The sequence below is a fragment of the Lates calcarifer genome, linkage group LG21 (assembly GCF_001640805.2).
Source record: "Lates calcarifer isolate ASB-BC8 linkage group LG21, TLL_Latcal_v3, whole genome shotgun sequence".
Classification (NCBI taxonomy): Eukaryota; Metazoa; Chordata; class Actinopteri; family Centropomidae; genus Lates; species Lates calcarifer.
In genome coordinates this window covers 16121805-16265400 of record NC_066853.1, presented here as the reverse complement: position 1 = coordinate 16265400, position 143596 = coordinate 16121805, and the positions used below count along the sequence as shown (strand labels likewise).

The following is a 143596-nucleotide window of genomic DNA, read 5'->3' as shown; positions in this document are numbered from 1 at the left end:
CTTTGTGTGTTTTATTAGAAAACATAATAGAGAGAAGCTTCATAAAGTGGCATTTCTTAATTATTTAAACCTGATGAATAAAGTCCAGTGATGAATTGTTTCATTGTATTCATCAATGCATTATATCGGACTCACTGAGTGAAAGAGATGTTTCTAGTATTTCTAAAGTACAGTATGTTCTGCACAGTTTAATCTCATAAACATATATCTTTATTTGTGGAATGGATTTTTCAGCAGCAGCAGGGGGGTATTTATGCAGGATTGCTTTCACTTTCTCTTTTTACTCCATAGAATCAGATGAATTCCAGTGGCTCTCCACTTGCTGTAGTACTAAAAATGAAAAATCATACCTCTCTTCCTCACTGCTGGTATCTCCAGCCAACCCCCCCCCCCCCACACACACACACACACACATCACTCAACCTCGGCTTACTTAATGCATTTAAAACCACACCAGTTTGTTCACTAAGGTGGAAAGTCTCATTTTGTCTCACAACTGAATGTGCCTCGCGGCTGCCCAAGCGAATGCCAACTCGATTGTCACATTGTTTATTGATGTGAGCGGTTGACAAATTTGCTGTGTGTTAATCCAGATTTGTTATTTGATGACATAAATTTAAATAATGAGGCGAATTGACAGATTGAGCCTGAAAGGAAATTCATGGTGTTGGCTGCTCCCACAGTTTAATGCCATAATAAATTGCCACTGGAGGTAAAACTGTGTTTGTATGCAAGTAGGACATTTATTTATTATAAGGTTGCTATCTTATTGGTTGCTGTGTTGGATGGAAACTGGTGTGACTGTGGTTTTCCAGATTAAATCTATTAAGTCTGTTACACACAATTATTTCAGTATTTACTAATTTGTAATGACAAAGATTGTAATTAATGTTATTGGATCATCATAAAACTTGCAGATAGAATTAGATTTTCACTCCAAGACATAGTAAATTGAATTTTATTGCACCCGACTTATTTGCTTTCGTGTTAGTCATTGATGCCACAGCCAATTAGCAATTACCAGACTAAGCTAACCAAACCAGTTATTTTAGTCTGGCAAGACTGAAAGCAAGCCTGGCCCTGTCCAATTTAGGGTTTTATGGGGAAGGTTATGTTTCAGATTATTTCTTGGCTGAGTGCAGTGATTACCTGAGGGTGGTTATGTTGCAGTCTCATGGTGGTGACAAGATTCTAGCATTAAACCAGATGTAATGTGTTGAGTTTTGGAGGTGCTGTCTGATTTTGTCACCTTAGGTCAGAGTTAGACTACTTGTTTCCCCCAGTTTAGTGTTTATACTAAGCTAACACTCTCCTGGCTTTAGTGACATATTGTAAGAGGTAATGATCTCCTAATCTAACTCTCAGCAAGAAAGCAAATAAGAATGTTCCCCAAAATGTACTGTTAAGATACCAATTAAATGTTACAGCAATTACTAGACGTTTATAAAATTAGATTAGATAGACTTTATTTATCCCACTTGTGGGAAATTCACAATGAGATTTTAACCAAAAAAGTCCAAAGGATTTGTTTGTTATTATTTTATCTGCTCATCCACTTTCATTTGAATTTCTTTTCTTTTCTTTCTGTTAATTTTCATTGTGAATATTACTTACATGCGTGGCTGATGGCAGCATTTTATCTGTCCAACACAAAAGAAACAAAACCAGACAGGATGCGGAGGCAGCAGATGAGAATTTGTAGGGAAGATTACTTTAGAGCCTGTTCTCCCATCCATCCTTATGTTCTCTGAAACACTCTAACCTTATCCTCTACATTAACCTTAAAACATAAATAAGTCTTGACACTCAAACAGCCAGAGGTCAGGTCAAAACTCTCTTTCCAAAAATGGTATCACTTTAAAACTAAAGCTGGTCCACAGAAGGATAGAAGTACAAGAGCAGGCAGACACACACACACACACACACACACACACACACACACACACACATCTAATTCCCCCTGACTTTGTTTGTCTGAGCTGTTGTTGAAAGAAAGGCAGTGTGTTCATCAGTGTCTGTAAATTAATCCATTCCATTCAACCCCTGTTTTCACTCACTTTAATCTTACATCTGTATGACATGTTTGGGTCTAGGGGAAGATTGAATCAAAGATTATTTTGATCTAGTTTTCAGATATTTGTCTGATAGATTTCAGAGTTTTCCCTAGGTTTCTGGTGGGCTTAGGTGCACTTTGGTAGAACGTGACTTATAGTGCATGAATTTGAACTCTGACCATGTAACAGTGATTCTCAACTGACCAAAATTTTTGTTCAGCTGGACATCTGTAGGCAGGTCACTTTCTCAGTGGGTGTGATCACTAGCCAGCTGACTTAGTTACTTTAGGGAGTCAATCCATTTCTCACTCTAAATCCTCCCTCAGAATCATTTTCTCTTATGGTTAGTGTTTTTCAAACTTCAGTCTTTTTGAGCTCATCATCTGTGATAGATGCAACTTTTGCCCTTTTGACAGACTTTCTCCCTGGTTTATTATTTATGCACTGAAGACATCAGGAGATGCTATCAGCTCGTTTTTAGTTGTAATCTCCTTAGGGTTAAACACTAACTATCTGCAAAAGACTCACAATAGATGGACATGAAAATGCTAGCTAGTCAAGCAATATTAATCAAACCTAAATACTAGAAAAAAAATATCATAATGTATTCTGGCTAGTATGGTATCTTTTCTCTCCAAGGTGGTAGAAAACTCCTAGCATGTTTTTTTTCTTCTGTTCAGCATAGGTACTACACAAAAACACTTTTGTGCTGCACCTAGTCTTACCGTGATAAGCAACACCCTGGATTCATCAGTCATATAAGTGTTAATGTTTATGATAAACCTTTCTGTGTCTGCTACTGAAGATGGAAGGAGGCTGTTTCCATGCAAGTTATGTCAAAAAGTTATGAGCAGATGTGGACCAAGAATAGTTGATTCGATTTTGGCACAGATCCAGATCTGGTATTTCTTAGAAAGATGATGTTGTTTTTTTTTTAACCAGTAAAAATGTGCTGCCCTCACATTCTGGTGGTTTAAGTCCAATGTCCAGATGTCCTGAGGCTAAAGAGGAAGTGATTCTTTTAACATTTTATTGGGAAATAAACCAAAAAGACAAAAATTAACAAGCATAAGCTATTTGGGAATTTGTGCTTAGATAGTAAGAGACCTCCGGCCAGAACTTAACATCTGCTGCTGTGGATCTTAACCTTGTATCACTGAAGCCCAGACGTTTTTCATTTCAAACCCTTCCCTGCAGGTGCTGATTTAGCTGATTACGTCTTTCTCTCTGGGTGTGTTCATCAGTGAAATCAGCATCTGATTTGAATCAAACTGTCACTGCACAACACCTGTTTCATGTAATCTGCTGCATAGAATTGCAGCGGCACTGACACAAAAACGTGGGAACATAAAAGAAGAGGTGTAACTTTAATGATCTTCCTAGGGGGGTAATAAGGAAATATAGATGGGAATTTTGGAGGGGTAGAAAGGATTATAAGTGTAAAAAGCAGTGTAAAAATAGCAATACACACTGAAGTTTTAAATAAACAATGCAAAGTAAACAGCATACATATGTGAACTTATATAGGTCATACACATGAATGTGTGTACCAAGGTTCATGGCACTACATTCAGTAGTTTAATTTCACTCAAAATCACAAGTGTGAACCTCATGGTGGCGCTAGTGAGTAAGAAAGGTCAGTGGATCATGAATACCTGTACTGATATTTGAGTATTTCATCGATATTTCACAGGGTAATTATAAACTTTTACTTACTGGTGGTGCTGGAGGAATAGTGAGGGGATCAGCAAAGTTTGAAGAATTCATCCTCTGGGGACCATGAGTAACTGTACCAAATTAAATAGCAATCCAGGTTTCAATTTTTGCCAATGCATGCAAGCAATAAGCATTAGTATGAATACTGTTCAAGACTTAAATCATGCTCACTACATGCCTTTGATACAGTCTTTTCTTACTTTCATATATCCGATTACACATACATTGTATGCGAGTAAGCTACACTCTTGGCGTTTCAATTCAGCCCATTTTCTGTCGGCTGTTTACCTGACAGCCTCATCCCGTTTATGCCATTTTGCAGGATAATCCCCTAAGCGATCTCATTTTCATAGAGCATCCTGGGAAGTTGAATGGGCCTAAAATAAAGCCAGAAGTAGCATTTTGAATTCCACAGCTAATGCATGATGATGACATCAAGAAATTGAGAAGTGCAAAAAGTGGGGGGAAAAATTGGAGTGGTAGAGGTCAACTGAGGCCGTTTCCTCATCTTTAACAATCACGGCATCTATTCCTCTCTCTTCCACTGTGACACTTATTCACTGTGAGCTGACAGGTTGAAGGATGTTTCTAAATCCCTCTTCTCTCCCTCAGGGCTGTCTTCTGCAGGCAAATCTCACACTTCTGTTTCTCTCTTCGCCTGTTGTCCAAATCGGATTTTACTCATCCAAAAGCAAGAGATGTGGTAGCGTCAATTGGTTGGCTTTATTCTCTTGTTTATTTGTGCATTTTGTTTGTTTGTGCTCCACCTGATTCCCGTGGATTGCTAGCTTTTAGTGAAGGTAGTATTTTATTCAGCTCAAACGCATTTTGCTTCTCAGAGGAGCTTGTGTTTTGGCTGCAAGCATCTCTGCTCAGCTCTCCCTCCAGGAGATGATTCAGTAAGCTGTGTTTTCAGGGTTTGGTGTAAAGCCTACTTTGCATTCTCCTCCTGTCCAAACACAGGCTTTCTTACATCCTGCAACGCTTTGTTTGGATCCAATGTGCACCTCTCTGTGTGTCTCTTTCTTGCTCCCCTCCATTTTCTTTGTGCTTGTCCATGTATGTTTGAATGTTTGAAGTGTGTGTATTATGTCCCTGCATCATTACATTCAGCTCAGTACTGTCTGACCGGAGGGAAGAAAGGGCACCAAAGGAGAAGGGAGCCAGAGCAGACAGTGGAAGACAAACTGTGACCAGCTAGACCGGCTGCTGTGTGATCCAAATGGACAGACCGTGTAGAACCGCGTCAGAGTCTCTCAGAGCTGCCAGGCAGGAATGTGTGAGAGAGGGGAGAGAAGTCTGTCAGATACAGGGGTTTCTTCCTGCATGACTCATCCTGTCTCAGACTGTCTTGGATGACAGTCTGTGACGAGTAGACAACCGTTTCGGTCATGCTGAACCACACCTGACTTGTCTTTTTGCTTGACTCCAGAGATACAACAGAGCTCGTCATTTACCGTGACAGTATGATGGTTTATTTTTTAAAGGCAGTGCATGCCCACACTTGGGTTGAAATTTTCTGGATGTTTAGACCATGGCTCAGTCTTAATAAAGGTGGAGCTCTGCTGGGAATTACTTGAGATCACCAAATTATGATGTAATAATAGGACTTGGCGCCATTTGGCTGTGTACGTGCATCGTCTGGGTGAAGCAGACTCCCCTAAAAAAAATGACAGAGCAGGTTGTCTGTGCAAGAAGGTTTTAACAACCCACAGTTACATTTTATGTATGGACAAAACACAGGACAGTTTGTTTCCTTTTTCAAAACCATAGACATAGTCTAGTTTCTTTTATCCGTGACCATTCCACAAACTTAACCGTGTGTTTAGGATTGTTACCATGACAACAAAGGTCTTGTACATCTGCCTTTGGGTCGTACTTGAGGAAAAGAACAAGGGACCTCTATGGTTGTTGAGGTTGGAGGACTTCTTGGGCTGAGGCTATGGTTTATTAAAACTTGGACTGTGGTAATATCACTGAAAATAGATCTAACAGGGCAAGAAACAAAAGTGGTCAGATGAGCAAGTCCTTGTTTTGTGTGTGTCTCATGCTCTACTACCACATGTATGACGCACCTTTTTCCACTGATCTATAATGGCCCTTAAATGTCATAAATCAATATGTCATCAAAAGGCAGGGAAGAATAAGTTTATAAGGCAGGGAAGAAGAGGACTGCTAGCTGATATAAACATGAACATAAACACTGCAGGTTTCATTCTATAAAAAAAAAAACACTTTAAATGAGCTTTGTTAGGTCTCAGGGCTACTCACGCATCATTTTTGCAAGAAACACAGACTGATGATGTAATATTGCTTCTCACAGAGGATGGAAACAAACTATCTGTTAGGCTAGCTTAATAAACATGTTACACCACTGACTTAAGAGTGTATTTAATCTTTGTAAATATCATTCAGGCCAAATTTTAGTTTCATCCTTGGACAGCTTGCAAGTACTGGCAAAGGCACCACGATAGACATTCAATTTCACAAGCCATGAGACAGATTTGTGTTTACCAGGCTTTGTTGTTTGCCATGTTGTTGGCTTTCATGCTGCATTTTGTTGTTTTGTGTACTTACTGTACTTAAGCTGTCTATTCAAGGTTAATAAGCAGCATGTACTGTTTAGGGAGCCACATTTAAGTGGAGTGGAGATGCCCTGCTGGCACAAACTATAAACTGTGTTAGTTGTGTGAACCCTCCACTAAAGATGGAAATTGTCACAAAACTAACATAAGAGTGAGGGAGATGTCAGTCAAACACCTGGGAAGAAGTCAAAACATCTGTGTAGGTGAACTGTAGGTCTGTAGGGCCTTTTATGTTGTTTATCTTTGTAGTTTCAAGAACAATGAGTTGCCATATTACTGATATGAAAGGAGAGGAATGCGATTTTGTCTTTGCTGCACTGTCTTACTTTTCTTTGTGTGTGTGTGTGTGTGTGTGTGTGTGTCCCAGCAGATGTTATGGAGGGGAAGAGCGCCATTCTGCTGGGCATGAGTCAGTGGAACTCAAATGACCTGGTGGAACAGATCGAAACTCTGGGACACATGGAGGACCAGTCACATGGTACATCCTGCACCACACACACACACACACACACACACACACACACTAACACACAATTTACAATAACACTAGGACACACACAAGCACTTACGTGTGCACAACAGAGGTGTGTATTTTGCTCACTCACACATCCATAATGAAGGTTCAAATTGTCTGGAATGAGAGCGAGAGTTGTCCACTGAATGATGATAATGATGGGTAGACTGTAAATGGACTGTAGTTTCTATTTAAAGCCACATTAAGTCATTTTTGACCACTGGGGGGCAGAAAGAGCCCAAAACACCACCCTGATTTCATCTTGTCAAGGTATAATAGGTACAAGCAAATATTTGCTAATTTCAAACTACATTCAGACTTACAACAGGTCAAACGCTGAAAGGGGCTAGTTTGAAGACATTTATTCTTTTTTGAGGCATGATTTTACAACTTTTACAACATGATTATATCAGCAATATTTTACAAAATAAACAGTGAAAATACCCAGTGCTCCAGTTTGTTCTGCCTGTATGTATTCCTCCTTGTGTTTGATTTGCCAGGACAGTGCATTGCTTAACATTGTTGTTCATTTTCATGAAATGAATGCGAAGCCTGCATGTTTGAACACGGCAGGCACAGAACAATGTGTTTCTGGCCACTCAATGTACAGTATGTGTGTCTAATATTTATTAGCCTTTTAAGCTCTGGGTCGTTCCACCGGCTCCTATGAAAAATATCTGGATCTTAAGCTGCTTGACCCTCTTCATCGGTCACTTGTCAAATGTCTTATTGCCATTTAGCGGTGAGCAGGTAGTGTACACTTAGTCTCTGCTTGTTCGCAGGAAACGGCATATAGTTTTATAAGAGGGTGAGAAGGGCAATGAGAACTGTAGCACTCAACCAGACAGTGAATGTGTGGGCTGAAAAACCAAAGCAATGAGCTAAAAGAGGCTGAAAGCTGCACAGACCTGCACAAGTGGGTGTTATTTCTCAGGCGTCTCTGTGTTATGACTGACCCCTTCACCACACAATGAGTCCTTTGACACCATGTTAATATGAAAAAGGTTACTCAGTGCAGGTTTAAGGCTTCTATATAAAAAACACTTGAGAAAAAAGGGCCACGTCTGTGGTCCAGTGCATGATTTAACATGAAAAAGACGAGGATGCTGCTTGTTTGTAATGGATGAACATTTCGTTATTAATGCTTTAGATTAGCATGAAAAAACAGAAGCATGTAGTGAGCAGAAGATAAACAGAAGAGTGGCTGAGATCTAACATGCAGATATGCAGTGAGTTTCAGGCTCAGTGCACCAGCTCCTTGCTCAGTGATGCCTGAGGAAGAGCGCTGGGCTTGAAACGTGTGCATATCCGTGTTCGTCCTCTGCTCTTTCATTTTATTTTTGCACATCTCAAACATAATTTAAAAAAAAAACAACAACAACAACAAAAAAACGGCACTCTTTGCAAGCAAAGAGGCTCCAATCTTTTTCACTTCAATTTAAAGCTACCATCAAATTTCAAACAAAACCTGACAAGACTACAAATGCATTGGGCTGAGCACAGATACATGTGGATGCTCAGCTTCATTTTTCTCTTTCTTTTTGTCCAGTCTGTTCCTCAAATGTAAATGAGTTAATGAGGCACCGAAAGAGTAGATACTTCCTTACTGCACAGACAGAATTTGGTTTTATTTGAGAGATTTTCCTTCTTTCCTTCTTATTTGTTCAGATTTATGCCCTTTCTTGTTGCTCTCACGTCAAGGTCCTGAGGATTAACATGACAACTGCTGTTCTTTATTTTTGCCTCAGCCACAGATTGAAAGACTTGAGTCTTTGAGACTAAGCCTGTCACATAATTCAGTAAATCAAAGAACGTCCAGATCTGTTTCATCTCTCTGTCATGAGTAGAACCATTCTTAAACAATAAAACAGACAGATGCTGCGCCTGAATAGAGTGGTAGAAATATTTATGACACAAAACAACCCTGGCAGGTGGAGTATCATATGTCAGCATATTTTCATATGAATCCTCAACACGGACTTTAAATCAAGCTATTTTCCTAATGAATTCCTCCTGTTAGAAAGTTATTTAATCAGATTCATTTATCAAAGTCTCTGGTGTGATTATCCAACCACAGTGACTGAATTTCATTTCACCGAGAGATTTGACAGCGCAGCGTTTTTCAGCCACAGTAAGAACAGTTCAGTTTGTGACTTCAAAGATCATAAATCAGCGCTGGGATTTATGCAGATCAGTGGTTTTTAATAGAATAGTTGAACTCCCACAGCAGGGGGTTCCATGTAAGAGATGCATTTGATCAAAGTTGTCAGGAGTAAATAGCCATAGTTTTATAGCCTTTTTGTTACGCTCCATTATGGTTTTTATGTGTAATGGTTGAGTGGTCCTTTTACTTATCAACATGTCATATACGATGAGTAAAGATCCATATGTAAAATGTTATATTAGGTTTTCTTCCTTTATCAGGCAGAGATAAAGACCTGCTTCACTACTGGACAAAACAACAGGGGACAAAAATGGTGCATCTTTAAATTGAATAGCAGCAATAAACAATCTCAGCCACTTTTACCATATAGGACAAAATCACTGGTAATTGCCAACTGTATTTTACAGCTCCACTGATGGTCATGTGCTGATAGCATGGCACTTGTTTTTTGTTTTTTATTTACTGATAAATGGAGCGGCTCTTGTTGTGAAGGTCAGCATTGAGGTTTGACAAACTGGAGTGGATGCTTTTAATCACTGCGGTTCAGTGAGAGTGTAGTCTGGTCCCGCAGAGATGAAAGAAGTTGTTCCTGCAGGGATGCTGTACCAAGTCATGTGGTGGTAACTGAAGAAGTGGGTACATTGTGAATATTTTACACCCCCCCACCCCCCCACCCCATCAACAAACCACTCACCAAACCAGTAATGACCTGTGAAGTGCTCCACTGCAGCAGCAGTACTAGCCAGTTATTGCAATGCTCCACAATAATGTTAACAGCATGAGTGTCTGTCAGAATGAATGAAATACCAGTTTTTTAATAACAAAACTGGAGAGCTGCCTCATTTGTTAAAGGGTATGTCTTCTACATTAAAGCATAATTCTAAGGATATTTCACCCTGATACCACAATGAACATGGGCACTGTTTTGGCCCCATCCCACCTTCAGCATCCTGCTGAGTAAAAACTAACTCCAGCACCAAATGTGTCTTAATCTGAAAATAGTGCCCTACAAATGCATGTTTTACTCTTGTTAATGTAACATTTGCAAAAAACTACACAGCCCAGCTATTCTAGGAAATCATTCACCCTTGTTGAGAATAGAACAATATATTTGTGTCCTGTTTTTAAGGCTTTATGTCTAGGAATGAATGGGAATGTGGCTTAGTGCTACAGTCAGTTGGAAGGTATTGAGATGGACTAGCAAATTTTTGTTTTGGTCTTTGCATGGTCTTTGTTGATAGTAAGAAATATTCACACTCCTTCTCCTGTTCTGGTTTCCAGCAGCTCCTGAGGAAAGTATTTGGCTCATTAGATTCTAAATGCTCCACTATATTTACCAGCTACTTGCTTTCTTATATCTTCCATTTGGTGCTGGGCAGGTAGGGTACTTTTACCTTTTACCAAGGAAAGGTTCTGGCTGTGGCCAAAAAGAGTTTGCAGAATCTGGTGAAAATTCTGCCTTTTCACATACATATAATCATGAAGTCACTGTTAATGTAAAATATTCAGATATATAGGTGCTTTAGATAGTTTGCTGTTTGACAATAATTACTCTTAAAAGTAAGGTTAGGATGAGTCCAAACTGTTTTTTATACACTAAATGTAACCGCATGCTATTACAAAGCATGCAGTGAAATGACTAAAGAGAGTTGTTGATTAGATAGGACAGGTGGATTATGATACAGCTTACTGCTGCCTCTGTCATCAGTTACTGTAGATCTATGAGCTCTTGGCCCCTGCTTCAGAAGTCAGGTGAGGAAATAATGAGAGCCTTCTTTGTGCACCATTTCTCCATTAATGACAGGGTGTCTCGTACTGGAGTTGGTACACATCAGTGGTGCTTGAGAAGTTAAGTGTACTCACTGCCTATTGAAAAAAAATAGCCATGCTATAGATGACTGGGGATATGTTACCTTAAATGGAGTCTGTGATGTATATAGTGTCTGTAGGGGTCTAAAGCTGAAGTATATTCATGATTGGAGATGCTAAAATAAGACAGTCTGTTCTGTAAAACTCCATGTTCCCCCAGTATCTTGAGACTGACTCCCACTGTGACCATATCCCTTTATCCTTTATAATGTATGAAAACATTATGAGTATATTCCTTAGGAAATAGAAAGGGCGGCACAGATTAGATGTTCCCCCTGCAATATAATCAGTGTGAGGCTGTGTGTCATACAGCAGGTGCTTTCCATTTCAATCAAACCACATGACTGAGGCGGCAAAAGATGTGTGCAAACACTAGTAATATCGCATAAATTTGTTTTCCTGAAAACCTATTATCAGACCCTGAATTCAGCTCTGTGAAATCATGTTCCATTCAAGACCCTCTGAGATGGAAAGAAAAGACAGGAGTGGTGCTTCCGGTACACTTTCAAGCTCAGAGACCACTGCAGAGAATTTTACTTGGACTGTCAAAGTATTGGTAATTGCATTCTCACTCACTCTCTCTCGGTTTCTCATCCTTAAGTTGCAACAAAGTCAAACTTACCCAAAATAGAATCTCCCCTACATGGTGCTGCATACAAATGTGCATATGCCTGCTGAAGTTCAGCTTTGTTATTGTTTGTTTACATCCTACACTCGTGGGAGCACAGCATATTAAAGACATAAACTTAGCCTGGTAAAACTGGGCATAGCAACAAAAGAAGAGCTCGAAGTAAACACCAACAGTATCTCCTGCAAATAAAGTGGCTGAAGTAATATGGGGATATGGTGATGGATGTGTAGATATCCTAATAAGCTGAAGAAAGCTGAGTTATAACAGAATCACATGATGACAGCAAATTTTTTTTGGTGCATTTTATGCCTTTATTAGGTAGTGAAAATAGAGAGGTGACATAAAACAAGTGAGAGAGAGGCTGAATAAAGTATTATATGAAAGTAATGAATGAAAACTATCACCAATACAGTTTGTCCACCCTAACAAGTTTGCATTTTTACTGCGAAATGTTCCACTCAGTACATAGTATATAACAATTACAATTGCAGGTTTTTGAATCTGCATTAATTGGTATCCTGACCACCTGGGAGGCAGTTGGACCTCAGCACATACTGTGGAGCGTCAAGGCCTTGTATCGAAATTGTTTGCTCAGCTCCTGTTGTACGTTATGATGTTTAACTGTCAAAAGTAAAAACTGGTAAATGAGTCACGTTATAACCACAGCAGCTAAAACTACCCATATGTTTAATCACCTCATTGCTTATGTTTTATTGTCAGTAGTTTATAATAAAATGTGAGAAGAAGACTGGATCAGATTGAAGTGTTGTGTTGGTCAGAACAGTGGTAGGTGTACCTTTCATGGAAAAGCCATCTGCAATTTCAAAAAATGTGATCATTAGGAAACCTTAAGTCAGAGCCTGTGTGGCTGTGGAGCTGTGACATCCACTACCCTTTGATCTCCATGTATTTGTCGGTTCCTCAAAAGCATCTCTGGGTTTATAACCCCTCTCCCTCTGCTCTTGATTATTCTTTCATTCCCTCTTTTGTTCTCCTCAGCATCTATAACCATTCATTTCCCCCTGGCCTCTGTGCTCCTTCACTGCCTTCCCATCGCATCACCTCATCATGTTCTTATATTTCCCCCGCTCTATCTTTCTACATTCATTACTTCACAAGCCACGGGCGACTGTAAACACTTTCTCTTCCAGTAGAGACGACTTACAGTGATGGAAACCTCAGTGACAGGGAGGAATGCCTGGAGCACAACTGCCCCTTATTTTCCACTGTACTCTTCATCTTCTTCTTCTCCGCTCATTGATGTCCTGTGATCTGACATCAGCCACTGTCCCAATGTCTTTCAGGCTCCCCATCTGTTCACTATGCAAACACTCTTATATCAGTATATTCATGCTGTGTACTTTTCGTCGCCATCTTTTTTCCACTTCATTCACTGACTGATGCTGTATAATGTAGTCAAACCTGAAATAGTCTTGTTACGTAACTGATCTTTTTCAAAAATTACAGAAAAAAACAAACTACTGTCTTCGACTTGGCTGCTTCCTTGGTGTGTGCTGCCAAGCTGGGATAACATTAGCTAAAATGCCTACGTCAGTGGAAGCAGACACTTTGGTTGAGATGACTAAGTGATAAGTCCTGCCAAATAGCCCAACATAGACCATTTTTTTGCCCAGCAAGATAATATGTGATGGGAATATAATTTCACACAAAGTGACCCGGAGAGAAATATATTGAATGTGAGAATGATTTTCCATTTTCTGTGAAGCAACACAGCTCTCTTTTCTGCATGCACCCTGTAGTTCCATTCCGAAATCGCATGCAGAGACGGAGAGAGACAGAAAACATAAATTTAAGGTCTGAGACTCATCTGTTTTCTGCAGGCCACCAACCCCTCCTCCCGGTGAAGTCATTTTTAACACACAATGCTAGCATAGGCACAATCGCCCTCTCAATTTAACTCCCATTAAATTAATGTTTTTGTATTTCTCCTGAGAACAACACTGCCCAGAGAGACATACAAGCTGACAGGAAAACAAAAGAGAGAGAGGCGAGATAACTGTAACAAGTGGCTGGCCTTGAAAACTCAGCTTTCCATGTTGGGAGTATCACCTTGCCTCATCTCTTATTTTTATAGCCCTTCAAGGGGGTGAGGAAGTGGGAGGAGGAGGGGGGGTGAGGAAGTGGGAGGAGGAGGGAGAATGACTGAATGAAATGAAAAGGGAACAAAACTGTGGTGTGCCACATCTCTCAGCGCCACATGGATGTCCTCTGTTTAGAGATAATGTTGACTGAATGTTGCAGTCAGTGTGGCACTTCAGGGCAGAAATGGGTCAATACCACTTAAACTCTACAACTTAATACATTTAATAATTACTATCTTAATTGATGCAATTAAATCTGTTTCTTCATTTCAGAATTCTACTGCTGCTAATTATGTGTGATGTAAAACTCACTATATATACAATATTTTACAACAAAATTCTTTAACTTATTTGTACATACATATACAGAAATGTCTGAGAGCTCTTTCCTATTGGGAAATATTTGCGTTCATAGATTTATGCGTTTTAACCCCTTTGAGTGTAAAATATCTAGATATGAATATGGATTGCAACTGTTATGGTTTCGATCCAGGGACTTCGCCAGCTGCTGATAGTGAATATCAAATCAGCATGTCCCTACTTACAGGCACTGAGTGAGCCTCTGCCACCTCACTTCTGCCTGTTGTATATGTGTGTGTGTGTGTGTGGTGTGTGAAGGAGTGCTTGTAGCAGTGCAGCGGCCAACAGCATATAGACAGGGAGCAGCTGGGATTGTCAGGGACAGATTGTGTGTATGCGTGTGTCTGAATGCATATGTGTCTTTGAGTGATATTATGTGCCGTTGCGCCTTATGGTGTGTGTGTGTGAGTGTGTCTTGGGGTGGGGTGGGGGTGGGTTGGGGGTGAGGTCAACAGGTTTGTCATGCAGAGGAGCTGGTGACGTCTCCTGGGGTCTTTTCACAGTAGGACAACACGACAGACCCTGATGCCGGCAGCAGTGAACAGATGGCTGAGCGTGTTAGCATGCCTGTACAGTGCCAGGGGTCAGAGGGGGCTGTTCACCCAGTCAGGAGACAGCATTCCTCCAAATGAGCACCCTAACCTGCTACTACTCAGCAGCACACACTGTCAAGTCCCAACAAAACGATACATGACCTCTTCACCTTTCTATATAATTTACCATGCAAGCATCTTACCCATAACACACACACACACACACACACACACACACACACAAAATATTCTGTCATGTTCTTACTATTAAAAAATCCTCATTACATTTTCTTCCATAGAGGTGTCCCCATTGCCAAATGTTATAAGATGCATTCCATGTAACATGCTGTTTTCGGACTGGGGAGCTTTGTCAAATGAAGTGGCAAATATTCCACAAAAAAATCTCCAGCCTTGAGAAAATCAAAATACCTTCCATGGAGATTGCTAATAAGGGTGTGCAGATGCAGAAAATGTTTTCACATAATTATCTCAGCCCCGATGATCACAAATTGAAAACAAATGTAAACATTTGCTGCAGAAATTCAGGCTTCCCTGTGCACTAGGTACCTGGATGTTATTCTTTATCTCTCCTTTAGAGAAGAGGGTTGTTTTGGAGTGAAAAACACAATTTGTGTCAAGTTTTTTTCAGATTCACCCATCTGCCTTGTCAGTCATCGATTTTGTCTGGTGAACCTGTAGCAGCTCAGTTGTAAAGTAAATCCTCTATAGAGTAAGTGTGCGGTAACTGAACGTCTACACCAGTGGTTTGTCATTTACTCTACCAGCAACCTGTGGGAGTAATGTTTCAGTTGTTTGGGAGTAAATAAACACTTGTGTACTTTGACCATTCCAATAACTAGGTTTATCTAAATACTACAAAATGTAAACAGTTCATAATCATTACCCACAAATGTAATCAGAAGCTTTGTTCTGCATCGTAAATCTCTTCTTATGTTGCTTGAAACTGTAGCGTGTCTTGTTGAATTAAGCCAAAGGTTTAGAGGCGAAAACGAATGACAAAGAAGAAGCCAACACTGCTGTTTTTCTGTGCACGTCTTCCCAGGAACACAGATAATTCACCGCAATACTGTAGCTCTCTAATGAGTTGATTCACACTCCAGCAGCCAGGAAACTTTGAGGGCATTTTGCCATTTTCATACTCCCTAGGAAGATATAAATCTCTCGTCTGGGAAGCCAATCTCACTGATGATGAATGCAGTCTTTTGCCTCTCACTCTCATCCTCCTGCTCTTGTGCTTCTCCCATCTGCTCAATCGAAGGTGATGAATGTGTGATGGTGGTAGAGGCGGTCGAGACCTGAGAGGATTGAGAGAGGGAGATAAACAGAAAACAAAAAGTGTGCATGCTAGAGACAAAAAGAGACAACCCTGACTTGTGTGCGAAAGTGACATTTTAAATCATAGTTACGCTGACAGAATGACACACAAGAGGGAACCAAACACGGATCTATAGATCAATATTTCATCCTTCCTCATTCAGCTCGAGTAGACAATTTTCTCTTTCTTTCTCTGATAGATAAGTTAGGAAATATCTCAGACTGCAGTATGATAACAGTTCACTGATGCACTGTTTGTACCTGCTGTGAGTGAGTGTCTGTCTGACTGGGCTTTAAGCCACTGAAAATGGCAGTGGTGCTGCCGAACTACGACTATCCACAGAATGTTTTCTGGTTTAGGTCATTTGTTGGGAGAGAATGCGCACAGGGAGAGAGCTGCTAAATACCACTAAGCTTCATAAAGCACATATTGACTGGCAGGATTCAGACCTCTGAGAGTAAGCACAAGAAATGAAAACAGAAAAGCAGACTGATTGTTAGAATCCCCCTCCAGCAGCACAAATCTGGTGCAGGAGAAAAAAAAAATTGGCCTGTAACCACAGGAAGCCGGTTTATATCACTGAGCTGCGCCAACAGAAAGATGATTTTGTCAGTTTGCTCCAATATCACACAAATGTCTCACTTTTCATTGAATTCAGGAGCATCCCAGCATGAGTGCTGCTCTCACAAATGATGAGGTGAGTGAAGCTCTGCTATTTCCTCTGACTGTCTTTCCTACAATCTGCTGAACGCAGCTGTTTGCTGTAGATTGGCAGTCAGTACATTTTCTAATACAATGCCGTATGTGAGATGCGGGGCTTTTTATATTGACTCTGAGTGTGTTGTTAAATACTGTATTTTCAATCTACTGTATTCAGTGAGAAAACAGTTTTATACTTCTTCCTTGCATTTAATTAACAGAATTTCTGTAAAGATGATATTTCGAACAGAATCATGATTCATAGACTTTATACCTCTTATGGCATCATACATTTAAACTACACTGAATGTACCTGAAACTAGCTTTATCCTCCAAAGCAGAGAAATCAGATTTCACTCAATCAGTCACAGGAATTGCAGTCTGTGAAATGTGTAATGACACATATTTCAGCTGTTTGCTTTAAAGCACTGCTCTAACCTGCCTAAAATAATTTCATCGGTCTGGGTTTTATTTTGTCTGGGTTTCAGGTGATAGATTCATGTCACACACATTGTTTTAGGGGAATTTGTTCATGTGAAAATGGTCAAATAGCAGTTTCTTTTAGTTTGGTCTCCACTTTAAGTGTTTCCTGCCAACTTAAAATGATTTTATTTGAAGAAGAGCCGATGCTCAGCAGTAGTTGATGGTTTAAATATGAAGATTATAGCAGCATGCAGTCCCAAACTCAAATTAATGACATGTATTTGAATACATTTGGCATGAAAAATTTCTACATTTAAGAATACAGAATATCAGTACTTGAGACATTTTGAAGATGTGGACTTTAGACTTGACTCCACAAAAATAAAAACACTTGTAACTTGACATTAACTTTAACTATAATAACTTGTGACCTCACTCAGACTTGACTTCAAATGATGACCTTCCCTAGGAAAAAAGATTAACAAGATGAGAGTGCTGAAGGCAGAAGATGGTTGAGGCTGATGGGAAGGTCATTCCGATATGTAGGAGTTTTGACCTGGTGATGGTGACGGTGCTAGATGAAAAGTCAGGGTATCTTAAAGGTAATCAGAATTGATCCACTATGGAGCTTGAGTGTTCGCAGCAAGATTCAAGTGTTAACACCCTAAGTGTTGACCTCATGGTGGTGTCACCGAAGTCTGTAGGGTTCGTCCTCTGGGAACCACAAATGTCCCTGTAAAACATCATGATAGTTGAGATATTTAAGTCTGGGCCAAACTGGTGTACTGACCAGCAGACAAACCAACAGACCATCAGACCAACATGCCAGTTTATTTTAGGAAAAATTATACTGCAAACCAATTCTTCATTTTCCTGATTTCCTGAGTGCAATCAAATCCATCATCAATTGAGCAGAAGAGAAAGATGGCGGTGCAAAAATGACATTCATAGCAAAGACTTTAGATTTACTTGTGACTTGTGTGAATTGTTATATATCATATACAATAAATATGTTTATCAGTGGCTTCCATTAAAAAAAATCAAAAACACTAATTATCTAGTCCCACAAATAAGTACAACACTTTTTTATCAAACAAGACAGAGTTTTTCTGCTCACTGTCAAAGACCTGAGTATTTCCCTCTCCAACAGTTTGTGCACTTTAAAAAATACTTTACAAGGTTTTTGGAGGAAGTTTTCTGCCCTCCCTCCCTCTTTCAGAAAAAAAGAAAACCTCTCTCCATTGATTTCCTGTTACTTTGTGACCGAAATAGTGCTGTGTGCTACGTCCCTTGTGTGTGCTGAGCTGTTCTAGACGAGGCAGGCAGTTGGAGGCAGGCTGTGGGCTGGGAATGGAGTAGAAGGGACTTGACAGTGCGTGAGTCTGTGCGAGCCTCCCATGACAGTCGGTCCCAGACGAGGAAGCCGAATAAACAACGAAGGAGCAAGCGAGCAAAGCACAGAGCCATGCTTTGAGCCCGGAGAGAGAAAATAGAAAGAGAGTCAGGAGAGAGCTCAGGAATAAGATGACACAGCGTGCAGAGGCTTCCGGAGAGGGTAATGAGTTTGGCCAGGTTCCCATGATATCCTGCACTGCACAGAGAGGGGGAGAGATGCTTCTAGTCATTATAGTTTGGCTAAAAATGTCCCCATCCCTTCATTTTTTGTCTCTGGAAAAGAAGTCCTTTGTTTTTCCTGCATCAGAGAAGCCAAAATCCAATTACTACGATGCTGCAGCAGAGGAACAACCACGCTCCTGCTGTTTACTGTCAGTATTGACCTCTGAATCTTATGGTTATGCCATTTGAGCCTAAGGGTACATAGAGCCGTCAACCAGTTTGGAGTAGAAATGAAGAGAGATGAAGAGGCATTAGCAATATTGACCATATTCACTGATCAATATCCATTTATGCTTCTGTTATCAGTGCATCTGGGTGAAGTGGCTCCCGCAGTGACCCTTTCTCCCCTTTATTTTTCCCTCTTTCCTTCCTTCCTGGTTCCCCCTTCCTCTGCTCTTTACTCTTTACAGAGGGTCTCTACCAGCTGGGTGGTCCACGCTGTGCCCCTCAGAGCAGCATTGAAGGACTGGAGGACATAGAGGTAGGATCATTATGAAGAATTTCTGAGTATATTCACCAGCAGTCGAGAACAAGTAGAAGTACCTGGTTGTTTGTCTTGCTACGCAGCCCCACTGCTTTCACAAAACGCTGCCTCTATTCTTTGCCTCCCCTTTAAGCCTCTCTGTTTAAGTGTCTCTTTTTCATCTCTGCCTGGACCCATTTGCAGAGGAAATGTAAGACCCATGTGCTGCTGCTCGTGGTGCATGGGGGAAACATCTTGGACACAGCAGGCGGAGACCCCAGCACAAAGGCTGGTGATGTGGCCACCCTGGCCTCGGTGCTGGAGAAGGTGACGCGGGCACATTTCCAGGCTGCTGCAGAACACGTGATGATCAAGCTGGTGCCATGTCCGGCTGTGTGCGCTGAAGCTTTCTCTCTTGGTTTCCAAGTGAGTGCAGTTTCCAAAACAGGAAGTCTCATTGGCCCCATTTACACTTGTCATTTGAAGCATCTCATATCTGGATAAAATCCTGATTGGGTTTAATTTATATTTAGTCACAGGGAAAACATGATGTATCTCAACCTAATTGAACACCTGCAGGAAATTTTGTGCTAGAATGTTCATCAAAACCCAAAATGAGGTGATATGTATTGAAAGACTGAGTTCACCCCTTCAGTGTAATTCCAGAGACTTGAATTATCTGTGTCAACAAACTATTCTGAATGCATATTGTGGCACAAAATCTGACTAGACACACTACTCACCTTATTCATAGCTCCATGATACATTATGGGGGACACTCCTGGTTATTCCTCTCCTAAATAGCACAAGTGTCTTTCCCTTTTTTGGGGGGTTGGGGGCGAATAAATGATGTGGGAACAAGCCTGTCACGCCTTAAATGGGATAATGTGAACAGACCTCTGCTTTCTACCAGAGGGATGAAACGGACGACCTGAACAAGTGGCCTCAGATCACTATTTCCTTTAACCCCTTGATGCCTGAATTATTTACAATTGTATAAAAAAATTAATTATTTGTGTTTTTGCTTTCAAGCTGATGCTAAATTAAGTAGAGATTGTTAATTTGTCTATAGCATATACATACATACATTTAGGTATGATGCAAATTAGCGACAATAGGCATTAATGGTAACCAATGGTAAATTTTTTATTGAAGCCACAAAATTGTTTACAATTATTTACACTATTATTTACTCTATAACTAAATAACTATAACTATGGATGTATAACTACCGAATGTAGGTCACACTCCAAACGGTCCTATGGTAAACCAGTGCTTGCAAAAGGTTCCTAGGCACGTATTTAGAATGCACAAATTGGCATTGGGGGAATGCATACACTATCTCGGCTGCAGTCTGAATGCAAAAGGTATGATGCGAATTTGCGACAATCGGCGTTAAGGGGTTAATTTAACACCTACCTGTATATACGTCTCTGTTAGCCAGATCACTGACCTGATTGCATCTATCGTGCTTTTCCTGAGCTTCATGCAAATCTGGGGAGGTGCTACTGCTGCATCTGAAAGTGTTTGATAACTCTCAAAACATGCCAGAATATTTACTTCTGCCTGGAAACAGTTTAGCTAGCTAGCACCTATCCATTAATTAACACAAACATGTGAAACATTATTACACTCATGACATGCCACACTTATGTATGAAATCGCTGTTGCTGCCTTCATTCTGATGTAGGAAAGATGGATGTTTAAGACCCTGTGAGTGATTACTTCCACAGGCTGCTGTAGTTACTCTTGGGAAGAGTTAAGAAATTGTGTGCAGCTTCGAGAGATCGATGTATTTGCACCTTCTTAACATCTGCCTAGCCCAGCCAGAGATTTGTCAAGTAAATTACCATTTATAGTAAATGGTCTCTCAGTTAGATGTGGGGCAAAGGCTCTGCTCTTTGAGGGAGCTCTCAAAGAATCCTTGCAGAAACAAGGGCTCTGCAAGGAGACCAAATCCCCTTCTAACAAATGGACACATGAACATTAAATCTAAGTTAAATCCACAAAAGCTTAGTACATAACAGAGGAGGCTGAGGTGGTGGAGGGAGCTGTGGCAGCACACAGTGTTGAAATAAGCATAACAGCAGAAAAATAATGAGGAGGGTCAGACTATACTGGCTATGCTGTAAACCTTAATGAATTTGATTGGAAGTCACCAGTCAGCTGATGTGATGTGCAATGATTGTGAAGCATGAATGACACGGCTGATGCCAGTCAGCTAAAGTTAGACCCCTTCAGTGTTCAACCTGAACTAACTATGTCCCATTGACTATACAGGTTTTGACTTGTCACAGTAGGAAAAAATTCAGTGTAAACTGTTTAATTAATGACGCCTGAATTCCATTGTGCTTTATTCAACCAACATCTTTACAGTTTTTTAGACTGCCTTAATCACTATAAAGAAGCAATGAACATTCTGTGCTGGACTGTTAAAGGAGACATTTCAAGACCCAGTGTCCTGTATGAATGCATCTCTGCAGGAATTAGCATAGAAGCAAAAATGCCTGATTGGCCAAGGTGGTGAAGGTTAATTGAGAAAATATATTGACCAAAGACCCCTGAATAGACAGTGCAATGTTAATTAGTATGCTGATGACATTTTCAACCCAGTGCAAGCATGTGGCCATGTGGAATATTAACCTTTTTAAATGCTGTTTGCTTTTTATTGTGAATAATTCTCCCTCTTAAGCTCTGGAGGCGGCGCCTTAGTCGACAAACGAACGGCTAAATGACATTATACGGTTTCCACAGATCCCAGGGCCTCTGCAAGGAATGTGTGCAATGATCTGTTTGTATAATTAGCTACTGTTACTTTGTATTCAGGTTTCATTTGTGGGATAAATTTGTGTGTGGAAGTGGAAGTTAATTGTGGATGTCGTTGTAGTAGCTCAGTGATGAATAGCAGTCAGTGGATGAGTCCTCCCTTATGGCAAATTATACAGTATTATTGCCATTAAAACTCACAGGTCTTAGTCCTTGCAGTCATCTGTGTAAAGTAATGATGTCTTTGGCTGGAAGATATTTTCGAGATACAGGAGGTAAACACATGTCCGTTTTCACATGTTTGCTTTTTTTCTCAGTCTTGTCTGCTGTCGGCGCAGACAGCCACTGTAGCGTAACTAATGATTTCATTTCACATTTAATGTCATGTGTCTCAGTGGTCACCAGTTTTATCTTTGACAGCGTGACTTAGTTTTCACTGCTCTCCAATTATATGTGGAGGATGTTTTTGTCTGAATTGTCACTAATCACCGTGGCTCACAGAATATGTTTGGCATTCGAGTCGAGGCTCCTGTCTGGTTCTGTGATTGGCGTGAGCAGGAGTAAGGTAGTGACTGGAAGCAAGATGAGTGTAAAAAGATTTGAGTGCTGTAGCTTCTTGGCAGCTTGACGTCCGCTCAGCTTTCCAGAGATAAAATATTAAAAACAACAACTTCCCTTGGGAGTCGGGCAGAACTGAGTTATTGTCGCATGTCTCTATTGCCTGTTCTTGAATACACGCAAACACACACACACATTAAATTATATATTTTTATATATTAAAAAATATATAAATAAACATTTTAAAACACAGACCAAAAAAATAAATTAATAAATCATAAACAGTTTGAGCTATTCCACATTATTTATTTTGTATTTGATTGTTATGTCAGAAGTTATTTTCCTGCCGGAGGTTTCATTTGTCCAGACTTTATTTTTCCTCTGCAGGGTTATTATTATTAGCAGGATTTAACATAACATGGCCTGAACTGTTGTACCCTCAAAATGAAACTCAAGGTGGATTTTAATTAGTTTTTCTTAAATTAAGGTTTGGCTTAGTTTATATTTTTTCTTCAGAATGCATTTGTAGGATCAAAGTAACATTTTTAAATCCTTACCATGGTCTAATGCACCCAGTCTTGTCAGGAAACTGTGATATGTGTGATCCATTCATGTCAGTCTGATACAACTCTTACTTGATTCTCAAATGGTTTGCATAACCATTAGCAAATATGATTAAGTTGGGGGTTAACAGGTATTTCCCTTGACAGAAGTTACTGATATTTGTGTCTCTCATTTTGTTCATTCATGTATCTTTCAATTGATTCTTTCATTCTTTTATAAAAACCTTTTTCTACACTATATCTCCTGATAATATAATATTGCTGTTATACCTGACAGGCGCTGGATTTTTGAGGCTAACTCTGGTATTGATAATGCTAACTGTTTTGAAATTACCTTAAAGCTAGTTTTACATTTCTGTACCGCAGTTTCTTCTTACTTGCTGGCAATATACTATATATCTCCAACAAGCTAATAATGCCACAATATATCAGGGCTAGTCCAGATTTCTGTACAAGATAAGCCTCTAGTATGAAGAACAAAAGTCAACAAAAATTCAACTCATGAACAGCCTGTTGAAAATCTCCTGACAATGAGAAGTGAATTTGCGTTTTAGCTCTCTAGTGAAATTAGACAAAGCCTACTTTGTGCCCAGATGGCTCTAGGTCCTCCACATACTCTCACAATATGTGCAGTCAGTAGGCATGCGTACACACCCACACAGCAACAAACACAACACTTATTCAACCACACTTTTGTCAGTTAACAGTGTTTGCTCTAATGACAGTGTTGGACTTGTGGGTGTGCGGAGCCTCATTTATTTGCATGCCAACATAAACATCCGAGGAATAGGCAACCACGCGGGAAGGAATTGCTGCTGTATGGGTAATTTACTCCCATTCTGGGTAACAGCTTGGCTGAAAATCGCACCACGGAGTGGAGGTGGCAAAGCCTCTTAGCGCCTCAAAGACAAACTTTCACATAAACAAACCACTTTGGACTCAGTTCTTGATGACTCCTTATGTACTGTAGGATGTCCCCGTAGAGGATGAACATGTTTTTCAGTTTGTGTTGTCCTTGTTGCCGTGTGTTCATGGCCTGCTGTGCGCTGAAGGGCTCTGAGCACTTATTATTAGCTGTGCCTGCTAATGAGTGTACCTGGCAATGCGGGCTAGGAGCTGGGTGTCAAGACAACACGTGTAATCCATAAACACACTTGCACAAATACATCCCACACAAAAGCAGTTGGAAATGAGCACTGGATGTGTATTATTGCACCATAGCACGTCCAATTAACAGCAACAGTGAAAAGACTCCCCAAATTGATTTCCTCTAGCAGGTAACACACCACCAGAGAAAGAAATATTTCAGCTGTTAAAAACTTCATCTGAGCAACAGGAGAGAATAATAAAATGGATTCTGTGTCATTGAACGGGAGTTTTTTTTTCAGGGAAAGCAGAGGAAGAGGATGAAGTCCACTTGTCCGTGTGCACAGCGAGCGACCTCAGTTCATGGAGATAGATACTCATTATTGTGGCCATCGGGACCTGGGGACATGACGCTACTATTTCAGAGCTCTCTCCTTTTATTAAGAAGACTCTACAGAGGGCCATTGCTGTTCATGTTAATAGTGCAAACGTTGTGTAGTGCTAAGCCAACCATTAACAAATGGGGAGAGCAATTAAGCAGAAATCTGACAGACTTCAGGGTTTTCAGTTTGACATTAAATGGCGAGAGGCGAGAGGGTGGCGGGGCAGCATAATGGAGTCTATCTCAAGGTTATGCTGTGTGAGATGAGGATGATTCGAAGTTTAATCGGCTCGCTCGGCCTTATCTTCCCCCCGCTGTTGTTAATGGATCTTGTCATCATCACATTACTATGAAACCTTTGAGGAAGACGTCTGTACATCTGTCAGTGTTGGATAGTATCACAATCACCCTGCTTTTACGTGTTGCTGAGTGAGGCTGACAGTGTTGCTAGAAAAATCAACACCGCGATCACAGGCAAAGAGATGAATTATAAAGCTCTCTTGGTTCAAAGATGAAGGATAACCTCACAGGCGATCTAAAGTCAACTGACGCAAAACCTGCAAATTAAGCTTTTCTTGTTTCTAAAGTAGGTCTTCAAAAATGTGAGCTTAAGTGGCACCTCAATATGACCTCAGCATATTCTCTGTTACTATCGCTAATGAGAGTGGAGAGATGTAACCGGGGTAAATGCCACCACTCATGGGCGAGTGACTCATATCTTGAAATAACGGGGGCAGGCTCGTCACGGTGACGTGAGGCATGCTGCCCTGCCATTCATCGCTCTGTTGATGTGCTTCTTTTTAGGGAGCATAATGCCTAGGCTAAGTGGCATATTTGAATTATCTGCTACCCCTGCGCCGGCTGATGGATGCCAAGTTTGTCATTCCTGTGGTGTTAGTTGACATTTTGGATGTTGGATGGAACATGTGCTCCTTATCAGTAAAACTAAATCTACAGCTACATGCTATAAAATCTAGACTGTAGGACACCATCTGTCTTTGACAACAAACACAGTTATACTCCATCAAAATTATATGCCTGATATCACAGCCACTACCTTATTGATCACCGGCATTTTAGAGGAAATTATAGTTAACATTATTGAGATTAATTATAGCCATTAAAGATGCAGATGGGATTTGGATGGTTTGGTGGAGCAGCCTCTCTGAGGCACATGTTTGTATAGACAAAGATGTTAATGATCGCCTCAAATTAATTAGGATCATTGATTCTGAACAGAGAATAACCTGCAACCCTCGAGGATGTTATACCTTCAGATGCTTCAGCAAATAAACCAGGGAACAGTTTGGCTCATGCACGTGCACGCACACACACAAACAAAGCATTTTATGTGCACTCTTTTGAATGTAAAACAGTGGCTGCTCTGTGGTAATAATACTAACAAGTGCTTGCATAATCAAGTAATTATGCAATGCAAATAATGAGTGTCTCACCTGACATTTGTTGAACAGTGCAGCAGGTGTTAAACCTCTGCTCCTGTCCTGTGACTTGTGAACCCTGTTCCGAGGAAGAGCTGTGTTAGGAATATTAATTGGTGCTTTTTTTTTTGTTTTTTTTACGGATGTCTCTGTGAGTAAGCTGTGTGTGTTTTTGGGACTGCGTTTGAGCAGCAGTTGTTAACAAGACTCTAATAAGATCAAGGCAGTGCAACAGCAAAGCTTGGTCCAAGCTCCCAGTAGTATTTAGCTGGGATGTTGGGATTTCTCATTTCAGTTCCAAAACTCAATAAACAAGAACCTGATAAACAAGTGATTTGTGGTATGAGATGACCTGATGGTATTTTTTTGCACAGCAGGTGCCTGAGTTGTCTGAGCCGAATATTTCTCACAGAAGCTTCTGTAGAAGGAGTGACACTGCTGTTATGCAAATAACCGTGTGCAGTACGGTTCAAGTGACACAGAGTTGCTTGCAGAGTTGAATCTTTCTCTAAAAGCTGCCCTCGAGAGCAGGGTTCACAGCACTACAGAGTTGACACTGCAGAAGCAAGCTGCATCTCAAGAGTCTTGAGGTGCTACTGACAGCTACGCATCAGAGCCACATCCTGGGGTGTGACGACCCGCATTGCTGCTTTTTAATAGCAACTAGTCCAGCGGGAGGCTGCCAAGAGCAAAGCTACAGGAGAGACTAACCCAACTGAGAAAATGTTTTCTAGAGATTATAAGATATTTTTTATCTGACTTTTACAAACAAAACATATATAAACAGAACCTATGAAAAGGTCGATCTTCCATTTTGTGGATGATAAATTAACCTGTCTGATTTTCAAACGTTTGTCAAACAGAATAGGTTGACTTAAACATTTTTCTATCTGTTTACACAAGTGGCAGATGAAAATAATTGCCCTCCAACACAGATCTGTCACTGTTTGTTATGATGTGGCAGTGGGAATTGTGGAGGTGGCTTTATCCCCTGTAGATGTCAGGGACTGACTGTAGAACACTGTGTTGCTGGGAGCACAACAGTCACATCTATTGTCTCTTTTTATTCCCTACATGTTTCCCAAAGCCCGCAGCACGGTATTTTGTAATTGCTACAGAAATTGGCCAAGGCTGATATGAACATGCGGTAGTGCAGAATCATGGCTGTAATTAGGAAAAAAAGGATAATAATATATTTCTGTGTTCTCAGATTTGTGAAGTTTTATTTGGATAATTAAAAGTGCCTTGGTCCTGAAAACAGGGTTTTAATGAGAAATTTACACAATCATGCAGTCGGTTTAGACAATCAAGTAAATGGCTTAATCTGACTAATATACATTGGTGCATTCACAGTCAGTGAAAGTTGCTCTGGCCCCAATTATTCACAAAATGGGGGGAATATTTTTTTGCATAGATGGTACACAGACTCCACTTCACTTTTCTTGGGTATTGCAGCCATGGTAACACTATTTGGCCCTAATTTTAAAAAAATCATAAACCTCCAGAGGCTCAGAGGAGCCCACTTGGTGTTACTGGACTTATAAATCACAACAGTCCAATTAAAGGAATAACAAGAACATTTGATTAGATGTGATTGTGATTAGATTAGATTAGATTAGATTGGATTAGATTAGATTAGATTGTGTGCATTCCAGAGAGAGAGTACTCAAGAATTTGCTTAGATTCAATCCAGTTCAATTCAGCTTTATTTTAGTTATATTGCATATAACAAAATAATAAAACATCTTATAGTGTTGTCATTCTAAGATATATATTACAACATGCTAAAAAGCAACAAAAAGTGTATAATCCTATCTGTTGAAGATATCCAAAATAATGTAAGATGCAGGATAACTCAAGCATGAGCTGTTGTACAGACTTTACACATATGGTACCGATCGAGGTAATAGTGCAACAGGAAAAAGCATGAGAGCTTGAGAAAACAATAAGCCTTGGTCAAAAAGTATCAAACTTGCATGTATTCAAAGCCTGATATACACTATTACTCTGTGCCATAGAGCTCCATTGCAACCTGTTCACAAAAACATATCATTGAGCTACACTGTTGCATTTGGTGACATGTTCTGTTTTTACAGTGAATGTGGGCACAGAGGTTTACTCTCACACAATCGCAAATACACCAACGTGCTGCCAGAAGTACTAAATAGCACGTATTGATCTGCAGCTGAAAATAGTCCACAAGAATTGAACTTTACTTTACTCCTGTTTGAGTAACATTTGCTTAAAACCTCAGTTTCCAGCTGTTTTAGGAAAGTAGTCATAATTTTTTTTAAAGATTCACATGTTCAGTTTGTCCTTTTTGTCTGAATTTTAGGGCCTGGGGTATAGAGGGTGTCAAATGTTGTACAGATTGTAAAGCCCTCTGTGACTTCAGGGTATATAAATGAGCTGCTTTTGACAGTATGGTCAGGGAATCAATGCCACAAACTTTTTATGGAAGACAGATTTCAAATTGTTGCTGTTGGTCTTTTTGTGGGATTTGTTGACTATAAAATGAACATCAAGAAGCACCAGTCTTATCCTTTCACAAGTCTCGATGTAGTTGATTGGTGTTGGAAGACAAAAGCTACATGTCTCATGAATCTATTTCTGTATGGAACAGATCAAACAATCTAAACAATATTGGGGAGAGCAATTGTATGCTTCCCAAAATATTGAAAATTGTCAGCCAGCAGAGGTTGTGGCCTTCTGTGTAGTGATGTGTCCATGGTTCCTGACATATTTCAGCCTTGGTGTGGCATTCCTGCTTCTTCCTGTAATCAGAGCATCTGATGGATGTTGACGGGGTTGGCACTGCTGCTCAAGGAGAGAGTGCAGGGCAACGCTATCTTTTACTGTTTCCCCACAGTGTCACATGAAGTGTCTCACTTGATCTGTGCATGCGCTGTCGCTGCATCACACACACAAGCAAACACGCACATCCATTAATGTCTACACAGCAGTAAAATCACCAAAGGTATTTACCATTTTGTTTTAATCTCTGAGATTACATCCCTCTTTTCCTTATATCACTTGTGTCTACACATATGTACACATCGTACCAAAAGGCTGGCCTCAAATCAGATCAAGAGCACTGTGAACAGATTGGATGAGGCATTTATAGATGTAGGATAGTCAAGGGTGAGCGTATCACAAAAAGAATATTGTGAACTTTCTTGAACCTTCATTAAAACAGAAAGTGGTGATTTAATCTGGTGTGTTTCTTCAAACCATCCCCTTTCATCCATCCACCCCTCCTTCCTTCCTACCTACCATCCTACCCCTTCAGTCTTAACCCATACAGCTACGATGAGAGCTGTGTGTCCAGCAGCGTGGACCACCTACCCCTGGCTGCCCTCCCCCTCCTGGCTATCGTCTCACCGCGCTACCAGGACGCCGTAGCGACCGTCATCGCCCGGGCCAACCAGGTCTACCGCAGCTTCCTGCAGTCAGAGGACGGCCAGGGATTCACGGGTCAGGTCAGTCACGCCTTCTTCTGGAGAGGACAGGAGAGGAGAGGAGAACTCCTATCCTCTAGTCTCTCACCACTGAGTAATGGGCTGTACGCACTTTAATCGATGTCAGTGATTGTCAAAGGAAGTAAAGATTGCTTTTGAGTGAGCTGTGTAATCTGTGGAAAACTGGGAGAGCTCAGGCCCCTAGAGGACTCCAGACCTCTACTGTTTAAGTGGACCTCATTTCACTGTCTTCTGCACAACAACAGCTAGGCTCTTGGTAACAAGCTGTATTTTTAAATGAAGTAATAAACTGTGAGAAGACTGCTCACAATTAAGCTGAATTTAACAGCACTGGGTTAGGGCTATGAAACACAATGACTTTCCTTAGCTTTAATCATACAAAGTATTCTAAATGTAAATGTAGGCGACAAGTGTCCAACAAATAATTGAAAAAATAATGTATTTCTGCAGTTTTTTTTTCCTTCTAGCTGCTGTAGTTCAGCTCCTGTTGCGCTTGCTTGAAATTAAAAGCAGATTCTCAGTCTTTAACTGCACATGATTGAAAGCCACTGGTCAATACAATCTTGATTAGCCAGTCAGCTATGACAGAAGACATTAGATACAATCAAGTTAACAGGTGATTACAATAAAGTTAATTACAGCACTTTCCTCTATTTTTGTATGGTTCTTGCTATAGTGAAGAGATACTTTATGTTGTCATAGCTTGGTACTTTCTATTCCCTGGTGTTGGATAATGGATTGATGGATGGATACTGTTGTTATTTGTGTTTACTTTGATAATTTCTCCTCCTCCTTCTTTATGATTATGATTAACTTTCATCCTCATCCTTTTGTCGTTCTGCAACATTTTCCCTGCAGATTAGTCTTCTGTAATTAGCTTTATTGTAATGAGCTGTGGGGTTATTTCCTCCAACATTTTGTATTTTTGATACTTTACTGTCTGGTAATAGTGGACACATGAGTTGGTGTTTAACTGAAAAGCAGCGGCTGTGTCCCAATTCCATACCACACATTCATTTTAAGCAGGTTATGAGGATGTGGTATGATCACATTGCCAAGATGACAAAATTAAGGAAACTCAAAAAATGTATAGTAATGATGTGCTCATACAGTGTCAGCCAAACAAGAAAACCTGACTTGGGAGCATTTACACAGTGTTCCAAGACGGTTAGCCAAACTGCTTCCCTTGTAGTTACAGCAGATGAATAGCCTAAGTTAGCGGGATTTTCCCACAAGGTTGCTTGTAATTACAGTCTTAACGAGATGTTGTGAATGCAGTATAAAGAGAGTGAGCTGCTCTTGAATGATATTGTCCTACAACTCAATCCATAAAGGAAATGGAAGAGATACTCACTGCTCCAAAACATTATTAACAGTATTAAATATTTAGAAACACATTTGGCTTTATCTTTGTTAAGTTTTATTGGCAGTGCATTGATTCTTTGTATAATTGTTTCAAAAATAGTAAACTCTGACAGTCAGTATGTAGTGCATACTGTATGCCCTCTGTATATATACTCTGGGATTGGGACACATTGAGAGTCATACCCTCCTGTCCCCATGAAATATGTTGTTTTCACTTGTTTTATTCCATTCATACACCTCTCCAATTGTCCTCCTGTCGAAGGTTTTACTGACTGAGAGCACCATATGTGGAAGGCCGTCTAAAGCATAAATTTTCCAAGCAGGTATGCCTGATGGGCGACTGTGTGGGAGGTGTGCTGTGCTTTGATGCTTTGTGCTTCAGCAACCACCAGAGGCCTGGCAGCCCCAACAACAGCAGCAGGAACAACAGCACTGAGAGCCTGAAGGTATGAGCTTGAGTGTTATAGTGATGACATGATGATGATACACAGAGCTGTATGGGGTTTGGGAGATTATTAACAGCTGGTGGGAGAAAATTTTTACTGGTACATGATTAAGAGATCACTGCAAATGATCAAGATTACATGCCTGTCTTATATACCTTGTTCTCATCAGTGGATTTAATTATAACAAGTGTACCCTTATGTACCAGTGGTAAAATCCTTGGCACAGCTCCACTGTTCTTTCTAGTAAGGTCAGTTTTTCAGTACAACATTCCTTTCAGGAATGGCTTTTAGAAATGTTGCCATATGCCAGTGACTGTGTCCTTGGCACTATGTTTTTCTAAAGTCCCATATATAAATGATGTAAATCAAAGTCACAGTGGAAGTTAATTTTATGTGTTTGGATCACAGCTTGGTTTTAATGGTTGATTTGATTGGGATCTGTTTTTTTCTTTAAGGAGGTAGTGCAGTGTGGGTTTTACATATTCATTGTAACATTTAAGATGTCCTGAAGTAGCTTGTCATTTTCTGTCCTTTTCCCGCTGCTAAGTGTTGCGTGATCCCCATTTTGTGCCTGTTACTCCCTCCGGCTCTTTGCCATTCAAATCCACTCACATCTAATAGATTCACTCTTGCACAGGCACAGTTTTTTCCTCCCAAATTTAACTACTCACCTGGGAAAACGCATCGACTCCTATCCGATTATGTGCAGTCTGCTGGTGCAGCCACCGCTGTGAGTGTATCAGGATTTACTGTACAGTCACGCTCTCTCTCTCTTCCTCTCAGGATAACTCGGGCCTGCTCGGGGAGTCCAGCCCGGGTCTGAGTTCTAGCAAGAGGCTGAGCAAGAGCAACATCGACATCTCCGCCCCCAACGAAGGGCACAGTCAGGGTGGGCCGCCGCTCAGCCGGAAGCAAAGCGATTCGTATGATGGAGATACCTCGTCCACCGGCCAGCACAGCTTTTTCTCCAGGTGGGGCAGCATATTTTAATGATGATATATATTGTTAAACAGTACATGCTTATCTACCACCAGACATTCTGACTGTTTACACAGAGGTACTTATACATTTAATATCTCTGGTGTATAAGGCAATTATGGGCAATGATGTTTGGTATCTACTTGAATTTCATAACCTCGAAAGCTAACCGTACTCTACTACTCTACATGGCATACCTGACTGTACTTTTAGTATGAATCTGATGCAAATTTTGACCATTATCCTCAAAAAATGTCCAAGCCCTGAAATAAGCCTCAATACTGCAAAGTACAAACATAGAAATATGCACAGTCACTATACTCGTATATATTAAACTATAAGTTTAAAAAAAAAAAAAAAGCTTTGGTAAACTCCCTCCCTAATCGTAGACCTGCAGCAGACATCTGTCAGCGCATAGCAAACAAAAACCAATAGGATTATAAAAGCATTCAAAGGTAGGGATAGACAGATTATCAGCCGGGCTGATTATTGGTGCAGATATTCAGCATTTTGAAGCATATCGACGTCTGCCGTTTTTTTTTAATCTGATGGCCGATAAGAGATCAATTTAAAACTCGCTTATTTTGGCTCTGATTCAATTAACTTTATAAGAGATGCTGCTTACCCTGGGAGCTCCCTGCACTTTTTGTTTTTGTTTGAACTTAAAACAAAGTAAGTCAAAGATAAAATAACATTTCAGTTACAATGAAATTTTGAACTTTATTTACTGTAGAAAACTTTAGGGAGCTATTTATTTGTTTAAGTTTTCATTTAACTTTATAAGACATGCTGCTGAGCCTGAGAGCTCCCTGCACTTTTTGTTGGAAGTTTTAAAATAAAGATGTCTATTGTCTAAGATAAAAAAAAAACCTTTAACATGTTGCAAATCTGAAAAGCTGTTTAATAAACATATGCTTAAAGGCATTTAAACAAAGTTAAGTGTTGGAGTTTGTATTATTCAAAATTTTGACGCCAATATTTTCATTTTTACTGCAAATGAATATCGGCTCCAAAAATCGGTTGTTGGCCTCCTTGACTACTAATAATTGGTATCTGTATCGGTCCTGAAAAAACCATATTGGTCTATCACTATTCAAAGGCAAAACACATGACTTGTTTTTAAAGTAAAAAGTGACCTTGGGTATAATAGATGGTACACAAGGAGGGAGGGTTATAAACATACTGTCTAAATATATGATCGAGCAAATATATAGTCTACCAAGTGCTGCAGCTTCTGCTACTGTTGGTCAATCCAGAAATACACTGGAGCAGGCTTAGTGTTCTGTGCAATAGCCAAAGTGTATATATACACAGTTACATGAATCTGAATTTAAAACCAACATTTGGATAATTTAATAATTAATTTTGATATATAACAAAATTTAGTTTCACACGATCACCCACCACTTGGCAGCAAAGCACATCAGACATCAGAGGTACAGAGTAATATTTAAAATTCTGTCATCCATCTCTGTCGAACAGCATTTGTCAATCAGAGATGAATGTGTTAGGGATTCATATAATGACCCAGATGTTGCACGCCAGCCCTCATCCAGGTTCTCCTGGAATGTGTTGCTCTATCTCACCCCTGCTCTTTATCAATATTTGCAGCTTGACTGCCCTGCCTGCCTACCTGCCTCTGCTTGACTATAAATAGCCTGTTTGTGCCTGTGCCAGCCAGTTTGTGAGGGAGACTGAGCACTGGGGGTGAATTTAGCTGAGTCTGGGTGGCTGGAGGGGGTATGCCTGCCATGTCGGCTCACTTCGAGCAACCAGTGTTCCCATTCCAAATCACATGCTCCACTAGGCTTACACCGTCAGAGCCACACAGTAAATGAAGATAAGATCCCAACAGTTCACAGTTATGTCATCCTGTGTTCATGGTGGTGCACCTCTCACCTTTCACTCCTTGTTACTATCCTGATTAAGCCCGAGCCTGATTGTGTGGAAGGTAACCCTTGCTCTTTCCCAGTGGACATTCCCAGTCACCAGGAGGGCTTATTAAAACTCCTTTTCCCAGACATTTTCCCTCCTATCAGGATAGCCTCTCGGATGGCTGTCAACCTCTGCTTCGCTCCATTTCAAATGTTTCCACCTTGCTCTGCTTTGGTCTTGACTGGGAATTGCCTGTGAGATCATGCGCAAATGGTCATAACACTGCTCTAATGAAAACCCAGGAGAGTACACTGAGTGCAGCAATCAGTGCCTCAATCTGTCATTGTCAGCGATGGTTGTTTTGACTTATTTCACTGATGTTTAAACAGATGGCAATAAAACTTTTAAAGTTAAGAAACACTGAAGCACCTAAATGGACATATCTGCACCAAAACAGAAATCTGTTTAGTCTTAAGTGCTTAGGTAAAAAAGAAAGAAAGATGATGTTTTCATTAGAGCCACTGAAAGGCCTGTCTATGCCTATTGCCCATTAGGAAAAATCTATTAGACATGCTTAAGATGAATAGGGAAGCATCAGCGTCAGATATACAGTATTTCCTGCTCCTATAGTAAAAGGCAGGACATTATGAGACTTGACATATGTTTATTGCTCATAAAAACAACATGAGTAGTTCAAAAACAGTTAGCAAATGTAATCATATTTATTCAACATATTGGTAATGATTTGCATTTAAATTGGATGTGCTGCAAAGAGGGAAATTTAGTTCATCTAGGTCAACAAAAATAACACTTCTCTTTCCACACCAACAGGCAAAATATCATTTTCTGAGGTACACTGTAAATAAACATTTTATGTGCAAATGAATGAAAAGTGCAGTTGCACAGAGCATGATTTTTTTTTAGTAAGTTTAACATGTCAACATGGTACATGAGCCTGTTCACAGAAGTAGAGATCACCATTATGCTCATCCTCGCAGTGTATGTACTGTTTTTATAATATGTAATGCTCCATTGCCCCACTGTGTCTTCAGGCACACAGATACTATTATGACTTTCTCTGAGTTTGGAGGATGCTGCTTTGAGGAATAAATAATAGGTTTTGGTGACAAAGAGACAGATTAACAGTGGTAAGAAGTGAAGGAGTGGGAACATTAGGAGAGAGAAGACAAAAACCAAAATGGAAGCGGAAGACAATCAAAGCACTATTGATCCGGCTTTTAAAGGTGGCTGGAGACGGTTGGCTAATCCTTTCTTCCTGTGCAAGACGTAATGGGGAAAATCTTGGCTCGCCAGCGAGCAGAGAGGCAGAGGGATCGGCTGTTCAAACAGCTGTAAGCATGATGCAGCCTGTGAAGACTGAATGAAGAGCTGCTCAGGCTGAGTCATAAAGGCCCAGTGCTGATAGTGACCCCCACAATGTTAAAACAAGCCCGCCTGTGATTGAATCAGGACACAGCGACTCAGCTGTGTTAAAACTCAGACATTTGCCTTCCCAGTTTTTCTGTAGCAAATTTGAAACAAAATACTTCTGTTCCTTCATACACTCCTCCTCTTGCCTGTGGGCTCAACCATTTTTTGTTATCAAGTTAAATGTACTACAATATTAATGGTGGACCATGAATGGAGTTGAAAGGATTAGTTACAGCCTAAAATGATAATTTTTGTATTAATGACCTGAAGCCACATTTACTGGCTTTTACTTCATTCTTCATGGTAAAACAGCTTTTGAAAGAACAATATCAAATGTCCCCTAGAACTTCTCAAAGACTTTTTGCAGTATATTGAATGTCCACTTGAATGTTCCATGCAACCCAGTCATCACTACATGAACCACCATCTATATTTGCCAGTAGGTAAAATATCATGTCCATGTCTACTCCCCAGTTTAATGAAAGAAAGTGAGCTGCGTGGCAGCAGTAGCACCAGTCTGGTGCTGAACCCAGGCCGATTCGACTTTGAGGTGTCAGACTGCTTCCTGCTGGGCTGTCCGCTGGGCCTCGTGCTGGCCATGAGACGCACTGTGCTACCTGCCGTCCAGGGTAAGAATCAGATACATGGAAAGCATATGTGGAGTATGTGCTTGTGCAACAGCATTTTTAGTGTGTTTTCTCCAGTTGTTTTACTGTTTCTTTGTTTTTGTTGTTTTACTGTCAGCTCATCAGATAAGTGTTATTTATTTATTTTTTTTGCACTACAAGTATGAAAAGTGCCACAAAAATTAAGTCATGTTTATTGTTTGAAATTGGATTTCAACATGATATAGTTGGATGGTTTCACCTATTTATCTTTTTACTGGTTTTCTGTAAAAAAAAAAAAAAAAAAAATAGTCACATTTTTTGAAAGGATCAAGTCAGTTCAGTTTGAAAGTTGTGTTTCCTGCTCCAAGGAGAAAAAGGCATTTTTTCTTCAAAGTAGTTCTCCACAAGAAAGATTCTCTGAAGCTGAGCACAGCTTAGAATATGCCTCTGCTCATAGAAGCAGGGAGAAAATGCCAATGAGCTGGTATATACTTCAAGGCATCCAAGAAGAGCTCAATCAAGGGCAGCTGAACTTGGTGGTAGATACTTGAACTTCAAGAAATTTTCACCTGGATCTTGGTAGCTCTATCTATATTCCCAAGTCCCCCCTCTCACGTATCTGACACAGCTACACTTCATACTAAAACCCCTCTGTCTAATGGCTCTGCATGTCCATTGTGTTTTCTGATCCTTCAGTGAGCCAGCTCCATCCAGCCTGCTCTCAGATTTTCAATCTGTTCTACCCCTCGGACCCTTCAGCCTCCAGACTAGAGCCACTGCTGCAGCCTCTCTTCCATAAGTTGCCACCATTTGCTGTGCCACGCTACCAGCGCTACCCTCTGGGAGATGGACGCTCAGTGCTCATAGGTAAGACAGGTGATTTGACTTGGAAATCAATTTAGCACTGTAGGGAGATGCGAGAGCAGCTCCTCCTGAATATTTCATTGGTTAATCTATTTTCTGGTGCAATTGTATAGCCATCTTAATAACCTTTTGGATTTTGCATTTCAAAGCCAGTGTGAAACCTTTGAGGAATTCTGTTAGTTAGACTAGATTACAGCGGCAGAGAGATTCTATGAGTCAGTAATGCAAATTTTCATGGGCACACATATGTACACAGACACAGATGCAGGGCATCACAGAGCCTCAATCCCATCTGTGTGAGCTTGCCCTGAAGAGGCAGCATTAAATCCTACCCCCAAAGCCTGAAATTTGAAGTAATTATACTTCATCTTCTTGTGGTCCAGTACCTTTAGCCTGCCACTGCTCTCTGAGGATCAGGCGCAGCATGTGAGATATTAGACTGCTAGATATGGCACAGTCCTGCTGTAATCCCACAGGAGGGCTTGGTTGTAGAGACTGAGTCCTTAATGAGCCACTGATTTATTTGAAGCATGTTTTAGCCCACTTTTGGGACATAGAGACTCACTCTAAACAGCAGTTATGACGCATTGCCTGGTTCCCCTGACTCTCTATCCACCTACCTCACTGAGAGAAAGTAGGACAAGGACTGATCGCTTGTGCTAACAGCCTGCAAGTATGAACCCAGATACAAAGATAAGGCTTTGTGGTTTGGTGCAAGGCTTTAAAGTATTTAAAACCCTTTTACTCAACATGCAGTCATTAGAAATATGCATGACTCAAAGCAGATTTGTCAAATGTGCCATCTCAGTGATATGGAAAATTATTTTCCATTTTGCTTTCAGTTATCCTTTCAACTGGGACCCCTGCAATGTAAGATAGTCTTTAGTGGGATAAAAACAGAAGCAGATTATTTAAACATGAGCGATACTCTACTGACTATTCATATGGCCCATTTGTTTGCCATTTACTTAGAGAAAAGCTAGGGTGATGATGATGATTTTGTATTGTGAATGCAATATCTCAGAAACAGTTTGAGGGAATTTCTTCAAATTTGTCAAACCTGTCAGATCAGTTTAAAACAACAACACAGTAATCATCACAGTTGCTATCTCCCTCCCTTATGAATATCCACAAGAACGCTGCAGCATGTCAGCAAATACAGAGTCCTAAGTTGGCATATATCAGTCTTGTGCTTGGACACTGTCGCACATTATAGAATCAGCTGCAGGAGTGTCAAGAGCGAGCATCCTTTACTCATCCTCATCATTTACGTTGCAGATATTCATATCACTGAAGCAGCTTTTGAGAAAACACCTGTCTGCCTCGATAATGCTGTCTTCCAACTCACTGCTGTATCACTGCTCCCACTTTTGCACTAGTTGGCAAGTATCTCACCAGTGTTGAAGATTTTTCATTGATGCTCCTGTTACATTTGAATGCCAAAAACCCATTATTTTTACAGATAGATAAAGCTAGAAATGTTACGTATTCCATGTATGACAAGGGGGTTTGCTAACCATCTACCACACCAACTGCAGTAACTCTCCCTGGAGCTATTATTGCACTGTTCTTTAGATGTTTCAGCTTCCATCAGTTTATTTGTTTGCCATTTAAACAGGTAACCCATGAGTAATCCTGTGTTTTGCTCATATGTGACCTGTGTACAAAAAAAAAGAAGACTGACACAGGATAGTAAATAACACAGTGTTTTTACCCATGTAAACTGCATGCCCACGCTGTGATTTATTAATTTAATCATGTTCAGCCAGTCACAAAGCGGCATGCCTGACGCCTCTTGGAGCCAGTGGTGCTGATAAAGGTGATGGAGTGTAAAAGCAGACACACAGCGTAGGCTTGCAGCTGTACCGGGTTTTAATTATGGGCCTGCATCCCTGTTCCATTGATCGGGCTTGGATGCTGTCAAATTATGTGTTAAATTAAAAACCATAGACATGCACACAGGCAGTGGAAGGCATACAAACACACTCGCTCACACATGCAGCGAGTGTGCAGGAGAAACGGTGGCACACATCACCCATTTCCTGTTCTGTAGTATGGTAATTAGTTGTTATGAAGGCATAGAAAGCCAATCAAATCAGGCTCCTATGGGTATGACTTTGACATCAACACCCATCAACAGTGGAGCTTTTATTATGATGAATGCTGCTAATATAGAGAGAATGAGCCATCTTGCTATTGATTTCAAGCTATGGCCCAATGGGAAATATGATCATCTTAGACAGCAACTGCACATGAAATTATAGTAATTTTTATCAGTATTGAGCACATGGGTAATGGTGCTTTAATGTAAAGATGGTGGTGTATTTTTTTTAGCTCCACGTGAAATTATTTGTTAATATGATGCTGGTGTGTGGGGGCTGGTAGCATGGCGAGGACCAGAGGGGATGTTGCTGAGTTAAAAGTCTTTTTCTATCTCTTTTTGTTACAAAGACGTTTCAAGGCCACAGTGCCGTCATCCTCCATCACCTCATGAATTTTCTGCTCATCCTTCCTTTTACCACTGTCATCAGCTGTTTCACTCTCCCCTGCCCTGTGCTTGGATAACATTTTCTCAGTGTCCATACTAGTCATTTAATGGGACTGTTGAATTTTTTTCCCTTTCCTTTGTTCAGACATACCTGCATACACATGCTCATCATTTTTGTGTCCATCTTTGTTACCTGGAGCCCCCGTCTTTCTTGCAAGCCCTTGCAGTTTTTTGATGCCCTCTCTTTCAGCTTCCTCCCCACTACACATCTTTTGAAACTGTATGTTAAATACAACAGTCAGTGCTCTCTCTCTCTCTCTCTGTCTGTCAGAATAATCTCTCTCTCTCTCTCTCTCTCTCTCTCTCTGTCTGTCAGAATAATCTCTCTCTCTCTCTCTCTCTCTCTCTCTCTCTCTCTCTCTCTCTCTCTCTCTGTGCCACTTTCTGCTCATTGTGCTGAAAGAAAGACAGAGCCTTGCTAATGTTCCAGAGACTGAGAGAGAATAAGGCTTCTCTGAGAGGTGTGGGGCAGGGCTCATTAAAGATAACAAATGTAAGTGTGTGTGTGTGTGTGTGTGTGTGTGTGTGTGTGTGGGGACATGCATGTGTATGTGAAGACCTCAAAGCAGCTATGGTTGCTAGAAAAAGTATATACAGTGTATACAATGGCCCTGTCTTCATTTATGTTCATTTATAAACATTTTGATAGGAGATTTGTGTCACGTTCGGTTGTCGCGACAACAGTACAAACGGGTGATTTTGATGTGGAGTTATTGAACACCCTTGATTCTATCTAACATCAGAGAGAGTGGCATGTAATCTGTGTAATCTGTGTTCTGCTGTGGATACTAGTCTTTCACTGTCAGCTTCCAACCCAGTAATTTCTGAAAACCAGCCCCTGTCTTGTAAAAATCTGGTCTGGTATTTCACAACCCCAAAATCTATAAAAATTCAAAGATTTTACCACTGCATTTTAGCTGTGTGTGTGTGTGTGTGTGTGTTTGTGTGTGTGTGTGTGTGTGTGTGTGTGTGTGTGTGTGTGTGTGTGTGTGTGTGTGTGTGTGTGCGCTTCTTCTGAAAATCTAGCATTCAGTGCAGCAACACTGACACATGTCAAAGATTCTATCATCTTTGTCATCCTAACGTGGATCTAGACATGGATTGTTCTTTGCCTTGACTGTGGGGATTTATTAACCACCTCTGATTCTCCCTCACGTCCAAGAGAGCATAGTATGTATTATGTATGTACTCTGCTGCAGACTCCAATCCCTCACAGACAAACACCCAACATGTGGCTGCGTCTGAAAGTTTATTTATAACCATTCTAGTTGTCACAGAGAAGGGGTTAACCTGCCAATAACTGGCTGCTTCATGAAACAAACTGGACTATTCAATGTGATAAATTTAATACATGCATGCACATACAAACTGATCCCCTGTAATGTATATTGAATGTATGCGGGCACACACGCACACACTGTCCATGAGAGGAGGTAATGTCTGCAATGCTAATGTTTGTGTTTAATGTGAGTGGAAGTCATGTAAACACAGAGTTTTGTGTCAGGGGAACCTGTTCTTTCCATAGATGCAGCTCTGATAAAAGACCGACCCAGGCACAATGTGTTCTGGTTAACATTTGCAGGCAGGCAGGCACACATGCTGCTCTCTGTTCAAGCTCCCAGTTTGTACCTTATATCCACTCCATCACATCAAAAGATATCCTAGTGGACTGATAATAATACCATAAATGGGAGGCGAGTCAGTGCCATGATATATAAGTGGGATCATCTTTGCTTAGAGTCTTGGCTTGTTTGTGACATACATACAAATGTACAGATTGCATCCCATTCAGTTGTTTGGCAAAACATGAATTGGTTTATAGGTCGTCACTGGGGTCAACATTTCAGGCTTTGCACACTGCATAGCACAGCGGTGGTGTAGAGGTGGTGGTGTACTGATGTGAGTTTAGCCATTTCCAGTGTTACAATAGAGCCACAGCAATGTACAACAGGATAATGAGTGCTCTCCGGAGTCAGGTTGGAAAAAAATGTTTTGGGTCTCATAATACAGGTAGAAGAATAAAACAGTATGGGGGTGTTTTCAAAGAGATAGGCCTTGTAGCTGTGTTGTTCAGCTTCCTGTTTCTCAGCTATGTTAGGCAATACTGTTACACAGAATTTGAATTACATTCAGTGTGAGTCTCCTTTTGTCTCCAGGATGTTGTAGGGCTTAACATAAATGTGCGATTGGACTGAGCTGGTACACACTTGGCTCTCTAATGATTAAATTATTGATGAAATGTACTTTGTCTAGGCTCAGTGTCTTAGGGAATAGCAAGTAGATACATGATGTCTGGATCTACAAGTCTCCAGGGAAAATTCTCATTTTCTTATTATACAGTATTATCACCGAACAAATAAGAAAGAGCTGTGTAGTGACGTGCCGGTGGGAGAGAAGAACCAAACCTGATGAATTATTCTATTTGTCAGCAGGAGCCCAAAGCAAGATGCTTTTTGGGACTTTGAAAGCCAATACAATTGTATTCAGTCTCATGGAGAGTAAAAGCAGTCTCGGACATTGTACTCCTACTCAGTGCTCGTCTTTGCTTTTCCTTAATAAAACACAAAGCAAATCGATACACAGCAAGAGACCATCTTATTAGGTAAAATAAGAGCATTGATTTAAAGATTGAGGCCAGTCAGTCGTTGTGTGATCAAAGCATTATGTCCTTGTCTTCTCTCTTTCCTTCCTCCTTCCCTAGCGGAAAGTATCCAAGGCCATCCAAATGTGTTTTTGGAGGATGAACAGACCCACGGAGGTCCAGCTTCACAGCAGTCCTCTGGGGTGAAGACTGAGGGAGGAAGAGGAGAAGAGGGAGGTCGCAGAGCCAGCTTGACCAGTGTGGAAAGTGGAACGTCAATGTGCTCCATGGGCCAGCTGGGCAACACCATCGCTAACAGTGAGTGGGAGGGAAGGACGGTGAAGGAAAGACTGTCTCCTCTCATTTATTCAGTTATCTCATTTAGATGAATTCAGGTTCATGAGGTTTCACAACTCTTAAGCTGATCGTCAAATTTCCTCATTCAGCGGTGGATCCTTTATCTAACTAAATGCAGCAATACCATTCTGTCAAAAATACTCTGAGGTAAATTAAGAAGTTATGTAAGTTATTACCAGCAAAATGTACTAGAAGTGAAATTATTCATTATACATGATAAACTGCATGTTTGGAGTCCCCAGGTCCAGATAGATGTTTTTTTAAATCACATACCGTGTGGACTTCAGAGGTCCTCTGTTAGCTTTGTTGTAGGACAAGTTATAACTTTAATGTTCTCAGTGGTGACCATGTGTAATTGCACAACTCCTGTGTGAAGCACCTTTAATCAATAAGAACGCATCATATTTTGCATCATGTTTTGTATGTACAGTCACAGTCAATAATAATCATACCTGTCAAATAAACGTAGTGAAATAAAAAATACAGTCATTTCCCTCTTAAATGTACTGGAATAAAAGTATATACTACCATAACAAGTACTTAAAAACTGTACTTAGTACACTTCAGTAAATACACTTTCCACCATTCTATTCTATTTTTATGTGTGTGTGTGTGTGTGTGTGTGTGTGTGTGTGTGGTGTGTGTGTGTGTGTGTGTTTCAGTTTCCAGTGGCTGGTGGGGCTCCAAAAGGCTGGATTATGCTCTGTACTGCCCTGATGTGTTGACTGCCTTCCCAACTGTGGCTCTGCCTCACCTTTTTCATGCCTCCTACTGGGAGTCTACTGACGTAGCAGCTTTTGTTCTCCGGCAGGTAAGACAGTGTTATTGACAGCCTTACTGTTTTTCCTCAGCAGGTTCCACAGAGAGAACTACTGTCTACAGTTAACACACAAATACTAATACTAATACAAATTAACATTTTTATATTATACTATATATAATATTTTGTATATATTATATAGTATTCGTATAGTATTGTTTGGCCATAGTATATGTTATTTTGTGTGAAAGATTAGTGCACTTTACTCTGACATCAACTAAAGACCATTTCAGACTGAAGTTTCACAACAAGTCAAAGCTATTTGCGGGGAACAGTACAGTTTGTGGAGCTGCTGACTCATGTCTCAAAAGACTGAACTTCTCAAATCAAAGGTGGAGAGGTTGTCTAAGCATGCTGCTCAACAAATAGATGAAACAAAGTAACAAAGGACAGTACATCCCCAGTCTCCTGTTCAGGCCATATTTTTGCATATGTACCCTGTCTTCACTGATTTATCAGTTGTGGTCTCCTGCATCTGCGGCATGTTGTTACAATGGGTGATTGATAAGTTAATGGCCTAAAGATCAACTCTCTGAGAGATCATAGAGAAAGTAATTAACTTTTGTGCTATTACTCTTTCGGGTAATTGAAAATTGCAAGTCAGAAATACCACAAAAGTTATTAACTTCATACTTTCTGCATAATCACTAAACTGCATGTGCATGTAACGAGAGCTGTTTCACGTATCTTATACACACACACACACACACACACACACACACTGCACATTCTTTTCTTTTGCCACATCTTTGAACCAAATGCTGTCACTCGTGGAGCAGCTGTTCTCATCTAATGGAGACTTCTTTCCTTCACAAACAACACAGCACAGAAGCCCATGTGACTCCCTGAATATGTAATAACCAGAAGTCTGGCAGCAAGCCAGTAATGCCATCAACACTTGTAACTGTGGGCAGAAATAAACAATATATGCAGATTTACTGACACATTTTAACATTAGATATTGTGAGAAGTAATTTCAAGACACAATCCGGTGCTGAGATCGTGATGTACATTTACAGATGAGAACACACTACATGACATAAAGGCCCATTTTTTTAAACCTTGATTTAGCCTTGATGAGTGATTCAAGATTGTGGGGATTGCATAATGGTCTGTAAAATGACAGGAAGGTCGGCACACTTTACCTTGTGTGAAAATGTTTAAGATTCATCTCATGCCTCGATTGAGCTTCAGACAAGCGAGGGCTATTTTATCGAACATGTTTGATTTTCCGACTGAAATCTGAGGAAATCTGACCAGGATGAGGTAGTTTGAGCTGGTTTATGAATAAATGTAAAAGTCCATGACAGTAATTTGCAGAAATGTGCTGGTTAGGATTTGAAATGTGTTCTCAGCTTAAGTTAAGGCACCTAGTCATTTCCATATTTCTCTCATCAACTTTCTGAAGTCGTAAGGACCCAACCATTGATCAGAAGTCTTAAGAGTGCCACACACTGCACATATGTCTAGTAACAAGTGGGAATAAAATCATCTGCCCACTGAGCCGCCCATGAATATATCACACCTTAAAAACAGTGATTATATTCACATGTAGAGCGTATTTGTCCATCTGTGGTAAAGACATTAACAGAGCAAGATACACATAAAAAAACAAGCGCATCTCCTCGTGTCCTATTAAAAGTCAATGGAAACACAGACAGCCTTTAAACTTGATCATTAGAAAGCAGAGTCAGAGAATGAAAAATGAAGATTTTCCCCCTGTCTGCCGCAGCATGTCTGCTTTGTGAGAGAAACGTGAGTGGAATAAGGAGAGCATGTAGGAAATAAGCACAATCGATGGCATCAGGAAGCTAATAAACTTGAGGATCATTATTTTGGCTCAGTGGTTTTCAGCTCCACTCGATGCCACATCATATTAGAGGACTGTCATGGAATTTAAGAACTGCAGGGGAAGTAATTTTGTTAAAATTTGGCTTTTTTCAGTCCAAGTTCAGTCTATCTGAGTGTCTCAAGGTTTGAGCCACCCAGTGATTGAGTCTGATGGTATGATATACATGGCCTCTATTAAGTAGGGAGCGGTAACTTTCTTTTGAGTATTCCAAATCATCTCTTGGCCATTAATCTGTGTCAGTGTTGCTCTTGTCACAATAGCTTTCCTTTAGAATTGTGATTTATGATCCCTAAACATAACTGCAGATTTAATTTCAAGGCTTCAAGGTAGTAAATATCCCACGTTATTATTGTCTATTCTTCACTGTGTCAATGTGCAGAGGGCGTTCAGGTGAGACCAGAGTCATTACTGATGGATAAAGCTGTCTGTTTGATAAAAAGATATGAATTCAAAGGCTTGTGTGTGCCTATGCCTGCTTTTATTTACATGTGTGTTTATTGACAGCTCATGCGATGCGACTGTGTGAAGACCCAGGAAGCGGACAGCATGGACTCGGCTCCATTCTCTCCTTCCAGCCCACGGGAAAAATGGCTCAGAAGGAGGACACATGTCAAACTAAGGGTAATAATTTAGTCATTGTTTTATTTTGTATAAATATACTAAATATACTTTTGTTCCAGTTTGCTCTGGTGGCAAAATCGCGTACATTAATGTGAATTTATGGTCATTCAGTTAAATTTCAGAAGCTCATATTCAAACTTGATGTGAACAAACTCTGTTCACTGAAAAACTGATTTTTTTAACAAAGCACTTTGGCTCGGACACAAGATATTACACAACCTGAAATATTGTCTCTAAGGTGCCCCTCATCCTCAGAAATGCACCCACCCACACTCACATACACACAAAGCAGAAATTGTGTTTCCTGCTGCAATGGCCTTGTATTCATTCAACTTAAAAATACAGTTATCATCAACTCCTGAGGTGACAGTGCTTTGGTGATGTTGTCCATGTGAATGGTCTGTGGCCTGAATTCCTTAAAATATACTCCCACACTTTCACCTTGAAGCACTGAAGCAGGCAGGCACTTACAATTACTTGATGCTTCTGAGCTGAGCACAGTAGAACAATCAAGGTCACTTTGCCATCCACCGAACACTGCTTTTATCTGCCACTTTCTGAGGACTAGAATTTAGTGACTGCTTGCTTTTCATGAGGCTATAAATAGAACTTTGTAACCAGAGTACCATGGAAACACATCTATATTTGAGTCTGTGAAGGTATTCTTTTTCCAGTGTCATCTTCTTCATGCCTCACCTTGGACAAGTGATGCGTTTCTGATGTAAGTGTTTAAAGAAAAGCAGCGCTGACAAGTTGCCCCGTTCTGAGTGCAATTCATTGTGCAGAGATTTAGAGCTGTGCCGTGCTGATTCAATCTGGGCACAGCCAGCTCATCTGCTGCAGAGTGATACTATTCAGGGACACTTGGCATCTATTCCTGATCTTCCTCTGCTTGGTAAGAAGTCGTTGTCGCTGCTGGAGAGGGACCACTAGTGTGGTTGTTGTTTTTGGTACATGCTGCTCTTTCACCAACGGGGGTCTAAATCTCAAACTCATCTCTTCTACATTTTTGTCTAGTGATACTGAGACACATGTTGCTCTCCTGTTGTCACATCCGAAACACACAGAGAGTTCTTAGCAGGGAAATCTAAGTAGATATTGAACAGTGTCTGGCCTCTGTTGTGATGTGCACACAGCTGTGATGCTTTAATGTTTGTGTGTGTGCATGCTCAGGTGTGCACATATATGTTTGCTTACACTGTATGCTTGACATGACTGGATCAGTGAGTGAGACCTCATGCTGGCAAACAATTAATTGTTGACAAAGCTAATGCAGGAGAACAGCTGGAAATGTTGAACTTCCTTGTTAGATGTCACATCCTTTAAATCAGTTATCATTAGCCGGTGTAGTGAAACAGTAAAATACAACCTCAGCACAGTTGATCACTTTAGCAGTTAGCAATAATTACTTATGCAGATGCCCCTCTATCTTATTAACAGCAGTTCATTTTCAAGTGAAACAAAATCTCATCGCAGTCTCTCACTCCTGATAAAATCACAGCAATTAACAAAGGTGGAATTAACATATTACATTTATTGATATTGCTTTTGTTTACTCACTGGGGTTGTGCTTCTTTTAGCTGTGACTCATGTATTTTTTTTCAAAAAGTAAACATTTTATCAGCTCTCGATAAGTATAAACCCTGCACAAGCTTGTGGAGGAAATATCATCTTTTATCTACAGGGCAGCAAACACATTTCAATGTGTCTGCAAGGTGTTTTAAGAGAGCATGGGTGCCGAGCAAAGTTCTCTAGGATAAAAGTGAGGATTATAAATATGGCAAAAAAGTTGGCAGGAAAATTTCTGTCATTGTGGCCCACAAGAGAGTCTTAGAAGTATACATTAGAGTGCTCATAATATGCTATTAAAATGCAACCATCTCTGCAAGAAGAGATTTAGGGATTAGTGTTTCTCTGCTGGCTTACTTGGAGGTACTCACTGAATGGTGAAATATGGAGAAAAGAACAAGACAAGGAAGCTAAATAGAGAGTTAACATTCTTTTCTCTAAGGTTCCACAGTGCATACTTCAGAGGTATTTGGCTAGATATTGAACTCTGGCAATGCAACTCATCAAAGCAGAGAAAACTTCAGCTAGTTTTTCTAATGGTGTGTAATACTGTGTGTCTCAAAGGCTTGTAAAGATGGGTCATACAAGGACTAACACCAGTTGCCAGTTGCTGTAGCTCAGACAGATACAGAAGTCAGTTCATACTGATTCTACATTCTGTCTAATCATGTCTGTATACACAAACACTGAGCTCTGCTTCCTCATTGCTTTTAGCATTTATAGTGAACACAGTGAAGGCAGCATTGATATACATAAGGTTTACTGTGATACTATGTGATGATCCTTTTAGCAAACAGTTAACCAATATTTACACATCCAACAGACTTGGGTTATCTTACTCCAATAGTCACTCTCCATTTAGCTCTGTTTTTGGTCTCAACCATCTCCTCTGTCTTTTTAGATGTTAAATGTTCATCAGCTGCCATAAAACCTCAATCTGTACATGGCCTCTTCAAAATCTACGATTTTGTGATCTCATAGACAACCTGTGTCAAGCTAGCTAAGGTTTGAGCCTGGAATTTAATTCTTGACACTGGGAACATAATGTGTGACAAAATAATCTCAACAAGTCCACTTGGTATCTTTTTCAAGGCTCTCAGCCGCATTTCATGATTTCATGATTCAATAAAAGGTTGAAACTAAGACATTATTTTGAATGCTCCCTCTTGTTGTCTACTGTAGAACGTCACAGCCAACCACAGGGTGAATGATGTCATCGCCACCGAGGATGGGCCTCAAACTCTTGTCGGTCGCTTCATGTACGGACCCCTGGACATGGTCACTCTGACTGGGGAAAAGGTGAAGAACGGCAGCATCACTTATTACTACTGTTATAAGTTTGTATATGAAAAACTGCCTTTAATTTCTAAGTCTTGACGCCCCTTGTCCCTGTCAGGTGGACATCCTGCTGATGACACAACCCCAGTCTGGTCGCTGGGTGCATTTTGACACAGAGGTGACCAACAGCAGCGGCAGAGTCACATATACCATACCCAAGAGCAAGAAACTCAGCCTGGGTGTCTATCCAATTAAAATGGTGGTCAAGTAAGCGTCCGTGTGGCCTGCCATTACAAAACACTGTACTATCAAATAAGATGGAGATATACGTAGAGAAAGGAGAGAATATTGAATTAAGTCCTATGCCCGTGCTTGTATCAGTGTGTGAGCTTCTTGCCAGATAGGGCAGAATATAGAGTGGCGGAGGAGAGTAACAAGCGAATGCAGTTTCTCGTTTATTATGCAATCTCTCTCTTTTTCTATCCCAAGGGGGGATCAAACGAGTGCAGAGGCCTACCTGACTGTGTTGCCACGGGGCATGGAGTGTGTGGTCTTCAGCATCGATGGCTCTTTTGCAGCCAGCGTGTCCATCATGGGCAGCGACCCTAAGGTCCGCCCTGGGGCTGTCGATGTCGTCAGGTAACTGGTAACAGCCTCTGAATGCGTGTGGGTGGGTGAGCGCTTTTGTGCAAGCATGTGTGTGCATGTAAGTGAAACGAACATCAACAAAATGGTTCGGAAGTATACAAATAAAAAATCAGAAGTGAATGCTTGTGTGCACACCAGGCCACTTTAACACATTACTCACTCTTAAGCACATCCTCTCTGTGTTACTGATCAAAATGAATACCTTTGAAGTGTGTTTGATGTTATATATTCACTTGCAGGCACTGGCAGGACCTGGGGTATCTGATCATCTACATCACAGGCCGCCCTGATATGCAGAAACAGCGTGTCGTATCTTGGCTCTCGCAGCACAATTTCCCCCATGGGATGATCTTCTTTTCCGAAGGCCTGGTTCACGATCCCCTGCGACAAAAGACTATCTTCCTCAGGAACCTCATACAGGAGGTACATCCTCTGAGACAAGCTGTCATCCGACATTAACCAGGCATTAGTCTTTCTAATAAAGCATGTGAAACATTTTGCTCTCCACCCTACAGTGATCTCTCTATTCCTCTCCTCGGTGTCACTCTTTTTGCGAGCTCACAGTGACGTAGCCTTGGGTTGTACTGCATTGAAATGCCAAACACATCTCTGACTGATTTTTCTCTCACCAGTGTCACATTAAGATCAACTCTGCTTATGGCTCCATGAAGGACATCTCTGTTTACAACATGCTTGGTCTCAGCCCCTCTCAGATTTATATTGTTGGCAGACCTTCGAAGAAATACCAAAATCAGTGCCAGGTACTTCAGTTTAAAGGTTTTCGTTTTCCTCTTGGTTTGTGTCATTTACTTTTATCTTCTCACTACTCTCTCCCTGATTTTCTAACCCTTTGTCTGTGTGGTGTGTGTAGTTCTTGAGTGAGGGCTACGCAGCGCACCTCTCCACCCTTCAGTTTGGGCACAGAGCCAGACCCAAGAAATCCCCCTCGGTTCGTATGGTCCTAAGGAAGGGCTCATTTGGTCTTTCTGCGAAACCTGACTTCCTGTGTAAGCGCACCCACCTGCGCAGGACCATGTCGGTGCAACAGCCCGACCCGCCGTGCACACCCAACCCCAAGCCTGAGCGAGCCCAGAGCCAGCCGGAGTCTGATAAGGACCACGGTGGAGGAGGAGGAGGAGGAGGTGGAGGGGGAGGAGGAGGAGGCGGACAGGTGGCGGACAAGGTGCATGGGGACGGGCCTCCATACATCGTGGAGACACGACTCCCTGACATCAAAAAAGAGATGGAAGGATTGCAGGAGGACAGAAGAAGAGGAGAACAAAGGGGTCTCAGTGTCCAGGGCCAAGGTGAGATCTTATTGTTTAAATATAAGTATAATTCTGCATTTTAACAACTTGTATCTTTTTTTTTTTTTTAGTTTTTGCCATCATTCTTATTGGTATTATTACCTTGAAACAACTGATGTGCTCAACTCAAATGTCTTCAGAGTATAATTGGTGCTGACCCAAAATACACAGAAATGGAAAAAAAAGTTGCCAGCAGATAAATATAAAACACTTTAAACAGGCTAATGCACTGCAGCAGAAAGAAACCGAGGCTTTCTCCTAGGGCTAAAAATGTGTCTGTTTCTTTCTGCTTCTGTACATTACCCTATTAATAATATTATTACCTTCACACAAGTCAGTAAACACAAGCAGTCAGATGATGATATATGAGCTTCAGGCTGAGAAAATGAAGGTGAACAGAAAAAAATATTACCTAACATGTTAGTTGTAAACATCGCAGTTTGCAGACAAAGTTCTTTACAAACTCAAGTTTGTCCTTGCTTTAAAAAACTGAATCTTCACAGTCTACAATGAAGGATTATTGCTGACATTTCAGATGCACTTGCTTTCACTTAAATTAGTTTCGATAATCTAAGGTCTAAAGTGTTTTTTGTTTGCTTGTTAACTACCTGTCCAATCACTTGTCCTTGTCCTCCAGTTGTCCTTCACAAATGATGCAGGTTTTTCTTGGCAAAGAGCAATGTGACGTTGTACTGTGCTGTTTCAAATTCCAGAATGGAGCAAATAAGGAACATTTGTTTAAAGAAAAAAAAAAGAAAAGAAAAGAAAGTTGAAAAAAAAAGTGTAAAAAAAATGTTGAGTGGTTTGTAAGATGGTGTGCATTATGTTCAGCCTTGTACTTGAAGGCAAATGAGTTTAAAGGCAGCAGACTAATACTGCACTTCCATTAAGGACTCATAAGAGAATACGAGACAGATTAAAAGAAAAATGGTCAAATCAAACAGAAAAGGCTGGAATATCCTGACTTTTAGTCCCTAGTTTGGTTCAAGCTCCAAAAAGTCCAGATCAGACAATTCCAACAATGCTACTTGATAGCATCTCTCATTAAAACCCCCCTGAGCAGAGCAATGTCATGCATCTGTCCCACAAATTTTGTTAACACCCAATCAATTCAATCAGTCTCCTGGTTTTATAGCTGGGGACAACAATAGGGAAGAAATGTGCAGACATCAAATGAAGTGCAGATAGTTGATTCGTGTCCCTTTCATTTTTGTAAAACAAAGGTCCGGTGTCGTTGGAAGCAAACTGCACAGGCTCTGATCAGAACGTCAGATGAGAGCATGAGAGCAGTGCATCCTCAGATTGTTACAACACCTGTGAACTTGTGTGTTATTGTTCCCCACTTAATAATAACAATCGCTGTCACATTAACGGCAGCAAACGGTAACAAAACTCGTTGAATAAATCAGCCTTTCACTTCACTGCGTCGTCTGTTAAACTTTTAAAAAGCCCAGGGCTCCGCAAAGCAGTGACGCAAACACAGATTGATTTTGCTCGCTGTTGTTGAGTTCCAGCAAAGTCAATAAACGTCCACGTTGATTAGATTATGTTCTTTGGTGTACCTGATGCATTACAGTCTTTACACTCTTAGTCACGGCAGAATTATTATTTTTATAAATAAACTTAAGTCTGAGAGCGCCAAAGAGAGAAGGCAAAAAAAGAAACAACAGCAAGAAGGGACATAACAAACAGTGAATCCTTTTCTTGGACACTGACAGTATTCCTGTGGCAACCTGAGCAAGTGATGCTATTAATAGCAGCAGCAGCACCCTAGGAGGACTGAATGTAAATTTGCTCATGATTATGATTATGCAAGTACTGATGAGCTACAACTGCAAAGTCCTCCCATGCTTGAAATCCACTCATTTTTAGATTTGGAAATATTGTCTGTGCAATTATGGAGATTGGAGCCATGTCACTGTGAGAGCCTGTAGGAACAAATATGCTGATTCAGAGTACACAAACGCTAATCAATGTGTCAACTCTTCCTCAAAAGTGGGAGACTTCCCTAATTCTCCTCTCTCATTTGACAGTGTCACCTCTACCTACTGTACATGTACATTGGATCTCAGCTCAGCTTTACCTCCTGCTTGGCCCTCTACACTTTGCCACCTGTTCTGCCTTTTTTTGTGGCCTGCTTGTGGATAATGTCACTTAGTCTTTGTGCCTGAAATTTTAAGAAGATGACGGGGATGTGCAGTGATTTTTGCGAATGTCTGTGTCAAGCTCAAATTGTGTCTAATTGTAAAATCAGAAGAATGTACTCAAGATCGTAAATATACACACACATTCACGCACACACATGCTTCAGAGGATGAAAAATGCGGTGCCCGTGGTGACTTGGAACCTGCTGGGACTCTGCACCACGCTCTGATCCCATTCAGACTGCTGTGCTGACAGGCAGTCACACGCCGGCGCCCTTATGTAAATACTCCCAACACACATCATCCCTGCGTGGGCCTCTGGACACAGAAGCACTGTGACGTTTAGGTTCAAGCTCTGCAATCCGACTGACCTCGCTGAACACTGGCCTCTGCCTCCATTTCACTCCCACTGTTAGATGTCTCCCTAGAACCGATGCTGTGCTGTCCTGCTCCTCCTGCCACCTCCCCATCTCCTTCTTTTCCCTAAACCAGTCAGGCAGAACATGCCTTTCGACAGCCGCTGACCCGTTGTGGTGTGCACGACTCGGTCACCAAGGTCGCATTTGCACTATCAAAGTACACCGCAGTCGTTCTCGATTTAGCTGCGGTGCTAGCTTCAGAAACAAAGAGTTGTGTTTGTATTTTATTGTACTTGTAGTTTTTGTTTTTTCCTGCAGATTGTTCGCTGTCACCCTCTGTTGGTTACTGTAACTACTGGAGGATTAAACACAAATAGTTTGAAGGAAAGTGTTGATGTAGCCAAAAAGTGTTTACAGATTGGTAGACACAGCTGTAAGGAAAGTGATCAAGTCCAGTTTATCTACACATTTACAATGATAGTGTAATTATCATTGGTGGCAACGTTAGTTTAGTTGCTTGGTAGTTGCAGTAGCTTGCAGGATATTGTACATTAGACCCCATGCCAGTTGAAACTCCACCAGGATGCTGTTGCATCCATTTATTACAGCTGCACTGGAACCAATAGATTTGTGATTAAATCTGATGCTGTCTTGTGCACTCGAGGTTGAATTGAGTCTTACTGTGGCCATGTTTAAAACTCTGTGCAAGTCAAACATATTTTTCTATGAGGAAATATTGTAAATAGAAATATTTTCAATGTATGTTTTTGAACCTTTTGTTGTTTGACGGTTGATTTTTTGCCTTAAATTGTACTTGATGTTGTGTAGAGATACAGACTTATTTTATTTGTTTGACCAAAGTATTGAGTTTTACTGTTACATCATGACAAAGTGCATTTTATCTAGTTGATATTTTTGCTTTGACATGTTTTAGATACCGTATATGTGTGTGTGCGTGTGTGTGAGTGTCTAGGTATTTGTTGTGGAGTTGTATTTACTGTGAATATGAAGACAGCGATGACAAGTAAAGGTCTCTGCAGAGGAATCAGGACACCGGGAGGCCAGTGTTAACATGCCTGCATGTTCTCACTGTGGCTCACTACTGCCGGCTTTTCAGAACTGAGCGTGTATTTTTATAGATTTGGATTGAAGCAGTCTGTCGGAGGATTACTTGGTCGAGGTTTTTATACCTGCTATGAAAGAAAAAGGGCTTATGAGTTCTTAGGGTGTCTTGGTTTAGCTGAAAACCTGCATAGCGGAGAGTGGAAAATGCAAGCAAGGAGGAAGCTATCTTTGACTTGGTTTCTTTCACCCCCTGTAAATCACAGGTGGTCCAGTAATTAGCCATTTGATTACTACTAAGTATGTATGACTCCCTGTAGTGATCCCCCTGTACTTGTAGTGCACCAATTAGTATTACTTGGTAATTGTATAATATTGTAGAAACACTACTGAAATACTTAACTCAATTTTGTTTTGCGTTTAAATTGTTAATACAGAAACATTGTCATCCAAGCAACAAGATGATCATTCCCATCAATGTACACACAATAATCAAAGTGACTCCATCAGTCTGTTCAACACATAGTGATATTCTCTTGCCACGATGATACCCTGGAGGAGTGAAATATTTAAGCTGGGCAGCATTTTATTACACCAATGTTAGTAAATGGCAAATAATGATCTAAAGGTTAAATAGTGATTGTTCTGTGCATGTTAATGATTTGATATTGGTAAGTAATGGCTATCAATTGTCATGTTTGTGGCACCCTTAATTAACGATAGAGTAGTTATTTGTAAATAAGTGGTGAATGATTATTCATGGATTCAACCACCACGTGCTTAGTAAAATCAAAATCAGTACTTTATGATTAATAACTGATTTTTTTCAATAGTAAAAATACACTCAAGTGTAAAGGAGCCAATGCATTATAAATTACTTTTACTTCAGACTGTCACTCATTTAGTGGGATCAATGGAAACTGATAAATCATTCAAATTCCATTTTCATTTTCTTCTTAGATAGTAAAGGCTAATAATCCTTAATAATGAAAGAACAACAGGACATGTAATATAAAATTATTGTATTTATAGAAAGATGTAAGTGTTGCACAATTATTGCCTTCAAATAAATCTGATTAACCTCTTGTTAAGTACTAATTAATATTGTCAAATGATTAGTATTCACCAAATCATGACTTAACTATTGGGTATTGACCTAATTTGCCATTTATTAACAATTCTTATGATTTATAAAGTAAGCTTTTGTAAGTTAACTAAAACTGTTGATTTTATTTATTTTTGTGATCTTATTTTTGGTCTTATGAGTATTTGACACTGGCCTTTTGACCAATGAGGGAAAAAAAAAAACGCTGGTTTCACTGCTGCAAAGTTTATTGTTTTGTACAGATCTCCTGTGATGATTAACATGTTATTGTGTTTACTGGACTCGGTCTGCCTTTCATTATTGCATAAATAAAGATATTTCACAATTGAATAATTTAGATTTTGCTCCAGAAGTGTGTTATTCTTCCTTCCACATGCTCTTCATCTCCAGACATGGATGCTGAATCACCTGCAATAAGCTGTTTTTTACCTCAAGGTCAGGAGTTTTACTGTGGGGCATCAGACTTGACTCCCATATCCTCTTATTTATATATTGTAAGGCTTACTGGCTTGTAACGTCAAACTTTGAAACCTCACTACAACTCCCTCTTTTTCCACTATTCTCACTCTAAACTATCTGACCTATAAATCAAACAGTTTGATTTAGCATTGATGGATTACAGACATTAGGGGGTCTGGCTGTTACAGTAGCAACCACAGCTGTAGACCTTATTCTGCTTCTGCCTTCTCATGAGAGCAGCATTTCTCCTTAACCAATAAATGGCTACAATCCTGCACTGATTGCTGGAAATCAAACCAGTCATCCATTCACTGCTCGGTACAAATCTAGGCTGATTTAATTTTGAGTTGTTGACTTACAGACAGCTCATTCTCTACTTTGATAGTCAAGAATGACCTCTCAAAATAACATGGACAAGAGGCTCTTCTCAGACTGGTCCATGTTTATCAGGTACAATGTTAATCATGTTTGCTGTTTTACTTTAGTGTAATGGCAGTTTTACTTTATTTGGCTTTAAACCCAACTGCTGAACATTTTTGACAGTTTGGGCAGAAAGATGTGGAATCACCGAACTTATTATGATTCATCCTGAAGGAGCCATGAATCTCTGAAGAAAAATGTGTGGTAATTCATCCAGAGACATCCAAAAATTTCACTAAAACACCAATGTCAACCTGCTGGTGGTGCTAGAGGAAACAGTCCATCGATCGCCACGGTTCGTATTAATGATTAATCCTGTGGGGACCTTGAATATCAGTACAGAATTTAATGGAAATCTGTCCAATAATTGTTTCAGTGTGGACCAGTTGGTGGTGGACAACTGACAGTCACTAGCATGGCTAAAAATGGAAATGTAATCATCTACAGATCCATAATAAGTGAACTCCATCTGCTAATGAGGATCGCATGATGTGATGGAAAACTTCAGCGACTGGATCTTGTGGTGAGATTATTTTTTTCAACTGCTTAAATATTTGTTGTACAGGTCTAAAATCCATAGAGTTACTATAATGCAATATACTGTAGCTCATCGTGTAAAATACAGAAATGTCAGAAGCAGTATTCACCTGTTGAGCAGACCAGATACACAGTATGTGCCCTATTTCACAGTTCACTGAACAGATCCTGCAAAAAAATGGGTATTTTTATCAAATTAATGAATTGCCTTGATCATGGTGAAGGTGACGGGGACAATGACCTCTATCTTGGAGCTGTATAAAGTCTTTTATCTTACCCCAGGCATCTGTTATAATGAGCTGGAGCTGTGATTCACCAAGCCACATTTAAACATCATTAGTAACATATGGTCTGGGAAAACAGGCAAAAAATTGTTCCCCTGCGAAAGGAAAGGCTGCAGGTTTCTTATACTGCAAGCTTCATGATTCACATAAAAGTCAGCCACAGTGAAATCTGTGATTTAAGTGATTAGAACTCTTAATTTGTGTCCCTAGTCTCCTTGTTTTTTGCTCATTTGCGCAGAAGAAACCAGTGTTTAAATTGCACTTTCTTGTCTCCACTAGTTATTTGTTTTTCCCATAAGTCACTTCAGCTGATCAATACCTTGAATCAAGGTAATTTTCCCTTGAGACTCTTTAGCGAGTGTACTGTTGCTACTCCACAAATTAACTAGATCCTCAAGTAGCAAGAGAGGAACATGAAAAAAAAACTCTTCATTACTAACTGCTTACATGAAATTGTACTTTACTCAACCAAGTGTTTAGGTACAAGGCCTTCATTGTCATTTGTGTTGGTAATAGGAAAGGCAAGCAACTCTCTCACACGTCAGGAAACAGTGGTGCGAAAGTCAAAAAAACATCCAGTGAGTGGCAGCTCTGCAGACACAAACGCCTTGTTGTTGATGAGATAAGGTAGAAAAGAATGACCAGACTGGTTTGAGCTGACAGAAAGGCTACGGTAACTCAGAGAACTACTCTCGACAACCGTGGTGAGCAAGTATCTCAGAATGCACAACACGTCCACCAAAGGGTGGTGGTAGTGTAATGTTTTCTTGGCACACTTTGGGCCCCTTAATACCAAACAATCATTGTTTGAATTAGACAACTTATCTGAGTATTGATGCTGACCATGTCACACCATGTCACAAAGCAAAGGTCATTTCAAAGTGGTTTCATGAACAGGACAAGTCCAGTGTACTTCTTGTGGAATCCATGCACATCTGAGGCTGAGGCCAGCATTCGTATGGTCTTCCTAATAAAGTGATTGGTGAGTATACATGTACACTGATATACACACACTTGTTGATTTTCGTTGTTTTAACCTGACATTAAATTAGCTTAATTTAGACAACCTATATACATCTGCTGCACTGCCTCTCCATATGTAACAGTGTTTAGCTGTGTTGCCCCTGTTCAGTAAACTAACAAATACTAATCAATCCAGTAAAAAGGTCAGCTGTTGTCATTGCTGGTCACAGGGATTGGATTGGTGCATCTCTAATTGCCACCCATGAATTTGTAATGCTTCTGGATATCTGAGGCTATTTCAGGCAACAGGATCTGAATCTCGATGAAGATGGATGGACCTGATTTGTGAATCAATGAACGCTTTTGTCGCAGGGATTTCTGTCTTTGTCCAAGCAGGATGACACTCTCACAGTGATCAAACGCCAGGCTTCCTCAGCGTGGTGCAGCCACAGGGTGCTGTTGCATGGTGCAGCTACAGCGTATACTGTGTTGCTTGAGGATATCCTGAGGACCGCTGATAACACTTTGCTCATAAGACACGCCGCATTAAACACAGTGTCCTCTTTGCATTGAGCACATTTAACGTGATACACTAAGAATCTGGAATACTATTCAAACAGTGCAACGTAATGCTTGCGTAAGACAGAGGCTGTCATCCTAACGTACCTGAGTAATGCAGTTTATGCTCTGTGATACAAAACAAATCAGTTACCTAGCAGCAACTTAACACTTGCCATGACCTCCAGCTCTGTTCGGCAGCAGCACCACTGAATCAGCCTTATTGTTATTCCAAAACAGCAGACTGCGGTTTAATTTGTCCTGTGATCTGGCAGGTGATTTCTGGATGCCGGGGCAGTGATGAGGAATGCATTAAAATCTGAATAGATCAGAACAGTCCAGGGCAGCCCAGGGACAGAGAGAGAGAGGGAGAGGGAGAAATAAAGAGAGATATTTCTTGGAGCCAGGCACCCTGGCTTCTACACAGCAGAAACAGAGTCAGATAGTGTAAATAACACAGCATTTGTAACCAAAGCACATTCCTGGGGTCAGCAAGGAGAAACAGAGATAAACTTACCTCTGGCAAGCTGCCATGGAAACTCTGTAGTGTTTCGGTCAGTTCTGGTTTGATATTACATTCGATTCATTTAAAGCTGCCTTAGTTTATATTCCCTATGTAGTCGTTTGAATTAACTTTACTTTAAAATAGATTTATTAAGTTTATTAAGTGCAGTTATGAGACTTAATGTAGTTTATCATTTGACCTTAATCATCTACAGCCATGGTGACACTGGAATAAATGGTTTAGCTGTTTGGTGAACGTCTATAGGAAATGGCCGAAGGGATGCACCGCAGCAAGATTAAAAATAGGTCTTAAAATTATTCAAGAGGGCGCATCGCTGGGTAGAAGCTCAGCCGCTGTTATATTAGCCTGAAACGCAGCCTCTGAATTCAGTCCAGGGTCACAAGAAATTAGAAAGAATTTGGAAACCTGCTGTTGTAGAATACTTTCAGGGGAGGAAAAAAAATATCCGTAGATCGAATTTGAGAAAGCAATTATCTAAAATGCCGCCAGGAAGAGGGGGGTCAGATGCTGGAGCCACATATCACTGCTCACAGTGGCATCAGATGTGACAGGCTGTGTCCCTTCATAGCAGAACTCACATCTTTCACTGCCATCTTTAACCAGAGACATCAATATTTAACAGAAGTTAATGGTCTGACTGCTCCTGGAGAAAAAAAATGTTTGGAGCCTTTTCTGCTCTTTATGTTTACGAGCTTTTATGTGGAGCTTTTTTCTGTTGGGTAACTACAAGCAAGATGTCTCACAGCTGTATTCTACTGTTGATTTTACAATTTCATTTAATTTGTTTTCCTCTTCTCTGGTATTTCAATTCAAATCCACAATGGCAAACACAGGCACATCTTTTATTTAAGCTACCTAGCAAGACTGTTGCCAGCTCAGTAGCTCATTAACACAAGATCTGTCTTACTTGCAGCATTGTGAAACACACAGTGATGGTGAATAATTAAAGGAGAACCAAATGAATAAACAGTGTGTGTCTCCTCAGGTATAACACATTCAAATATGTATCATCGGTGGAATAAACTGTCAAAGAAAGATTTAACAGCTTTTCTAGGAAGAAGAAGGATTAAGACAAGACGATATTGTAACTTAAATAATGTTCAGCCAAGATAAGCAAGTAAACTTGGAAGATTAATTTTTAACTTCTGAAATGAGTTTGTTGAGTTTATAAAGCATCTTTGTTTGGGACTGTGTAACTTTGCTCTGTGATAAGGAGCTGGAGTTTCCCATACTGTATGATAAAGGAGGGAAAAAAGCCAAGGAGAGAAAGAAAATGGTTCTCGTAGAGATAGACTTTCTATGCCTAACTTTTAATGTAGTATGAAATGACTTTGTCCTCTCTGCTTAGGGTTCAGATGACTTTATCACATTCGTAAATAGGCAGAATGTCACCCAGTGCAGAGGCTGAAATGACCCTGAAAGACTTGTGGTTTTCCTCTGTCTTCTGTGTCAGTGTCCAGATGGATTTGAACACACAGGGCATGACAGCACAAAGTCACTAAGCACAGTCACAGACTTTTGAGGGACCTTAATGAAACCCCTTTATTTCAAATTAATGTTTTGATGAGTGATTTATCTGTAGTGACTATTTACTACACTTAAAAAAAAACTACTACTGCCACTGAGAGGTTTAGTAATGGTGCATGCTTCCAACAAAATGCCCAATTTGTGGTTCACACAGTTCAGTACAGCTCACAAATTGCTGTTGAACCACAGTCCATTTGTTTCCTTCTCACTTAAAATGAATCAAAATGTTCCACAGAAAGTACAGAATTATGTGCAAACAAAGTATGAGGCACAGCGCAGCGTAAACACAAGTTACAAACTGTATTCTGCTCACACAAAGCAGCAAAGCCTGAACCTGATTACCTTAACCTCCTTAGAGGCGCCTTGTGGAGTTGTTTTTTGTAAACAAACAAAAAGCAATGTTTACAATGAATGTTACTTACCAAATACATTGTGTGTGTCCTTGATGTAGAGTACATAACACATAAAGCATATAAGAATTTTGGAGCATTTTAAAACCAGCATTGTGTACATTCTAAGTAAAATGTTCAAGTGCCAGCAATCTTCTTCACTGCCTTTGCTTGGGCATTGCTGTGTTTCTTGGCGCATTACCGCCACCTGCAGATCAATGAAATAGCACGTATGTATGTGTGTCCTCATGCGCGAGCAAAGTACAAACGGTGCCAGAGTTTTGGTTTTGGGAGAAATGTCTCAACAACTATTTGATGGATTGCCATGAAATTTGGAGCATATTGATGTCTCCTTCAGGCTGCGCTGTAATAAATTTGGTGATCCCTTAACTTTTCATATAGTACCATCATCAGGTCAAAACATGAACTTGTCCTACATTTGCGTCAGCTTCAGCTGTGGTTTATCTGTAGTGCTAATTTGGCCAGAATTTGACATGCTAACATGCTAAATTAAGATAGTAAACGTGGAAATACCTGCAAAACATCAGCATGTTTGCATTCTCATTTTGACCATATTAACATGTCGACATTAGCACTTATCTCAAAGCACCACTGTGCCTATAGACAGCCTCTCACAGCTGCTAGCATGGCTGTAGACTCCTAGTCTTGTTAACTATTGTCGTGAATGACCCCACAAATGCTAATGTATCCTATTTACGGAAGAACCAATAACCTAAGTTCCTAAGTCTCTGTTTTTTTGTAGTTGTCACGTTGTACAAAATGTAGACAGATTTGTGCTGAAAGCAAAAACTTACCCTGTGATGCTGCATGCATAATAAGCTGTTATAGTTTTCAGAGCAGGCTGGATGAAATTTGTATGCTCGGTGACACAGACATCCCAGAGAGCATCAGTGAACAATATGTCATATCAAGATAAAATGACCGTGCCTTATTCAACAAACAGAAGAAAAAGAGTACTTGATAAAAAAAGTGTAGATGTGCAGGGACAGTAGAGAGAGAGAGTGAGGAAAGGAGGTAGAGAGGATACAGACCAGAGGCAGAGATAGAGATATGAGGTGCTGTCCGATGGACTCAGCAAACACAAAAGCAAGAGCAGTGTTAGGGAAAATAACAAGTGACAGATACAAATCACTGGCGCTGCAGCACATGGTATCCCTGGCACTCATTCCAACAGGCTGATTGATTTAGCCAACATAAAGCCGAGAGGGCTTTGGGTTGTCACACTAAGGGGAGCTCATTGCCTCTCAAACTGAGGCTGAAAGCCTCTAAGAGGGACATGCCGAATGAAAAGAAATGCGATGTTCCGCTCATCCTTCCTTGTTCTCAGAGACGCTTTTACAGCCCCAGTTCACACATTGGTTCATCTTTCAAACCCTGTTTGATTCAAACAAGGTGTTATCAAGCTGTTTCTCTTCTGCTCCCCTTTCGGTCCCTGTCTGGCAAAAAATTAAAATTTAAATATGCACTAGTACAAAAGGAATAGAACATGAGCTCCCCCTTGTCCAATTTTATGTGCATACAATTAGATTTTATTGCTGTCTCATGCAGTACATCTACTTTTTGAGCATGACACTCTCATTTATTTTTTGCAAAACCATGTTGTGTTTTTTTAATGCATTAAGAAGCATGATCCTCAGATACATATACTGTACATGTCATTTTCAGTCACACATCCATTTCATTCTCCTCATCGTGTTGGGGTTAGGTGATCCTGTCCTAGTGTGGGTAAAAACGCTGCACAGCTTCCATTCTGTTACGAGGCTAAAACTCATATTCATACATGGGGGTTATTTACAGTGTTTGTCTTTGTACTGTGACAGGAAACACACACAATATCTGAGAAAACTCACTATTGATTATGGCGTTAAACATTAATATATGTTTTTTTTTTCTATTGTAAAATCACTTTGACAAGAATCCATGCTGGTTGAGAAAAATTGCGGTGTTTTCAGTCTCATACCCACATCACCAATTTTGCTCTCACAGTGTTGAATAGAGGGGTTCAGAAACGAAAGAGGGGCGGTGCAGCTTTCCAAAGTGGGCAATGACGCAAGAAAAATGTATGAGTGTGTGATAGTCCTCTCTGTCTGTAAAGTGGATACGATGCATGATTTTTTCAGTGGAATGCTTCATCCTTTAGCCAGGTTTTCAATGAGAGAAGCAATCAGGGGGGACATGCTTGAGTTTATGGAGACAATTTTTATGTTTGTGTATTAAACTCCTGCTCCCTCCCAGTGGAAAACGTGGATGCACCACACACATACTGCATCAGGACAAAGCAGAATTTCCACAGCACATATTTGCTTATAGCTTAGTGCTGTAATCTTCTTGAGATCATTTTTGAAGGAGATCTATCCTGGAAAGCCTGACAAAAATACTTTAAATCAACTGACATCAAGATATGGTTTTTTTTTTTTTAAATCCATGAAACAGGATGCTCACTTGCACTGATGCATTCTATCACTCTGCTACAGATGGCTAGCCGAATGGCTTCTCTGCCCTATAGCAGCAGAGGGCTGCATCTCATTTCAGATGTTGCCAGAGCAGTGACTGGTTAACCTTTACTTGCTCTCTAGTAGGACACTGAACCACATGACATGTTAATGTTTAACACTCCCAAATGAACATGTCTGCCTGAAATGATGGAGACTGATTGAACCGATTCCACTTCTTCAAAGGAAACCTGTGCAGTCATTAAAATGCAAAAGATGTTCATGAATAATCATGAGTTCACACCTTCTGTCTGTTCACATTTCATATTTGACAACACAGAGGTAGAACAAGGGCAGGTTATGGTTATTTAGCATGCAATCCACAGTGGCAGCTATTGGCCATATAATCATTCACCCAGTTGATGCAGTCAAATGCAAAATTACATTTTAACTGTAATTGAATTTTAAATTGTAAAAGACATGTATGTGCAACTCTGTCATCTACTTATGTCTGACTTCAAATTACATAGTGACTCATAATATGAACTCTGCACTATGTTATAACATAGCATACTAAGAATGAAATTTTTTTGTCACAGCTTTTGCCCACAGTGTCAAACCTGAAATGTAATTTATGAAACTAACCTCGAGTGAATTAATTAGTAACCTTATTAGTTGTTGAAATACTAACTACAACAACAGTGGTGAAATTCTGACCCTGGAGAGCATCAGAGACGAGCTCATGACAGAAAGGACAGTGGCTTCGAGGTGGAAAAACCTGCATTAGGCATGGAGGGGTCCAGTGACAGGCTTTTCTGCTGGAGGTGGGTGCGCAACAAGGTTCCCCTGGCCCACAGAGAGGAACTGTACCACATCCTGAGGATGACAGGGCCACTGGTAAGGACTGTTTAAATACCCTGCTGTGTCTGCACGTGATTGTGTGAATTGAGGTTGTCCTCCTGCAATAAGCTGATTTATACACTGGAAGATTGATGAGAGTGTTTTGTTTGTTTTAGAAGCAGCAATCAGTCAACCTAAAGCAAAGTTTCACAGCGGCTACAACCTGCCAAAGTGATGACAGTGTGGTAGCTCATTTGCAAAGAGAGCCCTGCTAATTAATTGCAACCTGTGAGCTGGTGCCTTTATCAACTATGCCGTTGTCGATGTTTGTCTTTCCAGCTGCTCTCTCGAATCCTCAATTACCTGCTTCCATTTGTGGTTACAATGTTCTGTGGGCGTCTGGGAAATGAAGTGATGGCTGGCTATGGATTAGCCTCTGCTGTAAGTGGTCATCTGTATGCTCCACAGCTATGCAGGAGGCTGAACGTGAGAAAATGACAGGTGGAGATGTAATTTCTAGGGAGCTGGTGGACTGAAAACAAAATATTGCAAATATAAACTCACCCTCCCACATAGCCTTTACAATTCTCTCGTAAGCCTGATGATTTAATGAATATATAGGACACTTACTCTCATGAGTCACAGAAATGTTGCTTACATCAGAGTCCTCAAGTGTACGTCGAACTCATTTAAGTATGTTTCATATCCATTTCAGACCATTAATGTCACTACTGCAGCAACAGGATGTGGTCTGGGGCTGGCATGTGATACTCTAGTGTCCCAGGTCTGAAAAATCTGTTACCCTACACATTTGCCCTGACCCTCAGTTTCACTGATTCCAAATCATTCATTACTCTCTTTCACAAAATGATTAACATTGTCTGTGCGCTGTTGTGCAGACATTTGGTGGGAAAGAACCTGCTGCGGGTGGGAGTGATCCTCCAGCGGGGAATCATCATCCTGCTGTTGTTCTGTCTGCCCTGCTGGGGTCTGCTCATTAACTCAGAGGCCATCCTGTTATGCCTGGGCCAGGACCCTGAGGTGGCCAGGTAACTAACAGCACCACCAAAACCTGAATGTAAATCTGTCTCTGCTTTAAAACAGATCTGGTGCCCACAGACTCACTGAACAGATTCAGCATAAACACCCAGTCTATATTCCATGTATTGGTCAAATGACCTTTACCAATTGTATGTGAAGTTGCTACCACTATGGGAAAGTAGTCACACTCTCTCACTTCTCCTGTATTATTCAATGTAGTATCACACCACCAGTTTAACATACTTTTTTACGGTCATTAAGTCCGTATACAATAACACTTTCTACTATGAATACAATTTTGCGTAACAGTGGAAATAAATGAGCTTGAACTGATGACATTGAACTGTGTATATTATCTTAAACAATTCTTTCCTTACCTTTCACTGGGTCTGAATGCAGCTTCTTGATTTCAGAGTCGCGCAGCTGTATATTACAGCCTTCCTTCCTGCAGTGCCAGTGAGTTGTGACTTTTCTCTCACCTTCAGGTGCAACATCAATACATCTTTAGTGATGTACAGAAAAACTACTTTCCCTCAAACCTTAATGTTAACAGCTTTCATCCATCTTTGTCTTTTAGTTCATGTTTCTACATCAACTTCAGGTGTCTTACCTGCAGAACCAGGTGCGCTGATGTCCTGTACATATATTCTCTCTCTCTCTTATTACACAGAATCCAATTATGCTCTCTTAATTAATGTAATTAGGTTTTTGAGGGAAAGGTATAAGTGATACTCATAGCGTCATCCTGTGTTTGTATATTCAGGGTATAATACTGCCTCAGATGTACACTGCTGCCATGGCAAACATAGCAAACGTGGTGACAAACTACATCTTTCTTTACTGGCTGGATCTGGGAGTTAGGTAGGTGTACTCAGACATTTCAGTATAACATTTTAAATCTGAATAAAACTGTTCCACACACTGATATCAATGCATCTGTGTCTGTGTCTTACAGTGGATCTGCAGCAGCCAATACTCTGTCTCAGGTTTACATCTGTGCTTTTCTCTTTTCTTACATTTGGTGGAAGAGGCTCCATGTGAACACATGGGGAGGTGAGGGATTTAATATTCATGGTCACACTTTGCTTACATGTAGCACTGTTCATCCCCCATCTTTTTTTTTTGAGACTACATAAATGTGTTTCTCTCTCCCCCTGCAGGCTGGTCTGTGGAATCACTGCAGGAGTGGGGCTCCTACATGAAACTGGCCATTCCCAGTACACTAATGACATGTTTTGAGTGGTGGGTTTATGAGTTTGGGGGATTCTTTGCAGGTAATCCAAGTCATTTGTTTTCACTGAACCATTTGATTTCATTAACTTTGAGTCATATTCCATATATGTTTTTACATTACTGGCAGTCCATTCTCACAGACATATATTTACTAATGTTATTTCATACTGTCTTTACCTTGTTAGCATGTGATACAAGTTTTAAATCATGACTGTGATTTCCTCCTTGTCTCTGATGATCAGGAATGCTGAGTGAAGATGAGCTGGCAGCTCAACATCGCTGTGATAATGGTGGCATTCATAACCTACATGGTACTGTGTAATGACTGCAGATCAAAACACACACATTCTCACTTAAGGCGTGTTCTCTGAATATTTCTCAGATTTAAATTTAACTCCCACAAATTATAGCTGCGGTGTCGCTCCTGAACACTCCCAGGAACAAGCTCTTTTGCAAGACAATGTTCTTTTTTTAAATGCTTTTTTCCCCCCCCAAAATGATGAATCTATAGTTCCCTCTTGGTATTCAAGCTGCAGCATGTGCCCGTGTGGGTAACGCCCTTGGGGCAGGAGACACTGCCAGGGCCATTCTCACCAGCAAGATGTCGCTTGCTCTCGCAGGTCAGTTAGAAACATATTTTGTCATTGTAGCCTGTGTTAAAAAATCAGCATTTGATATTTTCCTTCTATTTGATATATTTTAACACCTCCTGTTTTACAGGTAGCTTTGCAGTTGTTGAAGGTATTGTGCTTGGTTCTACTAAAACGGTGATTGGCTTCATCTTCACCTCTGATGAGTGAGTAAGCTACACACACATTTCACCAAATGCACACTGTAGTTGTTGCAAGTGCTACACACAAAGGAACAATCTTGATTATCATTTCAGGAAGATTATAGGTTTGGTCTCCCATTTGATGAATGCTTACTGTTTCCTTCAGCTCTTTGATGGTCTTGTGGTGAGTTGACCAGCTCGTATTGTGTTTGGAACAGAATGTATTTACAGTACCATGCCAAAAGCAAGTCATGTATATATATATATATGTGAAATGTGACATTTTTCCTCCCATCCTAGTGTGTGTGCACTGGCATCTTCTTGGGCACTGGCAAACAGAAGATACCAGCTGTGGCTAATCTCATCGGATACTACTGCATAGGACTTTCACTCAGTGTTACTTTAATGTTCGTCGCAAAGCTGAGAGTTTTAGGTATTTTGTTTCTAGAGACATTCGAAACTGCATAGTAAGAGCAGGTTATTATAAGTGAAGCCTGCTGTGCCCTTGACCGACTAATTTGTACTTTTCTCCACAGGTTTTTGGCTGGGGCTGCTCATTTGTGTCGTTTTACAATCCACCTTCTACATCATTGTCATCTTCAAGCTGAACTGGAAGAGGATGACAGAAGAAGTATGTGGATAATCTAACAATCAGGATCACGCAGGGCCTCAGCTGTGTGGACTTGATGACAGAAACTGTTTTATTTCTACATGTCCGGGTTGCTGGGATAAATTTCAATAGCTTTTTATTAAATGTATGCTTAAGCAGAAATTGGCAGTTAAGTTTTCATATCTGCTTGTTTTGCAGGCTGTGAAACGAGCTCAGAAAAAGACACACACGACATTATCAAGTCCAGCTGCTCTGTCACAGAATCTGGGTAACAACACTGCTGGCCAGACTGCAAGTAATGGGAACGTAAGCGCCTGTTATTCAGAACACTAACAACCTAAATGGCATTTCATGTCTTGTTTCACACTTTCATCAATGAACTCTTCAAGTTTGTTTTCTGGACACTTAAGTCAAAGACACCAAATATCTAACAACTTTCCTTTTAAGTGCAATTGCGCTTGCTGTCTATATGGTCTGACAAAATAAAGTTAATTGGACATGTGCTATTTTTTCTTTCCAGTCAGTGGATGGCTACACACCTGTGAGAACTGAGTGCCATGATGGGAACAGTGAGACACAAAGTGGACATGTGGTGCAGCAGATGAAGGAAGGTCGTCTCTCCACCACCCAGCTGATCCTCAGGCGAGGCCTCACTATGTTTGCGGCTGTTGGACTTCTGGCTGTGGGAGCAAGTGTGCACTTCCTTGTGCCATTGCCAGAGACCCCACCTTCAGAGGCTAACCATACTATGGACTGGATCAATACTACATACACTCCTGATCAAATTTTCACCACTGTGTTGGTCCCAATTGAAGAGTCAGCGTAACCTTGAGAATCTCGATAATGAAATCACGGCTTGTGGTCAATGTCATAAAGCCTCTCAGGGACTCATTATCTTTGAGTACCTCAATGCTAAACTGTGACATATTGGCTGAAAAGTGAATATAATAACAGCAATATTTTTACTTTAGGAGAATAATTTGTTGTTTGATCATACATTTCATTCGTTTCTCTTTTTTCTCATTGATATCTATGTCATATTTATCTGTAATGAAGTTATTTTACTGGCTCTTTAGTGCTTTAAAGCGATGCTACATAACTTTTGCTGTTTAACAGTGGTCTCTGCAGCTGCAAGTGGCGAGCAAGTACTGGACGCTGACACATTAAATCCCATTGGGCTCTGAGTTCAAGTGGTTAAGAGGATTTTATGTACAGAAACAAAGCCTATCAATAGCTTGACTGAAGCTCTGACTGCACTGAATGAAACACAGGCAAACAGTGTATATTCCTCATGATCCCTGACTCTTGAAACCAGAAGTGCAGGTGCAGCTTATTAGTGACTTCTAATTGATCTATAGTTTGGCACTACACTTGAACTTGCTAGGCCTGATAACAGCAGTTTGAGCCACTGACTATCACTTAGTTATACACTTCTCGCATGAGAAGTTACATAGTGCAAGAACAGGTGTTTGGGGTGGGAATGACGGAGGCACCATCCCTATTACAGTTCAGTGTACCATCAAAATGATTTTTAAGCTGTTATTTTAAGGTGAAATAGTTACATAATGTTGCTTCAAGTGTGAGAATATTTGACTAATTCAAAACTCATCTCCAGTCTTAGGACAGAGGAAATAATGCTGTTTGTTGACATGTGAATAGAATTTCTTTTTTATTGAATTAAAAAAGTAAATATGTTTTTGGGGTTGAAACATGCCTTTGAATTTGTATAAAAAACTGAAATGTAACCTCACTAGACGACACTTACAAGAAAAAACAATATGTGGAAAAAGGAAGAAAAAGAAATCAGGTCATGTTAAAAAGACATATTTCTATGGAGAATAAACAGGACTTGCCTTCATGCATGATACAAATATGCAACTGATGGGCACAGTCTGTGATTTTTTGCTCATTCAGTTTCAGAACCATGTCGTACGACCTGATTTAACCCAGTTGCTGCCAGTCCCCCAACGGTCGTGGAGTGTGAGAGCCCATTCAACACAGCTTTAATTTCTGTTACTATTTCTAGCTAATAAAAATGAAAGGGTTCAAAGGGGCTAAACTGTCTCCAACAATCTCTATAATCTGGTCTACCATTCTACAAATGTTTTATCTTTGTAGCGATGGAAAAACCTGATAATGTTCTTCCAGAAGAATTAGAGGAACTGGAGATAATGAATTATTTTTTGCACATTTAACTGCTCAAATCAAAACTGCCTTGCTTCCAAGTCCCTCATCCTAGCCTTTGTTGTGATTGCTGCTCCTTTTCTTGTCTTTCTCTCACAACCTCCGTTGTTTCAGCTGGCCTTGGCTTAGTTCCAGGGAAGCTGTGACCGCAGCAAGATTTAATCATTTTCCAACATCCTGGAGAGCAACTGAGATAAGTACATGAGAGAAAAGACGGACACTTCAGCAGAAGGTCCTGCATTGGCATCTTGTGCCATAGACATGGAGGGATCCAGTGACAAGCTTTTCTGCTGCAGGTGGGTGCGCCACAGGGTTCCCTTGGCCCACAGAGAGGAATTGTACCACATCCTGAGGATGACAGGGCCTCTGGTAAGAATTGGTTTAAATACTGTGTTCTGTCTGTACGACGCTGTGTGGACTGAGGCTGCCATGGCTGAAAAGCTGATTTAAACAAGATTGATGACAGATTTTCTTTGCCAAAGAAAAGGTTAAGATGTCAGGAAAACAGACGATCATATCTGAGACTTAGAAGCAGAATAGAACTAAAACTGGCTGAACAGTGGCTGAAACCTGCCAAAGTGATGGCAGTGTGCTAGCTCATTCCCAAGACATAGTCTGGAATACCATAGTAATTAATTGCAAGTTGTGTTTACTGTATTTTACAATCTGTGAGCTGGTACTTCCATCATGCACCACTATGGATGTTTTGTCTTTCCAGCTGCTCTCTCGAATTCTCAATTACCTGCTTCCATTTGTGGTTACAATGTTCTGTGGACGTCTGGGAAATGAAGTTATGGCTGGCTATGGATTAGCTTCTGCTGTAAGTGGTCATCTGTATGTATCACAGTTGTGTGGAGGCTATCATAACAAAATGAGAATTGGTGGAGGAAAAATGAAATATTCCCACTATGGACTAACCTTATACAATTCTCTCAGAAACCTAATGATTGCTAGTGTATGTCAAACCCTTTTAATTATATTTTATCTTCATTTCAGACCATTAATGTCACCACTGCAGCAACAGGGTACGGTCTGGGGCTGGCATGCGATACTCTTGTGTCCCAGGTCTAGAAAACCCTTTTGATAAGATTATATAATACACTGGAATGTTCTTATTGACCCCCTACTCCTTTCTGAAATGTTAATTATGTTGTGCAGACATTTGGTGGGAAGAACCTGCTGCGGGTGGGAGTGATCCTTCAGCGGGGCATCATTATCCTGCTGTTGTTCTGTCTGCCATGCTGGGGTCTGCTCATTAATGCCCAGGCCATTCTATTATGCTTGGGTCAGGACCCTGAGGTGACCAGGTAAGTAACAACACCAAAACTTGCATGTAAAACTACTGCAACCACAACCTGTGATGTGGGCAAGTTTGAATGGTAATCTGTCAGAACACCATCTTCTTGACTTTAACAAACATCATTGCTTTAGAATCAGATTTGGTGCCCACAGACTCACTCAAGAGTTTTGTCAATAAATACAGCATCTGTATTTAATGACTAAATGTCCTCTATGAATTGTGTAAAGTCAATATGTGTCTTTAAAGCTGCATTATTAGATTTTGGCCACTAGGGGGTGAAATAACTCTGACAGAAACACTGCCCTTAAAACACCAGTCTCACAGCAGATCATGAAATAGTCACGAATACCTTGATTTATGTACATGGACAGGAATTTTTCATTTTCTTTGTGACAGTAAAATATTGACTTTTAGTGACGACAGCAATATTTAACTTATTTATGGCTATGCTCATGGTTAACGTTAGTGAAAGATTGTGGTCTGGTTAAAAACAGAAAATGTCCTCAGTAACACAACATGTTTAATTAAATAGAAACAAACCCACAATCTTTAATCAAAGTTGTTTTGTTGCCTAAACCTGACCACAGATAGAACTATGGATGTGACCCCTGATCCCTGGTACTAGTACATCTGCCATTCATTTAAAAATAATAATAATTTCCAACTGATATATGTGAGTTTGAAAGTTGCACTTAGTGCCATGGAGAAAATTCATGTCCATGTACAGGAATTAATAGATACAATTTCTCAACTATTTCATGAACCGCCTTGGGAATAGCCCTCATTAATTATAAACTAGTTCGGGCTAACTTGCAAACTTACAAATGTTGCAGACACAAAGCAACACTACCAACCCAACTGTTGATGTTTCTGGTCACAGGACTTAAGTTAGACATTCAATGGACTTGAGTCTTTAACTTACTAGATATTCAACTTCAGCAACTACTCGCTAACTTTGTTAGGTGTTTGTTTCTCTGCAAGTAGAGCACAGGGGGTTCAGATGTGGATATTAGCTGCCTGTTGCTGCTACTGAAGGGTACATGGTTGACAAGAGCAGCTAATGTGAGGGTTGTAACAAAAAGCTAAAAAGACTAAAACAACTCTGTAGGGCTGCAGAGTTTAGTTACAATGCTTTTTGAGTTCTCTATTACAAATAAATTCACATTAATTATAGGCATTTTGTTAAATTTTGATTTAAAAAACCAGTGATTAATGCAACTTTAACTTGACAGTAAAAGAAGTTAAGAAATGTTTTATACTTCCCTGCTTCTGAATGGCAATGAAAATAAATGAGATTAAACTACTGATGCTAAACACTGTATATTACCTTAAACTGATAATCACTTGCTTGTCTTTGAACTAAATACTATTGATTTCAGAATAGCCCAGCTGTATATTACAGCCTTCCTTCCTGCTGTACCGGTGAGTCTTGACTTTTCTCTAACCTTTATGCAACGATTCGACTCTTTTTCAGTGATCATTTTGCAGTTTTCTGTGCAACGTACTGTGTTAAACACTTACATATAAACACTTTATTAAAATCTCTCTGTGCAGGCCATGTTTCTACATCACCTTCAGGTGTCTTACCTGCAGAACCAGGTACATTGCTGTTCTTAACCAATTCTGTGTTGATCCCGTTCTGTGTCATCTTATTTCAGGGAATAAAAATATTGCAAATTGGATTGAATATAATTTTATTTCTCATAGGAGAGGTATAAGTGGTGGTAGACACATTGTCTGTTGTTTGTATATTCAGGGTATAATACTGCCTCAGATGTACACTGCTGCCATGGCAAACATAGCAAATGTGGTGACAAACTACATCTTTCTTTACTGGCTGGATCTGGGAGTTAGGTAGGTGTACTCAGACATTTCAGTATAACATTTTAAATCTGAATAAAACTGTTGCACACACTGATATCGCTGCATCTGTGTCTGTGTCTTACAGTGGATCTGCAGCAGCCAATACTCTGTCTCAGATTTACATCTGTGCTTCTCTGTTTGTTTACATTTGGTGGAAGAGGCTCCATGTGAAAACATGGGGAGGTGAGGGACAGTTATATTTAGTAGATATTTGCTGCGACCTCATGATCTCATGGACAACTTTGTTCATTGTCCAAAAAGCCAGCCAAGGTTTTTCTCTCTACATTTTTTTCTGTAAATAAATGTAAAAGTGTTGCCTCTCCCCCTGCAGGCTGGTCTGTAGAATCACTTCAGGAGTGGGGCTCCTACATGAAACTAGCCATTCCCAGTACACTAATGAAGTGCTTTGAGTGGTGGGTTTATGAGTTTGGGGGATTCTTTGCAGGTAATCCAAGTCATTTGTTTTCACTGAACCATTTGATTTCATTAACTTTGAGTCATGACTGTGATTTCCTCCTTGTCTCTGATGATCAGGAATGCTGAGTGAAGATGACCTGGCAGCTCAACATGCTGTGATAATGGTGGCATTCATAACCTACATGGTACTAACTACTACTACCACTGTTACTATAGTTAGAGCGCTACACTCTTGCTTTAAAACTTTTCTACAAACATGTTTCAACTCAAGGTTTGTTTACCTTGGGTCAAATTCAGTTCACTTGTGAAAACTCTCAGGAGCAAACTCTTTTTTAAATACTTTTTCTAAAATGATGAATCCATAGTTCCCTCTTGGTGTTCAAGCTGCAGCATGTGCCCGAGTGGGAAATGCCCTTGGTGCAGGAGACAGTGCCAGGGCGATCCTTACGAGCAAGGTATCCCTCAGTCTCGCAGGTGAGTTAGATATGTTTCTGTTATTTTATTTTTCTCCACTGTTTGATATATTTTAACACCTCCTATTTTACAGGTAGCATTGCGGTTGTTGAAGGCGTGGTGCTTGGCTCTACTAAAACAGTGATTGGCTTCATCTTCACATCTGATGAGTGAGTCTCCACAGCTGCACTCATATTTAGCTAACTGTCATTGTTCAAGTTGTAGTGCTACAGATAAATAGATCTTAATTATAAACCCTTATTCCAGGAAGATCATAGGTTTGGTCTCGCACTTGATGAATGCCTACTGTTTCCTTCAGTTCTTCGATGGTCTTGTGGTGAGTCTTTCTGTTTTTCTTGTTAGCACAACAAATATATTTGCATTTTGCCATGAAAAGCATGTAAATTAAGTCAAATATAATATGTTTATCTATCCAGACATTACCACATGGAGGCCAGTGAAGTGAGACTGCATAATAATTAGAGATTTGTCTCTTTACATCCTAGTGTGTGTGCACTGGCATCTTTTTGGGCACGGGCAAACAGAAGATACCAGCTGTGGCTAATCTCATCGGATACTACTGCATAGGACTTTCACTCAGTGTTACTTTAATGTTTGTTGCAAAGCTGAGAGTTTTAGGTAATTGCATGAAGTGACCTTCCAACAAATGTTAATTTTTTTTTATTTTACTTTTAAAAAATGAAGCCTGCTGCGCACATAACTGACTAATTGGTCCTTTTCTCCACAGGTTTTTGGCTGGGACTGCTCATTTGTGTCGTTTTACAGTCCACCTTCTACATAACTGTCATCTTCAAGCTGAACTGGGAGAGAATGACAGAGGAGGTATGCTCTGCAGGGCCTCTGAGTTTGAACTTGAATTGCTACAGAGTCAATTACTGTGACAAATTGTGCTTTAAAAAGCTACTGTATATGCCACTGGAAAGATACAAGTAATTGGAAATTAGCTCATATTCTGCTTGTTTTGCAGGCTGTGAAACGAGCTCAGAAAAACACTCACATGACATTGCAGAGCTCAGCTGCTCTGTCATACACTGCTGGTCACGACACTGCTAACCAGACAGCGAGTAATGGGAACGTAAGTGGCCTGCTAAACTATCAAAACTAGCAACAGTGAATCAAAATGATTTCTCATACCTTGTTTCCTCTTGTTATCAGTTGACTCTTATATTTTGTCTTTAAGTTTTGGCTATCCTTTGAGTTTCACTGCGGTTGCTTTCCATATCATTAAACAAAATATAGTAATGGGGGATGTGATACTTTTTCCCAGTCAGTGGATGACTACACGCCTGTGAGAATTGAGTGCCATGATGGAAATGTGGTGCAGCAGATGAGGGGAGGTCGTCTCTCCACCACCCAGCTGATCCTCAGGCGAGGCCTCACTATGTTTGCGGCTGTTGGACTTCTGGCTGTGGGAGCAAGTGTGCACTTCCTTGTGCCATTGCCAGAGACCCCACCTTCAGAGGCTAACCATACTATGGATTGGATCAATACTACATACACTCCTGATCAAATTTTCTCCACTGTGCTGATCCCAAATTAAGAGTCAGATTGACCTTGCGCCCAAGACACCCACAATATTTCTGTTTAATATTATAAATACAGAAGTTGTCAAATTCTCATTGTTCTCAAAAGTGGTTGTGAACTGATCACCAGCAAATTTACTGGAAAATCTTGTGGTTTAAAAGTAGTACTCAGAGATGAATTCTTTGACTATGCAGTCCCATAGCTTCCTGTGTTCTCTTTGCTTTCTGCTCATCGTCACTTGTGTCTTTCCACCGTCCTGCTTTGACATCCTGCAGTGCAAATGTCTGCATCATACTGAACACTGGCAGCTACCGAATTACTCCACTCAATACAATAGACGTTGCTCGTGTTCATGTAACCAACCAGTTAGTGAGCAGTAAGTTCGTGATGATTCCAGCAGCCAGGATGAATAGCATGACAGCCACAGCAAACCCCCTACGCAGAACCAGAGTCCTGTAAGACAGCTCCTCCGTCAGTATTGGTCTCTCCTCCGCTTCAACCAGGTCCATGGTGACCATTTGGCCCTGTGAGTTACCTGGATCATATATGCAAATGTCACATTTTCACTTCAACTGGGACTCTCAATAACAAACGATAACATATTGTGTAGGTTTTAGTTTTTACTTTAATGGCCCTAGGGTTAAAATTGTAAATATCATTAATAAAAATGCCAACCAAGTTAAGAGTAATTTTCAAATCTCAGTGAAAAGCTTTTTTTTTCCTCCCTCGTTTTACCGATAGCTGGAAAGCTAGCTTGCTAATGTCAATTACACAGCATATGCTAATGTTTGTTGGCAATAATAAACAGTATTTTTAATAACTCTACTCTACCGCAGTGGTGGTTAAAAATTGTATATAAAGGAATCTGTGGTAAATTCCAGTTTTTAGCTAACTAGCAAGTCATTTATTAAGTACAAATACCATTGCCATCTAGTTGTGGTTTCTTAAATGTGACTTTTTTTTTTCATTTGTGTTTGGACCGTTGCTCTGTTTAGCAATTAGCAATCTGAAGACATCATCTTGAACTTTGAGCACTGTTCACAATATTCTGACATTTTGTCGTCTAAAGTCTTGGCCCGATGAATCAAAAAAGCACTACACATAATGATTTATGCTTTCTATCATGCCAGACTGGGTTTGTAACAGTGGCATATGCTGAATAGGAAACAGTATAAAATGCTTTACATGCTGCACAGTCTCTTACTTGTGTCTGTGGAGGTCCCATGCACTCCCGCTCTGATTTGAGCCTGGAGGAAAAACAATGTGCAAACATTTTATTCATAAAGAAGTAGCCTTAGGCCATGTATAATGGGAAAAATTTGCTTCTGAATACTAACCTCGACTGTGGCTTTACTCCAGTTCATTCTTACCAGGTAGAAAATCAGAACTGAGCATTGCAGAAACACACAGGTAAACAAGCCTGTCCACAGACCTGTAAAAAGAACTCAGTTGCTTGAAAACAGTAGTAAGCAAATGCTGATGCCGTGAGCTCTTGGTAAAAACACACTCTGGGGATGAAACTTAAAAACTACCACTCAACATTGTGGTGCAAAACAGCTTAAGGCTAAAAAACATCTCTGCTGTAAATCTTACCCTTGATTCCTAGTTTGGCTACAAACATCAGTGGCACTCCGATAGGGAAACCAACACCATAATATCCAACAATGTTGCAAATAGCCCCAACTCTCTGTTTACCGGCTCCTCGTATAATGCCACTTGAGGCAGCCTAGGCACGCAAAAAAATAAAGATGTGGTTAGACTTTCAAAAAACAGTTTCCTATTTTTATTTTATTTATTTATTTATTTTTTACAAATACAACAATATGTTGGTGTGTCATGAGATCTTGACATAATGGAAGAGATAAACTTACTGATGTTGCATCTAGGAGGACAAATGGAGCATAGAAAGATATAATATCAGCAACCCTTTCCCTGATTTGTCTGTTGGCAAAGAGAAAAGAGTCAAAATTTACAGTCTGAGAGGTGAAAAATGAATTTTTGTTTGTTTACTTTTGGACCACAGTGCAATTTTATGCCATTGTGGTATCTCTTACAAAACAGAGATAAGTAAATTGCCATTTCTCTTGAGTGATGCTACACAGCATGAGGGCACCTCAGGTGCATTGGCCTCAAGTTAATATGTAAAAGAATATGAGGGCAAAGTTCACTGTTTACTGTGCAGGCAATGACTCACATAATGATGAAAGGTCATTTAAAGAGGTTTGTCTCCCTCAGACTTGACACTGGCCCAATATGTGTTAAAATGAAAATACAGGGGAAATACTTTTTTTGTTTGTTTGTTTGTTTGTTTTTGCAAAGAAACAAGATTTGTGATTACAAAAACACAATAGAGACATACTCACTCATCATATGTAAAAACATAAGAGATGTGGTCCTTCAGACTCCCAATGAGAATTGACAGACATACAGACACAGACCCTGTGGTAAAGAGTAACAGACTCAATTATTCACTAGCTGCATCAGGAACTGCTCAGCAGATGGCAAAGAGGTGAGAGTACACTCCACTCCACTATAATCTCTATGCAACTCCTGCACTAATTTCTTCAGTAAAATTAGAATTAAGTAACAACAATTTTAGTATTATCTCAACTTCAAATACATGTCATTTTAATAAGATATGAACAAAGAGGATTAAATTGTGTTTAAGTGCATACTGACCTGCGCAGAACATTGTCATTTTAGCAGACAGCTTGGCCTGCTCTGTTTCTCCAGCTCCCAAAGAATTCCCAACTCTCACACTGCCTGCTACACTAAAACCCATAGGGAACTAATAACAAAAATACATTAACAGTACATTATCATGCTGTTACACTTTGTGTATAAACAGGTGATTCATTTCAGACAATCACAATTTGATGTATATTAAGTATTTGGCAGGAAACTCACTATGTATGCAACGTTTGCCAGTTGGTATACAACCGACTGAGCGCCAAGTTCCACCTCACTTATTAGACCTACAAACAAAAAGCAGCAGTTAGATTTCAGACCAAGTTCACTTCACACAGATGCTTTAAGACCATAAAGTGGTGTGACACAACCTGCCAGGAAACTTCCAATCTCATACGTCCACCACTCAACGCACAACATGGCCATGCTGGGGATGGCCAAGTGGATGAATGAGGTCCAGTCCTGCAGGCACTCTTTAGACCAGCCTGTTAATCAATATCATTTGGTCAGTCAGTTCTGAGGGAAACCACTGGAGCCTGTGATTATATGCAGGATCACTATCTTCCAATGCAAATCTACTGACCTCCCCAGGTAGCCTTATGAAGACCTCGCCACTTGATATAAGCGTACAGAATTCCAGACATGGAGAACTGAGAAATTGTGTTGGCGACAGCAGACCCACTGTAAAGAATATTTTATAGTATGATACTGGTTATGTGGTGATGATGATAGTAAAGGAGCTGTGTGCAGTCCAGGAAATGATACTCACGCTACTCCCAGATTTAATGCGTAGAGAACAATATAGTTGAAGAGGGCATTGAGAAGATTGACCACAAAGCCTGTGATCACCTGAGGCCATATGATGCCCTAAACGAAAAGAGTTGCATTTTATTCTTATTGGACGCTAGAAAAGTCAGAGTCAAGATGACTACAGGAGATCCTCAAGACTTTTCCAATTTTAAAAGGAGCATAGTTGCATTGCTGAGAAGAGTGTTGCGAGACTTTATACAGGAAGTAGAAATTACTGTACAGTTGTTGGACTCAGCATTTGAGCAGTAAAGATGCTCTTGTCTTTTGCACAGTGATCACATAAAACCAATCAAATAAGGTCCATACGGAGGCTCCTGGTTTCATGTGAAGAAGGTCCTTGACTTGGACAAGTTCAGGCAGCGCTGACTTCACTGGCATCTGAACTGGGACAGTATTAATCTCTAATGTCACATCAGTATGCGACCTGGAGCTACACTGTAGCCAAGTGAATAGAAGGCTGGCTAATAGAATTTTTCAATATATTTGATCCACTATATAATTCTGTGGATAAAAAGAAGCAAATCATGAACTCCATGACCTACTTTATGATGAATAGTAGTGGACTTACCTGGTTTTGCAGATATCTTGTTTGTAATGAATACATAAATGTAGCCTGTAAAGACAGAACGATAAAAACATGACTCTCTGAGTTGTACATATTTGAGCACAACAGTCATCAGTTTGTCATATTTTAACGACTATTTATTCCTGCTCAGGGTCCAGGACAGGGGCTGCTGGTCTATCCCAGGATGCACCTGGATCACATCTTGAGCAAGCAGCCCGTCTTCAGTGTGGGCAGGGACACCACACACATACAAATCTTCCTTATGCTTTACATAACCAGTTTGCCTGAGCTGTATGTCTCCGGGCTGTGAGAGAAAACCCAAGCGAATTCCACACAGACCTGACCAGGGCCTTCATTGTTCAAAGGAGGCTGGGCTTCATAGTGCACTGTCAATGTACAGTATATATAGCCTTTAGTTATATGAGATAATCTATTTAAGATCAAGATTTATTTTACAAGAGAGACCTGAGTACAGAAGAAGAAATACAACAAATATAACTGGTCACACAAAAGCCCAAACACACAAACAGCATCAGAAATGATCGCAGGTGTTTCTAAATAGGTCTAAGGTGTAAAATCATTATGTGCGATGCAGGGCTCAAGTTGAATAATTCGTTGAAATCCATTCCATTTTTTATGGTGCCAATCAGACATACACTATATAATAATTAGACATACTCACAGGAAGTGCTGGCATAAATATCTTCACATACATCTGAGCCAACCTAGACAGAGAGATATTGCAATCAGAATCAGCAAGAAATGAACAAGCAAGAGGGGGAAAGGAGTGTGATTTTTAAGACAGCTGACCTAGCCACCTCTGGGTCCTGTTTGACAGCCAACAGAATGGGCTCTGTGTTGATGAGGATGGCCCAGCAGGGGAAACATGCCAGAATCAAAATGAGGATGGCCCGCTGCAGAATGACCCCAACTCTCAGGAGGTTACCGCTCCCAAAGGTCTAAACCCAGAGAACATATTCCGATTTTTTTTTAAATTATTATTTCTTTTGTTTTTATCCTTCACAATACTGGAAAAAATAATGTGTGCGACATGCTGAGACTCATACCTGAGAAATGAGAGTATCACACGCTGATGACAAACCTGAGCCGATAGATATACCCGTGACATTAATAACCTGAGGGTATAATAGAAATATTGGTGTATTCGTTTTTGTTGATCTTTTAGTTTAACTTTTAACAGTGAGAATATCATCGCACTGTACTTACCGCTATGGCCAAAGACACTCCTGCCAGCTCCGTCCTCCCCAGATGACCACAGAAAATGGTACTGACAAAACTCACTGAAAAAACCATGAGCTGGGCCAAAATCTTAGAGTAGAGTCAAAATGAATGAAAATTAACAGAGACACCAAAATGATATTGATTATTCATTGTGTATCATTAGTATGACTGATGGGACAGAGAAATTACTTACCACTGGTCCGGCCAGTTTAGACAGCGCTTTTATTTCTGTCTTGAAACCAACGGGGATCAACATGCGGATCCGCTTTAATACAAAACATTCACCCCAAGAGGAAACAGCTGAGCTCTCCGTGATGCTCTCCATGACTTAGCCAAGTGTCCCTGTTGTTCTCGGTTCAGTCGAGGATCTCTGTCACTGTGTCTGATGAAAACGAATGGAAATCCACATGAGCGTCAGCCACATTTGACCTCCTGAGAGTCATCGGGTGGTGAAGGGTCACGTTTTAACTGAGATTCACACGCTTCGAGCATGTGATTTTTTCGACCACCCCATATGCAAGCTCAAAGTTGACAGTATATTTATTAACTTCCAGTTTCGAGTAGATGACTTTTTCCTGTCATGTTTAAATGTCTTAGAGCTTTATCATCTGTCCATAGGTCACTGGGTGAGGAGACAGTTGCTGACAAGTAGCTTATGGACGATCTTGAAATACTGTGGAGTAACAATGCAGTACAACAGCTACCACTGAGTTAAAGTATACTGTTATGCTAAATTCTAAGGCCATTTTCATATCTTCTCTATTAAATAGAAACAGTAGCTTCTGTCTTTCTTTCTTTCTTTCTTTCTTTCTTTCTTTCTTTCTTTGAGCCTTGACTTTCCACTCACATAGAGATAAGGCTGGAGTTTTCATTCATTTAATAATCCCTGGCTCTCACAGGTTTTCTTTTGATGCTGCTTTGTTCCAACAGATGGAGCCATTTCCCTATTAACTGACCTGACTCTGATATGAGGCCTCGCATTGAATATCAGGTTTTCCTACTGATACACCACAAGTGCTGACTCGTTATCCTGAAGAGAAGGTCTGTAAACTTCTTAAATCAACTACTTATTCCTAAATGTCCTTAATTTTGCCATTAAACCAACAATGATTATTTATTTTAAAAAGTACCCTGGTCTAACACTTCAAGTTATGAACTGTTATAATTATTCATGGATTGATTCTCCTGCCACTTGTACTTAAGGATTTTCAATACCTCTTTAATTACCTCGTTAATAATTATGCTTTTAATAATGAGTGTCCAGTGTAATATGACAAGGTCCATTTGATAATCCCTGACAATCTGACCATGTCCTCAATTTACATATGAAAAGCACCAGATTTCTTTTCATGAAGTAAATTAATTTGATTAAATATAATCATTACTTTTTTGGTGTAACTCTAAAGGCCAAGAGGCTCTTAATATACCCTTAAACTGAGAGATAAGGGGTATTGAGATTAAGGCTTTCCTGTCTCTTTTATTTATATTACAATGAAACCAAATATTGGTTTAATATAAGATGTCTTGTAGAATCCAGTGAATCCAGTGTCATTATTAATCTTCTTTCAACTAATTTCAGGAGGCCGTAACATTATCAAAGGGAATATAAAGATAAATAAGTAATAATGTGGTTTGGGCAGTTCTTTAAGACAAAATATCCTCAAATTTATTGTACTGATAATTAAGAAAACAGATTACCTCGACGGTAAGTGGTTTCACACAGGTTTAATCCTTATGACAAATACTGTAACTTCACCACTGGGTCATGTGCTGCCTAGACTCAGTTGTCATTTATTCTGGCCACCAGGAGATAAAAACAATCACAAAGATCTCTTTCGCAAGAGGCTCAAAGAGGAAAACTGCTCACCATGTTTGTTACATTGCACCACCTCAACATCAGGTGATGCTACCCTGTAGGTCTGAAGGAAAGATATCATGATCAGGGCGCTTTGGTACAGAGGTGCATGCTCTTTGGCCACCAGAATGTCTGTGCTTTGTTTTGACATGCAAGAGAAAAACAGACAGGCAGCTTTGTAAATGTCAATCTGAGGCTCAATTGACCAGGCACTTTCATCAAAACAGAAAATTGAGAACTTCAGAGAGAAGGACACAATAGTAGGTTTGCACTGCCTCAACCTCTTATTACACCTAAAAATGCCCTTTTTGAGAGTGAAGCGGTGCAAAGCGCACATGAACTGTGGTCTACAGTCCGATGAGTCATCCGTTACCCAGTTTTTGAGCATGTGTGGCCCACGCAAAGCAAGGGTCTAAAAAGGGAATTTTCCCTATAGGTTGAGGGTTCTGGGTGCATTTTACTGGCAAGAGGTAAACCCGTAGCATCCCTCAGAAAGCACCAGTAAACATGACGAGACTGTAAAAGAAAGCATATGATTTTGAGATGATGGGAGTGTCATCCTTGTGAATGACAGTGCTCCCAGTCTACCATGGCCAGATTAAACTGCCAAGAGGTCTCAGGTTTTAAAATGAGCTGCTTTGGTTAATTAAGATCTAAAAAACTAGATATTGACACAGGACCACAATATCAGGTCATGAAACAGGATCCATGTGAATGTCCTCATATCAGTGGACATTGTGATTATAACTAAAGTTATAATCAGTCATATTACTATTAAGTACATGCCACTTAGTAAGGCTGTGGCTTTTGGTGGCTCTGACTTTTTGACCCCAAGACAGGTGACTGATTTGCCTGATAGTCTGACTGAAAGACAGAAGAGCAACGATGATCTTGTGGCTAAAAATCATATCATATCATCATATCATTCCTACTCACTGTGATAATCCAATCAGCACAGGCAACCTTTCTTCCCATCCCTGACAGCAGGAGAAATTTAAGTTTTACCTGTGTTGTCATGAAGAGCTCTCAAACAAAGACTCACTCCCTAGAAGATTATTTTAGTGTTAATAAAACCACCCCTAGTACTGTCAGGGTATTCACTATCATTTTCAAATCACTATGAGCAGTTTAGATCAGTGAAGTGCTTTGGGAGTTGTTAATCTACATCACTATTTCAGGTTTTGTCCTACCGCCTTATAATGTACAGGAAATTTTGATTAGTGCCAACTCATTTTATGTAATAAAAGTGTAATGATTAACATGTAATTCCCATAAAGAAATTATTATTAGGGCGCTATTAGTTTAGCCTGATCAGTATGAGTGTACTTTGGCCTGGAGAGTGCAAAGAAAGGCCCTCTGTCCTTTTCTGGATCTTAATTGGCTATTCGGATTGCTAACTGAGACCAACTCTGCACACAAGTCCTTATGTGCCTGGGAGGATTGATTGTATCAGACAAGCTGCATATTGTGCTCATGAGTAACTGATACAGAAGAGGTGGAAGGCAAATGTGGCTTTAAAAAGCTCTCCCATCCACAAAACACTCTCAAATGCAACAGGTGGATGAGACACAAAATGTGCTTTTTGACCTCCTGTGTGCCTGGAAGATTTTCTTGAATCCCCCCAATGACTTTATATTTGTGTGAGAGTCATTCATTAAGCTCTCTACTTGCTTACTCTGCAACAAGAAGGCCTAGTGTATAATGAGTTAATAGAAATGTGCCTCTGGGTTCACCAGAGGTCTTGTGTGTGCACTCAGTCGCATGAAACCCAGCAAAGAGAACAATTTGCAGGTTCAGTTTCCTGCTGAAGCCTTATGCGTATATATAGCCAATAATGGAGGCTATGATACATGAGGATGTGTTTCAATTGGATAATGAGTGGGTGGCTGGGAGGCAGCAAAGGGAGAGAAAGGCACTGTAATTACATAAGCTTTTTTCCCCAGTGGGACCCAAGATCATAGTGATCTGAACTGCTCTATGCACCCCAACCGCTTGTTAACCACTTTTAAACTGTCTAACGTTTTAATTGTCCAACAGAACTGAGGGCAGAGCTTTGATGGGATCCTTTCATTTCTCTCTCCCTGCTACCTTTGCTGCAGCAAAACATGTATTCCACTGTCACACAATACCACCAACATGGTTTGGTGCAGTTTACTGCCATGTATGACATGTGACATATCCAGCTTATGATTGATGATGATCTTTTGTCTTGCCCGGGGTGAAAGATACTCAATGGGATACTCGTACAGATTAATAAATACATTCTGTGTGGTCTTTAAATGAAGACCTGCGAAATTGACTCTTTGAGCTCACAATGTTTATGACGCAGGACAGGGCCAGACAATATAACTGCCTTGACCCTTGGTTCACGCAACGTCTCGGCAAACAGGACAATGACACAGAGCTCTTGCCTACATACATTAGGTGTGGCCTTTCAGTGCAGGATTACTGTGACTCGCCACACTGTGTTTACAGGATTACATCAGCTTTAGGCACGAGACGAGAGGTCACTAAGCAAGAGGCAGAGAAACACGTGTGCACTTTAAAACACAAGTAATAGTCATAGTAAGTATAATTTTTACAGCTTAGACTGAGATTTCTTGTCCACCTGCTTAACTGTTTGAAAGCTTATAATAGGCCAAACTGTTGAGATCTTAAATTTTGAACCTAGTGGTTATTTTTTTTGTTTGTTTGTTTGTTTGTTTTTTTGCAGTATTTTAAAGTATTTCTTGCACAACTTGACCAACTGATTATATCATGCTTTGCTCATTAAACAACATGGTGTATGGAAAATGAATGAATTACTCAGCATATGCTGTGTTCTTCTATGTTATCATATATAAATCTCCTTATATAAAGAGAGTGTAACAAGAAAGAAACATTAAAACTCACCAGATTAAATCTCATGTCTTTTATTTTTACAGTTTGTCACAAGCCAGTGAAATATTCATTACCACTGGTCATTTAGGCAGAAAAGATACCTCATTCATCATTTCACAAGAGTAAACATCTTGAATATTAAGAAAATAAATATATACAGCGATTATTAAATACCACTTTATTGCAATTCAGACAGAATTCATTTTTTGCAGTGAGACATTTCACAGTGTCAGCACATACTGTATTGACTGAAATATTGAAAATGTGTTTACAGTACAATAAGTCAGTATGTTTGAACAGGGCAGATGCAGATTCTTACTTTTGCTGTGATGATACAGTTCAAAGTTCAACTGATGCTGGAAGTATCATGTCCACTCATATATATATATATATATATATATTCAGGTTGTGGGGTTAATTTGGATGCAAGGGGCCAAAAGTACATGTTTACTTGTAGTCATATCTCTGCTTTGTACATATTAGCACATTATATATAAATACCAATAGCTTCATGTAACTCACCATCTTTGTCACTTTGAATGTGTATGTGAAGAGATGTGGTGGAAGAAGTCTTTTACTTGGGTAAAAATTGGAAAAAATATATGTTAAAAAAAGACTCCATTGCAAATTAAAGTCTTGCATTCAATATTTTACAGAATTATTGACACAAACATTTATCAAAAGAAAAGTATAAAAGTAGGCAGCAGGATCACCGTTGTCAGTGTTATATTGTTATAGGTGAATTTACTAGATTATTACTAATGTCTCAAAACATACACAGATTTTTAATGTATCTGGTTGGTGTGGGGCTAATTATAACAACTCTGTATGCAGTTGGGTAGTTTAATCTGTAATAATTTATCTTATTTTAAAATAACATGATATGTTTTCAATGTTAAATCTTGACAAAGTCATGAAAAGTAACTAGTATCTACAGCTATCAGATAAATTTAAAAAAGGACAATATTTCCCTCTGGTATGTTAAGTAAAACAGAAGTGACATAAAATGTAAATCCTAAGTACAAGTACCTCAAAACTGTACTTAAGTGCTGGACTTGGTGAAAGTTGCGTTCTTATATATAATATGGCTTATTGTTATTAAGACGTGACTATAAGGGACCATATAAAACATCTTTGTCTCTTGAACTGAGGATGACAGGGTCTCTTTCTTAAAGGATATGAATATTGACAGTATATAAATGCTGTCATATTGTAAGAGGTCTTCCTTTAAAGTTTAATTTCATTATGATAGAATGTAAGTTAAAAAAAAATTCATTTAATTCTTCGACCACACTTCTTTCATTCCCAATCATATTCATCACCACTTTCTCTCACAAGCAATACTCAGGTGTCAAAGAAAACAAGCATTGTAAGGCTTGTATCCTAACAGCCAATCGGACTCATTGCAGTCTGCTGGGTGGTCCTGTGCTGTTGCTCTGACCAGAGATCTTTGTGTGGCACTTTTGGATAGGGAGGGCAGGGTGTGCATGGATCATCTCCTGTGGCAGAACCAGCCTCACACGCCAGTGACATTGGCCCAGACGGGAAAGGAGTCCAGGTTAAACATGGCCTTGCCCCAGCTGTTGATGGCCAGTGTGATACACAGGATGCCAATGATGTTCATGACTATTCCTGTTCTGGCCTGGTGGAGATGAAGAGTATTCAGTGATCTTGAAGCAATAGTTCAAAATTTTGAGAAATACACTTTTTTTCCCTTGAGTTAGACAAGATGGATACCCCTGAAGTCATTATCAATACCTGATTAAGATCATTATCAGACTGAAATGTTGTTCTGTTGAATTAGATTTGCTGCAGCAGAACAGCATACTTTTTTTGTCAGACTTTTGCCTTCAGTTTATTTTATGATCCGGTACTTGTAAAAGTTTTTGGGATGTGCACACTCTACACTCTTACATAAAATTCTATGTCTGCTAAGTGTAAGGTTTCAACTATCAGCCACGTAGCTTAGCTTAGCATAAAGACAGGAAATATGGGGAAATAACTCGCCTTATTGCTCCCTGCAGAGAAATAGACAGTACAGTCTATGACTGAACTGTTACCACTGACGTCTCAACAGAAGGGTTAGGGGTTAGGGTTCTTTGGTGTAATTTAGACATACCAGACACGCCTCCTGCTACAAGTTACGCCCCTACACGTTCCACTCTTGTCTTACAGTCCGCAGACAGACCCCTCTTCAAATTGACATTGCAAACTGAGGTTAAGGCGTGACCACATCAGTTGAAATTGTTTTAGCTTGATAAAGAAATATGTTTATTCTGATGCTTATGAATCAGCTTCATAAACTGGATTGTTTACTATGAACACAGGCTCTGAAATTTAACAGTGGTGACCTTAAAGTGATGGCACCTTCAACATATAATTTACTGAATACACACAACAAACCACTGCCACACTCACCATGTCGGCAACCTTGAGGTATCCATAAGAGAAGACTATGGCATTTGGAGGTGTAGCAACAGGCAGCATGAAGGCAAATGAGGCACTCAGAGTACAAGGCACCATGACGTACAGCGGATTGAATTCCAATGGACTGAGACTGCAATAATCACACAGAAAGTTTCAACAGTCTGAGACAGGGATGAACACAGCCTTGATCACAAAATCCTCCACTCCTCCAGCTGGCTGTTTTTCTGCCATCGTAATCACTGACTCATAACTCAGAGTGAAATGTGTGCAATTCTATGTGGAGTGAAAACTCTCATTAGGTGGGTGTAATTAAGATGTAATTCCTGCAAGCTTGGGGCTGAGTCATGATATCTAAAATGGAAAAGCACTACATATGTAGCGATAATGGCAGACTACTAAAAAGCAGAAAGCATTACTGTGTGGAATTTGCCTCTGAATTACATGTCCCGCAGCACAGTAGCTTACAAGTGCACAGTAATTTCTAGTTCTGAAAATAAACAAAGGGTGAAAAGACTTAAACTTTATAGTTAGTCTTCTTTAAACTGTAGGCTGTATATCAGGTCAACATGATGACAGTGTTTTGTCTTGTCAGACGTTTTTTGTTTAAGTCAAAAGATGAAGATTCACTTGACAGGATGACACATAAAGTGACATGCCACAAGCCATGACAACCACAAAGTGTCATCTCCCCACTTTCAGCTGCATGTAACTGGTCAGATGCTCTTTTCTTTCCATCTCTATTTTCACATGAGGGTTGGACACCCTTGCGCACCCTTTTGGTTCATCCTCAATAAATATCTATGTGAACACCCCTGCCTGGCACTGTCTTTTGCAACCCAGCTTTAGTGTTCTCTTGAGTGTTTGGCTAGCGGGCACAGTAATGCCATTCTTCAGCAGCAGCAGCAGGGTGGGTAGCATCACTAAGCACTGGGCTGAATTGGCGTGTTTGGCAGGTTGTTAATGGGAGGAGGGGCCCAGGAAGGGGACCAAACATATTCATCCTGAATGACCAACTAGATGGCTGACCAAACAAGGGAAAGTAGGCCGGTTCCCACTGGGAGTGGTTTCAGTGCTGGTCTCCAATTGGGGAAACTGGTCCAAAGGAAGTTTCACCGTAAGAAGCACTTCACCTCATTGAAGCACTGCTGCTGAACAGAATTGTTTGTCTACTGCAGTCTGAAATCCTGCATGTCCCTCTCCATTTTTTTTTCATCAAACACATTTCACTCTCTCTCAGACAACTTACCATTGAGGCCAAGACAGGTAGGAAGAGCGTTGCAGTGGCTACATTACTAGTGCACTCAGTAAAAGTAGCAATCAGTAGGCATAAAATGATTGCAATTGCCCAGGGAGGGATGTTTTGCAGGGGAGTCATTTGATCGCCCAGCCACTTTGAGAGTCCTGATTCCTAAAGGGATACACATAACATAAATATAAACAGGACTGAACTCTTATCTGGAACTGTACACAGTCTTCCTCATTTACTTTGAGTACACTTCAGGGTCGCACAAGTATCCTGTGAAATATTACTCGGTGGTAATAAGAATTAAACAGCAGTAGGAATTGTTTGATTTGCATAAGCAGTAGTTAATGGGGAATATAAACCGTAAGGAGTAAGGCTGATTTCGATTTGAGATAATGTTAAAACAATACTTCATAGAACATGCTGGCATCCTCGTCATGATAGGCAATCTGATCTAGACAGAATGGTGACTCCGCACACACATATATTTTTATTTATTTATATTTTTATATATATTATATATATTTTTTGTGGAAATATTGAGGGTTGTAACTTTAAACACTTTAAACACAGCCATCAACACGTTTTCTTACCATATTGTGTGTAAGCTCTTGGCCCATTTTCCCATTAATATTACAACTGTCATTGCCACTTACTTCACTGCCCTTGGCCAGAGCAAAACCTCCTCCAAGAAGAAGCACGATGCCCCATGGTAACTTCTTTTGGACAACTTTCCAGGTGAGCAGAGGTGGAGTTGGGCCAGCAGTCTGATGGGGTGCTACAGATCCAATAAATTCAATGTTGGTATGGAATCAGTGGACAGTCTCAATTTCATATTCATCCTGACAAATAATCTCTCTCTCTCTCTGTATATATATATATATATTCTTCCAGAATGATGGCTCACCTGTGTCAAAACTTCGAGTCCTCCATGTACAGAAACGTGGAGGTTTAGAGGGCAGAATAAAGAGAAGGACAGCAATGAAGACTGCCACGGTGGCATCTGTTACAAACCTGAGAGGTGAAGTGATGAGAGAATGAACAAACTCGGTTAAGTTTTATCAATTAAAGCGCATGGATGAAGAGTAAATGTAGAATTAGAAATACAAAAAATTTGTAAACAAACTCTGCTTTGGAGTTGAAGATATCTGTCGCCCAGCCATCGACAAAGCCTGGATCCCTTGTGAACCACATCACCACCAGCAAAATGAAGAGACCCAGGACGTTGATCTCCCCAAAGGACATGGGCCCCAGCAGACGATGCTGCTCGCGGATCACATTATAGGCAGCAATCTCCTTCTCTGTCTTCACAGCTCCACATCCCCACGTCTTCTTAAAGCTAGAGGGATCACATGGGAAAAAAAATCTATGTGTCACCTCTACGATCAGTCACACTCCTTATGCGGTAAAAGCTTCTTGATGTTGATTCAAGTCTCTGTCACTATAATTAGGCTTTAACCATCACCAAACTCACTTGAATCCCATGAAGACAAACTGCAGCCAAAGCCAGGCCAGCGTGAGCATGAGGATCATGTTAGGGAAGGCAAAGCCAAACCAGGAGGCGAAGTTAATCACATCTCCGTTTTGTGGAAACAGTCTAAGGAAAACAACAAAGGAGAATTAAATATTTTAATTAACGAGATTGTAAATATTGTAATATGACTTTTTATATGTACTAAAGCACTCACTGGTTCATCTGGCCCTTGAGCACCAGATTGGGACCAGTTCCTGTCAGTGTGGCGGTGCCTCCAATGACTGGCAGCATAACAAACACACAGGGTCATTCCTTTGCACATCCTCCGCTTTTCTGCTGCCTCCTTATGCCTGGCAGCCTCCACTGCAGTGTCTAAGAAAGTCACCACCACAGGGCCTTCAAACAAAGAGCAAGAAAAAGAGCATACACAGTTTCTCAAGCCGGAAAAAAAACAGAGCTGGGAATGTTCTTAAAAGTTTTTTCTTGGCCAAACAGATATGACATTGCACTTGACCATGGCTCACCTTGTCCCTCGCTCTGTTTCTCTGTCTGCTGAGGCTGTTTGCTGTCACTCTCTGATGTCTGGACCTGCTCCTCTGAGCTGAGGATCTGAGGCATTTCTGCCTCAGTGTTGTTGAGCTGTTCCAGCACCGCTTGGACAATAGGCACCATCATGGCTGTGGTAGCCGTGTTACTGATCCACATGGACAAGAAGGCTGTCACACCCATGAAACCCAGCATCAAACTACAAGTAAAAAAAAACAACAACAACAACATGTTAGTGGCCTTGGATTGAAGGAGGGGGCATGAAGTGTTTTACAACAACAAAGAAAAGAAAAAGAAAGAACAAAGAAAGACAAAAATACATTTATGATGGCAATGAAAAACGTGAACATAGCTTCCTTATCTATATGACGTGTTTTTGATATCATAGTTGATTAGATATGCTTTGAAAATGTAGGTCGTAAAAAAAAAAGCCAAGCAGACAATCTGCTGTGAAGGCGTGGAACTGAGCCACTCACAGCGCTGGACGCACACCAACAAAGAGCAGCACCCTCAAGGCGATGCGCTTGTGCAGATTCCAGTGCTCAACGGCGACCGCAACCATCAGTCCACCCACAAACAGCATGTTCGTGTCCTTCAGGTACTGCATGCACACCTGAAAGAGCCAGGGCACACGGAGTAAGAAGTGTGTGGACAGGAATCCATCCTTGCTGACCAAATTCTGCTGTTACTTTACTCACGTCTTTGGATTGCATGATGCCAAACAAGGGGAAAAGGAGGGCTGGGAGGAGAGCTGTTATAGCCAGTGGAAGGACCTCTGTGCACCAGTACACGGCCATCAAGACTATCACATAGGCACATTCTGCCTCCTGCATGAAAACATGTGAAAACACATCAGCAAATGCACACACATAAACAAACATAAATGTTTTTGTCAAATTACTTTAGAGTTAAGATCCGGTCTGAAAAGGTGCCACAAGGTCAAACAAAAGTTACTGAGATCAATTGGTATTACATAATTTTTAATAGGATGTTATGATGGTTCAAAGGGTAAAGATAACGGTTCAATTGTTTTTCTGCTCAGCTGCTTATACATTTGGCCTAGTCTATACCTCTGAGCCCTATAAACACCCCTCGTTATATTGCCCTGCAGACTTTGTAATTGAGACTTTTAAAACCTTTTTTTTTTTTGCTCATCAAAAAACCCTTTGTCTTCAGTTTTGGCAAAGAACCCCAAACTTTGTCCACCATCAGTCTGACTCTTTATCTCTCCAAACAAACCAAACCTCTGTTCATATTAGACTCAGGCATGCCTCTCTTCTGTGTCCTTGTCTCTGCCTATCATAACATGCTTATAGCCTGTGTGCGTTTCTCCCTGTCGCATGTAGCGGTAGCGACGTGGACTGCCCCCCCCCCCCCCCCCCTTTTTTTTTTTTGACTCCGTGTTCCCACGCCAGACGCTTCATATTAACAACAAGGGAGTTAAAATAACAGGACTTATTTCAGAGGTGCACCGGCCTCAGGCGACACTGGACGGTTGCACAGTGCGCTGTGCACTTGTGTGCCGCATCAACAGGTGCAGGAGCGAACCAGTGCAGACTCATTCATTTAAAAGGCTTTTTTTTTTTTTTAAAGGGGAAGAATAAAGTCTGTGGCGCGCTGAATTTACGCATGAAATTAGTTCTTTCTTCTGTTAAAACTGCATGCACACGAAGTGAAATGTTTCCATAATTAAAACTAGTATTTTAAAGTTACAATTAACGAGTGAATGGAGTGTATGTCGCCAAATAATTGTAGATCCAACACTTCAGTTATTTTATGTCAGTCCATCTAAATTAATCTATTGTTTCATCCAAATGAGTTACATACCGATGTCCCGATCACCAAGGGCAGAGGAAGAAGAAGAAACGGAGCTGAGAAGAGAATAAGCTCGTTCTTAACAGAGCGGAGATATTTGAAGAATGCCATCCTGCAGGAAAACGGAGAAAAGGAGGCTTTCGCACCATGGACCGCGCTTTTGAGGCGCAGTGAGAAGGAGGAGGGGGAGTCCCGCAGCAGATAAAGGAGAGGCGAATCACAATGAGGAGAGAGAGAGGGAGAGAGAGAGAAAGAGAGAGAGACGTGGTGGGGCACTCACACCAAAACAAAAGAACTAACAGACTGATTATTCCACAGAATCGACAAGAAAGCTTCTTCCACGTAATCAGCAAACCATCCCAGATAAATCCCAAAAAATGTCCCCATCCTGAAATACTGTCCTCTAACACTGTCTGAACTGCCACTGAATAAACTTCATCAAATGTTGAGAAACTTGAAGTAACAGCAGCTGCCACCTCATTTTGACAGGCGTTTATCAGTCGAAGCCTTTAATTCATTAACTTAAGATTCTGTAAAAAGTGAGTTTACTCATACTGGTATCCTCCTTTCAATGAGCATATGATGAATACTTAACAAACTTTGCAACAGAACAGGCTACACCACAGGCAGGTGAAGTAGGTTTTTAGAGTTACACATTAAGGTAACTCGTGACATACTACAGAAGTGCAGTCATTTGAATCATGAACTATTTCTATTGGATCATGATAAATAATGGGATGTAACCTGAATTTAAAAAATACTGAGGTGATGAGTTGATGAGTGTCAAACATTATTGCTACACACACAGGCACGTATATATATATATCAACTCTACATCATGTAGCCTTAAGAACAATAGAAAACAGTTGAGTTTCTTAAGAGTTTATTGAACTGCAAAGCACACTGGGAAACAATCTAACATTGTCTCCTTCTGAGTCAGCATGTTGTTGCCTGAACAAGAGTAACAACCTTCATTTTGCAACCAAGCAGCTGCTGTTCTCAGACTTATGTGTAATTTTTGCAATCAAACTGTTTGTGCACTAATTAAGTGAATTACACGTCACAGTTATTTCAGTGAATGGTTTTCCCTCTTCTTCCTGTGTGTTTCTGCTGACCTGAATACTTCAGCAAAAACATACCTTTCTTTCCTGTGCAGCCTTTCAAATATCTGTAACTCCTGGGACACATACAAACAGCTATCACTGTGAGTTTGTCACTTTCAATCACAGTTAAGGACACGCCATTAAACTGCAAAAGGGATTTTCACAATGCGCCGTGATACATAATAAATGGGAAATTAGGAGAACTATTTTGGGCATTTAGACAAAATCCTCACCACTTCCTCAAAAATATCAGCATTTCAACAACTTAGACTGACTTCATTTGTGTGCATCAATCAGTGCACGTGTTAATTTATTTGCATGACTGTTGAAAGACTCTATAAGAAACTGTTAGGTGATACAAATGTCCAACCGAATGACTTGAACTGATAATTGTGAGTATTTGGACACAGTGTATTTGGTAACAATCAATGTATTCCCTCCTCATGCCAGAGGAAAGTGTAGCTTCCTCAAATGTAGTCCACAAAGTTCTATATAAATACATTTCTTTACCAGCAGGCTTCACATTTCAACATAACAGTACAGTAGTTTTTTATTTACTGCACTGGGTAAGTTACACTGTCCTGATTTTAACTGTAACCCTGTGGTCTGTTTGGTTAAATCTTGTGGTGCCTAGTTTTCTTGATTTAACCTCTTATTTCATGGCTCACATGACATTTTGCTCATTTGGCCAAATTACTGTGTTCATGAATCAGCGGGTGACATGATTTTTTGGTGCACAACAGAGGAAAAGTTCGGGAGGAGAATCAGGAAATTGGAAAAGTCTTGTGGTTTATTTATTTTTTTTGTCTTCGTGCTGGTGAACTTGGATGTCACACTGGTTAAAAAATAAACTTTCATCCCATGTCTGCCACGTCAGATTTATTGTTTTTAAAAAAGACCTTAAAAACCTCTCTGTGCAAAATTTTGAGTCTCAAATTGGTCATGCATGCAAGAATTTGGTAGCTAGTCACAGTAGACTTTTTCTGAGGGTCATGTGAGTCTGTGTGTACCACAAATGGTGAATAATGGATTAAACTTGAATGAGGAGGGGAGGGATAAAATAGTGTTTTATAAATGACTACATGATGACACCCTCTGAACCAAAAGCCAATCCCTCCCCCAGGCCATGCTCTAACTTTCCACAAAATTTACTAACAAGACAGACACAGACAGAAAATCTAACCTTGTTGGCACAGGTAATAACAGCAGAGGAAACAACATTTATCTCCTTGGATTGAAGCAATGTGCTCATGAGATATGGGTTTTCAATGTTCACCAAAATTGTCACTTTTTTGTGTGAAAAATGTCTACAGCTTTTGCTTTACCTGCATGAATTGTTTGTTTTTCTTGCTGTAAAGGGTGTCAAAGGTCACCTCAGGCAATTTCCTCCCTCTACAGAGAACCATGTAACCCTCCTTCTGGTGACATGACAATTGTATTATTTTGAGTGACGTGACACAATGCAATATGAGTACAAATTGTACAAGCACAAATTGCATTTATTGCAGGGCTACCTTAATGCATCGAACTATTATATGCTTCATTGTGTCCACTCCCTTTTTATGTAAGTTCAGGATATTTGCAGCAAATGCTTTAAACCAAAGCCAGCGCTGTGCTTTGGGACATAAAACACATTCCTGCTTGGCAGCTCTTTAAAACTACCGGGAGCAGAACTAAGAGAAGAACATGATATGCTGAGCCAAGGAATGTCATGTTCTTTGGCTGTAGCTTCTCTGTAAAAGTTCTGACAGTAATTATGCTGCATTGGTGGTATGCTGAGATGAGAGAAGCTTTTAATTTGTCTCCCTGTAATTGTGAGTCTACAACCCAATGTGGGATTTCTACATTCATGCCTATAGACTCAATTTTTTACCAGTTTTAAAGGCATGCAAAATTTGTCATAATCTTAAAAAGCGACACCTTACTTGCCTTCATTCAGCCACTTTGTTTGATCAGTTGTGCTCTTTTAAATTAGTTTTGTCGACTACAGTTGACTTCCTTCCTAAAATGAATGGCTAACATGCACCCAACCAAAATATGCTTTCAAAATATCCACACATAAAAATATTCATATTTAAATGCTGTTTAAAGTTTCCTTTGTGCACAGCATTCAGAAGTGTACTTTCTCATTCGCTGACAACAGCAGGACTCATAGTGATATATAAACAAAAGCCATCAAAGTAGGTGGCTCCTATTTATTGAATTACATTATATTAAAGTTATATTGCATAATGCAAACTAGCAGTGTGAAAGTCCAAATTAAAGCATGTCCTCACATGTTATACTCATTTATAACCATTGCAGAGAATATATTTAAATATAAATACTGAATTAAACACCGAACAACATGACATTTTCTGAATGAATAAGAAACTGTGTCTTCTTAATATCCTGTGTATGATGATGCACTCTACTTGAAACTGATTCTTTTTATTCAGTCTAACTTTTCACATTTATGTTTAATGAACTTGAGTTTATGAAACAAAGGAGTATAATAGGAGGGTTAAAGGGGAATCAAGCATGCTCATTAATTTGATAGAAATCCTGATTACTATGTTGTGCCATTCAAATTTTGATGCACATGACAGCACCACACTGTATCAAAATACAGCCGTGGCAGACAGCCATCCTGATGCAGTAATCTTTTTTGTGACATTATTATGGATTGAGTCAAAGTTGGAGCCAGTAAATCAAAATAAAAGATCAAATGACTGCAATTTTACACACTGCCTACTGTATGTCTGCACAGGATGGCTGAAGGATCTGTCTGTGAAATTACAGACATAATGCCACCTTGTGGAGATAATTATCACTACATCCCATTCTGCATACATAAGAAGCAATGCTTACTTTATGTTGAAAATAGCAGACTCTGAACTTGAAGAAATGTGTGTTTGGGAAGTAGCCTATGATGTGGTGTTTCCTAAAATAACATGAAACAGGTCATTTCCTGACCAGAAAATTGGCAGCAAATTGTAGATTTGTGACTACATTATCATTCTGGACATTAGCTCAGTGAGATAAACTGTAGTCTGTAAATGTTTTGGGCACTAAAAGTAAAGTAAACTTTTTGCCACTAAAAGAAATTATACAAAGTACAATAAACTGAAAAAAAAAAAAAAAACTAAATCAAATCAATATTTGGTGTGACCACTGGCAGGTAGGTTTACAAGTTGCACACAAGACTGTGCAAAAAACAACAAAAACAAAATGTCTGATATAAAATGAGGCTGTAAGAGGATGGCTGTAGTCCTCTCCTTATTACTAAAACTACAAAATCCCTACATCTACAGCACAGTTGAACATCTCTATCTATCGCTCTATCAAGTAACTACAAAACGTCAGTACCAGTGAAGTATAGAACTGATTTCAAGATTCTTTTATTTGATTAAAAGCATTGCATGGACACCAGGCTGCATCTCTGAACTGCCCTGCTCCACCTCCAGACCCCTGAGATCTGCTGACAAATCACTGCTCTGCATCTCAGTTAAAAAACCAAAGATGATCAAGCATTTTCAGTTGTTGGCCCTAAATGGTGGACTAGTTAATGAGATCTTTCCCCTCCACTGGTATCTTCAAAGCCCTTTTAAAGGCCCATCTCTTTTCTTGAGCCCTTTTAAGTGTCATCACGAAGACATGCCTGACTACTGCCATGTATTTATTTGTATTTTATTTGTTGTTTTTTGCGAGGGTGTTTGTGTTAATGATTTTATCCTTTGATCATCCCTGTGCTTTTGGTCGATTATAATAATCAGTTAAATCAATTAGATAATCCCATAATTTAATCTCTCTATAAAGCATCTCAGCCTACATTTTATATTTTTAAACGTGCTCTACAAAGAAGCTGACTTGATTTAAGCACTGTCTGGTGTAAATGAAATGTTTCCTGCAGGTCATTGAGGATGTGGAAGTGCCCCTGCCTTAGCAGCAGCGGTCACATCACATCACATGAGATGGGGCTGGTGTTGTGTCACGTGAGGCGTCGTTTTCTGAAACATGGCTCCAACTAGCGCAGAGCAAAACACCACCGATGCGACTGACTGTCGTCTGTCTACCGACCCGCATTTGTAAACACCTAGAAAACGGAGGAGCAAGTACACCACGCCGCACTGCAGCATGTGCTCGTTTTGTGAAGTTAATGTGGTACAAACTCATGATGCGTGAAACCGGCGGTGCACTGTTAGCCCAACGCTAGCTATCTGTAAACTGCTACAAGTGGTGAGAGGTGAGCTAAATATTAAACAGAAACTGCAGTTGCTCTGTAATTACAGTGGAGTGACATTCAACCTGCATAACTGCTCTTGCTAAATTGTGTGTCAATGATTTAAGTAAATGCATGATAGCTTTCTGCTTGTTTGAGTTAGGTTTCATAACGTTAGCCTCTCTGTTAGGCTAACTGTGCGTTATGTTGACGTTACTTCCCCAATTGTTTTGAGCTTTTGAAAACCTTTTGCAGTTCCGACGTCTGTAACGTTAAATAGGTTGTTTTAAGCCAAATCCTATTTACAAGTCTTATTTTAGACTTCTAATATCTGTAGTCTTGGTTGAAGTTGGGCGTTATTGTTTCTCAGTTGTTATCTCTGCGAGCCAGCTAGCAACCTAGCTAACGCTACACAATAGTTATTTAAAACTTTTAACTGCTGCTACTGCATGAGCGTTTTTGGGTACTTGCCATTAGAAAAGTGAGTTGTGCACTTAATCAGAAGCACTAAGTTATTATTTGCTTGAAGTAAAGGGACAGCTTGCTTTTCAGGAAACTTGGCACCGGGGGTAGAGTAGATGTGTTGATGAGGCAGAAGTAGCGCAGTCATGTGAGATGAGCTCAAACTTCAGGGACTTGAGGAAGAACAAGTAGTCATGTGCACTCACCAGCACCACATCACCCTTTCTTTGCTGCAACCTACTTTTCTCCTCTGTAGAAAACAATTTCTCATTTCAGCTTTGCACAGCAGTGTTACTGTAACAGTATTGACCATTTATGCCTTTCATTGCATTCCTCAGCGGGACAGGCGGAAGAGGAGATTAGGTTTGCCATTGATGACTTTTAATTACTTCCTCCATGGATGTCTGAAAATCATCCCAATTGGGAGACTGCGAGGTGAACACAGCTGATCAGTGTGCAACTCTGGACAAGCACTGGAGACTGACCATGGATTGGCTGACACATGCAGTGGAGAGAGACTTGGGGATCGACAGACGGCAGCAAGGCCCCGGCCCCCGGCCCCAGGAGCTCACAGCCCTTGTTCCTACACGCTGGGTGATGGGCCTGAGGGAAAGGAGGGTCATGCGCTGTGCCCGCTTTGACAGCATCAGTGAGGCTGAAATTCACACGTACCTTCAGTGTTCCCAGGCAAAGTTGCCTCCCGGCTGGACACGAGTGTGCATTCAGGGTTTGAGGAAAAGCAAGCTGAGCTACAGACTGGCCAGAGACCCATGCGATCAACAAATGAAATTCATGTCACAGGATTCTTATGTCAAAACCATGCAGTGTGTGTCGCAGCATAATGTCAGGTACTGTATATTTTTTGATTCTCTCTTGTAAAATGTGGCCTTGCTTGTCATGTTATGCTTGTGTTCTCAGTCAAAGTAAAAATTTCCCTTTAAAGATGATCTGTCACCTCCATGACAATTGACTGTGAAGTTACTGTTTACTCTGCTTCAGATTTCTGTGTAAAAAGCTTTTCTGCAGTAATCAAGTAGTCAACAGTTAATAGATTAGATGATGATTTGAGCATTAGAAAATGAATCTGCAACAATTTTAATGACTGATTATACATTCAAAGTTATTTGTCCAGCAAAAATGTCAAATATTTTCTGGTTCTGCTCTTGGAAAGAATATTTTCTGCTTTTTTCCATTTTATTTTAGTTTTAATGTATCTATTTACTCTCTGTGGGATTTGGATGGTTGATTTTACAAAACAAATAATTACAAGACTTGATCTTGCGCTTTAAGGACATGTATGGGTCATTTTTGTTTTTCACTGTTTTCTGACAGTTTAACTAATTGATGAAAAAATAGCAACTGTATTGATTGATAATGAAAATAATTGTTGTAGTCCTAATATCAGCGTACCTGGAGCTTCATTTAAAAGGAACCAGGACTTACCTGTGTAGATTCCTGTAGTGTTTGTGGTAACACTTTATATTAGGCTACACTTATTCACTATTAACTACTTGTTCATTGGCATGCATATTGGCTCATAGAATAAAGAACCTGTGTGGGTTAGGGCCAAATTGCTAACAAGTTATTTATAATCAAGATCTCACTTTAGAATAGGGAACATATTTACAGAGATTTAATTTGGACTTATTTGGACAATATTATCAATTGTACTTTCATGTACAACAACGTCCTTACTTAATATCAATAAGCAATAATTAGGAGGTTATTGAGGGAAAACTCTTGTGCTTTATAATGACTAATAAAGAGCCAATATGCATGCTAATAAGCAACTAGTTAATGGTGAATAAGTGTAGCCTAATATAAAGTGTTACCATGTTTGTTTATTCAAATGCATTTCTACCTGTTAGGGTTAGGACAGGGTTTCTGTTTTGCTATTGAGTTATTGAGTTTGCTTAATCATGCACTCTTAGTAACATTAAGAGTAATGTTTGAGGCTTTTGAAAGGTTTCTGTAGTTAAAAAGTCAGACTTAACCGGTTGTCTCGTTAGACAGTTGAATTCTAAGGATAGATTTCAGTTAAATATCTTGCATACAATGAGTTTATAGTCAACTATATTTATGTATTAGTTTAAAATATCTCACTGAAGAAAATTAATGCAGTCATTTACTGGAATATGATTGACATAGTAATCTGTCAGCTTTTGTCTTTCCTTCCTGTTCCAGGAATCTATGGCGTGACGCTCATTACAAACTTGTGCAACCATATGCAGGAGCCAGTGAGCAGATGCATATTGCAGCTGTCGATGCAGTGCGTCACGCCCTACAGAAGCTCTTCAATTCCACATTCATCTCATCTGACAGAGTGTCACCATCCCTTTCTCCAGCCAGAGAGAAGGAGAAAGAAAGCTACTTGCCATCCAGTTCATCGTGCTTTTCCAAGTCCCAGTCAGACCATCTGTGTCCTAATGTTCTGCCCGCAGAGTGTCTGCTGGAGACAGTGGATATGTTGTATGTGATTCTACCATATACTCAGTATTCACTCCATGATATTGTCTCCTTCAGCCCTGCCAAGCTCGCTAACAGCCATGCCAAAGTGTTGTTCATTCTTTACCAGTTACTAATAGCCCTGCAGGCATGTCATGCGGCTGGTCTGTCTTGTGGCGAACTCTCTCTGCAAGACATAGGAGTAGATGAGCAGCTCTGCAGCCGTCTCAAGCTCAACCTAGCCCATTATGAAGATCTGGGGACGGAAGGGGATGCAAACAGTGATGTTACTGGCATACAAGTGCCAAAAAGTGTCCTGCCAAGGGACAGTGAATGCGTGAGCCAAGAGAACAAAAGACTTTGCAAAGACTGCTTTGATGAGCTCAAGACATTGGTTCTGGACTGGGTTCATGGACGAGTCAGTAACTTCCGCTACTTGATGGAACTGAACCGGTTAGCAGGACGGCGAGAAGGAGACCCTAATTATCACCCAGTGCTGCCATGGGTGGTGGATTTCACTGTGCCATTTGGAAAATTCCGGGACCTCAGAAGGTCAAAGTTCAGGCTCAATAAGGGGGATAAACAGCTGGACTTTACATATGAGATGACCAAAGAGGCTTTGGCAGCAGCGTCGGGTAACGGCGTTGGTGGGGGCGGTGTAGGCGGTGACCTCAGTGGCTCTGTAGGTGCTGGCGGTGCTGGACCGTCTGACCACCTTCACGTACCTCATCACATATCTGATGTGCTCTCAGACATCACCTACTATGTCTACAAAGCCCGGCAGACACCCAAGTCAGTGTTGTGCAGCCATGTTAGATCCCAGTGGGAGCCTAATGAATACCCTGCCAGTATGGAGCGCATGCAGAGCTGGACCCCTGATGAGTGCATTCCCGAGTTCTACACAGATCCCTCCATATTCCGCTCCATCCACCCCGACATGCCAGACCTGGATGTGCCTTCATGGTGCAAGTCTTGTGAGGAGTTCATTGAGGTTCACCGGCGCCTTCTGGAGAGCAGAGAGGTGTCCCAGCATTTGCATCACTGGATCGACCTTACTTTTGGCTACAAGCTGTCTGGTAAAGAAGCTGTTAAAGCCAAGAACGTGTGCCTGCACCTAGTGGACAACCACACCAATCTGACTACCTATGGTGTAGTACAGCTGTTTGACCAACCCCACCCACCCCGCTTATCTCCTTCCCAGTACGCCCCAGCAGAACCTCCTCTCCTTGGCCTTGCTGCTCTTAATGTGCCTTCTCTACACATCCCTCAAATTGACACCATGGCTGACGCCGTGGATGGAATGGTGCCAGAGTCCACGGGGTGCGAGTCCAGTGGCTGGACAATGGTAGACAGAGATGAAGAGCTTGAACAAGGTACAGAAGCTCTGGACTCATTAGCGTCCACTGGTTCATCTGCTTCTGCATCCTGCTCCGTGCCACTGCCAAGTGTCAGTACAGCGGGAGGAAAAATGGGAGGAGAGCATACAACACTTATTGTATCTCAGCCCTCGAGTTCATTCCCCGGTGATTTTACAGGCGGCTTGGGCCCTGGTTTACGCAGTGCCATGTTACAAAGAGGTGGGCCAGTAAACAAAAAACATGGGGAGGCAAGTGTCACCACCACCAGTGCAGAGGAAATCAAGATCACTCTCCCTGAAGGCTTCAACCCATTGCAGCCTTTGGAAGAGTTGGAGAAGTTGAACAATTTCCTGGTGAAGAGTCTGCACGCTGAAGTGTGGCATCCTGTAGGATCTAGTGACTGCACAAGAAACGGTGTGAATAATGAATCTCTACCCTCTCTTACACAGCTCTACCAAAGAGACATGCAGGCCCTTGGTGTTCTCATCGCTGAGATATTCTTCTCCTTTAAACTGAGAGGACTCAAACCAGGCACCCCCCTCAGACAGCGCTTCCAAGCTGTTATGAAGCTTTGCTCTGCCAGCCTCCGTGATGTGCCACTGTCTTTGCACCATGCTCTTGAGACACTACTGCTAATAGAGAAACACTCTGGAATAGCACACAGAGAAGTACCGGATTGCCCACGTCCACTCCTTTTCAAATATGCACCCATTTCCGATGGTCTCCCTCCTCCAAACCCCTGCCAGTTATTGAACTCAGTCATCACCCCCTTTCCTTTCCCTTCCTATTTCGCAGCACTTCATGAATTTATCTTTTCCTACCACAGTAAGATGCAGACTACATGTAGCCTTCAAGGAAGAGATGTTGTCTTTCACCTGTGGCAACAGCTTGAGACACTGCTGCGTGGTAACATCACCGCTGAGGGTCTTGAGATTCTCTTGCCCTTCATTCTAGCCCTCATGCTTGAGGAGTCCACTGCTGTCTATGCTGCCTGGTACCTTTTTGAGCCAATTTCTAGAGTACTGGGTCCAAGAAATGCAAACAAGTATTTACTGAAGCCACTGATCAACGTATATGAAAACCCTCACTGTTTGCGAGGACGTTTCTATCTCTACACTGACTGTTTCATTCTGCAGCTGGTTGTGAGGCTTGGCCTGCAGGCCTTTCTGTCCAGCCTACTCCCCCATGTGCTACAGGTCATCACTGGCTTTGAAAGCTGCATCTCAGGCTCTGGCGGGGAGGCATGTAAAGGGCTGAGAGCTGGCACGTGTAATCTAGGAGAGGAAGAGGAAGAAGACTTTCAGTGTGGTGAGGTGCGGCAGTCGTCTGGGTCTGTTAGCGGGAATATTGGCGGTAGCAGTGGAGCCAGCGGAGGAGTTGGGGTGGTGGGAGACACAGGGCTGGTTGACTACTCCTCTGGCATCAGTCTCAGTGACCAAGTGTTTCTCTCAGAGGCAGAAGACTTTCAGAACGGGTTCTATGTCAACAGTGGAGCAGGGGTGGCTGCTGGGAAACAGCAGAGCCAGAACTCTGCGTCAAAGGATCAAGACCAGGAGTCTCTAAGCGTGGGGAAACTAAGCGACAAAAGCAGCACAAGTGAACTGTCACTGGGTGATGGAGACTCAATGCGGGATCGAGCCAGTCTCAAATCAGCTGATAGCAGCCAGGACCTGAAACATGCGAGTGAGGGAGAAGAGGGAGGAGAGCTGGAGGAAGAGGAGGTGACTGAGACTAATGAGGGTAAAGACAGGACAGAAGACCCTACTGCACCCAACCTGGAGCTCACTCTCTCTGGTTGCACAGAAGCTTCAGGAGCCACAGTTGCCACTCTGGAAGGTGAGTTTGTGAATGGAATGGCACTGGAAGAGACTGAGAAAGGCATTGTGGGGGAGCAGGAAGAGGAGGACGACCACGATCCATCAGAAAACTCAGAGGAGAAAGAGCAAAAGATTCTTCTTGGTAAGTGAAGGATGGATGTTTGTGTAAAGCATTTGTTTGTTAACTGATTATTGTCTAATATTTTTAAACGTGTCTCCACTAACAGATACAGTCTGCAAAACAGTTCGATGGCTGTCAGCAAAGCTCGGACCGACAGTGACGTCCCGATATGTAGCCAGAAATTTGCTGCGACTGCTCACAAATTGTTACCTTGGTAATGTAAACTTGCAACAACATAAAAGTTTAATTGCTAGGGTTTTCTGTGGGCTCCTGAAGGGCTTAGGTGCAGTTGTTGTTGTTGTTGTTTTTTCTTAAGATGCATTGGATTGTTATCGTTGCAATATTTATACAAACACAACACAGGTTGTTGATTTTTATAGCACACTTAGACATTTGCAGGAATTTTTAAAAAAATATGCTGAGTTTTCACTCGTCATGAATTTATTTTCTGTGTGGCAGCAGACCATGTTATACCAGCTTTCAGAAACTCCTGCAGATTGAACATTTTTGAGGTTGATTAACTGTGAAAGACTCACTATATAGTCTATGCCATAGACAGACTTGAAAACACTCACAAGCCTAGCAGTATATTAGGGCTATAAATAACCCATAATATAACAATTTGTAAAATACTGTGGCTAAACTGGTACTTGCTCCAATTACCAAGACAACCCTGATTTCTTTAAATCTAATTTTGAGAAAAAAATATTGTCTCATATTGGAGCCAATATGGTATCCTTTCTCTCCAGAGTAGTAGAGAACTCACTGTAGTTTTTCTTTCAGTTTAGGCACTATGCAAAAAATACTAAAGCACTATGTCTAAGTCTGGTAGGGAAAACTCTGATTGCTCTATTTATACATTTATATTTGTTAGCTTGATATTATGCATTACTGCTTGTGTTTTCTTTACACATTTTCCCTCTCATGTTCTCTTTGTGTAGGGCCTGAGAACCACCAGTTTGTGGCTCCTGCATCTGAGGAGAGCAGTCTGGAGAGTGTGGGAATGGGCAGTGTGTATGAGAAGAAACCTGTGGTCGGTGATCACACAGCAGGGCCCGTTTTGGACTGTCTCATCTACATAGCTCAACTTTATGGAGAGCCTGTACTCACATACCAGTACCTGCCTTATATAGGATATCTGGTGAGAGGAGATAAATCATACCAAAAACTCTTGCATGTACAAGCTGCACCACCATACCAAAATGTACTTTTGTGCATGTTTTCCAGGTGTCTCCACCTTCTTCGCAGCGTCTTAACACACGTAAGGAGGCAAGTCTGCTTGGAGCTGTTGCACTTACACAGAAGATCATTGTCTTTCTCTCTGATACCACTCTGATGGATATGCTTATGAAGATCAATCAGGATGTGCTTCTGCCACTACTGGAGCTGCTCACCACTCCCCGTATGGGGTAAATAACAAACATACCATATACACACACATACATATATGTTGAGGCACAACACATGACAGTGCCTGAGTGTTCTGTAGTTCAAACACAGCTTGTCAAACAGACAAACAGAACACTGCAGATTATTTGCTTTTTTCTTTTACATTTGTCATATGCTGTTAACCTTTCATACTTACTGAAGTGCTATATCTTTTTCATGTTTGTGTTGAAAAATTATCAGAAAATGTGCTTCACTAGATCTGTCGTTGATCCTCTGCTCGGTTGTACCTGTTCTGCTGTACTCAGGTTCCCCAGCGGGGTGCAGACACGCACTGCCGTCTGTCTCAAGACACTCAGCCTGATGGCTCTCATCTGCCTGCGCATTGGGAGGGAGATGGTGCAGCAGCATATGGCTGACACTCTGCGTCGGTTCTTTGCTGTTTTCTCTCTGCTGCATTCTCTGCAGCCTCAGGTACACACACACACATGTAACACATAAGGCCTGACTGATGTCGTGTCGTGTCAAGTTTATTTTTAGAGTGCTTTCATCAAGCAAGGCTTTATGTAAAAAAAAAATGACACAAAGGCAGATGAAAATATGGATAAAAATAAAAACAGAAGACAGAAACTTGGAATAAGAACTGTCTGAGAGACGGGAGAGAGAGAAAGTGCATTTATTTGTAGCAGGATGGTTTTAGATATTTATTCATGTGCTTACATCTGTTTCTTTGCAAAAATGCAATTATAAAATACACTGATGTGACATGTCTGTCCCTGTTATGCTGCAGCTGGACAGCGCCCCTCGCAGAGTTGTGGGAGAAGTCACAGTGGTGGATGTCTGTACAACTGAGGAGTCGAAAGTGACATATGAGTTGGGGGTCTTGGAGGAGCTGCAGACTGTATTTAACCCTGAGATGGCCCATGCCTCCTACATCCCCTTCTACTGTCTCATAGGTAGGAAATACCTCATCTTGTATCACAGAGCAGGAGGTAAGCAGTATACTATGCTAAATTCAAATACACTTTTACACTTCAGCGGTATAAATCTGTGTTTTATTGTGATTTCTGTAGGTGACATGGTAATTCGTAAGCTGGTTCCCAACCATGAGCTGGTCTGGCAGTTGGCCCAGTCTTACCATCAGAGTGTGAGCCAGGGGAGTCCAGAGACAAACCTCACAGCAACGTCAAGGGCAGAGCTGCCTCCATCCTCCATGGGTCTCTCCTCTGGTTTCGGCAGACGCATCGGTTGCAGCCCCTTTCCTGCGCCTTCAAGTAGCTCCACCCCGCTGGGAGACTCCCTCCCTGAGTCAGGCACGTTTGGGAGCCACCTAGTGGGAAACCGTATCCAAGTGTCCCAAGACACTGATTACGGTGGTAGTCCCAACCTGGGCTTGGTCACCTCTTGGGGACGCTCCAGCCGCACCACCCCCATCATCAGCACTGCCTCCACCTTCACAACTCCTGCCTCCAGCACATTGGCTTCCTTTACCTCCTCCTCCTGGGTGACGGGCCCCACACTGGAGGACAGCGCCCTGAAGCAAGAGCTCCCTCGCAGCGGCCGCTCCCTGCAGGGCAACTGGCTGGCCTACTGGCAGTATGAGATCGGTCTCAACCAACAGGATCCACATTTCCACTTCCACCAGATCCGACTACAGAGCTTCCTAGGTCACTCGAGCACCACAAAGTGTTTGGCACCCCTGGCAGGAGAAGATTATTTCCTCTCTGGTAGTAAGGATAAGACTGTGAAGCTTTGGCCTCTTTATAACCATGGTGATGGGACACAGGAGGTGGAGCCTAGGCTGACGTATAATGACCATCGAAAGTCAGTCTTCTATGTTGGACAGCTCGAGACTTCTCAGGAAGTAGTCAGCTGTGATGGTACCGTGCACCTGTGGGACCAATATACAGGTAACAGATATTAAGTACGATTCATTCGTCTGCTCATAATTAGAACTGTGCATCTGGAGCTTATAATTTTGTTTGAGTACTTTTCTATGTAACTACGTTCTATTTTTTTGTCCTCAGGCAAGCAGATCCGCTCATATGAAGCCGTGGATGGAAAGAATCCCATTACAGCTGTCACTACCATGCCAGCTCCACACTGCAGTGTTGTGTTTGGCAGTGCAGATTCTGTTCTCCGCTTCATTGATCCTCGCAAACCAGGGTTGCAGGTAGCAATTTCACTTAGCAAGCTCATTCTATCGAGACCTGTGCCATAAAACATCCAGCAATTATCAACTGTTACTGTGTTTTCAAAAATTGTAACACTGCTTACACTTCTCCACTGTATAGTTATTTTAGACTTGACAGTGACAAATTTTCCCCCTCTATCCCCCAGCATGAATTCCGTCTGGCATACAACAATTTGAGTGCTGGGCTTATCCGCTACCTGGCAGTGAGCCCTTCAGGACGCACGGTGGCTGCAGGTTTCTCATCTGGCTTCATTGTTCTGCTAGATGCACGCACAGGGCTTGTTCTGAAGGGCTGGCCGGCTCATGAAGGAGATATCCTCCAAATGAAGGTATACTTGGAGTATGTGTATGTTTGACTGTGTAGTTTTCTTTATCTTACATTAAGGTATTAAGGGACAAAGCTGCCTCTGGGTAACATCTCAGTCAATACATAGAAATTGTTTCTTGATTTAAACAGCTTGGAACATTATGTAAATACTGTTTATGTTTTTAAATTACAACAGTGACAAACTAGGGTAGTTAATATTTGTTTCAGTAGATTTGTTGAATGCATAAATAAATAAGTCCTTTTAGAATAGCATAAGAATTACTCTTAGGCTGTGTATTAAATCACTGTTGGATGCCCTACAGTCTTTAAAGAAAAAGGAGGGAGACCGGAGAAATACATGCACAAAAAAACATGAGTGAAAATCTCTGGCTTTGAAAATGTTGCATTTTCACTGCCAACACTAATTTAGGAGTGTCTTTTAATGTACTAGCAAATGACTGTGAAAAGTGTCCCTCCTCTGCGTTGCCTTACCACATCATTTTCTGTCGACCAGTAAAAAAAAAAAAAACAAAAAAAAAAAAAACACTTACCTCCATAGCAATTTAATGTAATGTCAATACTACGTGTAGGCTTTGTATTTACACACTAGAACCCATATTCACTGTGTGTTTCTCAACACTGTGATGACGTGTGGGACTTTTTAATGGTCAAGTTGTTCACAGGAGTCATGGGTTGTTGCTCTTTATGCTGTGGTCACATTGCCAGATAAACTTTTTACCAAACAGAGGGACAGTTTCTCTTTTCATAGTGTGATTACTGAAATAACAGAAGGATTATATGGGGTTAATATTTATCAGAATATTTATCATGTTATAAGCTGCCTATTGTAAGTTTTGGCGTATCAACATCAGAATCTCTTGGGTATAAATTCACAGTCAGACTTTGCGGTAAACAGTGGAAACTTTTGGAGGACTACAGTGTGGAACCCACGCAGTGCACATCAGCCAGTTAGTCACTTGTGTTGACTATCTTTATCTGAGTGACCCACACAGTACATGGATATGTCTAACAAATGACTGCGATGTCTACACGGGTTATTGGATAAATGTATGCTCATTCAGGTTGAGAGCTTTTGAAAACTTTTATTAAATCCATTGAAAATTGCAGTTTGATGTAACTTAACAGGTGTAGTGTTAATATATGCATGATTAATATATACATGTACCAACCAGTGTATGTAAAAACCTGAGCTATTGCATGACACTGTCTCAAAATATCCGCCAGAAAATAATCGTACCGTATTCCTGGACCACATCTCATACCCATGCAAGAAGGTGTGGGTGTGCTTTTTCAGCGATCATGTGATAAATATTCAAGAAGATGATCAGCCAAGCAGCTTTTATTTTGACATTCCCCAAAGGTAGTGGTGCAGAGATGGTGAAAGTTGTACCCAGCACATCTGTTGTCAACAGAAGGCAAGGATGAGCAAACTTTATTTAACCCCAAATTAGGTCAAGGATTGTATCTCTAGTTTTAAAGGCACAAGTTTAGGCAAATATGGACACAGGTTACTCATTAGAAAGACCATGGTGGTTCTCATTGGTACATTCATATTACTCAGACTTCCCCTCAGTTGTTACGTGTATCAGCTAGTGGCTTTTTTTCATATTAAGCTTTAAAATGAAAAACAAACTGGGATCTTTATCTTATTTGAAATAAATTTTGTGGTAAATAAAGATGATCAAACACATTGAACTTACTCCCAGCTCAAAGTTTTAAGCTTGTGGCTACAGGAACACTGCTAGTCAGATGATAGTAATATTTTTCTTTAAATTTAGAGTGGCAGTATGACTGTGCTGTTGTCTGATTTATAAATCAGTTTTTACTTAATGAGTATTTTGTTTAGTTCTTGTTTTCCTTTCTGATATTCTTTAATTTCAGGCTATTTACAAGGGAATTCTGGTTACACTGCTTTGTATTTAACTTACACTTGCAGTGTTTACTAGGATATAACATCAACAATGACTTCCTTTTCTGTGTTTTCTTTTCAGGCTGCAGAGGGAAACTTGGTCATCAGCTCCTCCACTGACTACACACTCACTGTGTGGAAAGATCTGGAAAACAAGCCTGTACGCCAGTACAAGTCGCAGTCCGACTCCATCCACGCCTTTGACCTTTACGGTTCTGAGATTGTAACCGGAACAGTGGCTAACAAGATCGGGGTGTACTCCATGGCTGATATCTCACTGAGCCCCATTAGCAGCACAAAGCTGAGCTCAGAGAACTTCCGTGGTACCCTTACCAGCCTGGCTGTCCTGCCCACCAAGAGGCTTCTGCTGTTGGGCTCTGAGAATGGTGCCATTCGGTTATTAGCTTAAATCAGTGGTTCCCAGCTACAGTAAACACTCCTCCTGCTGGCCTTCAAAGTATCTTATTTGTGAAGACGCCGGGTGTCTGAGCTCTCTTTGTCCCTTCTCCTGTGCTTGAGGCCAATTGTAATGGTAGGGCAGGTCGTCAGTTCCTCTAAATTGTTTGAACAAGGCAGCACAAGTAGAGACATTGTATAAGCTTCATGTCTACTGAATCTTGCCGCTCTGGCTGTTGGCACAGAATTTGATGGACAGGAAAAGTGTGCCACGCTATTGACATTGATCATGTACAGTAAATCCCATGATTTTTTAAAAGTCTACAGATGTATAGATAGTATATAATGGGAAATTCTTATCTTGACAAGGTCATTTATTCTTTTGACTAGGTCAGTTATTCTGTTCAATAGAATGAATCAGAAGACGTGCTCAGGAAGGTGGAACCAAACCCGGTTCTTATGTAGTGTTTACACTTTCCAAATAGATGCATAACAACACCAAAAATACATCGACCTCGCTTTTCATTTCCCTTGACATCACAATACATGCGTATCCAAATGCACTGATTAAACTATGCAGTATTTGTGGATCAAATCATTTGTTTGTGTTAGCATTTCACCATGTTCCATGAGTGTTGTTTCAGAGTAACTTGTTTATACATCATGAGCGGTAAAAGTTCACTCGCTGTTTCGACGACCGTCTCAGTACATCTTCTCAGAACGGAGACCCTTCAGTCTTCACATACTAAAGTTACCGATGCACAGCCTTTATTCTACTGCACAAGAATGGCCTGAATTGTAACATTTAGATTCTCACTCAGATTTTAAAGACTGAATGTTTTTATCCACTAATAAATTACTTGAAGTTGCTTTGGGATTTTCTAAACCGTGTTTAGGGATTTCTTGATTTAGCAGTTAGAACCTGTAGCAACATTATCGTGGGGGTGTATCTCAGCAAACGCCGCTTTGACTTGGGTATGCCAGCGGGTAGACTCACAATTTTCTAATTTCTGTCCACAAAAGCTAACATAGGAACAGTCAATGCCAAGATAAACAGTTTTGTATTTTAACATTTATATGTAACTGCATACAAATATGTTGAGAAAAGCTATACATCAAAAAATGTGGTTTAACTTGCTCCTTATTGTGTAATACATATTAATGTACAGTACAGATTTTTGTTCCTTCAATCAAGCCCAGGTTTCATTAAATGTAATGAATCTAAACAAGTTTTCAAAGCCCAGTATTATCCAACAATCAAAGCTTTGCTCCTTGAATGATTTTATCACTGTCATGTTGTAAAACACAGTTTGCCTACTTTTCTAATTATTTGCCCAAAGCTCAAAATGCTCTTGACAAGTGTAATACACTTTTTGATATTTTGTTTTTTTTTTTTTGTAGACCTGGAGTGAAAGCTCAACCCTAAAACAACCGACTTGGTTTGTAGTTGCACGACTGATGTTGTTACAACTGATCCAGAATCTCTGTGAACATTTTAAGAGACGTTCATGAAAAATTGCTTATTTATTAACTGGATTAATAAAAATGACTTCCATGTTGTCCATGTTCCAGTTGTTCTGTGTGATTCACCTGGACTCATCATGACTCCTTCGGCTTCCAATCTCCATTGAGTCACTTGAGTTCAGATTGGACAAAGTCCCCTCTTGTGTTTGCAGACGACTGTCATGTGATCTGAAGATATCACCTTTGCCTAGTGGTGAAATAAGACCAAATCAGCTGAATAAGTTTCTTTTCTAATTTATTTCTTCTAGTCTTTGAAAGATATTATTGGCCACAACATATAACCATGATTTTTGGTCCGAGCAGTCAAGTCTCTCTGTCCGTTTTGTCGAAATGGTACTATGTCAAAGCCAGGGGTTTCTGTGAAATGTGGGCTTGTGTTCTCTGACATCAGTTGTATAACTGGAGTGAACAAATTGTATTTGTTTACCCACACACAGCTGGATTAACCAACCCTTTTGTAATTAAGCTGTCGTGTTTCCTGTTGAAGATTTAGTTGTGTCATGATTTTATCACCTGCCCATCAACATGCTAAATAGCTAAGCGTGTCGGGTTTCAATATTTAACCCTGGAACTGTCTCAGTAGCTACATTTACAAACAAATAGTGGCTTAAATGAGGCCCCAATCAATGTAAGTTGATATTTAACTGTTTGCTGAGCAAGTGCCAATCTTTTACTCTCAGGAATTCTGCCATCCACAGTCACTTAGTCGCTCCTTTTTTGGACAAGGCAGCAAGTTTTTTTCTATTTAAATTTAAGGTAAGATCAAATTTATTTGATTAAATTTATTGGGACGCTATTGTACATTTGAATAATTGAAGACTTGGTGGAATATTCTAAATATTTCTCAGATATTCGTGGATTTTCATGTTTGTATGAAGTCTGCAAAAGGGGCTATGGGGCTATACCACTTCATACTTTTGGACGTTTTATGTGGAATTGAACACTGAATGTCTGTAGACACCACAATGCACTGGCACTCAAAATTGTCTCTGCCAAGACAAGTGGATTTTCTGTCCCATAAAGTGGATAGTCTGTAACTGTGTTTTATTAAATAATAAATCTGCAATATTGGGATGTGTTTCAAGACAGCCTGGGTAACTGCTGACAGCACACATTCTGCAGTTTTACTGTGACAGTTTCTGTGCATGGTCCACAGTGAGTATATTTTATGTTTTAGGCACATTTCCAGTTGATCTGGGTTCCTTCAAAAGAGAGGGCGACTAAGTAAAGAACAGTTTTAAGACCTGCAGACAATATAGCAAAGAAACAATAAACAAAGGTGAGGATGTTATGTTTTATGACTTGATTTTGTTTTTACTAGCTTGTAACTAAAACTGGAGGGGAGAAAATGTGGTCTTCACGGGGATATTGATTTATTGCACAATATTCTAGGGGAGGAATATTTATTGCTTCATAAGAGTGAGCATGTCAGCCGTTTTTTCAGCCAACATGATTTCTCTTTTCTGCAGTTACGTTGTAAGGACATGGACATCCGTCTGACACTCCTGTTGATCTGTCTCTGCAGCCAAGGAGTCACTGTAATGCACTGAAATTACCAATAAATCACTTAGAAAAGTATCCCAGCTCATTATAATCTGTTCTGATTATATAATGGTTGTATGGGTTGTTATTTTACACTATCTCTCTGCTCAACAGAATGCTGAGGTGGCAGAAGATGAGTCAATCCCCCTGGTGCCTCTTATTCCTTTAATGCCCAGTCATCCCATACAGGTAAGAGGCAAATTAGAAAAGTTTGACCAGAAGAGTTTTCCCTCAGTGTGCTTGTTGTGCCACAGCTGTGTTCTGGTCGTCTGGAATTCACAGTTTGGAAAGTGTGTCCTTGTGCTGAACATTTTCTCTTATTTCTGCTTTCAGCAAGCAGAAAATGAAAGTACACCACAATCGCAAACTGCAAATACCACAGAAGCACCTGTGATTGCGACAACCATAACCTGCAGGCCCGACGAAGGGTCGTCGGAGGAAGAACAAGGCGAGGGCTGCCTGTCTATTGGCCGAAGCCTGGAGTCCAGGGAAGCCATTGCCGCTGCCGTTCAGAAACTGGGCGTGCAGCTGCTGCAGAACCTGGAAGCAACACCAGAGCAACCAAATGTCATCATATCTCCTTTCAGCATATCACTAGCCCTCTCCCAGCTGGCTTTAGGTATGCAGCTGGTGTTCTTACACATATGTAATTACCTCATTTGATTAATTGTGTCAGCAACTTGTCCTAGTTTATAGTCGCCTGGAGACTGTCATCGTTCTCGTCCAATTATTGCGCCCCTCTTCTTTACAGGTGCAGTAAATGAGACAGAGGAGCTGCTGATGCATCATCTCCATGAAAACACTCTCCCCTGCTACCACCAGTCTCTGCATAATGTCTTAGTGCAGCTCAGAAACAATGACCTGCAAATTGCCACACGCATCTTCCTGCGCCAAGGTTACTACTTAGAAGAACACAGAATTTGTCAAAATTATTTTTAGCTGTACTAAAAGTTGAGACTACACATCTCCTCTCTGCTTGCAGAACTCTCTTTTTACTTATTCGTACTGACCTAAAGAGCAGGTCTAAGAGATCTAGAATCTGACTAAGTGTGTTTACTGTGTGTTGCAGGGTTTGAAGCAAAGCAAGGCTTTATCAATGAATCCCAGCGGTTATATGACTCTGAGCCAGCCGTGTTGGAGAGCTTGCAGCAGATAAATGAGTGGGTCGAGAAGGAAACTGAGGGAAAGATGACCGACTTCCTGTCTGCTCTACCACCCAACGTGCTCCTCATGCTTATTAATGCTGTCCATTTCAAAGGTGAACGAGAAGTTTTACAGGCCACTGTGTGTTTGAGTCACGTTGCCAACTAAAACTGAAATGTCCCTTTTTCTTGTTTTCCACAGGAGAATGGAAAGCTCGATTTGACCCGCGCTTCACCTCCAGAGGTGTCTTCTACCTTGACGACAAGCACATGGTCGACGTTGAGGTGATGGAGGATGCCAAACATCCCTTGAGTTTATATATTGATAGTGAACTGGAGGCTCAGGTACAATACAATTTTAAGCACCCAGTCTTCATCACCGTTCCCAAAATACATCTGCCTTTTATCAAACCTGTAACTCAGAAAGATACTTAAATTCCTGACAGAGCTACTTTTCTTCTGCCTGTGCAGGTAGCGAGCTTCCCATTCCAGAAGCTCATGAGCTTGCTGGTGGTCATGCCTCTGTCCGGCAGGGTAAATGTGTCTGCACTTTCTGCAAAGCTGAACATCTCAGACCTGTATAATCGTCTACCTAAGGAGAGGGCCGTTCAAGTTAAAGTCCCCAAATTCAAGCTGGAGTATAGTCAAGAGTTACAGGATGTTTTCACCAAACTAGGTAAGACATTTTTGTTATATTGTTTTTTTTTTTTTTTTAAAGACAGATCAAAATGTTATTACTCTGATTAAAATGTTTATCCCTTGAGCTGAGCCTGTGCTTCCTTCCTCTGCGTTAGGCCTGGGAGATATGTTTTCCAGTCCCAACTTGGCTAACATGGCGGACGGCCCCCTGCTGGTGTCCAGTGTGACACATAAGTCCAGCATGGAGATAAATGAGGAAGGTGCAGAGGCTGCCGCAGCCACCACTGTAGTCATCTCACGAGCATCCAACCCTGTTTTCCACCTCATCCAACCCTTCTTCTTTGCCCTTATGGATGATACGACACAAGTACCGATCTTCATGGGCATCATCACCAACCCTAATCCTGGTGCTCCGGTCTTGCACAGGGGAGATCCTGGAAGCAAAGATAAAGTGGGATTCCCACTTGATAAGAATCATGTTGGCTCATTTGGCGGCCCACCTAAGTAGGGACTAATAACCTGCCCGGATGTCCCAAGGAAACTCAGACCAAGACCTTTACGACACAGATTACAGATTAGATGTACAATGTCATTTAGCTGGTTCAAAATCCATGTGAAAACATACGCTTCCTTTGTGTCTTTATTTCATTACAGAATAAATATACTGAAGAGCCCAGTATCCCCTTTGACAGTCAAATATCCCATTAAAAATTATTATAGTTTTGTTGCATCAAATGACATGGCCTGGTCAAGAAACTCTTAAAATTATAATTAGATACAGTAAATGGTTTATACCTTTAGTAAAATATTGTGTCCACATGTAAAGCCAAACTAATCAGGTGTAATCTTCCAGTATTTCTGTACTACAGCATCAGTGTGCATGTAGTTGAATTTATAAAGATGTTTTCTAATGACATAATAAATTGAATTGATCTGGATCACACGTCAGGGTCATGAGCTTTACTGCGAAACATCTTAAATGAAAAATGGGTTGTATTATAAAACGCGTGGAAGTTGTGATGCATTCTATAAAATGGGAAATAATAAAACAGCGATCAACTGAAGAGAACAAGTGGCAATTTAGCCACTTACATGGCTATTTCCAGCCAAATGCAGTGGCCGTAGCTAGTAGGTTTGCATTTGTTCCTGATTTTGTAAGTACTTAATGATACTTCCTACCCCACCAGTTTTCTCATCGTCTGTGCTACAAAACGAAATGCTTTAACATCTTCCATAATGAGCGACTGCAATAAAGAAAGGTTTACAGATTAAAGTTATCACATTCCTTTTTTGTCGGGACTGTGATTTTTTTCTTTTAATGTTAACAATGTTTTGCCCATAAACATTAAGTTTTTATTTCAACGCTTGCACAAAAGCAGTTTTTTTTTTTTAATCATCTTTGATGATTAAGGAAAAATGTGTTTGAATGGTCATTGGGTGTGAATTTGCGCGACACCTACACTGAAAAAAGCATTCACTATTATTTTCAAAGGTGGTAATTCACTTAAAAAATACTACCATCCAATGTTTTGTTTATGTCCTGTAAAAAGTTATAGTGGAGTCTGAAATCTCCTATTTCTCCATGGCAGCGAACGCATCGTAGTATTCCCCTGACGTCACGTTATGTTTGGCGCTGACATTTGTGCAGCTGGTCTCCGGTCAGTTCTACAGTTTTAAACCGGCTATTAGATGAACGGCGCTGACAGAATGCAAACTGAAGTCAGATCTGTGAACGGAAACGGAAATGGGAACAGCACTTACGTTGCTTGGCGCGTTTGTCCAAGCTGTTGGCGCCACCGACACAATTCACAGAGGACTGTTAGTGAAAGAAGTGTATCCTTGACTGTGCGCTTAATATTTCAGTAAATTTGTTTTTTGGTGCTAATTCACTTCTTCACAAACATGACGAAGCTTTCAGAGGGTGCGATAGAGGTAAGGTTCATCTTTGCAGTATAACTAGCAAGCTTAAACACGATTTTCAAAAGAAAAACAAAAATGAAAGATTGTTTGGTGCAGTTGTGCTGAACAGTCTTTGTTCAGCTGGAGTAGCCAGTAGTCGCTTATTGACATCCCCACTTTCTTAAATATGAAGATGAAACATTAGCTGTGTTGTTAACTTTTGTATCTTTTTAAAATAGTAACGTTATCCTTTCGTCCAACTGTCAGACACGGTCGAAATTGAGCTCTAACGTTAACTGTCGATATGAAGGTTAATTTAGCTTTGAGGAAAACGGCGACTTTCGAGGTGTTTACAAGTGAAACATTATGCAAAATATCAAACCTGACAGTCAAATTGTTCGACGCTAATTACACCTTGGTGTTTACAGGCTCTGTCAAATGGCACTGGTGGCAACGACGCAGTGCTTCAGTGTGTGGTGAGTAATTAACTAAAAAACCGGGATCATACAGTTTTTTTTTTTCCCACATTAAACCACTGGGTTGCATCACTTACTTTTCCTGTATTTAGTAACAATTAACACTGACACCACATGCACAAATCGTCTGTTTGAATCAAAGGCAGATCACTTATTTTCTTCAGGGTATAACAGCTTTCTAAGAAATATACATTTCAGGTTATGACCTACAACTTTGAGCTAAAAAAAAAAAAATACTACACTGTGTAATAGTGGTGAGGGTGGGCTGGCACACTGCACATCAACTAACTAAACTAATGGAATGCTATCATAAGTATCATATGTAACCACATGATCCAATAATATTTGGTAAGACTAACATTGTTCTTTGAATATATTGAACAATATAATTTACTTGCATCGCCTTTCAGAATATTCGCAAAATTGATGGGGGAAATGGTCCAGCTCGCTTTCGGGTGATGATGAGCGATGGGCGGCACACTCTGTCCTGTAAGTATATAGTAGAGTGCCTCATGTGTACTCTTACCAAATTCTCCCATCTGCTTGAAAGATTCAAAATAGTACATATTTAATCTTAAACTTTAGACACAAAACTATTAGATACATACTAAAGAGCAAGTTTGGATCCAATCCAGACAGTAAACCATTTTTTTTTTTTCTGTACTTCTTACTATTTTATTTTCGAGAGGCCCACAGTTGAATCAAGCTGATTCTCTCCTCTCATCTGTCTGCACCTTTGCAGCCTTCATGCTGTCCACCCAGCTGAACATCATGGCAGAGGAGAACAGGCTGGCCCCCAACTGCATCTGTGTTCTGAAGAAGCATGTGACCAATATGCTGAAGGATGGACGGTATGTGGTTTTCCAGTACTTTTATTGACCTCATAGACTAGATCAGAGAGACTTTTGGAATCATTTTTGGCTGAGGTGAGCATGAGGAGATATTAAAGATGTCCACAAAGCTATTGTCTGCTATTTACGGAGATTACTCATTACAGACGGATAGTAATCATTTTGGAAATTGATGTCATCAAGCCTGCTGAGGATGTTGCTGGGAAAATAGGTGAACCTACTCCTTACACAGAAGGTAAGGCTTTGAAACACCGCTCATAATAATATTCTCTGCATGCTGAATAATTAATGTTTATCTCGAAGCAGTGCTCCGATAATATGTTTATGAGGTGACATTGATATTTAGATGTGCATCAGTCATGTATATTGGGGTTGTAGTGTCACTGCAGGCCACTGTTAATGTCACATCTTTCTTATAGGTCAGACTAAAGCCCCGCAGTCAGCTCCTGTCCCTGAGAGCCGCCCTCCACTGCAGCCACAAAATAGAAATGAAGGTGAGCGCAGGTTTTTATTTTGACTCTTGGAACATGAGTTAAAATGGGCAAAAAATGTTCAGAGTGCATGTTGTTGCAGAAAAAGCTCCTAAATAGCCACCAGGTGGCAGCATTTCTCTACTGCGTTCTATAATTTAGGTGACCCTCAGATTTACAGGACACAAGTAATTTTGACAGGCCCGCTGAGAAACATTTTCATTTTTAGCTTTCTCAAGCCTCTCTCGAAAGTTTTTTTTTTCCTCTTCTGAGTGTTATTGACAAGTCTTCAGAGCTCCCCTCTTTTGATGTGAATGCTTGGTATGATAAACTTCAACAACTATGAGCCTGTGTTGATGGGTAGCTGTCTCTGCCTGCCTATGTCAATCACAGTATTTATCTTTTTTTTCTTCTTCTTTTTTTTTTTTTTGGATGCACAGTCAAATACCCAAATGTGCAAATACACAGACTACAAGGAGAGTGTGCATTAACCCCATGAACAAACAGATTTATTTCCGAAACACTGGCCAGTTGTTCACGTTAAAGATAAGCAGTGGATCACAGCATAGCAAATAACTTGGACCAGGAGAGATGTGCAATCCAGCTGTCAGGAGGGTTTTGCTGTCTTCCAGTGTGTGTCATAGCAGGTTTTCATCCCTCTAATCTGCCATGTGGGAATTGAGGTTGTGGCAAGCACCCTCCTCATCAGCACAGTCATTGTTCATTTCTCTGTGTGTGCTGCTTGATCTGGGGGCTTAATTACCAGAAGTGCAGTGGTTGGCAAAGTGGGAGGACTTAAGTGGACACTTTGAACTCTAATCCTCCGCGTGAGACGCACACAAATCAAATGTGCAGCGCTTGTTCAAACGGAAAATCTCGAAGTCAGACAGCACCGCTCTCCGGGGGGAAGAGCAGCTCCAGTTTGTTATAGCATTTCACAGTCTGCCCTGATTCTGTGAAATGTGAATCATCCTTCTCGCCGAAATGCTGGATCACACATCTCCAACAACTTGGTTTGACAAGATTTTTTGTTTCCTGCTCGAGTCTTTCCTCTCGCTCAATTCAAGTCAACGGTGATAAATTTACTTTAATTCATTAGGTTTTTCTTTGATGAAACTTCCCTCATGAAGTGAGATAATTACAGTGATCACACGTTGCAATCCAACGAAATTGGATTTTTGTAATTCGTCTCTGATGAATAATGCATGCGCCTCTCTCTTGACTCCCCTCCATCACTGCTCTTCATGGATCATTTATTTCTCTCTTCATTCCTCCAACAGTGAACAGAGGCTTTAATAGAGACTTTGGGAAGAAGGCCCCATCTGCTGTGCCCAATACCCCAGGGGGCACTTCCAAAGTTGTGCCCATTGCCAGTCTCAACCCCTACCAGTCCAAGTGAGTGTGTTTTCCAGTCAGTGTGAAATGTTATGTCATGTCACAAAGTTGTATACTTGCCACTTGGAACAGTAACAACACATCATTACACACATGTATAATTAAAAACAACTAAATAAAAACAAAAACAACATACTATGCACCAGCAGGACCACATGAAGTGTTGCATGTTGAAGCTAGATGTCGAGAACAGCAGGAGGTAGGCACAGTGTCATGAACACCTAAATAATTTAATGCAGTTCAGTACAATACATCTGCCACAGATACTGCTCATGTGGCACTGGATCAACTCTGGCCACTGTAAAGCTTTAGTTGTCTGGTATTGGATTCTATTCTAGTGGGAGTAGAAGTGGAATTATTCTTTGCATTATCTGCGTGAGCCTCTTTGTATTGGCCTGTAATACTACTTTACTGCTGTATTGAAAGAAATGTGAAAGATATGATTGAGATCCTTGTCTATGTAATTCTAAGTTCTGAAAAATCATTTTTCACCTTTAAATTGTCTTGTAAAATGCAAATGTCCTGCTTAGTACAGATCAAGGTTACAATTCTTCTTCTCAAAAAAAAAAAAAAAAAAATCCCTTTAAAAATACCAATATATGGCAAGAATGTGTGAAAGACTTCTTGAAATATCCACAATGATACTGATGCCATTGTGGGTGTGTAAGATATAGACATTTGTTACCAAGGCATGAACCACCCTGCACCGCTGTACAGTATAAGCCTTTCTCACAGAGGACATGTTGAATTGAACACAGGTGTTGCTGATAACGTTGCTAATGACTATGTCCTATTGAGGAATGCCAGTGCAGGGCTCATGCTGCTGGCACACCTCAGTGAAACAGCCATTGTTAATGCCATTAGCTACACCTGTGCTTTTCCCTCCTATGAGTAATCCACATGTCCCTTAAAAGCCTGTTGCAGAGGAGGAAAGTCAATGACGCAGGCTCAGCGTTATCCTCACACGTTGCCGTTCATCCCTAGGGCCACTAGGGAGCAGGTTATTAAAAGGTTGCGTTAGTGAATAAATGAGTGAATGGATGAATGAACGAGTGCATATGGGGAGGTTTAAATTCTGGGTCCATGAGGTGCTCTGAAGATGAGCTACAGCGACAAGAATAACCTCAGCTTCATCTCCGGGTGATAGGTGGACCATCCGTGCTCGTGTAACCAACAAGAGCACCATCCGCACGTGGAGCAACTCTCGCGGTGATGGCAAACTCTTCTCCATGGAAGTTGTGGATGAAAGCGTGAGTGTTAATGTGGTCCCATTGTTTATTTTCATGTTATGTAAATAAGCTACAAAATCCTGTGAAATCCTGTACAGTGCCTGACCCACTTTTAGTATTTACCAACTGTTTTATTTTCTGACAGGGAGAGATACGAGTGACTGGTTTCAACCAGGAGGTGGACAAGTTCTACACCCTGATTGAGGTTGGCAAGGTGAGATCTTCCTCCAGATAATGATTCAGGGTGTCCTAATTATCTGCCAAAACTTTCTTTCATCATGTTGTTAAAGACAGATTTGGCCATAAACTGTTCTGTCAACAGCTGCCAGTACTTTGTGAGTTAAAACCGCAGAGACTAGGAATGAGTCATCCGGCTGCACTGTACCCATACAGTAAGCGGCTTATGATCATCTGCCAGCCTTTGTTGATTCTCCCCCCCCCCCAAACTGTCTGGAGTCGTATCTTGTTTGCGCCACTTCAGTCAGGTGAAATGCGCCCCCCAGATCTCTGATTAACATGTGGTTCATCCATCTGTATGTGCCAGGTCTACTACATCTCCAAGTGCTCCCTGAAGATCGCCAACAAACAGTACACATCAGTGAAGAATGACTACGAGATGACTTTCAGCGGAGAGTCCACAGTCATCCCCTGTGACGACAGCTGTGATGTTCCCATGGTGCAGTGTGATTTTGTCTCTATTAGTGACCTGGAGAATAGAGACAAAGATGCCATCATTGGTAAGGAACAAAAGTAAAGATCTACAGAACATTCCGAACCAGCCCGTCATTAAATTACCAGACAGTTAGATTATTCTCACGTTTCTATACTGTATTTTGAGATCTAAGTACTAAACAGTCCTGCAGCCCCAACTATATATAAAGAGACATGGCATACTCAAAAATAAAATATAAAACCCTGAAATTTTATCAGTACAAAATGTGCAGAGTCAAGCCCAAAAATTAGTCTTGACAGTTTGAGTGTTTTTTCAGGTTTCAGACATCCAAGCACAAGTAATTATTACAGGTGCTTATGATATTTCTAGAGCGAAACAGTGGGTGGAATAAATGAGTGACACTGTCAACTTTAAGCCCTTCAAGTACAATGTAACCGAGAGAACAGCAGAATTAAGCATTTAAAAACAGCTTATTTATGAAATTAAATAAAGGTAGCGAACAGTCCTAACAGGTTTAGATATATGGTGAAGACATAAAAGCATTGGATCTGTACGTGCCTCTTCAGTGTGTTGCCTCTGAAGTTGAGTCAGAGTAGTTTTTTTAATGGGCCTTGATAAAGATCTTTCCTTTTAGTTGCAGCCTCTTTTGTCCCTTGAGACCTGCTCCACCTCCTAAACAAAGTCTCATTTTGCAGTATAAAATATTGTACACAAGCAGCTGGTTAGGACAAACTCTGATATGCCTGTTCTTTTTGATAGGCCACTAACAAATTAAAGAGTGGGTGGTGAATTGGCATTGTTTTTCCAATGGATATGTAAGCACAATTTGCATTACTTGAGAATCTGACTTGTTCTGTTGAGAAAGCCACCGAGGCCGACTACCAGAGACATTCTGTCTCTGCGTAAACCCTTTCAGGAAAGAGCTTGAGGCTGAGTTTGTTCCTATGCTACATTGTTGTAATGGGATGATCCGTTTAATAAGAGCTGTTTGTTCTGTTTGAATGGTGGCCACGTTTTGCCAACCCATTTTATGAGACATTAGGTTTGATGTTGTCTTATGTATTCTGTGCCCTAAACAAATGTACAGGAAGCAGAGTTATATTAAATGATCCATAGGGGAGCAATAACGTCATTACCCATCAGTGAATGCACCTTGCATCAAACTACAGGTGGCTTATGCCTGTGTGTCTTCTATAATTCCTGCTGCGTAAGTGCACATTGCTTTTTCCTTTATGGAGAGCTTATGTTCTGTGAGGCGTAAACACATCATAATTCTCTTAAGCACTGTGTATTGCAAAAAAAGCACAAACCAGCCAACTGATGGTCAGAGCCCAGCTCCTGCTGAGGTGTTCCCAAGCACCCAATCATAAGCTATCATAAGCAGAGGATAGAGTTTTGTACCAGAAAGTAGAGCCGGATATGCTGGGAGGTTGAGGTAATTACAGTATACGAGCAGAGAGATAAAAGTGGTATTAATAATACTGATGACAGTAATAGCCTGTAGTGCAGATTGACTTTGGGCCCTATGGTGGAGCCGATGAGAAAATGAGAACCTGCTGTCACAGGTAGAATGAAGTAATAATGAACTTGCTTGTAATTCTTTTAATGAAGACTGCAGCTTGTACTGCTGTCTGAGTAATTTCTTTCCTGCATACCAGTCGGCAACAAACCTTACATTTTTTCATCATGATAAAAAATCCCTTTATTCAGTGGAGGTGGGGGTTTGAGATGATGAGTAATGTTGATGTCACTCTTGCACCTTTACAAATAAATTGTTCTCTTCTCATCTATTGTGCTTGATTGCATTAGTCAACAATGTGTGCTTGATTAAGTGCATTTGTTGAAACAATTAAAGCCTATTTCATGGATTCTCTGCTACATTATGGCTGTAAGAGCCTGATATACAGGACCAGTGACCTATATGAAATGCATAAATCACTTATATCCCTAGAGGCAATTTGTGCTGGAAACCATGTGACCTAGAGTGACCTGTGGACATAAACGCCACAATCAATATTTATGATATGTATATTTGGGAGCAATTGGTTTGCTGGGAAAATTAAACCATACCACAACATCATATGCAGGATGTGATGCAATCTAAGGAGACACAACTGTACAAGTGAGTCGTTCAGGAAAAAAGGAAAAAACAAAGCCAGTGTCCTCTGCTAATGTGTAACACTGATTTTGCTTTTCATTACAGATGTTATTGGAGTCTGCAAGAGTGTGGAGGAGGTGACCCGCATCACAACAAAGTCTAACAGAGAAGTGACGAAGAGGACGCTCAGTCTGATGGACATGTCTGGGAAGGTGGTGACTGTGACACTGTGGGGAGAGGAAGTGAGTATAGACATTAGATGGAGAGTAAAAGGCGTAATGGGGCAATAATGGTGTTGTGTCTGGAGCTTTTTAAACAGCTGATGGGAATCAATACCAGCCTTTCAATGCAAGGATGTGCTTATTGTAATGGTTACGCTTTCTTCTCAGGGCACTTGTCTTTCCAAATGTTAATAATCATCATCTGGAAGAAAAAAGTGTAGAGACAATCTGTGAAATTGTCTAACCCACAAAACCTATTTTTATTTAAGAGATTTTAAGACCGTTTAGTCTTGAATGGTTGAAGCTGAACTAAAGCTGGAGCACGCATTCAGAGGGTGAACACAATGACACAAGGCTGTAATAAACGCTACCTGTGTGGAGCTTATAATCTTCAGTTTTTGGTGATACTATGCCAGGAAGATATTTTAATTAAAGAGGTTGTTCAGCACGTTTGCTGATCACTGTTCAGCAGTTTCAGAACCAAAGACAGTTAACAGTGTGTGCAGTGTTTAATGGAGGTGGAAATCGTTGACTAAATTCCCTGTCACAGGGTGATGAAGTAACTGCGCTCCTGCAGTTGATTTTTACCTTTGGCTCAGAGGGACTGTGCTGAGTTTGCCACCATTTCTTTCCTCCTGACAAGAAGCACAGTGTTCCCTGTTTGTTTGTTCGACAGATACCCCTTTTCCAGAGGGATGTGCTGAGGTACACAAGATGTATAGTTTATAAAGAACAATGGCGATGCCAAACAACAAGTGTTGGGGATATTTTTCCCAATCTCTGAAGGCTCTACTGTTGCCCCCTCCTCTCTCCGTTACTGTTTTTCCTCTGCTGCTGTCCTCAGGTTATTATTGTAAATGGTGCTGAAAAACTGTGAAACTGCAAATCAAGTAAACAAAAAATATTTAAAAACAATTTCACAGTAATTTTGAGACTGCTCATAGTTCTGTCTTTTGTTAGAGGGGAAAAAAGTTCAGATTTTTAAGCATTTAAGCATTGTGGTGCTGTGGATAGAAAAGCCAATCTGTCTCTTTTTCAGGCAGTCCACCACTTTGGTTCAGATGGAAATGCGGATCTTAACATCTATCTAACACAGAACTTGATAAACAAAGAAACAGGAAATGAAATCCAGACAAATACAAGTAACAACAAAGTTTTAATCATCGTCTGCCCTTTGTCTTTGTGTAGGCAGAGAAGTTTGATGGGTCTGGACAGCCCATTGTAGCCATTAAGGGGGCGAAGCTTTCAGACTTTGGAGGCCGGTCCCTCTCTGCATCCTTCAACAGCACACTGATGATCAACCCAGACATCCCCGAGGCATATAAGCTCAGAGGCTGGTAAGTGCTTTTACAGCAGGTATAAAACATGGGTATACATTTAACGCCAGAGGGCTTTTTCTTATTTATTTCACCCTCTGGAAGCCAGCTTCTCACCTGCGAGTATTACTGTTGAAATTGAAGAAGTCAAAGGATTTAAACGGCATGTTTCCATTACCCAAGTTGAGAAAGTGCATGCTCTGATTCTCATTATCAAGATTAGCTTTCCCCCATTAGCCACAATGTGGGGGGGAGGGGGGTGCTTCAATGAAGCATTACATATAAATGGAAATCATACTTAATCTGTGGAAATGCGTTTTTTACTCCTCTAATCGCCTTTCCAGATGAAATGAAATCCAGACTCATTTCTGTGTGATTATGTTGATTGTAGCATTTCTTTTATCCTTGTGTGTGTATGTGTGTGTGTGTGTGGTTATGTAGTGTGTACATATGTTCTTTTATGTTTGTTTTCCCTTGAACACGTGGTATTATGTGGATATTAACCAAAATATCTTAAATCACAGTGGTTACCTGTGCACATGTAGTCACGTACTGCACTGTAGTTTAATTTATTCTAAGTACTTCAGCCACATGCAGAGTTGTATTATACTACACTAACACAATTAAGACATGTGACTCCATTCCTTGAAGATTTCCCGTTGGCTTTTCTTGCAAAGGAATAGAGAAACATTTAAGCCTCGAGCTTTCATCTTTTCTTTAGGCTCCTGTGCCAGTTCCTCGATTGTTAATTTCCTAAATTATTTCTTCTCCCCTGTGTATAACATGACCAGAAATAAGTTTACACCTTATGTATTTGATTTTTTTTTTTTGCCAGAGGTGAGGATAAAAGGCATTTTTGTAGTTTTTCTTGTCTATTTTTATGCCTATTTTTAAAAAAAGACATCACCTGGTCAGTGTGTTTTAAGGTTTACCAGGAACACATGGTGAAATGTGGCACAGGTTGGCACATGATTGATAGATGAGGCAGTGCTCACATGGACTGAGGGGTGAGGTGGGGGAGGGGCTTACACTTAACTTCACTCCAGTGCTGTGGCAAACTGATTGATCTGTCCTCCTTAGAGAGATCCTAATCAAGCAGGCCGTACCTGCCCGTCCCCAAGCAGGCAGACGTCTCTGTTTGTGAGTGGAGATACAATTGATTCTATCCAAAGAGTTTCATTTATTTACCTCCCACTGCCAGTGTCTGATCTGCATCGATAAATAAAAGACGGTAAACCGTTCAAATTTATTTTGTGACAAGTTCAGTGCAGTTTTTTCTCCAGCCTATGACAAATGTGACTGTGTGTATTTATACTTGATCAGAGGACCTGATCTGCATAATCAGAGCAGTGAAATGTGACTCTGCTTTGCTGGTGAGAAACAAATCACAAAATATGCTCAAATATGCCTGTTTAATCAGATTTCTTGGCTCATGGTAATTTCTTGATGATAGTTTTAGCACTAGCCTCTGGCTTCTTTGAATATGTATATCTATCTTATATGTATTTTTTTAATGTCATGTGATTTCTCAGAATGCCAACAACTGTGAACTGCTGTTAAATTTTTGTAATGGGATTATTTTATATTTGTGTGGTGATAGAAAATGGTCTATTATCAGTACCACTCCTGGGTCTTCTGCTCTCTTTTACTTAAACACCATTAGGTCCTCAATCTGTTTCCACATCCCTGCTGTAGCATAGGCTTTTCACACTTCCACTGGTCTCTTCTGCTTAATGACAGAAGGATGTGCCCTGCTTTCTCCAGTCAGTTCTCAGTTGGACAGCTAGAGATAATGATCCTTAAATCCTTGTGTTGGTTTATTCACCACAGAAGAAGGGTTGGACCATGTGGGTCTTCTTTGGACAATGGATTCCTGCAGGTTTGCAGGCACCTGATAATGACCAGTTTTAAAGTCACAGATGGAAGGAGGCCAGACCTGACTCATTACTTTGAATCCAAGTCAGTCCAAGTGAGCACCATAGTAAAGACAAGAACAAAGCCAGCTTCATGCTGTTAGGAGAATGGAGATAATGGCCTCCTAAGTTATTTATCTCTATTTTAATGCTGCATTACCGACATGGTATGTAGTGATGACAAGCAGATTGTCAGTGTGTATTTTCACTGGAAGAGTACAAGCTGTTGAAGACAGCCAAAATCTGAATGTGGAAAACAGTTATACTGATGTTTTTTAATCTTGCATAGAGAAACCTGACGCTTTTTCTCCCTCAGCAGAACAAAGATATGCCTTTACTCTACAGCCAAGGCTGCTGAAACATCATTGTTTTACTTGTGCGGAGGCGTCTTAATTTGATTGTGTTTTGGCGCAGACCTCTGGGACTTCCTCAAATGAATAGTCTATCCTTGGTGGGCTGTTGACTCAAACTCACACAGAGCATTAGTGGTGCCATTCAGCACTTTCCAGTGTTCTTATATGGAAAGCTGGGTAGTATCCCTTTAATGTCACACTAATTAATCCTGCAGAGATGAAAATAGCTTTAATTTCCTCAAATAAGAATGCTGCACTATGCACTAATTATCTTGATCCATGGGTTAATCTGGGGTCTTAGTGCATTGTTAACTTGCATTTGCTCTATGCCCCCACCCTCTTTTTGAGGTTACTTGATACAGGCTGCCAACTTAACATTAAATCCACAGTAAGTTCTTTGTGGAAATTACCAGTGTAAAAATGAGATTCACATTCACACTGTTATCCATCTAACTGTGCAGAAGGAGTTGTCCATTAGGTGGCAACAGCACATTTAGAAATGCTCGTGCTGCCTCTTCCCATGCTGTCAGGCAGGGCAGTCACTTTTCTCTTAGCTACACTATGTCATATTAAGTCTCAGTTCTTGATGCTATCAATCTCAGACATTCACCATTAATTAATTTTGGCACACAATCCCAAGCTGACAAGTCCTCTTTCTTATCATGGCTCTTGTATTTCCACATGTACTGGCCACACAATACATAGTTAGTACATTAATTATGTCAGCTGAGAGGCAAACAAGCTTTAACACAGTCATCCAGTGAACATGATGCCTCACAATTTAATTGACTGTTATTTTACCCAAATGTTTCACAGTGCTGTATTGATTTGGGGGAAAAAACAAGATGTTGAATAACTGGCTGAATTACTAAGTTATTAGAGGAATTAAATTAGTAACTGACTTGTTTTGAACCATATTTATTAACAAAGGTGTCTGACAAAGTGAAGAATTCTGCAGTTCCTTTCAGTCATTATTGCAAAGTACCTTCAGCCAGAGACACCAGACCAGTCCCCAGATGCTGGATCTGCTCAGTGGCATACAGAACTGACATTTAATTAGCACTATACTATATTATGTTTGCTGAATTGTTTTGGCGCTTAATTGATAGAAATTAATTAGTTGATAGAAATTTCATTTAATGTAATTAGCTTTTTTTGTGATTTATAGATTATTTGTTTCAAGCAAAGATGCCAAATATTTGCTGGTTACATCCTCGCATATGTAAGGATTTGTTGCTTTTGTTTGTCATGGATGGTAGTAAACTGAGCATCTTCAGTTTTTAGAGTGGTGGGACAAGCACTTTGGGTTTTTAGAGATTAGAATGACCATTATCACAATTTTCTGATATCTTATAAACAAATTGAGTGTTGATGAATTGAGAAAATAATCAGAAAATAATTGTTGCAGCCTGGTCTTTGACTTTCTATAGATAGTTTATCCTACTACATACACTGGCCAAGTGTACATTTGCAACTTCATTGTTTTTCAGTCAAAATACTGAGTCGGAAGCTACATTTTACTCTGTCACTCTGTCTCACATATGAATAACTTTTCCAATATGATATCTTTTATTTGTGCAGATGTGCTGAGATCATGTTAATTTTAATTTTTTACAGCATAGTAACAGGTTAACAGGGAATTCATTTTGCATTATGACTGCATTATTTAATTCCCTTTTTAATCAGAAAAATACAATAACGTGAATAACTTGTTCTGTTTTTCTATGATATAGTATCTGTGTAGAACAAACTCATTAAAATTCAACCTATTATGACACACTGTTGAGTCTACTGATGTATGCAGAACAGTCCTAGGGTGTAGAGATAACATGTAAACATTTGATTGCTGTAGTCTTGCTCTTTTATTCTACGGTGTTTTCTTGTGCATGTGGTTTTCCGATTCCTGCCTGTTTGATCTGTCCATAATGAGGAGAAAAAACACTTTGCTGTGATTTTACAGAAATGAGAATAAAGGAACAGACATTTTATCAATTTTACTGTTAAATAAATTACCACCATGGTTTCTTTTACTTTGCTGCAAGTTCCATATTTGACCCCATGTCAGTCACTACAGATGAAGTGGCTAACACCATGTCACACACAACATGGAGTAATCGTGTTTGTGGTGTGTTTGCTACTCTTAGCTGAGGCATTAGAGTCTTAGCCCGGAGCTGAGAATGCTGTTTAGAGAATTTCCCATCATCCCTTCATACCTCCTCTGACATATCTCTGCTCCTGTCCTGTCCTTGTTCATTGACACAGTGACATCTGACATGTCTGTGGCATGCACATGCTTGCCTGCCAGCCTCCAGTCATCCATCTCAGTGCTCCCGCAGATAGTTTGTCTCACTGACGCCACGTTGCTCTAAGTTGGGATCTGCCTGCTTTCAACTGACTGTTGCACATTTTCTGCCAGATCTAATTTGTCCTCTTTTTGTCTCCTTCATCATGATCACTGTCTTCTGTGCCGTTCCTGTTTCCTGCTCTCCTCGCTGTCTGTGATGATAAAAACAGCAGCAGCTTTAGAACTGGATGCTTTCACTGTGGTATCTTGTTGAACGTTTTTTCACTCCTTTTTTGGGGTATCTGTCAAATCAGATGTCCAGAGCAGCCACGTAACACTGAGAAGCCCTTCTAGTCTGCAGTCATACCTTTAAAGTGTGATGCATTTTTAATCATCTCTGCTTTTTTGTCACTTCATTTTCTCTTCTGTAGTACATCTGTCTTAGGAGACATGTTGGCTTATGACAGAAAATGATATCTCCATTAAGTCTGATTTGATTTGTCAGAATATCTTTTTTTTTTTTTTTTCAAGCTCCTAACTGGGTGCAGGCACAATTAAAGCACTGCAGTGCAGGTACACTGGTGAGGAAACTGGTGCCACCATAAAGAATTGCTCACATTTGTCAGCAGGAATGGGAAGCTGGCAGTCTGCACATTGCTCAGGCCACAGTCTGAACCGTTAATGGGGATATTTTCAATTAGTCATGCCTCCAGGAGCAAGGCATGCTCTCCCAGTATTTACAACCCGACCTCCCCATTGTGTGCCACTTTGCCTTGTGGCCAACAGATTAGTAAGCTCTATTGATCTCTTTGACCATTTAAACTGTTTTTTTTTCCTTCCCCTCAACTGCATTTTACCTCCACCCATCTTTCTTCTTCTTCTGGCCTGCCGTCCCTCTTCTTCTTCCTATTGTCTTCCCTGAATTACCAGGAACATTGGGCGAAAATGGGTTTCTGATATCACCATAACAGCCCTGACCCTGGCCAGCTCATCTGTCCCTCTGCTGTTGATTCATTTCGCAAGCCTCTCAGCCTGCCTCGCTCTCAGCTGAGCCACCTTTGCTTTGACAAACACAAATGGATGCTCTGCCTGGAACAAGATTTTTTTCTTTTTTTAAGCTAACTGTTAATTGGATAGCCTGCAGTTTGTTGACAGCCATGTGAACAGCAGCGTATTGTGCTTTGTGTTCGGGTTGGGATGTATTAAAATTAATAATGGTGCAGTCCAAAAGTGGGCCTCTGCATACCAACAATACGAATCCATCTAGTAGAGATACAGCTGTCCTAAATTTATTTTTTATTAAGTTAATGTAGTGATTTACTATAGAGTTTACTTAGTTAAAAGGAAAATGCTCCCAATTTTACACACTAAAATATGTTTACAGGTGGGAGCATAACCGCATATGTGAAAAAAGTTGTATAAAGGCTTTCTGTGGCTCCAGAGGGAGCTGCACAAAATCTGATGAATTACTTCATCAGTCTATTGGGGCTGAAAACTACAAGTTTGCAAATGAGAAGAAATGTGTGCAGAGCTAGAAAGAAGTGATCTTTCCAGATGTCCTTGAGGCTACATTAGCTGCTACTAGCATGACACACCAAAATCCTGTGACAGAGCTGCTGCCAGTCCAGTTGCATTGTGAGTGATGTAGGTGCCAGGTTTTGATTGAGGAGGAAGAGTAAGTGGAACAGAAAACATGATGTTTAGATTTCTCCGGAAAACTGCCTATCATCAATCTATTAATGTTATAGGAGTGCAATGCTAAATACAATTTTAGCTTAATAGAGCTGAACTGATGTTGAATATTGGAGTAGTCAAGTGACAGAAAATGAACTGGCTGCAATTGAGATGATGTAAGTCAGTTTTAAAGGAAAAAGGGAAAATATTAAATTGTTTCCATTTCCTAAATTTGAATATTTTCTGGTTATCTAGGTCCTCTCATTATATATTAAACTTAATACCTTGTCTTTGGGCTGTTAGTCAGACAAAATAAGAAATATGAAGTTGTCAACTAGGCCGGAAATTGTGATGCCTGTTTTTTGCCATGTTTTTATTCTCTTATATTATCATATATTACATTTATACTTATATATTTGTTAGTTGCAGTCTATATATAGTTGACTATGACTGAATTCAAATAAGTAGTAACTGGTATTCACTTTATTTCACATAGGTATGACAAGGAAGGCCATGCCATGGATGGACAGTCTCTGACGGAGTTGAAAGGTGGCAGCGGGGGAGGAAACACCAACTGGAAGGCTCTATCTGACGTTAAGACGGAGCACCTGGGACATGGAGACAAGGTACACACATGCTCAGCTTTGCCTTGATGCACTCAAACATTCAAGATATGGTAACCTCAGACATATTGTTATTCAAGGATGACTCTTTGAAGATATTCAAGGACAAACTGAAAGGCCGGTGTTGAATCCCAAACAACAAATATGAAAGTGCTCACAGTCAAGCTGCATCTGCTATTAAAAACCCACAGTGCACATTGCAGTTCTTTACAGTCTGGCTGCAGTGTAACCTTGTCACTTATAGCTCCGCTTTGCAGAGATACCTTTTAATTGACAGTCAATGTGATGAATCTTCATAATCACTGATTCACAAAATCACTGCACCACCTGGTATGTGTGCTTAATATCAGTTTTCACAAAGGTTCCTTATCTCCTATTGCTCATTAATCCCCCTGCATTGTCGGTGTCCTCTCACAGTTTTGGTCTATGTTCTTGGTGAAAGTCACATTTATCTCTAGTATTGATTACAAAAGATTACATAGGCTCTATTCTTTGCCCTCTGTAATGAAATTACTGCCCTCAGATAAGTAAAGTAACATTTGTTCTTTAAATACCCCCCTTTTTATTATACTGTTGAAGGAAATGGTGCTCACAGAGGTGTATGAATTGTCTAAGGCGGATAATGTGACCTGTGCAGAGATCTGAAATTGTGTAATTTAACATGCTCTGCACATTAGCAATCATCACAGTGAGATGAAAATATCCCATTAAGACTAAGACAATTAATAGATGTAAGCGATTATGATAGGGCACCAAGAGGCACAGGAACAACAGTTTTGGCTGTAAGAGACGAGAGTAAGACACTGGAGGTATGGGATATATTGTCTAGTTGGAATCCCAAAGAAGACTTGAGGTGCCACTGTGCCTCAGAAAACAAAGAGAAATACTAAAAGACATGGATTAAACGAGTGCAGCAATTATCTGTAAGCCTCAATTAAGTGAAAAATATGTTTTTGTGAATGAGTAATTTCAGGTTTTTTACTCACTGGTGAAGCTGTGCGTGCAAGTCAGCTGCCTGAGGCTGTGAGTGACCCTGTCCTACTTCTGGTGCACTCATAATTCTCTCTTCTATGGCCAGCATTGCAGGATTCCCGGTCACAGATAGTAAATGGCTTATTGCTCCTCCTTATGCCTCTTTTAATGTAGCCGCTTCAGCTATTCTATCATCTAGGGCCTTCAATGGAGCTTAAGCGGTAACATCAAAATTTTTTTTCCTCCACACCTCAAATCCTGACTGTAACCATTAGCCTCCTGTCAGGTGAAAAGCCTACCCTGGCATTAGCTCCCTGCTGTTGAGGAGGAAAGGTTTGACCCTGGGCTATGGAGGCATGTGATGAGGCCTAGTAGTGACAAAGCAGCTGAGCTGAGGCAGTCCTCAACCCCTCTGAGACATCCCATACACAGGGGCATGGGGGTCAGGCCTCTCAGGACCCCCACCCCCCCAAAGTCTGCTGCAATTAATTGTCCCTGTCATAAAGTCTTTGTGTCACAATCTCAAGTTTCCACATTGCTCCCGTGCCCTCTGCTGACAGTAAGTAGTCACCTTCCTCTTGTTGGCTTGACAGTGCATTTGTAAAGACCCTTGACAGAGGTGAGGAACACGTTCTTCTGTCCTCTTCCCAATGTGGCAGTCGCACTCCAATTGAAGAGGTATTTACTTGATTAATTGAACCTCTTTTGGAAAGGAAGTAGAGGTTGATGTCTGGTTTGTTTTTGGTAAATCAAAACGGTAATTAAAGAACAGCCCACGGCTCTGTGCATTGACACAGGATGATTTTCTCTTATTTTGTTTGGCTTTCTTGTTTGCCACACTGTTAAGGGCTTTCTTATTTATCCAAAGTGACATGGAGTATCAATTGTCCTGTTTTTGAAGTTAATTGGGGTCCAATGCCTTTCTCATACTAACATAATGGTCAGCACTTGGAGAGAGAGAGGGAGAAAAGAGAACTGATTTTCATGAAAGCGTTATGTACTGTTTTTGAATAGTTTTCTTGTCTATTTTCCCTCAGCAAAGTGTCTTTTGACTGTGTACTGTGTACAATTCTTAAAAAGCTTTGTTTTGATGGTGGGAATGACTTATAATGGCCAGATCACTGAAATACTTTAAAGATGAATTTTACTTTTTCAAAATATGCCAGTTTCTTTTTTCAGTACTTTGGAAAAACTCTAATTACAGACGCCTGGCCTTAAGCGGTCTTTGCATAATTGCATTTACATAGTGGCATAAATGAAGGGTTGATGTACATAGACGTTAAGGTGCCAAAGTAGCGAGCCTGTTGCTCTGCTCCCTGACTCTGAACTGGCACCTTTAGCCTTTATCAAAGCATGTAGTGGCCTCGTCTCCTCTCTGCAATCACAGCTGATGCTGAGGTTAGTACAAAGGGGTGACTCTGTCCAAAACAATGAGCTGTTAGGGTGTGACGACTCTCTGTTGTGTGCATCGGGGCCTGCCCCGCATGAGGAAACCCTTGCAAATGCAAAAAGGTGATGTGACTCATCTGCCAACATGTTGAAACTTTTCATCTCTTCATCACAGCACATCCAGAGCCTCTTTTTTATACTCATCTATTTCTATCCAATGTGAATTTCAAATCGCCTGCTTGGGTATTTTCCATGCCAACTAGGAATGTTTTCTGAAGGCTGTTTACATGTAGAAGAGCAAAAGTTTTGCTTCTTCCTCACAAAAGCAGCAGCTACCTCACTAGTTTGCATTTGTGTCAGAGCCATCAGGAGTCTGGTTGAAAGTTTGCATCCTCTGCACAAATGCTGCTTTCTGCCTGTTCACATACTCCACTACATGCTCCTGAAAATGCCATCTTAATGTTAATTTCATGCTGTTTTTTTTCCTGGTTTTCAACAGTCAACATGTTTAACATATAAAACTCAAAGGTCGTGAGAGAGAGAAGGCTGCATCTAGTAAGAAGGCAAATTTCAGTAACTTTATTTGGCATTGAACTTTTGTTTATATGGATTTTTGTTTGTTGTATTCCTTTTTAGGCAGACTACTACACCTGCATTGCTACCATAGTGTACCTGCGCAAGGAAAACTGCCTTTACCAGGCCTGCCCGAGCCAAGACTGCAACAAAAAAGTGGTAGACCAACAAAATGGCATGTACCGCTGTGAGAAGTGTGACAAAGAGTTCCCCAACTTCAAGTACCGCCTCATCCTTTCTGTAAGTGACTCAGCAGTGGATTGCCCAAAACTTCCAACCAACTCTTTTTTAGCGGTGCCACACATGCACACCCAAGCATATATGCAAATGCACACATCTTAAATCCCTGTTACTTCCTTCTAGTCCTACTCGTTGCCTTGTCTTTCTGTTCTCCTGACTTACTGTCCTTATTCGTCTTTCTGCCTCCTGGGACTCAAGCCACTCTTTCGTCGCATGGCTTACCCCCTGTGGTGCAACATTGCCCTGATCTGCTCTCTGTAGTTAAATTTAAAGCCACTTCTGCTGTTTCTGTGACACAGTGTGATGAAAAGTTAATTTTAGTTTGTCTTTACTCTTGCGTCGTCGAGTTAATTGCTGCAGCTTTCCATACTGTGCTGTTAGTCATTTTACATAAAGTGCAGCACTGAACACAAACACAGACTCTCACCTCATTTGCACACAAACATTATTTTGAAAAAAAAAAAAAAAAACCCCAAACAAATAAAAAGAACAACAACGTTAAATACAAAAAACTCACTTAGTCAGCATCAGAGAAATTGCAGCCAGGCATCTGAAATAAGCGGCTTTTGTTTTGTACCACTCACCAGTCGACATATTGTTATTCTTCACAAGCTGTAGCATAAGCTGTGAATTTGCTTCCACGTACACTGTGACTCTGCTTGTTTTGCCAGGCTTGTCAGCAGGATATAGGCTAATTGGAGGATGTAATGCATTTAGTTAGCAACATACCATATTTAAGCATTAAACAACTACTCTGTCGGACAAACACCAGATTGATCTAACTTGTGTATGCATTAAACTTTACTTCCTATTTACTGTTGTCTTTTGTTCCGTCAGGCCAACATTGCAGATTACGGGGACAACCAGTGGGTGACTTGCTTCCAGGAGAGTGCAGAGGCCATCCTGGGCCAGAATGCAGCTTACTTAGGGCAGCTCAAGGACTCGGTGAGACTGTCCTTCCTGAATGTAATACTGGCCTCAGGAAATGGCCAGAACAAGAGCTAAACCTCAGACTTTGTGACTGCTAAGCACACGCACACAATCTTGCATAGACAAATTTGTGTTAAAGATGCCCACTGTGCTTCATTCCTTCCAGGCATAATTACTTAGAAAATCACAGGAGTCATTTCTTTCTGAGTGTTCAGTTATCAGGCACCTATTTTATTGTGCACTTGAGACTGTGATGAAAATACCATTTGATTAAAGTGGTATGTGTACTTCTTGCATTGAAATTGAGCCAATCTTATTTTTCTCAATTTCAGAACGAAACCGCCTTCGATGAGATCTTCCAACAAGCCAACTTCAATACGTTTGTCTTCCGCAACAGAGTAAAGCTGGAAACGTATAATGTAAGTAAAACAGGGATGTTAATTAGTCTGATAAAATGCCAGCGTGTTTGTTGTCACCGCAGCATGCTTTCCAGACGGACCATATTGCTGTAGTACAGTCGAAAATATTCCTGTGACAGAGACTGGGAGGAGAAAAAAGATGACCCTAAACCACCAATATTCCTTTGTAGGCTAAATATGCATAGCACAGGTTCTTGATGTTTCAGCTGTTGTTTTTTTCATCTTTGATGGTTTTCCCAGTCATTAACAAAACTACCTAGCTTTCATTTTGACTGACAGAACCACCTCTAAAAAATTGAGTGTTTGCCCTAGAACGCTGCTCATTTTCAGTGGCTTTGTGAGGGGTGCACACGCAGATTAGTCGCGGTCACTATTTCCTGTAGGCTACACAGATAGAGGTTTGTTTTGAGGGAAGCACATAAAAGAATTGATTGGGCTGGGACTCTGAGCAGGAAGTCTGGAGCTGAGCCAGAGAGCCTGCATCCGCCTTTAACACACAGAAGAGGCCACTGTGTCTGTCACATTCAGCTCTGCATCCTAACTGCCAATGGCACTGCTACAAGCAGGTATTGGCTGCTGCCTCCAAACCCCATATTCCTTCAACAGAGACACCTGCAACCTCTTTTTCAGTTTTTCTCCTTCTCAATGTAACAAGCCAGCCATTGTGGCATGCTCTCACATGTTGTCATCTGTACAATGTTGTATAGGCTTGATGTAGGACAAAGCAGGCCCTTAACAGTTAATGGCACCAATCCATCTGGTTGTATGATACTGAGACTGTAGTTTGGATAAGGACTCTTGAACAGGGTTTATCAGGACAGTTGAGAACATTATACACTTATTATCAATGAATCAATGAATGAATCAATATAATTATCACCTGCCATATGACGCTGTCTGTAATGGAAGCAGATGTCTATGCAACACTTATGTAAGCTGATATATTATTGTTGGAAAATCAGCAGCATTTGTACTGTTAATCTTAAGCAAAATGCAAAATTCACTGGCTTCAGTTTAATATTTACACTGTAAATTAGTTTTGGGCTGTCGGTCAAACAAAACAAGCGATTTGAAGACATCCAAATGTAGTGGACCTTTTTCACAACTAAACGATTTAATCAATTAATTAAAAAAAAAAGATTAATAGATCAATCGATAACAACAGTAATCATTAGATGCATCATAATTGGTATATTACATATAACTTATGTACAGCTAAGATCTTTATTATTATTATTATATTGCATAATGTTGTGTGGTAGATAATGACTCTGCAGTTAGTATCAAGAATAATCAAGATTTACTAGACATTAGTATGCATGAAATTAAAGTGTTGTGATACATTTGTAGTTCCATATCACACTAAACCAAAACTCAAATTGACACAAAGTTCTTATTAAGCAAAACTGTTGATAGAGGCAAACAGTGTCCCATTAAGGATAAAGTCAAAACATTCATGTGTGTCCAGCCATAATTAATCTCATTCTAGCATCAAAACAATAAATGAGCAAAAAGTCTTTTTAAGGATAAATGTGGGGTGGCATTGGGAACCAAAAGCTATGTCATGTGATGTGCTTTACTTGATGCTATTAATTTAAAACACCCCATGATTAATTACAGTTTATTTGCCAAAACAAGTGTGATGTGTATTTGGTTCATGCAGGCGCGATGCATAAGGTAATTACTTTCATACAGATCAAACTCAAAGTTACATGTAGCCATTCCAAATATTGATGGTATCTTGATGTTGTGTTTAAGCAATTGTACTGTCAGTCTCAGAATGTCAGCAGATGAATGTGTTATTACTGTCAAAACACAATCTTTTAAATATTACCACCCAGTACTTGACTGTCATAAATCTTTAACTTGACTAGAATGCCTGCTTGTGGCTATGATATTTAAACTGTTGTGCTGTTATTTAGGTCTCATTTCTCTCTCCCTGTAGGCTTTATTTAGATGTGACTGGTTTAAGTGCATTGAAAAGGATGACAGATGGAAAAGGGGATATTGATACTGCTCTTTGTCCAAGGCTTTTCATTGCAGCGCTGGTCCAGTCTCCACCACATTTCTGTTTCCATTGCAGATGGATGTGTGGCTAATATTTTTCATACTGCCCTCATAAATCCTGTCTGACTGATGAGATGTGACCATTACTAATTGTATGATGGAGTCTATAGCACCACTGTTAAATTACAGCGCAAGGTGCGGGTGTGAGTGTCAAGAGCAGTGAAGTGGTAACGCTTGACCCCCCTCAGCACTGTTGGCTTTGTATTCTACCAAAGATCCATTGCACTTAACCAAGGCTGGGTAAGAACCACTAGTGTAGCTTTGTGTGCAGGGATCAAATATACAGGTGTTTAAAGAGGAAAATTTGACTGATTTGTAAGGTACTTCTTAGATGTTAGTTTATGAGCATCTGTGTGAACTTTCAGTGGACTCCTCATCCCTGCTGCTCTCTTTTAAAAGCTGTAGAGGAGATAAGGTGCCTTGTTTTGCACGCATGAAATTGTTAGTTTCCCAGGCTCTTGTTTGCTGTTAAGTGTTCCCTGGCGAGTTTAAAGTTGTTAGAAAAAGGTCACAGTGGAGCAAATTTATGTGTGTTGTTCCTCTCGTGCTCCTGTGTATACACACTTGCAGTGATAGCTGTAGGGGGCCCAGCACAGGTTGTCCAAGTGCAGATCAACACCCAGCTTGGCTGTGCGATGTTGGCTGCTTACAGATTCTCACACACACACACACACACATACACAGACACACACCTAATGTAAACTCACCCACTCATCAACTGCATCCACTGTCAACATTACTGTGAGAGAACTATGATGGATGTAGGATACAAGAAAATCACTGTAATAACCCTTCGATTATTAGAGGACTGAGTATCCATTATTGTTATTTCCACGGGGAAGAAAACCCTGCTATTATTGTGTTTAACGATTAACACCAAATTAGTTTACAGAAATTTGTTAGGAAAATTACCATATCAACATTTTGAGAAATTGTAGTGACATTTATAACATTTAATATCATTTGGTTTGTGATTAAAACATTTCAGGGGATGATTTATTCACACAGTGCATGTATTTAATTTCAAGGCTTGCACAACATTGATCATAAAAGAGAATAGATTTGTTTTTAGCAGAGCACTGTGCACACTTTTTGGGCTTATGGTTAAACTTGATTAAACTAAACAAAGTCATTGTTTTGATTTTTTTTTTTTATCCTACTTTGCTAAAAATGTGACTTTACCGCAGTTTGTAAATGTAGCTGTCCAGACAGGGGCGTTTAAGTCTAAGCTAGGACTTCACCCTTAAAGTTATTATATAAGATACTTCTGCACTGATGATGACACTCAAGTCTCAGAGCTAAGCATCCATGTTTCTGAAAGATAAAGATAAATTCCTGGGGGGGTCGGGTCAGGTCGGGTTGGGTCCCTCCCAACCTGTTTCCCACATTGCTCCCATTTCATCATTTGACTTCTGGCCACTTTCTCTGCAAGACAGTAGCCAGGAGTGATGGATTTTCTCTGAATAATGCATTGTACAGTTTTAGTATCTGGTTCATTCATCTATATTGATGTACACTGTGACAGTTGATTCCTGTGCATTCTAATACTTGTCAAACTGTGATGATGTAACTCTCCATTATTTCATATTTCGTATTGAACCTGTCCATATTTCTCTTGCATCACACAAACCAAACAGGAGAAATATATAGAACGAGCTATTCTTGACAATCGTGGGCACCAGTTCAAAGGAAGATGATTTACATTTCACTCACTTCAGCAGCAGAGGATTAATGGAGACAAAATGAGTGTAACCTCTATTTCAGTGCAAAGAATAATGGCCCTGGTAGAAATGACCTTCCCCTGTCTAGACAGCTGTAGAGGTGGTTATGGCTTTGAAAGCTGCCTCTTTTTTTGTAGAGCATTAATTTGAATGCCAACAAAATTCAGGTATCCAGTCCAAATGTCTCACACGAACCCACTTTGTCCCAGGAGAGGGGAAGATGTCTGCATCAGTCTCCAGGTTACAACTACACAGCCCAGCCAAAGATATGATCTCGGAAGTGAGAGGGTCGTCACCTACTAGTTGACGGCCATGGGCAAATAAATCGGGAATGTCGGGAAAACACTGGACCCTCGCAGGAAAGCCTTAAAGTTCAAACACTTCAAAACGTTCTTAAAAAGCTGCTCAAATTTAACTGTTCATAAAAAAACTTAACGCTGTTAGCAATATCAGTTGATAACAGTACTCTACGTGGTATTTTGTCAACTTGACTGAACAGTACCATGTTCATGACTTAATGTGAAACAAATAACACAGAACTGCTATAAATATTAAAATTAGCACTGTTCTCTACTGTTGATGTGAGTAGCAGCCATCTTGAATTCTTATGACGGAGATGGTGGGTTCTCCGAATTCTGAGTGGAAATCCAACTTCATTGGGCGCTCCAGTTGAAATCTCAGACTAGGAACTCAGAAATTCCCACTTCCAAGTACAACTGGAACGCAGCAAAATTTTGTCGGTCATGCTAGTTGCAGCTGGATACTGTCTCGTGACACAGCTTTTCACCTGATGAGAAATATTGTCACGTTTTAATATCGCAAGATCTCGTGGCAGAGAACTCATCCCACTCCTACTGAGTTATAAGGGCTGATGCATTTCATTTGTTTACATTACATTTACGTTCAACATAGGGGGACTACCACATGCTTTTATGTGAAGCATACCTATGTACAGGTCAATATTAAACATAGAGGAAGTGTGTTCCTGTGATCCTTGGTTTTACTGTGAAAGAGGTGAACATATCATACAGTCATACAAACAGCTTTTTTTTATTGTTTTTTTTTTTTTTTTTTCTGACAGGATGAATCCAGGATCAAGGCCACAGTGATGGATGTGAAGCCCGTTGACCATAAAGACTACAGCAAGAGGCTGATCATGAACATAAGAAAACTGGCTGCCCAGTAGGAACCTGTGCTCTATGCTCTCAGTGGTCTGATTTTTCTTGCTTTTGCAAGTTTTTCCTTTGTATCTGTACAGCCAACAAACAACTCGAAATTTATTACAGATTTATTGCTCCTGGAGCACTTGTATTTAGTTTTTTGTTATCAGTTTACTTCTCTGTGAATGAGTAATCCTCAAAGTACTAATGAAGTACTAATGGAGTAAAAGTTCACCTTTCCTTGGTGGAGAAATTATTGGTGGCCTGATTCTAAAAACTGTCTTTTTTTGGTGAACAGAACAGACAATGATATTTTTTCTCTCTCTTTCTGTTATTCTGAGAGGCAGAGCAGAGAGTGGGTCAGTAAGCCACAAAAGAAATCATCACTGTGTCTGTCTTATGTCAGCCAGTTGTTCCTGCATATGCTGTGGTCATGTAGAGGTGGGGGCTGCTTTAAGCAGAAGACCAGCACAGTAGCTAGCACTCTTTTTCACCCTCTGATGTGCACTCAAAATGGCTGGGCTGGACCTGCACATCCCTGATAAGACCGTTTATTCTCCCACTCCTTTTTTTTTTTGCTCCGTCTCTCACATACTTGCAAACATAAGCACATATACACATGCACAGTGCTACTAATAGAAAATGTACTGCATTCTATTTAAGTAGGTACAAGATGTATTTTCAATGCCTCTAACTGTTTTGTGAGTTCTCTAGTTCAGTTTTTTTCTGTGAAACTTGAATGTGAAAATAAAGGTGTTAAGAATTCAACAGGTGTCTGTTTAACAGTGGATACTCTGCTGCCAGAAGTGTATTTGTAGTAAATGAAGCACAATGTGGAAATATGTTTAGCTTTCAGCACCTGATCCCAGCCTGTGCCTGTTAAAAGCAAACAAAAACATGTAGGCTATTTTTTTTTTTTTTTTTTTTTTTACACTATGTTTAGGGGATTTATTCAAGGGCTGGCTCACAATGCCCTCTATCTCCTCAGGTTTTGCTCAGATGTGCAA

General features: G+C 40.5%; 7 protein-coding genes and 1 pseudogene across 7 annotated transcripts in view; 6 read left to right on the top strand and 2 right to left on the bottom strand.

Moving 5' to 3' along the window:
- pitpnm3 (PITPNM family member 3) overlaps positions 1 to 55494 on the top strand; it is an 80996-nt gene extending 25502 nt beyond the window's left edge. The window contains exons 3-21 of the mRNA XM_051065463.1: positions 6726 to 6833; positions 19014 to 19084; positions 19271 to 19484; positions 22920 to 22926; positions 29150 to 29339; positions 31028 to 31150; positions 31934 to 32121; positions 35909 to 36063; positions 36739 to 36909; positions 42156 to 42353; positions 43055 to 43203; positions 45569 to 45685; positions 48437 to 48553; positions 48651 to 48799; positions 49022 to 49171; positions 49420 to 49603; positions 49813 to 49941; positions 50052 to 50487; positions 52521 to 55494. Coding sequence (XP_050921420.1) covers positions 6726 to 6833; positions 19014 to 19084; positions 19271 to 19484; positions 22920 to 22926; positions 29150 to 29339; positions 31028 to 31150; positions 31934 to 32121; positions 35909 to 36063; positions 36739 to 36909; positions 42156 to 42353; positions 43055 to 43203; positions 45569 to 45685; positions 48437 to 48553; positions 48651 to 48799; positions 49022 to 49171; positions 49420 to 49603; positions 49813 to 49941; positions 50052 to 50487; positions 52521 to 52645 — 2981 coding nt within the window. The 3' untranslated portion in view covers positions 52646 to 55494. The remainder of the gene's footprint in view (positions 1 to 6725; positions 6834 to 19013; positions 19085 to 19270; positions 19485 to 22919; positions 22927 to 29149; positions 29340 to 31027; positions 31151 to 31933; positions 32122 to 35908; positions 36064 to 36738; positions 36910 to 42155; positions 42354 to 43054; positions 43204 to 45568; positions 45686 to 48436; positions 48554 to 48650; positions 48800 to 49021; positions 49172 to 49419; positions 49604 to 49812; positions 49942 to 50051; positions 50488 to 52520) is intronic.
- Positions 55495 to 61610: 6116 nt separating this feature from the next.
- On the top strand, positions 61611 to 69817 carry LOC108875965 (multidrug and toxin extrusion protein 1-like; annotated as a pseudogene).
- A 329-nt stretch (positions 69818 to 70146) lies between these two features.
- Positions 70147 to 75556, top strand: LOC108875964 (multidrug and toxin extrusion protein 1). Its single transcript, XM_018665204.2, has 17 exons — positions 70147 to 70322; positions 70672 to 70773; positions 70950 to 71018; positions 71112 to 71260; positions 72633 to 72675; positions 72808 to 72852; positions 73010 to 73107; positions 73202 to 73299; positions 73448 to 73561; positions 73651 to 73718; positions 73899 to 74007; positions 74081 to 74156; positions 74254 to 74323; positions 74493 to 74625; positions 74735 to 74829; positions 74975 to 75082; positions 75275 to 75556. The coding sequence occupies exons 1-17, from the start codon at positions 70155 to 70157 to the stop codon at positions 75545 to 75547; spliced, it is 1818 nt and encodes a 605-aa protein (XP_018520720.1). The 5' UTR covers positions 70147 to 70154; the 3' UTR covers positions 75548 to 75556.
- A 10-nt stretch (positions 75557 to 75566) lies between these two features.
- On the bottom strand, positions 75567 to 81406 carry slc47a3 (solute carrier family 47 member 3). Its single transcript, XM_018665206.2, has 17 exons — positions 81030 to 81406; positions 80822 to 80923; positions 80662 to 80730; positions 80405 to 80553; positions 80277 to 80319; positions 79598 to 79642; positions 78989 to 79086; positions 78803 to 78900; positions 78591 to 78704; positions 78439 to 78506; positions 78211 to 78319; positions 77895 to 77970; positions 77403 to 77472; positions 77125 to 77257; positions 76869 to 76963; positions 76736 to 76778; positions 75567 to 76066 (listed from the first exon to the last, which is right to left on the bottom strand). Exons 1-17 carry the CDS (start codon positions 81159 to 81161, stop codon positions 75882 to 75884), a joined length of 1629 nt encoding a protein of 542 aa, XP_018520722.1. The 5' UTR covers positions 81162 to 81406; the 3' UTR covers positions 75567 to 75881.
- Positions 81407 to 85587: 4181 nt separating this feature from the next.
- slc13a5b (solute carrier family 13 member 5b) lies at positions 85588 to 93254 on the bottom strand. The gene is given in 14 exon segments (XM_018665208.2): positions 85588 to 87213; positions 87990 to 88115; positions 88117 to 88128; positions 89245 to 89406; positions 89898 to 90019; positions 90149 to 90255; positions 90368 to 90580; positions 90716 to 90838; positions 90930 to 90994; positions 90996 to 91111; positions 91240 to 91460; positions 91738 to 91874; positions 91960 to 92088; positions 93089 to 93254. Coding segments are annotated over 14 exon segments (1758 nt in total). The 5' UTR covers positions 93188 to 93254; the 3' UTR covers positions 85588 to 87087.
- Positions 93255 to 98129: 4875 nt separating this feature from the next.
- Positions 98130 to 112356, top strand: wdr81 (WD repeat domain 81). Its single transcript, XM_018665200.2, has 12 exons — positions 98130 to 98404; positions 99181 to 99690; positions 101027 to 104604; positions 104690 to 104797; positions 105525 to 105724; positions 105811 to 105992; positions 106278 to 106443; positions 106760 to 106925; positions 107043 to 107879; positions 107997 to 108142; positions 108310 to 108492; positions 110483 to 112356. Exons 2-12 carry the CDS (start codon positions 99329 to 99331, stop codon positions 110807 to 110809), a joined length of 6255 nt encoding a protein of 2084 aa, XP_018520716.1. The 5' UTR covers positions 98130 to 98404; positions 99181 to 99328; the 3' UTR covers positions 110810 to 112356.
- Positions 112357 to 112810: 454 nt separating this feature from the next.
- Positions 112811 to 116586, top strand: serpinf2b (serpin peptidase inhibitor, clade F (alpha-2 antiplasmin, pigment epithelium derived factor), member 2b). The gene is made up of 10 exons (XM_018665201.2): positions 112811 to 113076; positions 113498 to 113599; positions 113790 to 113858; positions 113977 to 114051; positions 114196 to 114481; positions 114614 to 114757; positions 114932 to 115120; positions 115207 to 115349; positions 115476 to 115680; positions 115799 to 116586. The coding sequence occupies exons 3-10, from the start codon at positions 113805 to 113807 to the stop codon at positions 116149 to 116151; spliced, it is 1449 nt and encodes a 482-aa protein (XP_018520717.1). The 5' UTR covers positions 112811 to 113076; positions 113498 to 113599; positions 113790 to 113804; the 3' UTR covers positions 116152 to 116586.
- Positions 116587 to 117407: 821 nt separating this feature from the next.
- Positions 117408 to 143357, top strand: rpa1 (replication protein A1). The gene is made up of 17 exons (XM_018665207.2): positions 117408 to 117575; positions 117971 to 118018; positions 118429 to 118507; positions 118761 to 118869; positions 119016 to 119104; positions 119289 to 119363; positions 120620 to 120734; positions 121882 to 121984; positions 122109 to 122177; positions 122508 to 122700; positions 124840 to 124976; positions 126144 to 126292; positions 132992 to 133121; positions 136116 to 136292; positions 137130 to 137237; positions 137555 to 137641; positions 142511 to 143357. The coding sequence occupies exons 1-17, from the start codon at positions 117546 to 117548 to the stop codon at positions 142613 to 142615; spliced, it is 1803 nt and encodes a 600-aa protein (XP_018520723.1). The 5' UTR covers positions 117408 to 117545; the 3' UTR covers positions 142616 to 143357.
- The last annotated feature ends 239 nt before the right edge of the window (positions 143358 to 143596 follow it).

Excerpts from the sequence above, each read along its gene's own strand:
- LOC108875964 (XM_018665204.2), top strand. The coding sequence starts at position 70,155 with ATGAGAGAAAAGACGGACACTTCAGCAGAAGGTCCTGCATTGGCATCT. Across the intron at positions 71,019-71,111 it reads GCGATACTCTTGTGTCCCAG|ACATTTGGTGGGAAGAACCT; the intron begins GTCTAGAAAACC and ends TATGTTGTGCAG. Across the intron at positions 74,157-74,253 it reads TTCATCTTCACATCTGATGA|GAAGATCATAGGTTTGGTCT; the intron begins GTGAGTCTCCAC and ends CCCTTATTCCAG.
- wdr81 (XM_018665200.2), top strand. The coding sequence starts at position 99,329 with ATGGATTGGCTGACACATGCAGTGGAGAGAGACTTGGGGATCGACAGA. Across the intron at positions 104,605-104,689 it reads AGAGCAAAAGATTCTTCTTG|ATACAGTCTGCAAAACAGTT; the intron begins GTAAGTGAAGGA and ends CTCCACTAACAG. Across the intron at positions 106,926-107,042 it reads CCCCTTCTACTGTCTCATAG|GTGACATGGTAATTCGTAAG; the intron begins GTAGGAAATACC and ends TGATTTCTGTAG.
- rpa1 (XM_018665207.2), top strand. The coding sequence starts at position 117,546 with ATGACGAAGCTTTCAGAGGGTGCGATAGAG. Across the intron at positions 118,019-118,428 it reads ACGCAGTGCTTCAGTGTGTG|AATATTCGCAAAATTGATGG; the intron begins GTGAGTAATTAA and ends ATCGCCTTTCAG. Across the intron at positions 126,293-132,991 it reads GCATATAAGCTCAGAGGCTG|GTATGACAAGGAAGGCCATG; the intron begins GTAAGTGCTTTT and ends TATTTCACATAG.
- serpinf2b (XM_018665201.2), top strand. The coding sequence starts at position 113,805 with ATGGACATCCGTCTGACACTCCTGTTGATCTGTCTCTGCAGCCAAGGA. Across the intron at positions 113,859-113,976 it reads TCTGCAGCCAAGGAGTCACT|AATGCTGAGGTGGCAGAAGA; the intron begins GTAATGCACTGA and ends TCTGCTCAACAG. Across the intron at positions 114,052-114,195 it reads TGCCCAGTCATCCCATACAG|CAAGCAGAAAATGAAAGTAC; the intron begins GTAAGAGGCAAA and ends TTCTGCTTTCAG.
- slc47a3 (XM_018665206.2), bottom strand. The coding sequence starts at position 81,161 with ATGGAGAGCATCACGGAGAGCTCAGCTGTTTCCTCTTGGGGTGAATGT. Across the intron at positions 79,643-80,276 it reads TATTTATGCCAGCACTTCCT|GCTACATTTATGTATTCATT; the intron begins GTGAGTATGTCT and ends CTGTCTTTACAG. Across the intron at positions 78,705-78,802 it reads TCATAAGGCTACCTGGGGAG|GCTGGTCTAAAGAGTGCCTG; the intron begins GTCAGTAGATTT and ends ATTGATTAACAG.